The sequence below is a fragment of the Pseudopipra pipra genome, chromosome 2 (assembly GCF_036250125.1).
Source record: "Pseudopipra pipra isolate bDixPip1 chromosome 2, bDixPip1.hap1, whole genome shotgun sequence".
Taxonomy (NCBI): Eukaryota; Metazoa; Chordata; class Aves; order Passeriformes; family Pipridae; genus Pseudopipra; species Pseudopipra pipra.
Window position 1 is genome coordinate 114,602,094 of NC_087550.1, and position 144,179 is coordinate 114,746,272.

The window sequence follows — 144,179 nt, forward strand, 5'->3', positions numbered from 1 at the left end:
TTGTTCCTGTCATTGTGACAGCTAAGTTTGGAAGCTGAGACAAAGCTGGTAAATTTGGGTGAACCAGATGTGACTTTTATTCAATATGCAGTTTTCCCAGACACCCTGAAACACATCACGTGGATAAACTCCACTTTAGCCAGTCTGATATTCGGAGATTTTTCCACTTGAGATGTACAAATAAACAAGAAATTTCTGTAAAGAGGCAGAGATAAGGATGAAACAAGTGCCTAATACTGGTGTCTGAGGATGTCAAAGTCCCTTCTGATGGGTAACATGCTGTTAACATGCTTTTGACATGCTGACACAGAGGTGGGGATGCTGCACAGCTCTGCTTGTAGGGCAAAATTCAGGTTAATCTGTAAATGCATATCCAAGAACTGGACATTAAGCTTAAAAAACCAGATCTCGCTCATTTATTTTTTTAAGTGTCTTCAATAGCCAGAGAAAGCAGGTTGAAAACTAAGCAGGTTGAAAACTAAGCGCTGCACCGTGCATCCTGCTGGTTTTGCTGACAAAACTAGTTTGATCCCTGAAAGGTACACGCTCTCCAGAAACCTCTGTGAGTGTAGCACTGTTTTAAGATCTGCAGATCAAATCTGTTTACCTCAACAAATAGCCCAGTATCACACTTGTGGGCAGCAAGAGCCCGAGATTGCATAAAGCACAGTGAGAAAGGAGCTTGCTTGGTCTGTTTGAGTTTAGGGAGGGTACAAGGAAGTGTTTCTTATCTGAACCCAAAGAGCACACTTGATCATTGCCTTTAATCTCTCTTTTTATGTATTTTTCATGAGCAGAGGCTTCCGAGTTTGTTTTGTTGCTTTTGTCACACGTTTTCTTGCTGGCAGAGCTCCAGCCCCGGTAGAGGAGAGCAGGTTGTGGCCCCAGCATCGACATGGGTTAGATGGGTAAGTTTTTGAACAGTTTGCATCAAGACTTGGCAGAGGAGAGGTAAAAATGCAGTGTTGAGGGATGTCAAAAAACGACCAAGCCAATTTTTCCTGATTAAAAGAAAACTGACTCCATCACTAATTCATTTTCCTGAAGAGAGCTTTGGTAGCTGATAATCTGAGCAACATAATTGTAAAATGCTATGGGCAGGAAGGAAAAAAACAAACAGTGATTCCCCCATCTTTTAATGCTGGAATATATTTACTCAAGCCAAATGCAGGCATAGGGCTGGCAACTGAACAAGGAGCATGGCCTTGCCTCAGCCACACACATCAGAGCTCTGCTCCGAGGCTGCCAGCCATAAATATGGTCCCCCTGAAGCTTTCAGGTGAGAGAGGGAGCGCCGTGACAGGATGAAAAATGAGAAGGGAAGAGAAAAGGACAAGGGTGTCTTGAAGCACCACAGAGTGAAGCACTTAGAGGAAATAATTTGCATGTAAAATTAATATCACCAGTAAATCATAATTCCTTCCTACTTTTTGAAGTGTGTTTTGCATAGAAGGCCAAGCGTCAGGGAGTTTTAGATCCATTTTATACAACTCCATGTGTTATTCTTAGGGCATCCTCACTCTCAGCAGCATTACCTCTATCAGAAAAAAGTCTGAAATGCTTATGAAAATATTAAGCCCACAGCAGATGGCAGCAGACAGCAAAATTATGCCTACATCCTCTGTTGAAAAATAAATAAATAAACACTGAACAGTTCATGCCTCGGCCACCAGAGGTGGATAATGTGAACACAGTTACAGTCCCCATCACACTCCTGGCTGTTTGAGGAGAGGTAACTTCCCCAGCACAGGAGGGGACTCCCAGGCACCCGAGAGTGTGGTCAGAGCATCCACAAACCTTCACAGATCTCCTCTGGTGGGTGCTGGGCCCGGCTCCCCAAACTGTGTGACTTCTTTGTGCTAGTGCTGCTGGCTCCTCACACTATGGGATGCCCTGGAAATCACAGCCTAGGCCTTTCTCATGCTTTACAGTGAGCTAGACATTAAATGTTACTGCAGAGCTGGTTTTGATCCAGAGAGATCGGTTGAGCAGTATATTGTCCACATCTCCAAATACCTGGCTAATCCCATCTGAGACTGAATTTATAACTGGACAGTAACAGTGAAAAAGAATCTTCTGCCTACAAATTATTTTGTGTCACTCACAAATGGCAGGAAAAAAAAAGTTATTTAGAGATTTAACAACCTTCCTTTTTGTTAGCTTTTCTACTACCCGGTATCACAATTTACAGACCTCAGGGCAAAAACATGACCACAACACAAAAATATTTCTGTACAGGTAGCCAAGGCTCGACACTTACAGCCATGTACAGATACCCATCACATAGATTAATTTCAAGGAACTCTCAAAGCTTTTGGGGAAGTAGAAGATAAACTTCTCCAGAAACAAATTACTTCGTCTCTCTATGGCTGCAGCAGGAAGGAAGGGAAAGATGGATGCCTATTGAAGGTTTCCTTCACCTCCTCCTGCCTGCAGGAGGAGTAAGGCAGGGCAGTGGCAGCCAGAGACTGTAAGGCTGTGTCCCTACCCCTCCGTGGCTCTGCATTCCTGCATCCACCCACGCCACAATAATCCCTACTTTTTATAGTGCCTCCTCTGCATCGCCTCACGATCCCCTCCACCTCTCAAAGACCTCCTTGCCTCGCAAGCCCTTTGCTTTCTCCACCCGTCTGTATCCCTAAATACCCACCTTCCCTCCCCTGGATGTCCCTCATGTACCCTGCCCATGGCATTTGGCTGGGCAGGAGGCAGGACAAGCGCCAGACAATCAGCCCAATGCCAGCCCAAAGCCTGAAACATCCCTGCTTTTCCTTCAGTGGGAACAGTCACCCAGTTCACTTTCTTCCTCCCAGCTGAAAACTTGCACAAAACTTGTCAGAAATTTTTATGACTGTTTCGATAGTTTCTTCTTCAGTTTCTCTCTCAAATTCTGTCCAACAGGTTCAGGAGTGTTGAGGTTTAACTCCAGCAACTCAGTACCACGCAGCTGCCTGTGCATTCCCCTCCCTGCCACGGAGGGGAGTAGAACTGGAAAGAGAAGGTGAATCTTGTCAGTTGAGATTAGAAAAGTTTAATAATTGGAAGGAAAAAAAAACCACCAAAAAATAATAATAACAACAACAATAATAATAATAATGAAAAGGAGAGAGGGAGGGAAAAACCCTCAAGAGAAACAAGAGATGCACAATGCTCACCACCCACTGATGGATCCCCAGCCTGTCCCCCGGCAGTTATCTGCCCCTCAGAGCAGCTCCCCCAGTTTATCTACTGAACATGACATTCCATGGCATGGAATATCCCTTTGGCTCGTTCAGGTCAGCTGTCCTGGCTGTGCTCCCTCACGGCTTCTTGTGCAGCTCCCCACTGGCAGAGCATGGGAGACTGAAAAGTCCTTGGCTTAGGGTGAGCACTACTTAGCAACAACCAAAACATCCGTGTGTTATCAACATTATTCTCACACTAAATCCAAAACACAGCACTGTACCAACTACTAAGAAGAAAATTAACTCTATCCCAGCCAAAACCAGGACAAGGAGTGGTTAGGGGACTGGGAAGCCTGGCAGGAGGAGGGCAGATGTGCTGCCTGCTTGCAAGAAACAAGGAAAACCCCACGGGTATCCCCAGGGCATGGGATAACTTCAAACCTTCATTCCCTTCCAAAGGCAGCACCCTCTCCTTCTCCTCAACTCTTCACCCCCTGGGGCTTCACCCCTTCTGTCATGCTGCACCTCTGCCCCTGTCACAGCCTGAGTTGGTCCTTGAGCATCTTTGTGCTTTTCCTGCTGTCCCTGCACAGGTGTCACTCACAGCAGATCCCGGTCCCCTGCTCCAGGGAGAGGTCCCTGCAGTGGTTGTGGTGTCTGTGCTCCAAACATTCCTCCTTCCTAAGGGAACTGTGGCCCCACTGGCCTCTCTGTCCTTCAGCCTCAGGGAACTGAGCCTCCAGGGTGTGTCCCTTCTTGGGTGAAGCAGAGAATAGAATGAAGCCTCAAAAAAGCAGGTAGGGTTTGAAAATAAACATAAGCCAGCAAACCAACAAAAGGAAAGGAAAAAAAAAAAGCCTTGGAACACTCAAAGAGCTTTATGTTTGTGGTTCACTACCAGCATCCCCCAGGACCTTCTGCTCCCCCCGTTTCACAGCCACAAAAGGGTGTGTTTGGTGGAGATTAAACTCCGCAGAGAAACTCGAGCCCAGGTCAGTGGCTACAGAGGCAGAGCCCATCTCACTGCCTGAGGGGGCTACAAGGACCCCACGTGGTGGTCTCAGAGCTGTTTTCCTCCCTGCCAGCAGCAGGTAGAGCAAACTGGGAGCATCCCAGTTTACGTGTTCCCAAATGTGAGGTCTTTATCACTGGCAGCCCTGCCTGCTGTGCAATGCCAGGTATCCTGCATCTGTGCTACACTGGGATCAGCACTTCCCACCTGTCTGATTCCAAGGGCCACAGAGTCATTTTAAACAAAGTCATGGATCATCTTGTACCATGCAGCCAAATGGTTTTTTATTTATGGGTAGAAATGCTTCTTTATTTATGCAACTTTTTTTTTCCTGTTCACCCACCTATATGTGTGGGCATGTGTTCATATTTCTAAAGATTTTTTTTCCTTTTTTCTTTTTTTTTTTTTTTTTTGGCAGCTGCTGTGCAGGTCACCCTCTAGTCACTGACATGCTGGGCCTGGAGACTTAAAAATGCTGTTCCAGGTGATTAATTAATCCCCTTCCCATTGCAGTAGGACAGTAAGCAAATGCTGACTCCTCTGGGACCTGAAGTTCCTGGTCCCTGCCTGGGACAGGGATTAGCTGGAGAGGAGGGTGATGACTGCTTTTCCTGGCAGTCCCCTGAGCACTGCCAGCATTCCTTTGTGAGACACCAGGCATGTCACTGTGAGACAGGGGGAGACTTGTCACTCATGAGAATCACATAAATCACATACACAACTGAAGCACAAAGACTGTGACAGAGCAGGGACAGACTCAGGGCCATTCCAGGGGATAGGCCAGCCAGTGCCCACCTGGAGCTTGGGGAGTGCTCCCAGCCCACACCACAGCCTTCCCTCCAGGGTTCCTGCTGTCCTGCAAGGGCTGCCTGTTCCCAAGGGCTGCCTTCTCCCAAGGGCTATCTGCTCCCAAGGGCTGCCTGCCCCTGGTTTGTTCCTGCCTGGGGTAACCCCTCCACCCCCGTACTTGGCAGGCAGCAGCATCACCTTTCTCACCACACTGACGCCACCAGCTCTGCAATGTTGACTGAGCCTTTATCACTCCTTGTGAATAGCAATTAATTATAATAATTAATAGTTATAATAAATCCTTTTAATGGCCTTTCCTTAGGCCCTGTTGAAGTTCCTGGGAAGCAACAGAAACCATGGATGTGTGCAGGAACGTGACTGCTTCTGGACAGTTTTGCTGCTGATGGTTTGGCAGCATGAGGGAGAGAAGTGCAGCTCCACCTGACCTGATCTGTAGTTCCAGTTTTTCCCAGTGCTGCAGACAACCTGTGCATGCTATCCAGCAAGGCAGAGAGCTGGGAGTGGAGGAGCTGCACTGCTGCTCCCCTGCCATTTACCTGGGAATACACACCCACCAGACACTGAAAAAGAAAGGATGAGTAACAACAAGCCCCTCTGCAAATCCTTTCTCATTTGGCTCTGTGCTTATGTGCTTCACTGAAGAGGAAACCCCATTTCTTTCTTTTTTCCCTGCACTTGCAGCCCCTGTTCATTTTGTCCCTGGTCTGAACACTCTTTGAAGGCTCCCCATCACGTGCATAATTTAAGAAGTAAATAAAAAATATTGCTGTACATACATATAAAAGCACTAACTTGGTGATTCATCACATTGAAGATAACTTATTTAGCAACTGGTAGAACACACAGTGATAAACGAGAGCTAGGCTGGTGAGAATGCCCAGTCTGATGGACAAACCTCCCTGCCACACAGACCTGACACTGAACTGGGAATCTTAGCCAGTCTTTGCCCGGGATCGGCCACCTGCCTGATTATGGGACACCAAATGTGCCAACAGTATGTCAGACAAGAGTGACTAAAAAACGTAAAACAGATAAAAAAGCAAATGTCAATCAGTGTGTTTGGACAAACACAACTGATGTAAAATAAAAGCCTCAAAACTGACTGTTTCCTTTGGACACACATCCTACCTAAAGCCTGCAGATAGACATTATCCTGACTCCTCATCTCCTTCTCGGCTGTCGGGATCAGCAGAAACCCAGAGATTAAGCTCATGAGTTTCTCCATCAGCATCCAGGAGTTGTGCTGAGTGTAAAATCAAGTATCTGAAATTAGCCTATGCTACTACAGAGCATTTTTTTTATAGGCATCTTGTTTCATTATCAAGAAAAACTAAACATTAAGTGAATATTGTGTTCTTAGGTATAAAGTTATGGGCAGAGGTAAAATGTAATTCAGTACAGGATCATGATGGGAATAGGCAATGGGGACACTTCCAGCATCATTCCTGTGAGAAGGAGGGAGGATAGAATTTGGAGTGCCAATGATCTGTGTTTCTCTCAGCCATGGTAGCACAGTCACAAGCAGATCTGCTTTCCCAGCAGTGCTGCTTTACAAGCAGTTCAAAACTAACATTTTTCTGAATCAGCTCAGGAATTGCTGCAGCTTTTTTCTTTCTTTCTTGGGTTGCTGAAAAGCTGATTTAGTTTTGGATTTAGACCATTCTGTAGCTCAAAGGGAGCAGCCCCATTCTACCAGCAGAGAACCAGGGAGTAAAGCTGTTCAGCTGCTTTCAAACTGTGTATTAGTGCCTCTCACTCTGTTGTGTATGTGGCATCAGGAAAAATAAAGGGGCATTGAGAACATCCCTTAAGGGTTATGTTAAAACAGATCAAATCAATTTTCATTCTCCAAGTTAAATGAACTCAAAAAATAACCCAATATTCATAAGGAAAATAGATTTTTTAAATGTTTAGTTAATCTACTGCTAATAATGTAAGTCAGATTTATTTAAATTAAGTTTCTATGGCATCATCCCACATAATCCTTGCTGCACAAAGCTCAGAAATGTTCCTTGTCCTTGTCACCTGGAGCATTCCTGGCACATTGCCCACAGTCTCAATGGCATCACTCTCATACCACACCCAAGTCATCCCTTGTGTTTACACCTACCCAGATTTTAATAGCTGGTGTTTCCAGCTTGCCAGCACTGCCAGCAGGCTCTTTCCACAGGGAAGCAGAGCAGCACAGTGTCAATCCCTCAGAGGCTCCTCGGGGTGATGTTTAGGGTCATACCAGTCTGCACAGCAGTGTTATGGCTGTGGGCACAGAGGGGTGCTGGGGACTGATGTGAATGGAAGGAACCATTAAACTGTGAAGATTAACATATTCTGCTCCTGATAGCAGGCCAAGACCACAAACCACTTCACTAAGTAGCCCTTTGCTTAGGGGATTGACCTGTGTCGTGCCTGTTTATAGCAGAAGGAAATACATCCCTGAGTTCACAGTTATTCTTGACAATTGATCAGGCAGATCAAATATCAAAGGCAACCCTGGAGCAGCTGCATCGATTAATTAGGAAAAAACTTATATATCTCTATGCTTTTATATATTTTTATATAAATGTATGTGTGTATATGTATGCATATGTTTGCATGACATATATAGATAGATAGATAGATACATTTTGTTTTCCTTATATTTTGCTTTAGATAGGCTGTAACCAACATGGTGTGATCCCAAAAGCTAAAAGGAAAACCACGGGTTTCTAGGCATCACAGTCATCATAATGCTTACAGCAGATGTGTTGTCTTGATCCAGCCATTCCAGATGTGCCCTGGTGCTTCATACTGCCTCCAGGAGGTCAGTATCCATGAGCAGCACCGCCATTTCTCCTTGGTTTTTAATGGCACGCAGCCTTCAGGTCCTGGCAGGGAACAGCCTGTGGTGTGGTGCAATCTTGGTGCAAGAACAAGGGCTAGGAAGAACTCAGGGTGATCCATGTACTGGCTGGAGCCAAAGGAAAGCAAGTCTATCTGGAGGTCATTAAGTACACAAATTAACTAGAAACAATTGATTCCTTTCTCCTGCAGCAAGCCTGGTGGCGCCTCAGGGTGTGCTCAGTTGCTGCTGGAGGGAGGGAGGGGAAGGGGGAAACAGGATTAGGTCCCCAGTGCCTGGGGTTTATGGGAATCTTTTAAACAAGCAGCATTGGATCACCTGTTTAAGGAACCATGACAGAGAGGCTGAGGGGTGGACTGGGGTGTCGGGTGACCTGTGGCAAATTCCTCAAGTCCTGGGTGGTGCTGACCAGCCCCCAGGAGTGCTGCAGATACCAGGGGATATTGCAGGGGGGACTAAGGGTGCAGACAACCAAGCTGAGCCCTGAGGCAAAGCTTTCAGAGACTCTGTCATACCCAAACCCACAGGAAGGAAGCATCAGGGTCATTTCCCCAGCACAACCCACAGAGTGGGGTGTCTGCTTAAGGAGACCATCCCACCAGGGTCCACGGAGGCAGCTGGGGCAGGAGGCTCCTGTCAAAAGAGAGGCACGAAATTTCCCTCTCTGAGAGGAGCTGAAGCCCCTCTGGGTGGGTGAAGAGAGATGGGGAGAGCTGGGTTGGTGCTAGTGGGACCAAGAGGGGTTCAGAGAAGGCAGGCCCCCCCCTTGCCAGCACCTGCTCACAGCCAGCTGCCCTCCTGCAGGGAACCACCACCTCCTCTTCCTCCATCCACACAGCCAGTCCATGTGTCAGAAGAGGGAGTGCAAAGCCCACTCACAAAGCAGGGCACAGAGCTGTGGATGATCAGTACTTCCTAGACTCAAACTTGCCCAATTTGTAAAGAAAAAATAAAGACCTCTATCTCCAGTAATTAGTCCCTTCATATGTCCTGTCCCAGTATTGCTGAAGAAGAAAGAAGCTGGAGGAAAGCACGGGGTTTGCAATCATCAGCCCTTCCCATGCAGCCCTGAGGGCTGGCAGGGCAGGACTGGCTCTGGAGCTGCAGCTCCCTGGGATCAGGAGTGTCCAACCACTGCTGCTGCAGATTCTGCTCTCCCTGTGGCTCAGTTAAAGCTGAAATTCTGCTGCTTTATCCCTGGAAACTTGTGTATTCAGAGGTAGTGGGGAAAAAAGTGCAGGGCTCAGGGTTAAACCTGCAAAATGGAAACCCTGTGACCCCATCCCTCCCCCTATCCTGCAGGGATCTTGCATTTCAGAGAGGGTTTCCTCCCATCACTTCAACCCTGAATGGTTAATCCCACCCTGCAGCCTCTGGAAGAGCATTTCAAAACCAGTTTTGCTAAATTTTAGGCCCAGAATGCTTGCTATGGAGAACCAGAGAGGAAAGACATCTTCCAAGTTTAGCTGAATGGGAAGGGAATGAGGCAAAAGTCCTGCTGAAATCCACTTTTCTCTTGCTCCATTCTTGCAGAGGGCTTGCTGCTGCTGTCCTCTGAGTATATCGGGCTAGGCAAGGCCTTGGGGTGAAAGACTGGCACCCTTCAAAAGGGGAGAAACCCTCACTGCCAAGGTTACCCTTTGCAGGACTTCCCAGTTGTCCTGATGGCACCTTCCACCTGAATCTATTTGCAAGCTTTTTTTCAGGAGTATTTTAGCTGAAGGTGTCTCATCGGAGTCACTATTTCACACCATCTGCAAGTCTGCAATATCCCAAATAGGGATCTTTTGTTTTGAACATTGAAAATCTCTGAGATTAATTTAATACAAAAAAAAAATCAAAAATCACCATATTAGGCAACAATCACTTTGTTACATCATGCAGTCACAATGGCCAACGTTATGGGATGAAACCTGACTGAAAATTCCTGACCAGTGTGTTCACTCTCATAATTTGCAGGGAATGATCTAATCAAAGTTTGTATAAAACTACTCTTAGCAATGGCAAATAAAGCATTTACTAAATAACAGTTATTCTGAACAGATCCCAACACAAACATCAGGGCTTGTAGAGGTGGCAAGAAATAGTTTAAGATAAATTATTGGCAGGACCTTGTCTCACCGCTAATGCAATTTCACTACATAAAATATTTTAAAAAGGGCAAAGGGGCTGAGCCAGGGATTTACCTCCAGTCCAGGCTAGAGGAGAGAACGAGGGGAAAAGCCCCAACCCTGAAACCTTCAAGTGAGGGCACCTGGTTGGGGCTCCCAACTTCCAAGGCTTCGTTCTGACTCACATATTACCCCTCTCAGTTTCTCCCCTTGCAAGTGGCCCTCCTTAATGCAAACAATTAAATGGGCATTAGGTGAAAGTGGCTGTTCCTATTGCCTAATGAGGAGAATATATGGCAGGCAGGTAAGGGTGCCTGGCTTGCTGTCCAGAAATCAGGCCCTTTCTTACAGGGGCCTCATGTTCTCCGCGCTTCCAAAGTTCTCCTTTGTTATCAAGGAGCTGAATAAGGAGGTTTTGAACCTCTCCAAACAAAGTCCAACCAGCCTGAGACTAAAACCCAGGAACAGTGTTTGTAGAAGAGAGGAACAGGAGGTTCCAGCAACAAGAGAGTCATCGTCCAGTTTACAAGCAATTAAACCCCGCTGGCCTCCTGTCAGCAGTGAGTGCTGCCACTGCAGAGCCCTTCACAGGATGGGTCAGGTTGGAAGGGACCACAGTGGTCCAACCTCCCTGCTTGAGCTCATCCCAGAGCACATGGCACAGGACTGAGTCCAGACAGTTCTGGAATATCTCCAGTGAGACATCCTTGGCTGCAAAGTGCTCTGATCCTGTACTCTACACCCATCACTGGCTCAGGATGCGACACAGAGAGGGGCAGGACTGGTGAGAGGGGCTGGGCTGCTTTCTCTTACCCTCCTGGCGTGAATGTGCCTTTAGTGGCTGGGCAAGAGGCTATTCCTGCTTTGGGAAAACTGGTTTCACTTCTGGAGAAAGGCAGTGTTTGTTCTCTGGCTGGAGAAACGGGAAATGCCACAAACTCAGCCTGGAGTCCATCAGGCTGGCATTAAGTTCATCAGTGGCAAAGCCTGCTCTCAGCACACGTGTTGCTTCACAGATGTTGTTGCTGTTGCCCTTCCAGAAGCCCCAGTGGCTGTTACAAGTCCCTGGAACTCCCCAGAACTTCTTGTCAAGCCTGGATGTGGTTAATGTGCCTTTGCCTGTGAGCAGGGTGCAGCTGAGAGCTGTAATGCAGAGACCACAGGTCCTGGGGACCAACAGGAGAAGGTCAGGGACGGATGGGTTCTGTGCACAGCTGATCCCAGCACTGTGGTCCACACCTCCTCCAGCTGTGTCCTCCTCCAGCCCACGTCTCAGTGTAGCCTCAGGGAAGCAGCAGCCCTTGAACTCCCCAGGAGCCTTCTAGAAAGCTTGAGCCAAGCCAGGCTGCAGCATGGACTGTCAGGAAACAGCGACCTGTTGGGTGACTGCTGGAGCAGCCAAACGTCACCAGGAGTAAGAGTGTCCAGGATGGCGTGGTGCTGCCCTTTGAGAGGGATCTGTGATGTTACTGGGCAGTTCTACCTGGTGGGGTGGTTTACTGCCCTTTTGGTTAACCAAAACCACCAATGCAGCCCGTTCTTTTAGAAAAGGTAAAACCCTGCAGGACATTTCAGATTCTCCCACCAAAATTTCTCCCCAAGTGACATTTGTTAGGGCTGACACCAGCATGCCCCCAGCCCTCTCCCTTCATCAGCTGCCCCTCACACCACCACACAGCTGTCTGAAACAGTGCCCAGCATGCTGCTTAGTTCCTTTTTTTCCCTCTCTATTCTTATTTGTAGTCCCTTCATCATTAGTTCCCACAGGACTATCAATAGCGTATTTGTCTGACACAGACAGTTTCACTGCTATAAATTCTCCACAGCCCATTGAATAGAGACTTTTTAATTAGGTTTTAAGGATTTTTCCATTAGCAGAGAGACATTGAGAATTCAGGTCTCACTTCTGAAAAGCAAAATACACTATAGAGGGAAGCTGCTTGATTTACTGCATTATTAACATTTTCCTCCCTATATTTACAGGCGTGGATCAATTGCTGTTTTGCTACTGTGGACAGATATATGTTTGACAATTTACTTTATTGTGCCACAAATGAGAGATTTAATCCAGTGATCCAGTGAGAGCCCTCTTGGGGTGCTGCATTTTCTGTGTGACACGCATGGAAGATGTGAACAATGTCTTTCATCATCAGAATTTGATTGCTTTCCTATTTGCACCAAACTGGTTTTTTGTTCTTGCTGTTCTTGCTGTCAAAGGGTTTTTCTGGCTTTAGCTTTCACTTTGCCTGGCAGATCTGAGATAGGGCTTCATATGAAAGTGGAAAAGATTGAGCTGGTGCCACCTCCTCGGCAAGGTGGCAGGGCAGAGCTGGGCTGCCTTGGGCCCTGGACAGGCTTGGCCTCAAGGAGAGGGCAAGTGTCCCCTCCTAGTGTACTCCCAGCTGCTGGGTGTTCCATACTTGGGGAATTCACGAACCAAGTGTGATATTCTGGGTTTTTTTAAAAGCCCAGATGGATTTTCCCTTCCTGGAACTGTTGCAAATGGCTTTTTGTTGAGCTGACAGAGCAAGCCTGCTGTCTGTCCCATCCCAAAACACCTTCAGGTCAGGAAGAACTGTCACAGCGGTGCTTTGCCAATGAAATCCTTGCAGGCTTCAAGTTTCTATTTCAATCTACTCATCCTGACAAAACTTTATGTTGAAGAAATCCCAGCCAACTCCAACAACCATGTTTTAATCCTGCTGGGTACATTTAATCTACTTCTTGCACCTCAGCTATAAACCAGTGGGCTGTTGCATCATTTTTTGTCGGGTTACCCCAGGTAAGCAGGACACAGCAAGGGCAGCCTCAGGTGCTGTTTCATCTGCTGTGGCATCCTTCATCCCAGCTGGAGACTGCTAACATGCCTGTCTAGGCCCAAGCTAAGGACCTGTCTGGTTTCTGCAATGCTCTCACCTGCAGTAACTCATTATATAAAACACGGCAAAGTAAGGTGTTAAGATTTTCTAGTTTCAAGAGAATTTTTTCCTTTCCTGATTCTTGCCAGAACTTTACAGTTCACTTTTTATGCTCACTCTCCTTAAAATCCTTACAAGAGTGGTTTCAAAGGAATTTCGTAGCTAGCTTCTTTTCTGTTGAAATTTCCACTTTTTTTTTTTTCTTTCTACTCTCTACTTTTTTTCTATCATTATTTTGTTAAATCTCTTGAAGGACTGAACTGTATAGAGACACAGCTTTCCCCTGAAGTAGCTCTCCCATTAATCCTTGTATACTCTTGCTAACACTGGAGCTTAATATTTCCCCCTCTATTTTTAACCACATTTAATTGGTGCAGAATAAACACTTCCTGGCCAGTATTTCCTCCCCTCAGTGTCATCAATGAAAAGAGCAGTAACAGAAACTTGCTAAAAGTACAATTGTCTTGATTCCACCCTGCCACCTCTGTAGGCAATTTTTGCCAGCAGCTCAGCAGAGCCAGCCCAGGTCACTTTCTGCCCTCTAATTTTTTTTTTTGCAGACCCTGCCACACTGTACATCCCTCTGAGCATTTCCAGTCCTCACTATCAGCTGGAGGCAGCAGCTTAGGCAGTATTTTTTCACTGCCCACTTTTGAAACCACCAGGAAAAACTTCTCTGAAATGACCTTTTCCTCCCACACGGTGACTTAGGTTCACTTATTATTTCCTAGGTTTCCTGCTTCTCCTATTTCAGGCTTTTGTCACTTTATATTTCTCTTTTTAGCTATTTATGCCAGAAATAACCTTACAGCCCTTCTGCTGCATTGCCTGGTTTCAAAGTTTTGATCACCCACTGTTCCCATAGTAGCAAATGAGAACTATGGATTTATTTTTTTTCATTTCTCATGTGTCCCAAATAATATTCAGTTCTTGACATGTAAGGTGAAACCCAGAGCTCATGATCTGCTCTAAGAAGCTGCAAGAAATCTAAGAGGGGAACATTTCCCTTTAGCTTGCAGGGTGAGTGTCTGCTGAGCACTGCCTGCTCCTATTTGTTACCACTTACTCTGACATTAATTAATGAATTATGCTAAAATAAGATAATATAGGCAATATTTGTCACCTGTTCCGTGTCATTGCCCTCAGAATGTCAGTGTTTGGAGCTGCTGAGTGATCTCAGTGACTCCCTTTTTGTACCCCTTGCTGGCAGGTGATGCTATTTCGTAGCACCTGCAAGAATCTCTCCCTCCCAACAGTCATTTTTACCAGATTCAGTGTTAAACCCAAACTAGATTATCTTGGTTTTGATCATGAAACTTTCACCAGGTGATTAAAGTCACCAATTCGGGAGAGTTTGAAAAGATGCCCCCAAGAAATGACGGAAATCAAATGAAGCAATGATAAAATCGTGGGATCAGCCAAAGTTAATCCATCCCTAGCCCACTTCCCTGTGCCATGAGTGGCCAGTTACAGGTTCTTACAGAAAAACTTCCAGAAGGAGTAAAGAGAACACAGTCATGCACCATATTCTTCTCATTTCCCACCCCTGCCCCATCATCTTGTTGAAAGCTTTCTGGTTGTTGTCTTCTGAGAAATGATGAGTAACATTTGCTGAAGTCCAGCCAGCCCCTGGCAGTGATACTTTCACAGAACACCCTTCCAGCCTCCAGGGACTTGCAGCTTAGACATTTCCTGAGACAGATGTGTAGTCTGAGGATTTAAAAACCCCAAACAATTTTTTTTTCAATAAGTTGACCCAATTACTTTTCAGACCTATGGGAAGTGAACTCCACAACTGACTTACTTCACCCATGTGCTCATTGAAGAATTGTCTTAGTTAACAGGCTTCTAACCTAACAGTTGGACTTCTTTGTTAGATGAGACCACGAGCTGTGTCTCCTGTAACCTGTATGGAGCTTGCAGGCCTGGAGATATGTGAGCATTCCTGGTGTGGATGCTGTCCCACACTGCCATCCCCCCACAGGATCTCTTACATGCTGGAAGCCTAGAACACAGCATGAAAAAGTAGGCATAGTTTTAGTCTATAAAATGACAAAACGGTGTGAATCTGTGATTCTCTATCCCTTGCCTACTAATTGTTAATCTGCCATTTGCTTTTCTCACGGTTGCTAAGCACTGAGCTGGTGTTTCCATAAAGCTGTCTGTTATCTTCCATATGCTCATGTCACTCTTACACTGCACTCACATGAACCCCAGTGATCGTAATCAGCTCAGGGCCCATCATTTCATTTGAAAAGGTAGGACTGCTCCTTTCCCAGGTGTGCATCTCTTCATGTTTACAGACATGAAGCATCACCTGCCATTTAACTCTGCAGACATTCCATTTTGCACAATCCATCTGAGCAACTGGCTCATAGTTTTACTGCCACAGAAATACTGTGTCATCAACAGATTTTACCCTCTTGCCCCCTCTTCCAGATGGTTTATGCGTTTGCTAAGCTGCAAAAGTCCCAGCATAACTCTCTCAAGGAGCCTCTTCATGACCTCTCCCCTCAGTGAAAATCATCTGTTGGCTCCCACCCTCTGCTTGTTGCCTTGTTTTTATCCAGGAGACAATTTCCCCATCTGTTCTGTGACAACTTAGTTTGTAAGATCCTTACCCTCTTCAAAGTCTTTTTCCACAGCTCATTGCTCCCACGAGCCAGAGGGATTTTCTCAGCATCTCTCCTAATTACACTGTCTCCTTTTTAACTTTGGGCAAGCAGAACACGACGTGGGCATGGGAGCAGCAGGGACTGAAGGGCGGGGGTATCAGAATTATGTTTTCTGCTTTGCACTTGGCCCCTTTCCTAATAACTGCTGAAACTCAATTTGCCTTTTTGGCACTTTGAATGTTCAGTTGGCATATCCACAGTGATGCAAAGCTGTGTGAGTGACAACAGATAATTTGCAGCCCATCTTGGTGATTATATAGTTAGGTTACTCTTCCACCATGCACTTTACTTTGCACTTCATTTGCCATTTATCACCCAGTCAATCCTGTAAGATACTTCTACAACTGTTCAGCTAGCTGCACTTTTGAAAAAATATGAGAAATAATTCTGAATCATCAGCACATTCACCACCTCATTATTCACCAAGCTTTCCCGATCATTTATGAATATCTTGAACAATAAAAATCCTCCTCTCTCCCTTGTGATTGCTGACCTTTGTCTCCTATCTGAAAAGAAGTTATTTGTTTAGCCCTTTATGACTTTACTTTCCTACAGTCAGGGCTTTTTTCTGTTTTCTTTATTTGACTTTGAAAAAAAGGTCGTTTTTCTTCCAGTAGCTTCCTTTACTCTCTCATTTAATTATTCTGGGTCTATATGTGTGCCTGAGGACACTCTCTTCATAGTTTTTGTTCGGTGGTAAATATTTACTTAATCTTTCATATTGTGTCTTTCAACAGCTTCCTGCTGTTTGTGAACATTTCACCCATTTTACTCTTCCTTTGAGTTCCATTTAATAAGTCTTCTTGGTGTATGTTTCCCTTTTTAGAAGGTAATAAGTCAGGATCTGGACTTTCTTATTGCCTGGGGCATGGGAAACTGGAATGCATCACAACCACTATCGTAAAGAGACCTTGCAATGGCCACATCTTGAATCAGATTGTCTGCATTTCTCAGGAGTTTTCTCTCTGGGTCACTGCAAAACTGAGGGGGTCTAGAAAAGAAATAAAATACATATTTCCCTTCTAGGCTGGTCACAGTCAGTGTGTCCTTGTCTCCACAGGCTGGTCTACATCTCATCTCAGGAAAAATAAGCATTTTCTGGTGTTGCTTTGTCCTGACAAAAAAAGGGCGACTGCTGGCAGTGCCAGTATCAGGGGCTGCTTGGAGGTCCCAGAAGCATTAGGGAAAATTACAGGCTCAGATCTGTATTTCTAAATTGGCACTGAGCTTTGCAGTCACAACTAAACCTTTTTGCAATGTGTTGGGGGCTGAAATTCAGGCTTTCAGATCTGACTCAGCTCTGAGTTGTATATTTGGATAACCTGAGGTAATTATCTTTTCCTTTTTACCTTGTTCAAGGATGTTGGCCATAGAAATGCCACAAAACCCCTCTGGTTTGTAGAAATGACATATTCTTTTACAAAATTCCCCCGAAGGAGTTTGAACAGACCAGGTTAAAGTTGGTTTTGACACCTGCATTATCAAATAGGAGGATCTCAGTGTTTACTTTGAACTGTCTGTTCCCAGAATTAAGATATAGGGTTTTCTCTGTTTGTTTTTTGAACCCACAGTATTATTTGGTAGACAGACAGATATCATCCTGGTTTGAGGGCTTTTGTGGGTAACTCATTTAGTCAAAATGTGTGGGAGGTTAACAGCCCTCTCCCTCATTTACACCAGGAATGACAGGGTAGGCTCGCTGCTCCCAAGCATGGATGTGCAACAGAAAGGTTTGGGTTGGAAGGGACCTTAAAGATCATCCAGTTCCAACCCCCCTGCCATGGGCAGGGTCACCTTTCACTAGACCAGGTTGCTCAGAGCCCTGTTCAACCTGGTCTTGAACACTTCCAGGGGTGGGACATCCACAACTTTTCTTGGAAACCTGTTCCAGTGCCTCACCACCCTCACAGGCAAGAATTTCTTCCTAATATCTAATCTAAATTTACTCTCTTTCATTTTGAACCCATTCTCCCTTGTCCTGTCACTAAATGCCCTTGTAAGGGCATTTAGTCCCTCTATATGTCCCTCTCCATCATTCTTGGAGCCCCTTTAGGTGCTGGAAGGGGCTCTAAGTTCTCCCTGAAGCCTTCTCCAGACTGAGCAACCCCAGCTCTCTCAGTCTGTCTTCACAGCAGAGGTCCTCCATCCCTCTGATCATCCTCGTGGCCTCACCTGGAGTTACCCCAACAGGTCCATGTCCTTCTTATGTTGAGAGCTGGAGGCAGCACTGCAGGTGGGGTCAAACCAGAGCAGAGCAGAGGGGCAGAATCACCTCCCTTGACCTGCTGGACACACTGCTTTTGCTGCAGCCCATCAAATGAGGCAGGATATCATCTATGCAGTAAAAGGTGCAATGTGTCGTGGATGTGTGATACCCACACATAGGTGGTTTGTGCTGGTGCTACACAAACTGCTCACATAACTCCTTGTGGGAAGCCCCACAACATGGTCCTATGTGCCCCATGGGAAGTATACCCTGAAAAATACAGCCTGGTCCTACAGGCCATACCATGAGAGCAGCACCTCCACTGCCTGTTCCCCACACCACCCCCTGTGCACCTCCAGAAAGGGTGGAGGAAGGGAGACATAGCAGGGCAACAGTGGCCACTGTGAAACAAGGCAGGCAGCCTAATGATGAGGGAGGAGAGTGCTACTCATTGCTGTGGGTTCTAGAAACACGTTCATAAAACCCAGTCTTGCAGTGAGTGAGTGGCATGTGATGAGCTTCACCTAAGTGGTTTTTTCAGACCATCCCTGCTCTTGAGTCCCTCCTTCTGCTGAGAGCCCTTTGCACAGCTGGCAGGAGCAAAGTGAAGACACACCTCTCCTTTGCCTCCATTTTTTTTCCCTCTTTTATGATGATTTATTTCAGGGAGCACTCAAAACTTGGGGTGTATTTTGTGGGGTCACATGCAGTGATGTTCACCCAATGACAGATCTCTCAAGTCAGCACAGTTACCACTGAATGAAATTCCCTTCAGGACAAAACACTCCCTTTAGGATGAAAAATCTAAATTGTACTGGTTTTTGCTGGATTTTTTATGAGTGAAAAGAGACAGAAAAAAAATACCAACATCCTTTAAAAGTTCTGGGTTAGCAGAATAAAGAGTTGGAGGCTGTTACTGATCTGCAGCAAGATCCTTACCAGCCATGGTGATTTCTCCATGTCCTTGCTGGGAAGGAAAAGAGAGCACCACAGTAAGAGCCCTGTGGGACCAGAGGAGAGTGGTGAGGGAGGACATAGAAACTGGAGAGGAGGAAGGAGCCCTCCAAACCTTTTCTGGCCATGGGCACTTGCAAAGCCTGGGCACCCTACACTGAGTTACCAAAAAGTTTAGGTAGGTGCTGGCCTCACTGAAGGAAACATATTTCCAGGGAAACCCCAGATAATTTCCAAGGCTTTGCTATATAAACATATTAAAGATCTTAAAGTAATCCCCTGGCAGAAAGCAAGCAGCTTATTTCTTTCGCTGTGTTTGCTTTAAGATGCCAATCAAACGCTCTTTCCGCAGCAAAAGCTCAGGGGTAGATTTGCCTTTGTGCCTGTGGTTGGGATCAGGCCCAGGAGGTGACAGCCAGCAGATAAGGACTTAATTAATGTCCAGAAAGAAGCAGGAGGGACGAATGTTATCTGCAGTTTCACCTGACTCACACGATGGGCCGATAACCTATTGAGAATTCCATGAAAGTCCAAAAGCAGCACGTTGTCCCCCTGAGGATGACAGCTTTCCTCTCGTGCAGGGGCAGCATTTCAGCCAAACTCACTCCTTGCACCATGAGAAGAAAGCTGATGGAAAAATTACTCATGACTTTTCTGGACCAGCCATCATGGTGGGCCTTTGGGATCAATGTTGATGTGGCACATAAGGAAAAACCGGATTTTTAAGCTTTACCTCTGATGTTTTCTCTAAGTGATGAAGGTAAAAAGTGTGATGTGGACTGATGAGAGATGGAACACGGTCCTCCTCTGCCTGCAGCTTGGTCTCTTGTGAAATGAAGGACGCACAAAATGTCTGGTTTATGAATTGTGACTTTCAATGAGAAGTGCCATCCGTGTCTTAAACAGGGAGGGATATAAATAAACCCCATGAAGTATTAAATAAATTAATGATCAGAAAAAATGAGCTCTATTATTTGTTTTCCCTTTAGACCAAAACCCCTCCCACTTTGTTGAAAATACTTTTCAATAAATAAATTACCTCCAAAACACAACCGTAGAAGTAGAAAGTTCTCACTTTGAACTTTGTCAAGGAAAGAGGCACAAAACAAGCTCATATACAATAATCAAAGGCGTGAAGACACAATTCTGTCAAAGATTAAAAAAAAAATGCATTGAGTCTCCTTTTTTGGTGAGGAACAGGAAGAGTTACCTGGTGGTTTTCCCATGGGAAAAGTGATGCTGCAGAGCACTGAAAGGGCCACAGTCAGCCCTGCTTGCTCTGCAGGGGCTTCCTGTGGGGGGTGGTTAAGAGATGGTCCCACCATCTCACTGCTTGTCTCCCCCTCCCTGGCACTGTTCTGTTTGTGCTTAAGATTGAGAAGTAGCTAGAAGTTAGGAAATGTTACAGTAAATGGTAGAAAAATGTCCAAAAATGAGATTAAAGCCTTGAGCAACCCAAGTCTCGAGGCCTGTTGTCCCAAGCAGGGAGGCTACCCTTGAAACCAGGAGAAAAACAACTGGGAAATCAATAGATCAAACGTGGTGCTTCAGAAGTTTGGGTTTGGCTGGTGGTGTTGGGTGGGTTGTGAAGAAATTCACTGCTTTGGGGATTGGGCAGAGGGAATGGGAGCAGCCCCTGCTGTGGCACCCCAAGACAGGACCTTGTGCAGGTCAGCAATTCTGAAATACTGGCTGGGACACTCAGGTCTGACCCTTGGATGAGCACAGTGCCTGTGGGGCAGGCTGAGATCATACACGCCCTCTCCTTTCTTCTCTTGAGTCTCTGTGTTGTTGGTCTTGGACTTCTGTGGTTTTTTTTCCCTTGATCTTACCTTCTTTTCCTATACCCCCCTGTGTGGAAACCAACAGTGGCCTAAGCTGGCTCAGTATTTCACAGTCACACCTTCCACCTTCTGTGTTTATGCATTTCTTCAGGTGCATGGTTTGCCCTGTGGTCTCCTGAAGCTTGGAGGTGTCACACCTCCAGCCCTCCTCCCTTACCTGCTTCAGAGTAAGCATAACCAAAACCCTGAGGCCAGGGAAAAATTCAGGCAGAAAAGATACACTTGGATAGGAAATGTAGGCACACATCTTTCAGTAGTGCCAACCATTTAAAGCTGCCCAGAGGTCTGAAATACTCTGATGGCCATGAAATCACCTGGCACCCAGAGCACCCAGAGCTCAAAGCCAGAGCCTCTGGCACCCAGAAGCAACCAGCAGCATCCACTTAATAGATCATGGGATCACGTAATAGATATGTATCTATAGGTACGTAATAGATTCGTGATCAATAGCTCAGGGGAGCCCAGAAATTTATCTCAGGGATATCATGATATTCATGGCAACATTTCCTAACTAAACAAAAGAAAACCCAGCCTCTGGGTGAAGCATCAGATGGAACAATGTTATCAGACCTCGCTGGGCAAACATGGGGAGCGTATAAAACCAGCTGCTTCCAGGGAAGGCAGCACCTCTCTGCTCTACCCACCTTCCAAGAGCAATGGATCTCAAGGTGGTCTGTGTTCTCTCTGCCACCCTCGTCATAGCCCTCAGCACCTTGGCAGAGGGAAATGCACCACCAAGTAAGTACCTTCACCTACTGTTGCCTTCCAGGTATGTACGGGGGGGCTTGGTCCTACCAGCTGCAGGCAGAGCCTGTCTCTATTAATGTATCAGACAGCAAACAGCTTCTTCTGGTGAGACTTATCACCAAAGCTGGACTCTACTTTTCAATTTTTTCAGGGAAATCTATGGCAAAATGTTAAAGACTGTGGGTGCACTCCTGTGTTGGTGGAATAACGAGGAACCTGCTGCAAAGGCAGGGGGACAGACATGCCCAGGAGCTCTCTAAAACAGGACCACGGCTGGAACAGGAGCCGGTTTTGTCTAAATAGTCTTCTGACTATTATTTTTTGCTGCTTTGCCATGTGAATACGATTTCAAAGGAGTCTATATGCCTCCTAATTAAGAAACAAGTCATTTAGACAGCTTCAGAAGTGAAAAGCAACTCAATGACACCTAGGGACAGATCCAGAATGTCTTGGTTGTGGATGACTGTGCAGCAGACTTAAAATGTTAAAAGTGTAGTCATAACTATTTGCACAGAACAACACATTTTTATAGTCACCTGACAAGAACGCAAAGATTTTGTATCTTTACACCTGTTTGAATATCCACTGGACCCTTAACTCTTTTCCTCTTCACAAGACCTGGGCGAATCAGCAACATCTATGAGCGCAATATTTAGAGTTCTTGGGTTTTCCCATTTGATGTGGTCAATTCAAAGTCCACAAACCACATTCTGCTGGGCTGGCTTGGCTGCAAGTGGGACCACAGACTCTCAAAGGGTGCAGTACAGCCCTTGCCAAAATCAGTGAGAGTTTAAAAAGCAGCTTTTAAACCACACAGGCTCTGGTCTTGGCAGGGAACAGAAAATGTACAGTTGCACAGATGGACAGAGTTTAGGAAAAGAGCATTGTTCCCAGTGGTCATCTGATAACTGCACCTCCACAAAAAAGTGTGCAAACTGACACCCAGTAACTTGCTCCTTCTATCCTGAACAGCAAAATGCCAGTGTAAAATGCTCCCAAAGGAGAGGAAAAACTGTGGCTACCCAGGAATCTCAGCAGCAGAGTGCAAGAAAATGGGGTGCTGCTTCAATTCTTCGAACCCCAACGTTCCCTGGTGCTTCACTCCTAAACAGAAGAAAGGTAATTTCTCTGCCAGAAACACTGATTTGCCTCATGCTTGATTATCTAGAAATGTGTACGACCAGGGGGCAGTTCTGCTTTTCTTCTGAGGTGAGAAAAGTGGGAGCAAACCTCTGTTAGAAGACCACTGGTAGTAAAATGCGAAGTCAAGCCTTACTTACCCACCAAACTTCTGCCTCATCCTCTTCACACAATGTATTCCCTCTACCTTCAGGCTTCTGGTTCTCAAGCAACCCGTGCTGATTATTTAAAACATTTCACTGTCATTTGTGATCTTGTTTACTGGTAGAGCAAGGGATCCTCAGCACTTATTTCAGTGGTTTTGCTATGTGGCTGAGGAGGACTTAGATACCTGTACAAAACGCCACAGGCATCCTCTAATTTCTACGTTTTTGCTCTTTTCTCCAGCCTGTTTTGCTAATTGCTACTTCCTTCTTCTCCTTCATGTTTCCCAGCATAGTTGCACTTGGTTGTCCCTTTTTCTCTGCCATTTTTGCTCCCAGTCTTCACTCGATGAAATCTCCAAAATATCCCAGGGAAATCCTTTTCTCCATTAATTTCTTCCTTCTAAAGCTTCTGAAGTCCTGTTTCCACTTGTTGCCATTGTTTTCTCAGGAAGGGGAAAAGCTGCCCTCCCACTCTTTCAAGGTTTGGGTGTATATTTTACAGAACTGTGTTAGATAACTGAGTGTAATTAACTGCGCTAATTAACTGAGTGTAAGCTACATTTGCTGGGCTGACTCCTTCCTAGGAGAACTTCAGGGCAGTCTCAGCAGTTGCACGGGTGAAATGAGGCTGCAAAGGCAACGTTACCCAGCAGAAGAACTTGATATAAATCAAGATTGGTCAACGGGGATCAGAATTGCTGGAGGGAAAAAAATGTTTTTGCTTTTGAACACTGTTTGCATTTCTTGTAAATCTTGAAGGATGAACGGCAGCACCTTATGGTGCCATTTCATAGAATTGCTTTTCTGAGCAGAACTGTTTTGAGAGAGAAGAATAGAGTATTCCAGCTGGGTGGTATAACCTCTTTACTTGTGATTTTACTTCTAATTGGCTGGAAGAGCTGTGATTTCCCCCTAAATGACCCACCTCCTTTGTGTAACTCAACTGGCATGCAGAGGAAGCTGGGTTGTCCCGTCCCTGCATTAGCCAGGCTGCTCTGGGATTAGCACTGGGTCAGGTCATGGATATACCCTGGCCTGAAGCCAGTGGATGTGTTACCATTATGGGAGACATATGGCTTTTCACCCCATTGCTGGATATAGGAAAGATAAAGATGAGTTGCTGCATGACACTTCTAGGGGCAAATTTTGCCTCTTCTGATCCCTGAGTCACAGCAGCAATTCATCACCCTTTGGTATTTAGCTTTGCCTAACAGATGTGGTGAGGATTTGGGTGAAACTGTTCATCATGGCTGTCACATCTGCTCAGGGACCTCACCTTTGTGTCCTGCCTTTTATTTGTGAACTACATCACCAGGTAAACAGAGCATGAAGTGACACGTTCTCCTTCCTTCCTTTGTTTTTTTCGCTTCACACAGTTAAGAAAGTGTGTCCCACTGATCCTTACGCCAGGATAAACTGCGGCCACCCCGGCATTACATCCAAGGAGTGCACAAAGAAGGGCTGCTGCTTCAGGGCACGTCCTGCTGGGGTCCCCTGGTGCTTCTACCACCGTGTCACGGAGGAAGGTAATGAATGATCTGCACGAGACATCGTCCCTTGTGTCCCTGTGGAGGCCCCACAGCTCCTGGCAGGGCCTGTGCTCTGGTGTGCTGTGCCAGAGATTCGTGGGTGTGAGGTGCTCAGGGTGTGAGCAGAACAAGGTGGCTAAACCCTAAAAAAAGCAGCTTCTTGCACAGAAAGGGGGGTGATGCCAATACATCCGAGCCAGGGACTTTAAGGCAATGTGGCTGCACAGGTAGTGTGGGCTCAGGTGTGAACTCAAGCTCTCAGCTAATGCCGTGGTAGAGGTGCAGCTGCCCAACTCACATCTGCTTCATCATCATGGGAGATTAAAGGCTGTGCTTTGGAAATGTGGAATGAAACTTACAGTAATTTTTGATCCTCTACTGACCTTTTTTTTTTTTTAATTAGAATTGAACCTTTCAGCATTATCTAATGTAGATAACCAATAGCCTCAGCCACAGTGTGTTTTGTACTGGGTACAATTCACCATCATATGGTTTTACTGTTCTGAGACACAGTTAGGGACAACATGTACAGATGGGGGTTGGGGGAAACTGCTAAAAAGTTGCCTTTTAGATGTCCTGCATCTAGGCAAAACAGTTCCTAGCATCTTGTGCAATTTACGGAGAAAACGTGTCACTTAATCTGCTTCTTCTCCTCAACTCTCCAGCTTGTTAAAGGAGAAACTTCCATCAAGAACTTTCCAAACTTTGGATCTACTTCAATGGAACAAGAGATGGAGGTCCCAGCTCAGACTTTGTATTTTGCAACAGCCGTGATTTCTAGACTGTTTTTACCTGGGATTGACTCCTTTTGGATGTAAAGTTACTGGTAGCTTTTAGTCTCTCAGTAGGCTAGTATCGCACAGGTTTTCACTGTAATAAAATAACTAAGACACAATTTGTGGGGGTTTATGCTATCTTTATCTTGAAGCTGTGTATTTCTCTGTTTCCCAGGAAAAATTTGGCACCTCAGCAACCTGTTGATGGCAGAGCAGTCATTAACACTTCTGAAAGGAACACGGCACTCAGCTTTTTGTGTTAGTTACACTTCACACTTGCAAGTGACTGCTTGAATTTGTTAGCTGATCCATGGCTTCACACAGGCCACTTGTCCTTCTGAACACTGAGAATATTCAGCATTTCCCATTATACACATATAGCTGTGGGTTTGGGGTTTTTTTCCCCTCTGAGACATAGGGAAGGGTGCCTTTGCTAGCTGATCTGACTGGTCTGACTCAGACACCTCCTGCTCTGTGCATCACTCTGGTGCTGCCAGACCCTCAGTGCGGCTGCCAGCAGGGCATGGAGCAGCTCAGGAAGGCAGGAATCCATCTGGTAATGTGAAAAACCCAGAGAGCCCAGCAAAGAGACTTTAAAGGCACTGTTGAACCTCTAAGAAATCTGTTGGGGAACAAGATGGGTAACACGAGACTGCTGTGGCAGCAAGGTGTGCTCAGGGCTTAGCAGGGAAGAAGTACAGGGTTGTGCTGCAAGCACAGAAAAAAGAGTGGAGACACATAGAATCATAGAATGGTTTGGTTTGGAGGGACCTTTAAAGGTCATCTAGTCCAAACCTCCTGCAATGGGCAGGGACACCTTCCACTAGACCAGGTTGTTCAGAGCCCCCCCATCCAACCTGCCCTTGAACTTTTCCAGAGGTGAGGCATCTACCACTTCCCTGGGCAACTTGTTGCAGTGTTTTACCACTCCCATTGTAAAAAGCTTTCCCCTTAACACGCCTCCTTAGAGATTTATCCCAGTACACTATTGTGAGGAGTATGATTATCCAAACAGGTAAAAATTAGTCATTCATAAAGCACTTTCAAAGGCTCAATAATATGATTCGAATTGGTTATAACGTGATTGGGTAGTAACATGGATATTATGATAGGATATTGGTTGTAATATGAGCAATAAACTGGCCAGTCTACTGAAGGTCTTTGGAGGTGTTTGCCAGGGAAGGTTTGGTGCTGTAGCCCAGCTGAATTCAGAAGGCCCAAGCACAGTGTCCTCATGGTGATACTGCACGGCAAAATCTGGTGCCACAACTAGGTGCCTTCACCAGGTAACAGGGCCTTCACAGGAGTCTTGTTGGGAGAAGATGAGAGGCAGAGCCAAGGTAGAGCAAGGGGAGATCCCAAAGCAGGAATGCCCATTGAAGAGGAGTGTGCAGGACCTGCACAGATGTGGCTACAGAAGGAGGGACCTTCCTCTCCTCCTCCCCTTCAGGGTCACTCTGAGGGCTCCCCTCAGCTGAATCAGTGTCCCTGGGCCCCATTCACAGCCCTCAGAGAGAAAAAGACACCTTGTGGGAATGCATTCCTCATTCCCTTCCTCAGGCTGGCCTATGATCCCCGGAAAGCTCGTTAGGCCTTGGCCTTGATTAATGGCACCTGGGCAGTTAAACTCCCCTTGAGCTTATCAGAAACATGGTCTGCTCCCAGAACTTCTGTTGTCTAATGAGCTTCTGTTTTCCAGCAAATAGCCATGAAACTTTCTTTTTGTATGAATAATAGCCTGAGAGGAGCAATAGTATTGTTATTGGATTTTTTGAGGAAAATTCCAGTATCTACTGACCCAGACTTTGGCCAGGATTAAAATTCACTGGTGACTAAAGCTAACCACCTTGTGACCCTAAGAACAGTGGTCCTGAGTGAGGTCCTCAGAGCCCTCTGTCCAACAGTGACCCAAAGGGCTGTCTAGGGAGAGGTGATGGATAAGCACATAATGAGGTTTCTCTTCTACCGAAATGCAGGATTGTCACAAATATGAACCAGTTTTAACAAGCAAATATTGGAAGCCCAAATGAAGACTTAACCTTTTGTATCTGCAACTCTGTCTGCACGCCCACATCACTGCACAGGGAGGGCTGAATAGGTAAACAAAGTTCTGAATATTTTTCTGGAGAGGAAAAAAAGTAGGTCAGCGATGTGATTTCTGTCAGCAAAGGTGCTACTGTAACAGGAACTCATTTGTGTCAATTTGTGACACAAAGGCTTTGTGCTGATGAGGCCATTAGGCAGTGAATGACGTTTAAAATCACAAATGCCCAATAGTCCTAAACTGCAACCATGGCAGCTGACTGCAACCAATGCTTCAGCTTCTAATAAAGGCTGAATAGGAGGTGATTGACATTGCAGATTGACTGCCTGTGGTTCTTCAGCGAGTGAAGATATTCTACTGGTCTTTAAAGCAATTGTAGCCAAGGGAAAGGTCTCAGAAATCATTCATTTTGAAGCCGTGGAGGAAAGCTGTATTTGGCTGACATGGAGAAATAACAGGGGAGAAAACTAGGACAGACAAGGAGCTCAGAGCAGATGGGTGCTGGCAACAAAGACCAAACCTGTAGCCATGTGAAAAAGGGATATAACTGCAAACACCTCCAAAAACGAGGTTTTTAATGTGCCCACTTAGTTCACATCCCAGTCCCAAATGTCTCTGGGAAGGGTGTGCATCCTGCTACAGCAAGTATCACACACTCCTCTGGCAGAGCTCGCGTTCAGAAGCAAGGTTTCAGACAAGGTGCTAAACTGAAGTGAAAAAGAATATGGAAACTGAAATCTTCCTCTGTTGAGAGCAGCTAAATCACATGGTGCTGCCACAGGTCTCTAGAAAGTTACTGGTTTTACTAAAACTTGAAAACACGACCAAGAAAAGCAGAAGGTAAAACAAAAGAACCAAACCTGACTCCTACATCAGGATGTCAGTCAGGACGTCAGTCAGGACATCCCAGGCAGAATGATGACCTCAAGATGCAGATTCAGTTTCCAGGAGATTGCCCTCACTGTGAGACTGAGTCCAAAAGGGAAAAATCACTGCTCTGAGGTGCAGGCTGCAAAACCTTCCTTAAGAGCAAAGTTCAGATGAGAGTTTCAGAAGCTCTCAGGTGAGTTTCCCCAAGAAGAAATCTGCCAGAAACAAAAGTCCTCCTTGGGCAGAACAGTCTATTATTATTCTATAGACTTTTCCCCATCCGAGCCGCCTTCTAAAGCATGTGAAAGCTGCCAGTGTTGGTATACAAAACAGTGACTGCCCGAGTACTTTAGACAGCAGGGATGGTCCTTGTCCCAGTACACTCCACCAGGTACACAGTGGGACTAGAAATGTGTCCTCAGTACTAGAAGACAACAGGCAGCCAGCCAGACTTTGCTGTAAAAGGTGTGCTGCAAAGCAGAATGCATTCAAGTGCTAGGACCAGCTCAGTAGCACTCACAGGGGATGCAAAAGAGGACAGTGTTTTATTCCAGTGTCTTATGTCTTAGGGTGCTCCTTCTCCTGCCAGTGAATGGTAAAATTTCCATTTTTTCATTTTAAAAAAATTTTATTTAATAAAATTTCCATTTACTGGAGGTGGGCAGGGTAAGAAAACAAAGTACTTTTCTACTGGAGACCAGTGTATCTATTCATCTAGCTGTGATGACTCCCTGTGCTTTGTGAGCAGCCTTTGTGGCACCCAGAAATCCCCCCCTGGAGAAGACACTAGACAAAGACAGGCTCTTGCAGGGTCCTGGTCCCATCTGTCTCAGAATTGGGACTCCCAGGCTTCCTTCCACACATGCTTCCATCTCCGAGCACAATAAAAGGTTGTTTTGGTAAACAGAAATTTCGAGGGATTTAATACTAAAGTACCACAACTGAAATGAAACTTTGGAAGTTTTGAATCAAAGTGTTTCACTGCAGCTGAGCCTAACACCTTTTTTGTTGAGCTTGTTGCAGAAACTCTAGGAAATTCTTCAGGTTCAAAGCCCATGTAAATTTTTTAGGTATGACTCACTACTGGAGTGGACTGATGATTGTTTAAAAGCAGTTTTCATCAGTTCAATGGTTTTGGTCGATGAAGTTCCAGAAAGCTTCTTGAGAGGTAAATTCCTGCTACAAATTAGGATTTCCCCTGCTTTTTCCCCTTTTTCAGACTTGGTGTTACACCCCATCAAAGGGACGCTTCACCAAGAACAGAATATTAGTTTTGACAAACAGAAGAAGCACAATCAAAAACCTTGGTGTCACTTTTGTTTCTTCTCTAAGTACTTCGGGGTTCCTGCCCGATTCTTACGCAGGAGAAAGACAAAAAGCACCTTTAAGACTCTTGATGAAGCCATGAAATCTTCTTCATATTTGACTCTACAGATGCCATGGGGATGAGCAAGAAGGTTCTAGGAACAGGTGGAGCTTTATTCCACCTGCCCAGCAGAGCAGAATGGGCAGTGGGGTAAGAGAATAATTGTGCTGGAAAGAATTAGGGGGAAACAGTGCAACTCCATGGGGTGTTTTGCAATCAGAGGCTGACAGTGGATCAGCTTCATGCTATGGAAAAGATCAAGTATTGACTTCCTTCTTATCCTTCCCATGTGTGTGAGGGCACAGGCATAAAACTGGAACATCAGGAATCCATCAATGCCATCACACAAAGTTAACAGTGCATAACAAAATCCACAGATCTTGAAAAAACCTTCAAGGCACAGAAAAACATAAAAGAAACCAAATGAGGCTATGAAATTCCAAATACATTAAATAACAGAATTTGATGCAATTAGTGTCAATTTGACTAATCCAGCCCTTGACAGCTTTTCTGCCCTAAATAGAGCTGGCAACACACACTTTCCCACCAAGCCCTTCATTAAGGCTCTCCCAAGGGAAGATGCCAGTGCTAACAACTGACAGCACAGCAGCTGCTCATTGCTCACCTGGGCACTGCTCAGATCCCTGTGCCCTCCCATGCTGAACAAGGCCACCCTTCTTACTGTAGCCCCTTCCCTGGCTTCCTATGCCTTTCAACCTGCATTCCAAAGCAGGTTTTACACGGATAGCTATTAGAAAGCACAGCATAAAATTTCCCTTATTTCCAAACGCTCTTTATTTTATGAATCTACTTGGAGTACACAGTGGATGGTAATTGCATGTGAGGTATATTAATTTTTGCAGCGTTGCTAATGAGAAGTTTATGGTTGGCTTATTTCATAGCACTGACTGCAATATAAAATACTTAAAAGTAATTTATGTTGCCACTCAGGCTATGAAGGACTACTGTTCCTCCCTTTCCCTTCCTGATCTACGGATAATAGTTGGCACAGGGAGGCATTTCATTCTTGGGACCATAATTCTCTGACCCAGTCTTATTTGCAGGCCTATAAAATGTAACATAAAGTATGATCTCTGTTACAATTAGAAAAATGTCTTGAATATGCAATCCTATTGCATCCTTAGGACAATTCATCCTTTAAACATCACTGCTGATGTTCTTCATGACTGGACACTTAACTAACTTATAAAAGTTAGGGCGTTATCCTTGAACTGTGGTGACCGAGGCAGGTAATTTTGTTGCTGTGGTGGTCAGGAGGGATGGCACAAGTGATGTTGTCTAGGCTTGGCTTTAAGTCCAACATATGAACACTACAAAACAGCCTTACAGCTGCATGAAAAGCCACCCAGCCAAACTAAATATATGGCAAAGCACAGGACACCAACACTGGAGCCTCCTGCAGACACTGCAGTTCTTCAGGCCTTACACAGGTCGAGTTTTCTGCCCAAGAATTTCCCTCCTGGTGCACCAGGAAGCAGCAGCCCAGCAGAAACAGCAAGCAGGTCATTTCTTGGCCAATGTGGATCTTCAGGAGAAACATGACAGGAAAAATACTGGCTTTTGAAAGCAGTTGAAGACTTTCATGGTGACAGAAACGCACAGAAGACTGCAGAAGAACACAGCACAGGCATGGCTGAACAGTATTTGGTAAAACAGGGAATGGAAACGTGTGACTGGCACAATAAAACGTGGTTTCTCTTCAGCAGGGAGGAAGGGAGAGAGAAATTCATGCATTCCAGAAGGTAAACAGGGAATGATCCTTTGCTGCCTTTGCCTCCTGCTGCTCCTGTAATGCAAGAGCATGGGGAACATCTGTTGACACTTGCAGGTAGCACAGACAAGATGAACAGCAGATTAGTCTGTGGAAGAAAAATCCATCAAAGATGGATGAAAATATAAAGCTTATCAATTGCACTGCTTCAGGAAGTCCTTAAATTGTGTAGGGTTTCTCAGAGAAGCACCCCCCTGTTTGGGTTAGAAGGGACATTTAAGATCATTGAGTTTCAACCCCCAATGTGACCACACTTAATGTTTTTAAGAATTTTAACTGTCAGAATCAAGGGGCAGGCAGTGAAAATGTTATCACTACTGACACACCTGGCACTTCCCTCTGGGAGAGAACAGGCACAAAGGCATCTCTCGGAAAATAATAACACTTTATTTGATTTTTTTGTTTGTTTGTTTGTTTGTTACATTATCATAAATGTTCTCTAGTTTCAGAAAACAAAGCCCTAGTTTGGAAAATAATGCACATACAAATCTCTTCTTACAGGTATTAAGTATACAGAAATATACAAAGATTTCTCTATTACTGTGATACATCATCAGAATGCCCCACATCCCACATTTTTTACTCAGGTCCACTGTACCGGTAAAGCGTAAACTACAAAGGTAACAAGCAACCTGAAAAAGACATGGTTTATAGAATATAATTACATATATGTATATATATATATATCTACAACAGTGCAAATATATCACAGCGTGCAGGCAGCGATAGTCTCTAGAGAAGCATAATAAAATTGATTTATAGTAATGCAAATGCATTACAGAAACAAGAGACAACAATGACATATTAGATATACAGAATATGCACACTTTAGCACGCTGATTAAAAATCATACCTTGCATTGACTCTTGCTTTGAAAACAAAAGAACCAAATGTTAAATAATTCAGTAACAGATTCAAGGGCAGTATCTCACAATAAGGTCAACTGACTCAGATAAGGTGTTTGACAAATCTTTACTGACACAGGTAAAGGCTTGGCTCCACTGCAGGATTTGTTGTCTTCTTTTTAGATATATCAGTGTAATCTTCTTAGATTTAATTTACTTTTACTGTAATTTAGGAGCATTTTTTACATATTTTTAAAGAATTTTTCAACAGCTAATTCACATTTTTAAAGATTGGTACAATTATCACTGAGGTCAGGAAAGCTGGTTGCTGGAAGCAATAGAAAGGAGTTTGTGTCATGATTACCCTCAATGGGTTACTAAAATAAGCTACAATGGGGTCAGGAAAAAAGACATCACAGATGCCACTGAAGTAGAAAACCGCATCAACATTAGAAGTAAAAACTTCCTTGTTGCCTTACAATCTGCTTAGAAAGACATTTTGAGGGTTTTTTTTCTCCTTCTTGAAAGAGTAAAGCAAACCCAGAGATCCAGCACATTGGGTATTTGGTAGCTCAAAGAAGTCTAAGAGTCATCCCTCCACCTCTAACTATCCCACATGGTTCCCAAGCAGCTCATTTTCCCACCCCCGCGTGGACAGCAACCACAAATACCCAGCAGGAAGGACACAAGCAGTTGGTAGGCATGGGCTGAGCTGCATGGAAGCCCCCAGAAAGGAAATGGGTTGACAAAAACTTGTTTGGATTTTGAAGGCATAAACAACGCAGAGAAGAACGCAGGCTGAGCCATGGGCATGTCTTGTGCCAAAGGAGACACATTTTGACTGGTCACCCTCTGTTTTACTGTGCTGGCAACAGGTCTCAACAGAAATCTAAACATCTTAAAGGAAAGTTCTACAGCTGACAGCTGCATAAGATCACCGTTCATCTTAAGACTCCAAAGTAACAAGAACACTGAAGGTACATTTTGTGCTATTTACTCCTTCAGAAACGCTACTTGAAGAATGTACAGAAACAAAGTATTAAACAGAATTAAAATGAAACTTGCTGTGCTTGCACGCCCAGTGTGCAACTTTTGGACTTGTAGTATGAAGAATGACACGTGGGGCTATAAAAATCACTCAGTGGGATGCACTACAACAACCTCTTGTATTATGAAAATGGGTATTTAAGAGGAGAACAGCAGGAGATGATCCCTGAAAATTCTACTGCCCCTGTCCACTAATAGCAGAGCTGATGACTAACTTCAGTGACACTCAGCACTTAATTTATGCACTCACTAGTGCTGTGTGGCAGTGTCACAGGCACCACGATGATCAGCCTGTCACAAACTGTTACAGAGGACATGACACGGTGTCATTTGCTGCCCACTTCTAGTTCCCAACAGCTTTTCACGTGATCATACTTTATAAATGCATCTCCACACAGAACTAAAGGAAAGAAATTCCTGAGCAATTGCACCCTGTCGGGCTGTTCTGGTAAGAAAATGGCATCCAGTAAAGGATGGAGATTCTCCTTAGTGCTGTATCTACAGAAACATTTTTCACTGACTTTTACAGCAGGAGCCAGATTGAGTTCTATTTGGGGTTTGGCCCTTTTTAACTTCTCCCTGTGTAACCTCACAACATCCTTGCAGTCCTCCTGAGTTGCCTGACCCTTCTTCCAAAGGTGATACACTCTTATTTTGTTCCCTAAGTTCCAGCCAAAGCTCTCTGCTCAACCAGGCTGGTCTTCTTCTCCGCTGGCTTGTCTTTTGCATTTCCTTCTTAAGAACCTCCAGCCTCCCTGGACTTCTCTGCCCTTCAGGATAGCCTCCCAAGGGACTCTGCCAACCAGGTTCCCAAACAGGCCAAAGGCTGCCCTCAGAAGTCCAAGGCAGCAGTTCTGCTGATCCCCCTCCTTATTTCCCCAAGAACCAAAAACTCTGTCATTTCACGATGTGCCCAAGACAACCTCCAGCTATCACATCACCCACCAGTCCTTCTCTGCTCAGATCACCAGACTTCTTATAGAGCATTTCACCTGCCTCTTCACCCTGCTTGGGTGGTCTGTAACAGACTCCCAGCAGGGTATCTGCTTTGTTGCCCTTAGATCCTCAGAATCAAGAACATCCATCTAGTGTTGTGTAAATAGGACAGGTAAGATCTCCTCTGTGAGGATCACTGGGGTGGCACAGGTCAGTATATGCCACACTTCTTTCCAGAAAAAATGTTTCGTAAAACACTCATTACTGTTGACAACACAGGCTTTGACACAAAAGCATAAATGGAACTGTCAATCACCTGATACATCCAGTACTTGGACTTAAGTGTTCATTATCTCCCACTTACATAACCAGTTCTTCTATTACATGTCTACATATTCCTCTCTTTTAACAAAAATCAATAACTTGGGCTCCAAATTCTAAGAACTGAAGAGCTTTTCAGCACCAGTCTTCTGTTACTCCCTTTGACCTATAAAGATGAAATTTTCTCAATTTCTTACAGGTAGAATCTGCTTTCCAAATCTTTTATTTAATTGTAAATAATAATGTTTCAAATTATTTTTAAAATCTTCCAGGGTGTTTCATATTATACGCAAGTTTTCCATAAAGAAAAAAACAACAAAAAGAATATGAAGCACCTAAAGTCTTAACTGATGCACATAGTAACCAAAGCAACATGTCAAAACAAGTAAAAATATAATAAGGAGGCCAACAGGACACTAGAGTCTTCCTGCAATCCAAACAGAAATCATACATTCAGTCTTCAAGTGACCTTTAGAAACCTTTAGCCTCTTATGCAACTTTTAGTCAGACTGTGACTGATTCAAATGGTAAAAATGGCATTGATTTCAAACTGTTTATGGCTCTTTATACGTGGCTATACAAATTGAGGATTTGAAGACTTCAGAACCTTGCTGGCCTTATTATTCTTCCACGTGAAGCCTCCAGAGCTTCACAATGTGCTGCTTAACACAACAGCACATGAATGCTCAGCTTTGAATGAACAGGAATGCATTTTATACCAGCCTGCTAGAATTTATTTCCACATGAAGAGAAAAAAGCCAGCCTGAGACTATGTTAAAAATCTTTGCAGTATATGAAAACATAATTGGGATGGATTTTAAATACTTCTGCCCCGCAGTAGCGACAAAAGAGAGATCATTAGTTAATCTGCAGGCTAAGGAGGGAAAGAACAATTACCTCATCTATGAGTACCACTGAGTTCCCAGAGAATTATTTCTTTACTGGGATACTACAGTCTGAAAGTGTTCCTTAGAATAGTAACTTCCAGCTAAGTGCTGTCAGCAGATGGCTGGGGAAAAGCGTATCTAACAAAAAAAGGAGTGACAAAAAATATTCCAGAGCCTGCATTTTCTTATTAGGAACACCCGCCAGGACCAGACTTTTGGCTACCATAACACATACAAAGTTACAGTACAGGAGGACATGTTGCAGACTGAAGAGGTAAGATAAGAAGGTCTACAGACAGAGGAACAGGCACAGATAACAAGACAGCATCCAGGGAACTCGTACTGCTAAACTGGTCTGGATGGGAGAAAACAGCATCGTGTAAGTCACCGGTGTTGGGATGGTCAGCAAAGTGACCTCCTTTGGAACACTGCAAGGGATTTTCAGTGTGGTATTTGGTAAATGGTGCTGGTAAACACAACACATGAGCCCTGAAGGTGTTCAATGCCCTGGATGTCACACTCTCTCACACTCAGCCAGCCTGCAGCTGGACCAGCGGTGTGCAAATGTATTTGGCAAATGTATTCTTTTGTCTGCCTGCAAACAGCGTTTGAACTGCCTGTAAAATATTCACAAATACTTTGAGAGTCTTGAAATAATCAAGGCATGTTGTGCTGAGGGATTTCAGACTTGTGAATTATTTACAAACTGTTCACAGTTGTGAGTATTATTTAGAATAGCTAAAATTCTTAATTTCTCAAATCTGACAGCCATACAGGTCCATACCTGCTTGTGATCATGCCTGGAAAAGCTGCAGAGCTGTACGAAAGATTTTGGAGAAAAAACAGCAACAAAAATTATGCAAAGAGGCTGTGAAAGGATTTTGGTTTTCTTCTACACTGAAGATTGACCTTGCTTTCAAAGGCCAATCTTACTTTCAGGGAAGGTTCAGCTAACCTTCCCAAAATATGTGACTCGATTTAAAGTCTTCCAGAACACAGGTTTAATTCAAATGTCCCGAGTTTAACAGATAAACCTGGTCTGTATTGGTAAATTAAACAGAGCCTGGGCACAGGCCAGGAAAACTGGGAAACAATGGCAGAGCTGCAGCCCAGCACAGCCAGAGCTTTTCCAGACAATGGCTCTGTTTAGAAGTCAGTACAGGGACCATTCCTATCAGGACTAACAGAGCTGGCCCTGGCACTATTTATTTCACTAGTATAGACGTAGCCATGGAGTCTCTGAAAACAGAGAGGGCCAGCAGATGCACGAGGTCTCTCTTATCTACTCTACTGCCACGAGCTGTTGAGCTCCTCCATGTTTTGCTGACATCGAGCTGCTTCCAACCTACAAAACTTCAGCATCCTGACAGGAATAATACATTTACAGAGAGTGTAGGTCTCACTCAGAGGTTTGGGACACCAAGATAAATTCACAGGAATGGCAGAAGGCGGTGGAATTTGCACTGAAGTTCACCAAGGTGTCTAACACAAGTATGGGCCCCACGGTTCCACTTAAGATTTGAAAATCCAAACCCATCAAAATTGATGACAAAATTCACATCAGCTTGGAACCAGAATTCCCCCTACCAAATTTACACAGCTGAGATACACAAAACAACAGTTTCATTGATGTTTAGATGAAGTAGCTATTGATTCCCATGTTGTGCACGTGGACTTTAGGATGAGAACAGAACTACCTGGCATAATTAGATCTGCAGGATTACAAGGTCATCTGTATGTTTCAGGAGGGTTCTACACAGTGCAGACAAAATGACTCCTGCTGTATGAGGCAGTCACGAGTGTTTTAACACAGTACCCCAGGCTTTGATCTCTGGACAACTCTTGCACTCCATCAGGCTTTAACAATCACTTTAGGGACAAATTATGCTTTCACAATTTAAGAAAAAAATGAGCCTTGGAGTGCTTTGATTTTTATATTCACAGGAGGTAGATCAAACAGGTAATGAGCAGAGTTAGTATTTTGAATATCACAAATACCAAGGAAATAAAAGACACCGCAAAATAATGTTTTTTTTCAACCGTTCAGTGACAGCTTGAACATGTCTAACTGCGTGTGCTATTCAGGGATGCTTCCAAATAGGACCAGAGGTTTAGTGCAGACTTGGAATCTGCCTTTTCCTCCTATCATTACAGTTTTCAGATATGAGACCAGCTCGACAAGTAAAGCACCAGAATTCTAAATTCAGACAGAAACAAAAATAATTACTTGAATCACTTTAGGTTTGCTTTAAAAAAGTATCCATTATTAAAAAGATGTCTTTACCTTATTAATACATTTACAGACTTTTGGCCAGAAGGGGTAATTCTATGGAAAAGAATTGCAAAATAATATATAGAAAAACCTCAAAGATGAAACTCTAGATTTAAAAAGATGAGAGAATCCTATTTTCATTGCATTCCTCATTTTGCATCTCATTACCTTGTCAACTAGAGAGGACATTATACTATTCTGGCTACCAGGACTTACATCCCAGCAACCTTATCCCGAAATTGGTTTTCATAAGGAAAGCTCCTGCAGGCAGGTTTTTTATTACAGTTACACTGCCTCGGTTTTGATACTCTGTGGTGTAAAATTCCCTTCTAGTTCTTCTTCCTAGTTAAAGCTAGAAAGTGTAATGAAAACATGACCCAACCCAACTGGACTGATTGGCTTAACACTGTATGTCCACTATCCCATTGTGGCTCTCCATGGGCTCGGTCAGAACAGCATCTGGCTGGGCACTGGGGACCAGCCTGCCACAGTGAGACAATGTCAAGTGCCCTCTATTGCATGTCTAAAGATCTCCCTACTGCATTGGTTTAGCTGCTTCTCCTTTACCTCTCCGCTCGGATTTTGTATCTGAGAACGAAATAGGCAATCAGGCGCAGAGAGAAGAAGAAAATTCCGAGAACAATGAAGTCCAGGTAAAGTTTGGCATTTTCTACATCCAGTTCTCTCAGGATGGCCTCTGATTTTTGAAAATGGCAAGTGTCGTCTTTGTCACAATGCAGATCTTCCCGATCCAGTCCGTAGATGGAGAGAATAACTCCTTCGAACCCGTACCTGGAAAGAAGAAGGATGGGTTACAAGGAAAAGTCCTGGTGATCTGTTCAGAAACACTCCGGCAACACAATCCCTGTGAGGGCTCAGCTGAAACACTGGGGGGTTCAATACCATTCTGACACACATGTCTTGGGGCAAAGTTCTATCCCTGTTACAATCAAGCACATGACACGTTATGTAAGATGGAACAAGGACATAAGTTGTGGCTTTAAATGCTTCAAATTAGTGTATAGCGCAATTTCTCCACAGAAAAACATTAAAACAGAAAGCAGCCCAATTTCAGCTCATAGCTAGAAGTTTCCTTTTTAAATGTGACATCACTAATTTACTTTCCTTTTTAAATAAGCAACAAGGATACAATTACGGTTCGAAGTCAGAAATATTAAAACCAGCATCAATCTGGAACGTGTCTTCCGTTTCCCTCCATGCACTGATGGTTCCACTAACAATGTTCTCACGTCTCCCCTGGCACTGGGTGCACCCAGCATTTGATTTTTCCAAGCAGATAAGCCCATGATGGATCCCATGCACATGATAGCCCCCTCCATCTTCAGGAGCCCCCACATGGGCCTGAGGCCTCACCTTGAATTCTAGGTGTTAACTGGGGGGGTGCAGTCTCCTTGCCTTTGATAGGTGTCTGTGTAAGACCTCACTTGCCAAATGAGAGGGTATTTTTGCTTGGGTTTTCCCAGTAGAAGTGCAGTTTGGGCAGAGTGAGGAAGAGGGAGGTGGGAAAATTCAGTCCTCCTAATTACAGCTGTAAACATTTCAGTGTCTAGTCTAAACTACACGTGCCAAGCTCCAGAGGTTTCCTGATGGGAATTGTCCCATCTCAGGATAGCTGCGTCAGACAGTGAGAGTGACAGACATAGATGGGATATAAGGTGCCTATGGATCTTAAAACACAAGTTTAAATTACAGGTGACACAAATCCCATGTCTCTTGTGGCAGCGCTACTGGAAAACTCAAAACCAGGTCTTTATCCAACAAGTCTATCTAGGATACAGTAGTGATTTATACAACATTTTCTTCCAATATGAGGGGCTGGCATCAATTTCTCAGTTGGGGGTACTGTCCCCATTATTTCAGAAATCCACTGTTGCAAAATCCAGGAAGAATCCCACTGACTTCAAAGGGACTGACATGGACTTGTGGCCAGTAACCTGCTCCTTTTTATTTTACAACACATACAACATAAAATGCAGTGACATGATGTGGTTTATATCATATATATGTTTATACTCTTGAAAGAACATGCTGTGAACAGTCTCTCTGGCACCCAAAATAACCAACCAACCAACCAAGCAAAGGCAGGCAAAGGAAAGCATTTCCAGATGGGAGGTTGAAGGCCTCCCTAGCAGTACCTGACATAGGAGATGTAGGACATCCACTGGAGGTATGTTGGGATGGTATCAAAGCTGACAAAAAACCCAGAGAAGAGAAGAACTGGGATGGCAGTAACTGGGCCCACAAATGTTGCCACCTGTGAAGAAAACAAATGGACAGTTTCTCATCATAAAGGGAGCGGAAAAAATAAAAATTAACTTGCTTTTTTCATTACTCTTGTGAGTAATGCTACTACCCTAAATTATCACAGTTCTGAATACAAGAAAATTACTGATTTTGTTTTTCTTATGAAATTTCTTTTGAGAAGGAGGTGCTGTTAGGGGAGGAAAAGGGGTCCCTCTTCTTTTCTTAAACCCTCCTACTCGTTGACAGCCCTGCTGTGCTGGGATCTGTCCTTCAAAGGACATAAACCCACCAAGGAGTTTACAGAGCCAGAGAGGCACTGGGATTCCTTTGCTTCTCTGGTTATAAGACCCCTCTGCTTAATATTATCTTTTTTCCCCTCATTCTCCTCTAAGGACACACAGACTTCCTTCCTCATTAAATCCCACAAGAACAGTAGCTTCAACTGGTCCTAAAACACTGTGAAGAGGATAAGCAACATGTCCAGCTGGGTGGCTTTGGTGGGGATGACAGAGCTGGACCCAGCTCCAGCCTTTCCTCTCTATATTCCCTTGAGGGCAAAGACCCGTGTAGGTATCTCTGGGAAGAGCAGAAGCACAGGGATCATACAACAGGGCTATGCTGGTCTCCACAGGGTGGGCACAGAGAGGGAATCAAGTCTTCTACTGCAGAAATCTCAATATCCTCAATGCATATTGAAGTCAGTATCATCTGTTATCACCAGCAGCCCAGAACAGCTCTGCTGTGGAATGGTCACCTCAGCACATCTCCTGACAAGAAGCAGAATGGAGTTACACAGCCAGCTTCCAGTCATGCCAACAGCTGCTTCTCTCCCTCCCTCTGCAGAAGTTTGGTTTCTGGGCAACCCTTTTCCTACCTTGCCTCCTGCAACCCTTTTTGATGTGTATGAAGAACCTTCTCCTGAGATATTGATCCTACCTCCACTTTGTAGGGGCACAGAAGTGCACCAGTCCTGCAGTTTCCAGGACCTGGGATGAATAGGAAGTGACAATCCCCTCAAGCAGGGACAGGCACAGCCCTGTTCAGGTGGGGAAGGAACTTCAGAGCCTCACATGTTTAAGTGCTAATGGGAAACATCAAGAGCTCCATCAGACCAAGACAACTTTTTGCCTGTCACCTCTCAACAAATATCTTGGGGACACAGCAGCAGGCACAGCAAGTAGTGTAAGGAGACAGCAGGGTTCCTGTGAGACCACAAAACACCATCAGTACCTGGAGGGATGTAGAGGCTGCACCTATGAGAAGGCCCAGGGACTGAGCCACCAGGGATGTCATGGTTCCCAAGGCTGCGAAGAGGACAAATCTGAGAGCATCAGATGGCTGTGAAGTCATCCAGTACACAATGCTGCAGTAAGCCACAGGAAACATGATCTGCAGGGAGATACACTCGGAGTTAGTCCACTAAAGCCAAACATTTGCTGTTACTCTGAGTAAGACAAAAACATGGGGAGTTCTAATTAACCCACAGACCTCAGTCTTTCCATTACATGACATGGCTGAAGAGAGTCTGCCACAGACTGTGATATCTATCTTACTTGGGCATTAGAAAACAGATCCCACTCACTTACAGCCCTTCTCAACTCCCCTTCTGCAAAAAAAGCAGCAATGGTCACCTATTTATGAAAAGAGTATTGGGTCAGGTCTCAGCTTTTGTGAAGTCCTGCACTCTTAAGGTGCTTCTGACTTGGCCCTGAAGCTTCAGCAGACACATATGGACAGTTAGTTTGTCCACTATTCAGATGGATAAAATGCTAGTACTAATCTTCCTGGCAAGAGGGCTTGTCATGAACTTAAATGGTTCTTACTATATTGAAGAGTAGAGCATATACCTGAAAAGGAACATCAGCCATGGTTTTGGCGAGGTAATAGGCTTTCAGGCTGTACCAGTAGTTCAGATGCTCTCTGAGAAACACTCCCATCTCAAGGGGAACTGCAGAGGACACAAATTATTAAGTTGGATTGCCAGTGTGCAGTATTGCTGCACATCACAACACGGTTTATCCATATCTAATCCTGCACTGCTGCAGTCCCATGGTGGGACTGGAACTCTCAGGTCTCTGACAGAGCAGCAACAGTTCCAGTGACTTCTAATGAAATGTTAGAGGTCAGTCCTGAGAGTTCTCACTGTTTAGACTACAGACCAGTCTACTCAGTTATCTGAACCTCACTTAAAGAGGATTTTTCAACTAAAAGTGATGTCAAAAACTTAAAGAACTTGGTTATTCCCTTTTGGTCCAACAGGGAATCCAAAGTAATAGCACTCCCAAAGGAAGTCCTCTGCTCCCAAGCAGCCCATACTGCAAGAGTTTGCTTCTGACACCACACGAATACGTTGATTTTATGGAGAAGTCACGACTCAGGAGTCCTAAAGAAATTATTACATCCTCCCCAAGACCAGTCACAAGCTCATCTCACTGGTTGAGATGCACTTGGCACAAGGGGAAATTCCAGCCCAGGACTGTGACAGTGAACTAACTGTCTGTGTTGAGAAACACTAACAAAAGCAGGGAGAGAGAAGTGCCACTGGCCAAGCTTATCTCAGCTTGCAGCAGTGCCTCTGTGGGTGCAAGATCTATCCCAGCACCTGTCTTAGAAGTAGAAGCACAAGTCAAATGTTCTCTTACACAAAACAGATTCATCCAAACACCCTCCCACCTTTCTGCAACTCCTTCCCCGTCGATGTAACAGAATTACTGGTACTCACAGGTGAGGACAGTTGGCATGAGCGCAGCAAACATGAGAAACAACATGGAAAAAAAGAGGAAGCCGGAGTTGCTGAGGACTTTTTTAGCTTCATTGCCAATGCCCAGGTAGAGCAACCCGATGAGCAGCCCGATGCCAATGTGTGAGGTGATACGCAGGTGTGTCAGGACCTACGAGCAAGGAAAGAGGGGTATTTCTGATCAGAGAGTCTGGGCTCAAAAACAATGGCAACATGGCTGAAATCAGATATACAGGCTGCAGAAAAGGAGTACTTATGTCCAGAAGAACTTGCACGGAAATTGTAGAATGGTTTGGGTTGGAAGGGACCTTGAAAATCACCTGGTTCCAACCCCCCTGCCATGAAAAATGTTCATTTCCTACTGGTAAACTGGGCTTCAGCCAAGAAAAACTATGAGCTTCCCAGTTTCCATCCAACACATGAACATTTCTTCCAGTAAATACAGGCAGAAACTGCAAATGCTGCAATCTGAAATCTTACTCTGACAACGTCACTGGCTCTCATTCATCAGGAGAAGGAGACTTTCTCTTTGACTAAAATATAAATTTCCCAGGGCAGAAGAGAAGCAGAAAGGTATTTCAGGCCTGTATAGACAAAACTAACTTCACCAGGCATACATTAGCTTTCTGTGCCTTTCTGCAATACTGTATTGCTACAAGAGGCTTGGAAGAACAAAAGAAATAACAAAATCTGTAGCTGCAAGCCTTTAGAGTTGAGCAGGAAAAAAAAAATCTTAAAAACAACAATGTTCTTCAATCTATGCATCAGAAAATAAGTTACAGTTTCCCATGATCTTAATTCATTAACTTTATGAATCCTTGTTGACAAATGCAAAGTAAATTGCAAATGTAAGTGTAAAACAGTGAGAGAGAACAAGTTATGGCAAAGAAACGTGCTGGCAAAACAACTAGGCACCCAAAACATTTACTGAACAGATACAAACACTGCAGGGCTTGGGATTTTGATGGATGTTGTTTATTTTAAGAAAAAAGGTGGAAGATATGCTTCTTTTTTTCCCTTGGGAATGAAGAATTTCATTATGACACTTAGTTCATCTTGATATTAAATGTATGAAAACAGAAATGTTCCCTTTTCAGAGAAGCAAAATTTTTATCTCCCAGTTGTCTGTTTCCAAGAATAGACTTCAAGAATTAACTCTTTACATCACACTGAAGTTATTATTTCTGTCATCCTGAATTTTCTGGAAAACCTAATTCTGTGACACACTAGTACAACCTCTCATTCACTTTTCAGTAGGATTAATAACTGTATAAGGAACCTGCCAGCACAAAGGGGATTTAAGCTTCAGGTTTTTAGGCCAGGTGCTTCTGAGTGCTGTGAAGAAAGCTGTTGTTCACAATGAAAATGGTACAGTTAACAGCAAGAGTGAAAGATCAGTCTCTTTCCTTTGAAATTCTGTGATAATCTTCATGGATGGCCTGTTGGACATGACCTTTGAGGAGTATTACAGTATCTCACACCCAACTGAATAGACCTTTTGGCTACAAACATTATTATAAAGGCAGTCTTACCGAATCCCTCATGATGGTGAGAAAAGTTCTTTTGAAGAGGATGCAGAACTGGGTTAGGCAGCTGGCAGAGAAGCTGTGGCAGCCTTCTGTGGAGGAGGAATCCTGCAGGAACACATCACAGGATAAACTTCTTTCCTTGCAGTACCTTGCTTAGTTCTCATTCACAAAACCCCACTCGCACCATCTGAACGTGCCCAGAAACCTCCGCTGGCCAAGGTTTTAAACTCCCTTCCTTCCCCTCCAGCCTCCAGCCATGCCCAGTAGTTGTGATGCACAAAATACCTCCTCAGAAGGCCGGTGCCAGAGGAAGGGGTTCAGCTCGTTCTCACCACCCACATCCCTCTTGTAGTCGGTGTCACAAATCCTCTCCCGCACGGCCCTGACCAGCCGGCTGTTCTGGTCCCCGTATTCGCCGGATGCCACTTCCATAACTGCAAGAAACAGAGCTTAAGTTGCTGGTTTGCACTGCTGACAAGCTACAAGCTTTGTTATCGATTCTGCAGCGCTGACAGAAACAGAAGTTTGGCCCAGAGCAGGCCCTAAAGCGCCACATGCAAATTCCCACGTATGCACACAACATTTAAATCATCTTTCTGTAAATCTTCAGAGAGGTCTCTTCATCCTGGAAGTTAAATGAGCCATTTTAGAGGATAGTCCTGGTAATAAAAAAAATTACAAAAGTCTATTTTCGTTGTCCTTACTGCTTCTTTGGAATTAAGAAACAACACTGAATAAAACTCTCAGTGTTATTAACTCTACAATACCACAGTGGGATTGTTCAAGATTAAGAACAACAGAATACTGGAGCCACTTTGAAAAGCCACTAATTACTATGAAACACTAAAGAATATGCTTTATCTTTCATCTCCTGAACCTGGACTTCCACCAGAGAGAAATATTCACTAAATTGCACCACTAGATGGCATTCAAATTACTTAGGAAAAAAATCTGAATAATTTTATTTTGAATTTTGGTACATATATGTACACGTGCACATAAGAATATACATACAAAAGTGTACCACACACCATGGTCCCCATTACCCTGAAGGTACTAATCTAACACAAACTAATTTAAATGAACTATTCAAATTGTCCTTACCAAAATCTGCTGGATTGTGGTAGGTTGGGCAATTCAAACCCAAATCTCTCAAGTAAGGGACTAGGTTTGTTACCTTCCCACGGTAAATGCATTGACCTTGACTTAAAACATAGAGCTGGAAAACAAGGCAAAGAAAAAGACAAGGAAGAAAGAAAAATGTGAAATAGTATCAAAATATTTGAACCTGCTACCTGTATGACACCAATCCATGAACCTAATGATGTCTTCTTGTCCGTGGGGGAAGAACACCTTGGGAAGATTTGCCACCACTTGAAACTAATTTCTGTATGAAATTATAACTAGTGGAAAATTAAATGCTTAAGGTTTGAGTTCTGCAAACATTCCCTCCAGGACTTAAAGCACATTAATATAGAAACACACTAATTCCAGCTTCAGACATATGCTGAAAATAGGCAAGAAACTGTAGAGTCAAGTCATTTAATTTCCATTTAATTATGGATATTTTGGGCTGGGAGATGAGGCTGGTGAATGCAGTAATGGAAAGAGAGGTGGGACAGTACAGCAATGGGAAACAGCTTGATTAGTCTTACTTTTAGCCATACTATTGGCTTTAAATATACCTCCCTGGCAATCTGCAAGAGCTTCTTCACCTGTGGTGTAGTAGGTTTTCTCTCACCTCTCAGGGGTCTAATCTAAATCTCCTAACAAGACTAAAGTAAATTTATATCTAGTCTAAACACACATGGTCCACATCCCATTGTTAGGTTGGAGAAAAGTTCTCCAGCTGACTTCATTTCAATTATTATCATTTCATGTGAATAAACTCTTCTGAATCCACGCCCATGTATCAAGGATGAGAATATCTACCACCAACATTGCAGAAACTGACATTAAACCTTTCCTGCTTTTATATTATTCCAATTTACTTTACTGACAGCCCTCTGCACAGGAGCAGTGGTGAGTGAAGGCATGATAATCACAAGCACAATAATCATGATTTCACAAACATACCAACAAGATTCTCTAAAAATATTACATGCAAATAATGGAAACAGGCAGACAGAAAGGAAAAAAACATATCCAAAATGTATATTTTGCTCTTATTTAATTTCTTCATTTGATTTGTTGCCACAGACCAAAATTATTCACGTTTTCACTTAAGGAGTGTAGCCTTGAAAGTATAATTTACCTAAACCATGCATAGAGAGGAAGTTTGAGAATAATACCTGATCAAACAGCTCGAACAGTTTTGCACTGGGCTGGTGAATGGTGCAGATGATGGACCTGCCACCCTGGGCTAAAGCCTTCATCAGAGAGACAACCTGAAAACATGATGCGCTGTCCAAGCCACTGAATAAAAAGAAAGAAGTTTGTTATCCACAGGTCCACAGGCAACACTCAAAACCAGCACGTGGATTTGCTGCTTGGCCTCTCATTATTATCCTTTTACAAATTTTCTCTGTAGCAGTTTAATTTTATCATATGCCAACCCTATGCTTGTATTTCTCCATCGGTCTTTTAATTAAGTTGGAAGCATGCCTGAGAATGAAAAACAGAGTATTCTCAAAGCTGCCTTAAGGGACTTCTTACATTTTAAGACTGCAGATTTAGATTCTCCCAACTTTAATGAATAGATACATATTTATAGCTTTCCCAGCCTCCTCAAAGACTGATCACATTCATTACTAAGAGTCATATCTTAAAATGTTTATATTCAAGCTACCTTTGCTTGAAAAAGAAAATCCGTGCCACAATCTGAAAACATTTTCCTCTCTCCCTTCCTGCTTCAGCTTGTGTCTCCTTTAAATATTATTTATAGTCCCATGGTCTGGCAGTTACAGCAGTGACCCAAGGCACTAAGCACCCAAATCAAATTATTTCTTGTGGCCTTATTCAGTGCTTACAGGCAACACAAAATGAGCCTTTTCCAAGGACTTAGAGGTGAATAGCTTTTCTGTAGGGCTGTTCTGCTATATAAACCAATATTTGTCTTTCTTTAATTTCTGGCCTTGAAGTACCTGGTTGGTTCATCAAAAAACATGACAGGGGGGTTGTTCACCAGCTCCAAAGCAATGGCAAGACGCTTTCTCTGGCCTCCAGAAAGGCTCCCAGTCCTCGTGTTGGCACAGGTCAGCAAACCGAGGGCTGTCAGTATTTCCTTTACCTGCAGGAAACAAAACATTCCAAGTTTTCAGCACAAAAAAAAAATAAAAAAAAAAAAATAAAAAAAAAAGAGCCTCTTTACTGATCTTCATGCAGATTGTAAACTAGCTCATAACTTTGTTTCATCATCCGTGCACCGAAGCCTTTTCCCATCTAATGTAGCATTTATTAGTTTCAGTGGGGCTTAACAAATCTATCATTTACTATTTCGACCCAAATTCTACCTGTTTGTCCTACATGACCTCACTACTCAGTAGAGAAGCCTTGCCTGTGAAAATGGAGTGGAAATCAGTTCTCCTACTGCTGTATATATATATGGATATGGCACTGACATCAAAAGAGCTGTGCAGCATGTGAGGGGTTATTACACAGAGAGACCAAGAAGTTTCTTTCAACAGAACTTCTGGGTTGTATCTACAAGAGACTGGAGAACTGCATAACAAAAGTCAGTGGTTTCTATAGAGCAATGACCTGCTTTATCTAATCTGTTCTTTTCTTCACAGTCTACTCTTTGAAGTGCAGCCATTGATTTTAAGTGTTTTCATGCTCCCCAGAGTCAATTCAGTTGTCACAGGTACTCTCAGATGTTTGGGATTTCCTAAAGGCACAGTCCCAGGAAGGGCACAGCCTGTCCCAGGGTCTTTGGAGCAAAAGGAGAACAATCCCAGACACTATGAATTTTTCTGTTTCAGTGACTGTAGATCTGGCCTGGCAGAGCTGTATAAGAAAAGCAGCTCTCTGGCAGCAGTAAAAGCATGCACATAAAAAATGAGTGAATCCAAGGTACACTGCTCATGCAATCGAAAAAGTGAACCACTTCAAAGGTAGGAAGCAAAACCGGGCATTTAACATTTCACTTAAGTATAGGAAAAGGAGCCCATCATTTTGAAAGTGATAATTGCTTGGATGGGGGGAGTTTACCAGAAAGGGTGGCTGACATGCCATAAAAATGGTCTTTGATTGTCCTGATTTTAATTTCCAGGAGTTACCTCTCTCAGTGAGAGAGAGTGAAAAAAGAACACAACCCACTAACTCTTGTTCTCAGAGAGGAGATCCCAACTACCTCATTCCCTTTATCTCTAGGATAAAGGGAACGTGTCCTGCCACAGGACACGGGCAGCACAAGCTAGGCCAACTAGAAACATAAACTGTGGTTCACTGGAGGATTTTTCACTTGTCCCTGTTTTAAACAAGTAATCCTGCTAGCACAAGTCCATAAAATTCATAATGTTCATCTACGATAAATATTTACACTAAAATTTAAAACAATAAAATGAATTATCTAGTCCAGCTCAGCCAGTAACACTAACCAGAAAATGTCCTTCTAACATGTGTTGAATAAACACATACAGCACAGTTTTTTTTTACTCACAGAGTTCTTTGCAATTACAGTGACAGCGTAAACAAGTGAATTAACTTGCCTGGCCTAACTTACTAAAGTGTAAATGACTTAAGACTTTCAAAGTACAAATAAAATCAACAGCTGTTTCTGAAAAATTTTTCCCAATGAAAAATTTGTGTCCAGCTTATTTAAAAAAAAAAAAAAAAGTATTTGACAGAATCCAATCAATCTTGAGCTATCAAGATTCCTGTTAAGTTTCCCTCTGTGGAGCTCTTTCAGATTTTCAAGGATTCTCTCAGTCTGGAGAAATGTCAATTGCTCCAATTTGGAAATAAATACAGACAGAGGACAGCCACAAAAATAGCTGCTCTACCTAGGAAGTTGACACAGTTTTCACATTTCAGGAAAAGCGTGCACTTTTCCCCATGGATGGTTGAGAGGAGCACACTTCCTAGTGCAGGTCCAGCTGGGTTACAGGTCTCCATGGGCAAAAACATACCAGGACTCCTCTCCCCCTCAGGAAAGCCCTATGTCAGCAGGAGGCAGAAGCAGGGCAGTGCAGCAAATGTGCAGCTCATTCACATGGTTTAGGAAATACATGTGCTTGTTTTAGCCTGGTTTTCTGCTTGTCCAACCCGCAGTCACCCAACACAGCTCCAAAATACATTAGTTGCAACTGCATTAACTTGCCCAGTGCGACAACATGCCCACCAGCACAGCCATAAAGATCTGCTCTTTCAACCATGAGCACAGAGATTTCCACAGCAGTTACAAGAACTGCTGAGCTTTTTATCAGTCCTTGGAAAAATTAAGGGCTACACTCACCATTGCCACACGTGACTGATGTATCTCACCACATACGAGATGCCTGAGCCCTCAGACACACACATAAGAGAACCTAAGGTGCTAAGGTACATTAGAAGGAATCCTTCAAAACCTGTACATTTATTTCAGTAAATCTTCTACAATTTTCCAGCCTCATACTGAAAGCAACTTTCATGGAGACTGCAGTTAACAATCCCTCCTAATGACACCTGTCAACTTCGAGGTTGTGATTCATTCTGTCATCACAAATCCAGTGCAATTCTATGTCAGATAAAAATGTCTGCTTTACAGAGCTCACTTCATGGCCTTGGCATCCCCCAAAATTCTAAGTTTGATGGACAGTGTACATACCATTTCTCTCCTCCCTTCATCTTTCTCTTGAAGTTTCAGATGAGCAGATACCTGGAATGCAAAACCAATGCAATTGGATTTTGAACCAGTCTGAAGCACAACCACCAGTTACAGCAGATGTCTCAGGCACAACATCCCAATGTCTAACTTAAACAACTTCTTTAAACCCATTCAGCAAATCTGAAGTTGAACTATAATGTTCAAATCACAAGCATCACATATGCCTGTGCACTAACTGAGTGTAATTTGACTTAATCAATCACTGGAGCACCTGACAAAAAACATATTAGAAAGGCCACTCTGACAGTCAGAGAGCTTGAGAAGAAGATGAAAGAGTCATGTTTTTTGCACAGCCAGTAAATTCTCAGGCAACACTGGAAAAAAACAGTTTATTTGTGCTTCATCCATATCACAAGGATAACTGAACTCTGCCATTCTCTAGGATGCAAACAAACAAGCACAGAAATAAATAATCTTGTGAAAGATGTCATCTGCTGTCCTGAGAGGCAGCTCTGCAAAACATCATGATTAACCTTTATTAAAAGCAATTAAACTGCTAGGTAATTATTTTTGTCAGAGCCTTGATTGATTAATTTAGACAGCAAGTATAATCTGGGCCCAATTCTATGAAAGTGGTCCTGTGGGATTCTGACTACAATGCTCAAGTAAACAAAAGAGAAGAAAAACTCCGTCACAGAAAAGAACTTTTGTAGAAAAATTAGCTACAAAAAAAAACTACAGTGATTTTTTTTCCTGGCCTTAAAATTTGTGAATTGATGCCAGCATACAGTGTGAGCATCCTTAGCCTTGTATTGGGAACAACCTCTAAGAAAAACTGGCTCATTTCTCAGGCTGAGTAACAGGCACTTCTAGACTAACTGGTCAAGTTGGCAATTTGCAAACTTCTTAATACCATGAAAAAGAGTAAGAAGAATTTATGTTGCCTGTATATGTTGGAATTATTCTGTTCCTGTTGTTTTCCCATGAAGAAATGAAAGAGATTTTATACAATGCCTTTATTAAAGAAAAGGTACAAAAGAGTAGAAAGCACAGAGAGATCATGCTAAAGTAAAATAACAATTAGCAGTCAGAACATGGAAGATGGGGAGAAAGAGAGAGACAAGGTTACTCATCAGGTAAAAACAGATCATCCCTACAAAGATGCATTTGTGAAGAATTTCAGGTTCCGTTCTCTAGGAGGTCTGAGAAGAGCCTTAGATCTTCTTCTAAATCACAATGCTGGTCACAAATTGAAAATCACAAAGCTAAAAAAGCTCACACAACCCTTAGAAGAATGAGCCTGAAGCGGAATTCAAGGCAACACTAAAGTCCAAGCACTTTCACCGAGCAGGATCAAACATAGAGGACGGGTTGTGGCGTTGCCAGGAGTGAGAACACGTGCACAATACACAGAGATTTTTTTTTCCATTTTCTTCCGCTCAGATAAATTAGAACAAGAAAAAACCCTCACCATCATAGCTTCCTGGACGGTCAGGTGAGGAAGGAGCATGTCATCCTGCATGATGTAGCAGGAGACTTTGCGGAAAGAGCGCAGGTCCCGGGGCTGCCCATTGATGAGGATTTCTCCTTTCATCCCCGTCTCTCTGAAACCAACCAAGAAAACAACCAGAGGTGAATCCTGCCTTCCCTTGTGCTGCCAGAGGCCTCAGTGTGTGGAAGTCTTAGCTAATTATTGCCACCATGAAATAAAACCGAGGCAGTGGCTAGAAATCATTTCATTTCCTGAGTGTGCTCTCTTTCATACAAGGCTTCTTGCAATGCTGCTGAAAATTTTACTCAAGGTTAGTACAAAATGTGTGCTGTCCTATATCAGTGCCTAAAAAAATATCAAAACATTAAAAATAGGGGTTTTTTTAGGTTTCTCTATCCTGTTCCTTATGCCCCAAATGACAACAACACGGAGACACTTTGCATTTGGCCACACAGGAGGGGATTCAGGAGGGTGAATCACTTCAGTCATTGCAGTTTGGTCAAGAAGACATCAACACTATGAAGTGGTGACTAAAGAGAGTAATTTCTTCAAGTGTTTATAAAATGTGATTTAAAAACCACCACAAACATAAGACACTGAGTCAGATTTGTTACACAGCCAAAAAGGAGATTTTTAATTTTTTTGTGTGTGTGTGTGTGTGTGTTTTGGGTTTTAAATTGCTTCTTATTTTTGGATTTCACTTGTTAAGAGATAAATTCCCAAGGGAACAGAATGGGATGAACAGAAACAATATAAGCAGTAAGAATCTAATCCACAATCTGTGAAATACCTATTTTCTACAAACACTGGGGTAATATTTCCTCTGCTTATCTGAACTTGGGATTTTCAATGTTACCCACCTGTATCCTGCCAGAATGTTCATAAGTGTTGACTTCCCAGCTCCTGAAGGACCCATAATTGCAACAAGTTCTCCACTGCTGAACTTCCCTGAAATTCCTTTCAAAAGGGTCTTATAACCTGGAAGAAGAAAGAAAAGTTCACCAATCACGTGAACAATCACATCTGGGGAGCAATGACAGTTCATTTCCACTGAATGCTGGTGACAAACAGGCATTAGCAGGCACCTGCTGAGAGGTTGATGCCTGAGATCAGCACACTGCAAGAACTGTCAAAAATATCTATCAAAAGCCAAATTATGAGTGGGAGCAGCAGACTCCTCCTTGCAACACAAGTAGTATGGTGGGATTACAGGATCACAGGCTCTTGGTTCACTCCAGGAAGACTTTCAAACAGGGCTATGAAACCGTGCTGCCATTTTCTAAGTGTCTTCTAACAATATTTTACTGGAGTGCTGTGAAAATATCTAATATTCCAAAGCTAACATAACTCCAGAGCCTTGGAGCAGACTGCCCTCCAACCACTGCAGCTTCAATACCAAAATTCTTCACCAAAACAACAACAACAACTTAGAGAAAGCAATAGCCAAGACCTCAAAGGCAAAGCCCTTTGCCTTTGTTCATTCCCCACTAAAAGAGGTATGACAAGAAATGCAGCAAAAGGAGACACACAAACCTGTTTCAATATCTTACCACAAGGACTCTCTTATCCTAAGAACTCCAAAAGCTTGTCTAGACAGGGAGACTGACCACAGTAACTCTGTAAAAACAACTCCTAGGGAAATACTTACTCTGGATTAAGAACACGTAGGTTTTTTCTCATTTAAATTAATCCACTCCAGAACGTCATGCCATGATAAATACATCCTCAGGCAAAGATGTTCTAGGATAACACCTCCTTCAACTTATCCCTTAGTGAATTACCTTTGTCAATAAACCTTTATTTAAAGCCTAAACTCTGTGTTGCTCTAGGTGTAAGCAAACTGGGCTCCAGTGAGAATTCCAGATTTGGACTATTTGCATCCACCTTGCCCTGCATGATTCCCATGTTAAGGCATAAGAATTCTGTGGGGAAGGTGGAGAGAGCCCTGACCAGCATTTAAATTTTTCAGGAACTCTTCCCCTTTTATTTTTTTTTTTTTGCTTGCTTACTTCATTTTAATTACAAGTGCTTTTAGTGAAAACTTTTAATAATAAAAGAAAAGAGTTAAGTAAGGTGTCAAAAAACAACCTCCAATGCTGAAAATGCTCCTGTAGTTAAATTAAAACCGAAACAGAAGGGTGGAAAATCCATTTACATGCAGCGTTAGGATTTGACAATACATTTTGCCACACTGGTGCATATGCAGGCAGAATTTATATTTCACATGTAAACTATCCCAGTCCTTTGATTATCTCTAGCACAGGTTGTAGCTGGAACATTGAAATGCTGTAAAAAAAAAAAAACCAACCTCATTGTCTGCAAGTTCCTAGAAAAAAGAATGGTGGATTATCTTCTTCTGGTTTATCTTTCTTCCTAACTCCATGATTTGTTTTCCTTTCATCTCCACTTAGCATTCTCTTCAAATATTCTTCTTTTCTCTAGCCTGAGCTCATACTCCTTCCATGCCACAGAGAGCAAATTTTGCACTAAAAACATTGTCATGCTGCCATGGGGTCTCCCAAATCCACAGCAAATACCCTTCCTTGAGCATCCCCCAGCCCAGGGGGGAAACAGGAGCCACAGAAACTCTCTAGAAATATCTGATCCTACTATTTTCATGGCAAATGTCTTAGAAAAAAAAACTGACTAAATGTCTCAAAATAGCCATTTTCTTGAGTGCCTTTTTTTAAACAGGCCAGTAATTTTTCACTATAAATCCTCTCCTGGACCCAAAGAAAACAACTTGTTTGGAAGCTACGAGGTAGGACGGGTATGAAAATAGCAGTGCACTCATGTTGCCTGTTCATGGCACAAGTTCTAAGAACAAAAGCAAGGACAGTCTATCAAAAGGAACAGCTATTTCAAAGAGAGAAATTCATGGCACCCTGGCAAGGCCAACAGGCTTGTCCTTCACACCAATGTCACCATCCAAATCAGCATCCGAAGGGCAAGTGCAAGGACAGGCCAGACCTTTCAGGCATGACAATATTTAATAAATAGGATCTAGAGAGACAAAGTCCTTCATTCTATCCCTCTCGTTACAGAGAACCAGCTCCCTCCCAAGCCTATTATTAAACCTGTAAAGGACTCAAACATTAGACTGTACCTCCAATTATTTGTATTATGCACCCACCCATCGTGCACACAGGTTCTGTGCAGCTGGGAAAGTTTCTCACACTGGTCACAAGCTGGCCAAGGTGCCTTGTCTTGAGCTTCCACTGGGACAGGATTTCTTTCACCAGGTCCCACACGCAGTGCACAGGTTAGGTGTCTGTCTCTATTCCCTGTCTGCCCTGCAAAGCTGTTTAACGTGACAGAACATCTCGTGCCAACTTCACTACAACAATTTCTATTGCATGGGCTTGTTCTGACCCATATTTACAGGGGAAAGGGTTCTTGTCAGAGTTCTGTAGTGGTCAGATCACCATGAGTTTCAAGATCAGGACAGTAAATATTTCACAAACTTAACAGGGAGGATAAAAACATGTACTGCCATAAATGAGAAAGGTGACACCTAAAAAACACACTCATTGTCTGAAAATGTGTAGTAATGTATATACCATTACCTAAAACTGAAACCTTTCCTCTCACTACATATGACTGTGAGATTTAACATCACGTACATTAAACTCATGTTTCCAAACATAATCTCACAAATGATGATCAGTCTACCTTTAATTGTAGTATCTTCCCCTCATGACCTGCTCTTGTTTCTGCCCCTCTGATGCAGGTTTCCATTTTAAGAATCCTGCACACAACATTAAATCAGAGCAGGGCACATCACAGAATCTCAGAATCGGGTTGAAACAGAACTCCAGGATCATCAAGTCCAAGCTTTTGACTGATCACCACCCTGTCAACTAGACCAGGGCACTAAGTACCACATCCAGTCATTCCTTGAACACCTCCATGGATGGTGACTCCACCACCCCCCAGGGTAGCCCATTCCAATGCCTGACAGCCCTTTCTGTGAAGAAATTCTTCCTAAAATTCTCTGCAAGTCATTTGCAATACAGTAGAAAAACATGCTTTAAGAAGAAATGGAAAAAAAAAAATTATGAATTTTAGATTAGGATCCCAATTGTTGGCATTTTAAGTTGCTACAAACTCAAACCCGTCTCTTCTTTTGACTGGAAGCTCATAAAAAGCTTTTCTATTACAAAGGTTAATTTAGCAAACCCACAGAAAGATTTGACACCGTGGCAGTAGTGTGGTGCCCAGTATAATCCTTTATAAGGAATTAAAGTCCCTAAGTAACTACAGTCTTCTCTTTCAGAATATCGAGGCTAATCTTTAACAGAATCAGTTGACCTAAAACTTCTATATCAGGCCACATGTCTTTCACGAGAAACAGATTATGCATTTGAAGGGGATTGCATTCTTACAGTACAGGGACTGTTTCATGTCCATCTGCCATATATTAGGAATTTCTGGCTACCTTTGATTCCAGACCACCTCGTTTTCCTTAGTTCATGATCCATGCAGGAAGGAGTTTAAGTAACACAGAGTTTAGTGAGAGGCTGAATCTCAAAGCCAACTCACCCCAAAGTGGAAGCACCTTACAGGCCATTCAGTTCCAGCAGCACAGCAGCTGATTCCCTTTGGACTGGACTTACATCAAGAACAAGTTTAGCATCTTGACTTTCAGTTATTTCTCTTAAAACCGTTTTGATTTCCAACGGAAAATTTAATCTTTCAATTTTCCAATGTCCCTTCCTGAAGTTATTGTGACATCACCATTAAAAATATATTTAGGGGCTGATAACCCTTGGGAATCCAAATACAAGTTTTCAAGAACTGCTTAAAATACAGATTCATTAACAGGACATTAACACACCATCACCAATCAGAGCAAGTACTCTGAAACTTTCTGGGTCCAACACACTAAAAATTGAATACAAAAGTAAGAAATCAAACCCTAAACAGAAAATTCGAGTGATGCAAAATGTTTTGGTCTTAATTTAACCACACTTTGCATTCCAGAGTTCAAGGTTTTGCTTCTCCTGAGAAGCAAAATGTGTGGCTTTTTTCTCATGTTAGGATTTCCCATGAAGGTAATGTGAGGCACTGTGATATTAGATCATATTTTCAGCCAGAAGCACCTGACTGGCCTGACCAGACCCCCCCATTCAGGAGGTGGGTTTCCCTCTCTGCCTGGCAGCACCACAAAACCCACAGCAGCCCCTTCTGCAACGAGCAGAGGGTGACCTCGTGTCTCTGATGAAGATGCTCCCATTGCTCAGGTCTACAAAGCTTTTGCTAATGGATTCAGCAAGAGAGAAGCGTGTTGATGGTTTTATTTGCTACCTCCTGGATTTTACCAAGATTTATGGGGAGATCCGGTTTTCCCATTCTCAGAGAAACTATAATCAACCTGGAAAGAATCAAGCAAACCACCCCCTCCTCATCCTCAGGGTAGGAGCATATGCTTCAGAATGTGTATGAGTCAGCACCAACAAAAACATAACCAGAACTCACTCCTACCTGACAGTGAATTTCCTCAGGTAAACACTGCCTCTAGGTTTTTGACTGAAGTGTTTCATTCATTTGCATTTCATTGCCAGCAACATACTCATTTGTTACTCAGAGAAATGTCACACAGACTCCTAGAAGTTTCTGGGCTTTGTAGCCTAATTCTGCATCCATCAGTAGGCACCAAGGGCCCGTCTCAGGTCCCGGGTGAGCACAGCAGGCTTTCCCTGCTTGCTGCAATTAGAGCAGTGTTTGCCCTTCCCGATGCATTTGAACTGCTTCTCTTTCATCACAAGCTCTTCTGAAGGCAGGAAATCACCACTGTTGCCCTGCAAGTGCCACTGGCCTGACACAGCTCAAAGGCTTCTCAGAAAATTTACTATAGCAAAAGGTAACATAGGAAATTTCAACTCAAAAAGTCCAGGTGTGGCAAAACTATAAACAACTGAAAACTGAGCCACAAAGAAATCAGCATTTGGCATTTAAAAATCAAAATCAGCGACGTCATAGCCTGCTCTTTCCAGACTCCCTGACAGGTAAAAATGCAGCATTTCTTTATTAAAAAAAAATTAAAAAATACAAAAGAACTATATTTCCTTGTATTTTTGTGGTGCTTTTTTACATAGGACGTGAAATACCCAGCTGGAAATACAGAAGACACCCCTGGCAAGTACTATATTACTAACCTGCCTCACTTCAATACCTTCAACAAACAACATATTTTTTAAACAGCAGTTTAAGTTTCAATACACAAGTTTGTTCTCTTACAGTATCATTAGTCAAACTGTTTCTTAAATCATTACAAGAAAGTGCAGCAATTTCTTGATGCTGTATATTGACCCTATTCCATTAAAGAAACTCCATTGTCTTTCCTATTCTAAAATTTTTGAGCTTAACCCTCATCTCATTTCCTCTTGTTTCTTTAAAAAAAAAAAATACTATGCCAAAGTCCAGGGAATTCTCCACTGCAAAACCTGAATAAGGGAAAGCGGAATTGAGGAGTCACACCTACGTCTTTCCCCTTGAGGCAGGAGTGGGGAGTCCTCCTATCATTCAAAAATGCTCCTAAAAAAGTCACGACTTCGCTGCTGCCCCTGAGATCCACCTCAGTCACACCCCGATGGTTGAAGGTCATTCTCTGGTTCAGGTACTGGTCTACAGCTGCACAAGTGAGGGAAAAAATGGGCTAACTCAGCCAAATATGATATTAAAGGGCAATTTGGTAACTTATGGATTAGAGAAAGAGCTTGCAGAAGTCCATCCAGACGTGGAAAACCATCCTTGTGTTACGTGGCAGACGTTTAATTTGTAGACTCCTTAGATTTATATCAGAAAACTGAACGGCTGGGGAACACTGGCAGAAACTCTGCACAAGACGAGAAACACACACAGATAACAGCTCGAGGCCAGATTTGCACTGGAAACATTTGGAGATGTAATAAAACACTAGCTAGGAAACATTTTTATCGTTTTTACATCATCGTTTTCTGCACACCGAGGTGTAAATATGCCAACAAAAAATTCTCTCGTCTGCTCCTTCTCAACCTATTATTCACTTTCTGCATCTCAGCCCTTTTCTCACTCCTGAGAAGCCACTCTCATAGCAAAGCATCCACGTGTTTACCAGCAGAGACTACACCAACCTGCTTCATCTAATTTGAACTCTGTGGGACAGGGGTAAGCAAGCAGTGGCAGTAGAGAGTTATGTAGAGTCCCTGGAGAAAGTTACCCCATATTGCCATTCCACGGAGTCTCTCTTGTTCTCCTCATGCTTTATTCCCCCTGTTCCCCCCTGCACTCAGTGAGTACCTTCCCAAACTCCAGAAGCAAGGTCTGCACATGCAGCAGAGCAGCAGGTTGGCACTGCAGACCTCTGAGGGCAGGGACAGAAAACACCCTGCATTTGCTGTGCCACTTTCAGAGTGCACAGTCACGACTACATTGTCTGTCTGCACGTGAAAAAAGGTGCAGCTTCCTCTTCTGAGCACATAAACAATGCAACTGCACATGTGAACTAGCTCCTGGTGGTTTACAGTTCCATTTGACAACTCAGCAGTCACACACACCCAGTTTGTGCCAGCAAACATGATGTAGCCATACATGTTCCAGGGGATGTGTGGAGTGACCAGCAGCCATTGCAAAGCACTGGCCCACTTTGTGGGTCTGGGATATCTGGAACATGCAGTTTCAGAAGCAGTTTACAGCACTAGAAGATGATGTTGTTCTGCCCTCTCCCCCCAGAACACCTTCCCTGAGTTGGCTTTCAAGTGCACCTAGAGAAGTGAGGAACAACCAAGCCCATCTACCTGGAAATTTTCCTTGGGAAATTAAGAGCAAAGAGGGTTTGTTTCCAGCTGCTCTGCCTGCAGGACTGTCCCTGTCTGCCAGGGTAAGTCCTGGGTGGAACAGGGGTGGTGGGACAGTCCTTTCAGCAGCTGGGGCACTTCCAGCAGTTTGTGCCACCCAGGAATCACTCTCCCAAGCTACCTTTTCCATTCTGAAAGACAAACAGGATTTAAATTAAATTACCCCTTTACTCATTACAATTCATGCTGGGCCATTCAAACCATTTCAATCCAAATTGGACTGCTTTTTCACTTTGTTTTAGTATAAAACAAAAGTTAAATCACTTTCCAGTGATCAGATGAAGTAACACAAGGTTTTTCACCTAAATCACTGCTAGTACAAAGGCAGGGTGTTTCCCTAACCTGGCATATAGTCAGGGAGATGTTTGCCATGTATTTCTAATCCTGCTATTAACCAGCCAGGACACCATGTTCCCCACTCACTACTGGGAGCACAGAATGCTCTTCTGTCTCTCAGTGGTACCAACAGGGTTTGTTAATGTTTAAGTTTGTAAATTCTCAGTTGAGAGGGATTATCTGTATCAGTCGATGATTATTTAAATAATTTGAATTTTAAAAACCCTCTTGATGGGGATTATTTAAGTGGACATTTCTTTACCAAGCTCCCCACTGAGTTCAAACGAGTTTAAGTGAATTACAGGTACCGATATTTGGGAAGAAAAAAAGGCACTTTGTAACTTCCAGAAAATGTAGGGGACAGAAATATCTTTCCTGACAAACAGTGAAAAAAAATATATTGCTTTAATAACAAGAACCTTCTTAATTGTGTATTGGCCTGAACTGTACCCCTATAAAGCCTTGGGGGGCAAAGTCACACTAGAAGGAATAAACATGTTTAAGGTAACTGTCTGCCAAATAAAACCTATACATAAACTCATACGTCTTTGGTTCATGACTTCCACCATCCACTGTGTATCACAAGTGAAAAAACCTTTTTATGAATCATTTTTCCATTCCAGCTTCAGAATCAACCCATCCATATATTTCAATTCTGTTCACACGTCTCTCAGGGACATAGAACAATAGGATTTTCCATTGTCTAAGCTCTGAGCCCTGCTTTAGGACAATTAAGGGAATTTACAATTGTAATGTGTTCTTGTACCTTGCCTCAGAGAAACGACCTTCGTTATGTAAATGTCTATAAAACAGCTTGCCAGGCACCAAAACGTCAGGACAGAAAGGGCAGAAAAGCTAAGTGAGTGCTTGAAGTAACCAAATCAAATTCCTCTTCCTCAAAGTCCTTTCCAACTCAGAAATGAGGAATTCATCCCTCTCAACCTAAAATAATAAGTCTTTCAAGCCTTAATAAAAAAAAAAAAAAAAGAAAGAAAGAAAAAAAAAAAAAAGAAATTCCCCTGTGGGCAGCAAAGCTCTTTCTTTGTAGTGGACTAAACTGCATTTCTTAATATAGCCCAGAGCCAGGCCTTCTTAAACATATTGCTCTTGATCCACAGCCGATTTCCCACTTAGTGATCATGGGATGGATTAGTCGTAACTCAGATGGAGAGCTTAGCCCGTGCTCACAGCGAGCCTTGTAGCATTCAATCTACCTAATTTTACACATCTAAATGTCTGATGCTTAACCTAAATTCATTTTTAGGACCTGCAAAATATCAATAGATAGAAACCAGCACACCTCACGGGTAATTAATTCTACCTGTTTTGCATTCCTGTTCTGGGAAGGGATAAATAACCCTCTGGAAGGGGCCTCTTTCTCTTAATTATAGTAGGAAGTTTAGGGCAATTAGCTTAGATGAGACACCAAGACTCTAAATGCTGTGAGAAATCTCATCTATTGCCAAGGAAATTACAGCTGGTTTTAGTATCAGTCACAAATAAAATTAATATCAAGACATTTTCTGTGGTTTTAAATGTCAATTTTGATTGTGGTCCCTCAATTACAGCAGTTAAACACACCAATTGCACAGTCCAAGTCTCCAAGTTGGATTGACACTTCACATATTTAGATGCTTCCTAGGATGTACAAACCTATCAGACACTGTGTTTTCACTCTGTCTTTAGTGGTTAGCACTTGCTTTGCACTCTGGTAACTGAGGACAGTTCAAAACTGCAATTTTTTTCTTCAAGTAATCTACTAGCTCAAGCACACAGCACTGTATTGCTAGCACTGGGTTCAAACTTAAGCAAAACACTTTAAAGACTGAAAAATCCAAATATGCTTTGGAAGATAGAGGTTAATGGAAAGCTAAATGTACAAGAACTAATTTTAAAGCAGTTTTTGAATTTTGTTTGCATGGGTGCCTTCAGGTTTGACTTCTATCAGTGCACTTCCCTTTGTGTTAAACGTGTCAGCTTTCCTTCTGTGGCCACACAGTAAAGTAGAGCCTAAAGGGAGATCATGAGCCCCCAAGCCAAGATTTGTGACACAAAATCCCTGGTTACTCTGGGTTTTATAATAACAGAGAAAGACGAGAAGATTGCAATCCAGACAAGAAACCAAGTTCTAGCAGAGGGAGAATCTTTAACTGCAGATTATAAAGAATCTGAAAAGTCCCTTTAATTGTTCTCTCAGATCCCTGGACTAGATATTAAACTTATGCAAGACACTGGATCTGACAGTTCACATTGTGCAGTCAAACAAAAAAAAAAGCCCTGACTAAGTAAAGCTTTCACTCCTTTGAAACTCTGAAGAGTTGTGTGCACCATGCTCTTTCTCTATTATCCGGGCTGCTCATCACATTATTTTAGTATCTGAATACTGCTCCTCTTCAGAATAACTAATTAGATTTGACACTCTGTTGGGCCGCAAGCTCTGCCACCTCCTAATTTTTAGTTTGAAGGTTTACTGGACTATAAACCCCCACTCCCCTTGTCTGGCTGGATTGCACTGCTGGCCAGGCAAAGTTTCTCTACAAAAAAGTTGGGGTCTACATACAGAGAACTCAGACCTCCAAGTGACAGGAAAATGAAGTGCTTCTTCTGTTCTGGACAGAGCGTTTACAGACTTTCTTGACACACATTTCTCCAAGAGTACAGAGGAGCAGAACAGGTGTCAGCAGCACTGTGGGCAAAATTCCTGATCCTGCAACTACTGATTACACCTCCCCACCACGATGTGAGATGGATGGGTTTGTGCCAGTGCCCTTTAATTCTATGCTCTTTACAGCTATAACCAGGCAGAGCTGAGGCCCTTAAGTAACCTGCATATGCAACCTGACCCAGTAAGAGGCCAGGTAACTACCAGACACCCTTCTTGTTACAGAAATATCTCATATTGGCTGATAATAGTTCCACTAGGACAGCTGCTTTGAGCCTTTCCTCGGATTCACCCTTTCTGTATCCCTTTATCTGCTCTTAGAGTACAGTTACAGCCTTCTGCTGAGGTTTACAGGATGCTTATGCTTATATATGGGTCCTATCTATTATTATTATTGTTATTGTTATTGTTGTTATCAGATACATCCACAACAAGACTCAGTTCTTGTCGTTTTTTCTATTGAATGTTTCTGCCTGAGAGAGTTAAAGCTGTTCCTCTCTCCCTACACATGCACATGAAGCCATATGCCTGCAACTGAGGAGAGAGAATGACAATTAAATAGGTCAATGAACGAGAGTAACCTTCAAACATGAATGCAAATAAATCTCTACTTGCAGCAAGACCTGATGGCTTCAGAAGCAGTATTTACATGTTGAAGCATTTGGAGATCTGGGGCATAGCTTGTACTTCGCCTGCACAGAAAATAGCTACCCTAATTTATCTTCAACCCTTAGGAAATATGAAAGAGGGGGAGAAAAAAAGTATGAATGACGCACAGCTTCATCTTTCTTATGAATCTAGTGGAAATGTCTTTTCAAAGCAATATCCATAGCCTAATCCTTGTTTGATAATTGCTTTTCGCTGCCTTTTTTTTTTTAATTGCCTTTGTTTCTGTTACTTAAGCCCGAAAGAAAGGTCTTTCCTGACAAAAGAAAAGCCAACACAATTTGAAATGAAAGGCTGACACATTTCCTCGAATGACAAACTGAAGTCACGAGCCTGATACACACATTTTGAGATGAAAGCTGTTTACGTGTGACAGCCGGGCAGAAAGCAATTTCTCATAAGTACCTTCATACCTCCAAGTACAAATAGTATTATTCACAGTCTTACAAACAAATAAAGCCAGAACCCTTCCCAGCATCCCTTTCCTTTGGAGAAAAAAAAAAATAAATAAAATCTTCAAATAGGAGACATTCCAAAATAGCCCAGCAGCTGTTGTGAACTGAACTGCCCCATCTGCCTTTATTTCCAAGTGTGGATCCAGCTGGGTCACTCTGCAACAAGGGAGACAGAAAACCTTCCTCCCTCAGAGAACACTACTGAGTCTCCTCTGCTGATGTTCAGAGTCCTCTCCCTTCCTCCTTCCAACTTATCCCCACCCACGTGTACCCAAAGCAAGAGGGGAAAAAAGCAGAAGTAAAACTTTGGCTCTCTCCTCCTACCCACCTGTGTAAGGGCTAGAGAAGAAGCCCTGGGGCTTTCTAGAGTTACAGCAGAAGCAGCTGAAGTTATTTTGCATCTCTTTCCTCCAAGCTGGGCTTCATGGCAATATCTAGTCCAAATGGTGTGTAAAGAAAAGCTTTCCCTCGTACTTCTGTGTACACGTTCATCACAAAGTCTAGGTTAAACTGGAATGTGATGAAATGTCTCCTGTAAACTGCATAGGGAAAAAACCATACGTTTTCCTGGAGTGTTTGAAACAAAAGTTGTTGTCTGAAACAGACTTCTGTGATGACTCACACGCTCACAAGACAACACTCTGTGCCCCTAGCCCTTACAGACGTGAAGAGATGCATTTCTTGGATTTTTGAAAAATGTTTTCAGTCGCGGTCGCCGCAATTTAAAAACCTGCCACAGAGTCTGAAATTTAAAAAACCACCACAGTTCACAAGTCAGCTTTGATAACTCAAAATATCGCATCTGACTCCAAACAAATACCATTTTTTCACATCAGTCTTATTCAACTGCAGTAGTGATGACAGTCTGGTGAAGGAACTTTCCCTGAAGAACAGGCACCTGCTGAGCACCTCGGCCATCTGACCCTCTAAACAACTCCTGCACATCCTTCTCCTGCCTCTTCTCACACTCTCAAACCATTTCCTCCCTGCCAATTGCAAGATACACTTCCATCCCCTCACATTCCCACTGCTCCCATCCCCATTCTCTCCCACAGGCAGGCTGAGGAAGGCTTGGAGCCAGGAGGACCTTTTGAAATGCACTCAGAGGCAAATACCAGAGGTGTTTCAAAAAAGCAAATGTTAAACTCACGCACTGAGTCTTTAATCCTACTATATACACCCAGGAGCAGAGGCAGGGATAGAAAATTCCGTGATCAGCCTTCCAACCTGGAAGAGGCCGGTGAGTGAGAACAGGAGCTGTGTTTGGGAGAACTGCTGAGGCTGAAAAAGCCCCTGTGGCAGCAGGACATCCCTGTGGCCATATGGACAGCTGGAGCACAAGTCCTGGGAGACTTCTATTTTCAGAAACAGCCAAACTGATTCTGATCATTTCTCCTCAACACTTTAATGAAACAAAACCACAGGATAATATATTTACTTTATTTTAGCACTGATCTAGTAACGGATACAACTTATGAGCCTGAATGTAAAATTATAGGAAAACCTGAAGCTTGTGCCAAAATAAACCCTGGATTACCTCCAGTTCTTGCATTTTACTTAGAACAACTGTGGTTTTGTCTCTCTTCTAGAATATTTACGCTATTAAGTTGCCCAAATTAAAACACTTTTCGTTGTCAGCAAACTAAATATAAAATCCTCTAAACACCACTGAACTAATTATCATCTTCTGTGGCATGTCAGTGTTGAATATGTTACAAACAAAGCCCATTGCACAGGGCATTGCTACTTCTGGAATGGAAATGAGGTAGAACGAGCGCTTTTCAGCAGCCTGATTTCTGCTTTTTTTGCAGTTTGGGACTGGAGAAGTTGGCAGCCTTGCTGGGACATATATCCACTGGACTACCGTAAACTACTAAATTTCCATCTGTTTTTAAAAGCTCCAGCTGACCTACATTTTACATTATGGATTAGTTGAAGCTTATAGAGCAGCATGACGAGAGCTAGAGTCTTCCTGTTAACCATATATCCCAAGCAACTGAATGGTTCATCAGTAATATGTCCCATGTAAAGACGAGAATGTTCAAGAGAAAAACTCAACATTTCACACACAAAACGGGAAAAAAAAAAAAAAACCTAAACATTTTTTCAGATGGATTGAGATTGCAGTGCAGGTATCAACAAACTGATTAAATTTTACTTCACATACCCAAAAAATTCAAATGTACAGTGAAAATTATCGGAAGGGTTTTTTTTTTTAAAAAAAGCCTAATGAACTTTTATTCATAACTTCAGGACATGCTAAAATAAGGCAGCAGAATCATTCAGCATTTTGGAAATCCTGTCTTTTCTAAATTATCTACAGAATTATTAGTGAAGCAAGTTGGGAAGCGGGAACTCTTTTCACAAAAGCATGATTTTCACCTCAGATTTCCATTTTATTCGTATTCTGAGGCAGAAAGGAAATTCAGCTTTGAGGTTTGGTGGCAGATTTTTTGCTTGGCTGTGTTCTTGGCAAACCAGAATCAAGCCAGTCCAGAGGCCAGTGGAACTCACTGAACCAAACCTACGTCCTCGAGTCAGATCAAGAACTCCAACTTGGGTCTCTTACAGTTTCAAGAGATCTGGTCACATCCACTCGACTGGATTTTCTGTCTTCCTAACTACAGAGTCCTCAACCCAACAAATCTCCATGAAAATGTAGTCAGAAAAAATATACAGTGAAGAAACAACATGTTTCTACTCTGATGCGCTGTCATTTTAGAACCAAAAGAGGATATTGAAAATTTCCAGAGGGACTTTCACTATAGGCTCATCAGGAGGCCCTTTGTGTTAACAGCCCCTCTCCCTCATACTTTTTTCTCTGCATTGGTTCATTTCCCAGTAACAACTGTAACTTCCTTTGACACTTTCTGTCCTTCTTTACAATTAGGGTATTCAGCTGTTCAGTGAAGAGGCAACGGGCAAACTATGGACTGACTTAAGCTGGCTGATCCAACTGGTCTAATTAGACAGGAAAAATTTGGTAGTAAAAGCAGCTGCTTCCTCCACAAATTGGAAGTCCATCAAAAGAGATGAACTATGTCAATGGCCCAAAGGCTCATGTATATCATTATAAAAGAAACTCACATAAAAACTGTTGGTCATCTCACATCCTTCTAATTAGATGCCTCTATAAACCATATTCCAAAATACATTTTTTTTCCAAAGTCAGGAGAACATGTTTCCATTTTTTCCTGGCCACCAACTAAACTGACAACGACATTTCAAAAAAAATATTGGTTGGATACATTACCAGAAAATTAAATTTGACTTGTCACTTGACGTTTCTTTATTCTCTTCCTATATGATTTTATATCAATAGGTTTATATCAATAGGTTATACTTAACATACTTCTGTAAGTCATTTATCTCTGCTGCCTATGAACACACCAGTACACACAGGAGAGAAAAAGGAGACAAAGAGTCCAGGGTGTTTACATGGTTTTCCTCACAAATACTGTCACTTTAAATGTGATAATGAAGAGACACAGTTAGAAAAATATCCCTGTCACCTCAAAACACATGCTTTGATCCTAAAAATCACAGGCCCTCTCCAGACTCGGCTCCTGTCAAGAAACACAGCACCACTAAAATCAATATACAGCAGCACAGGCTTGTGCTATTTCAGCAGCTGACACGGGCTCAGGGATCAAAAGCAGGGATTCATGACAACCTAGACACAAGGCAGTATTGCAAGGATTCAAAGACTGGAAGATGGAAACCTTCCACATCAGAATACTGATATAGCAGGAACTCAAAATTTCAACATGAGATTTTGCTGCAAACATCTACAACACAAACATTTCATGTGAGCTGTTCTACTGGGTCTGGCTGGGACGGAGTTAATTTTCTGCAGAGCAGCCCCCAGGGTGCTGCTTTGGAGCTGTGACAGCATTGATAACACGGTGTGTTTTGGCTGTTGTTGCCTGGGCAGTGCTTGCACAAAGTCAAGGTTTTCTTCTTATAGAGTAGGCTGGGGTGTGCCAAAAGCTGGGAGGGGCTTCAAACTAAGAGTAGAGTTCGATCAGATATTAGGAAGAAATTCATTACTCTGAGGGTGGTGAGGCCCTGGCACAGGTTGCTCAGAGAAGTCGTGGTTGCCCCATCCCTGGAAGTGTCCAAGGCCAGGTTGGACACTGGCCTACTGGAAGGTGTCCCTGCCCATGGCAGGGGGATTTGAATGAGATGATCTTTAAGATCTCTTCCAACCCAACTTCTATTACTCTGTCAAGCCTGTTTCTCACTGCTGTGAAACACTGAAGGGAAAACGTGGTGTGCTACCTACTAGGTACAACCACTAATGCAATCCATGTATTTGAAAACACCTGATAGACCTTAATTTAAAATCTCGTTGTGAGTTGAGCAGCTCCATTACACACAATGATAAAGCCATTGTGGTCTGCCAGGCCACAGACAGTTCTAGGGGCAGCGTGTTCAGTGCCATACGGGTGATGCTCAAGTCTGAAGTCTTCAAGTAATTTTTTCTAAGTGGATGTGACAGAACAGGGGAAAGTAATGACAGCTGTAGCCTGTGTGCAAATGGAAAAATAAGCACCTCTAATATTGCGAGTTTTCATTTCAGTGCTACCTAAATGCTTTTGATCATCATGTGTAAGTGATGAATGCACCACCTGTGCCTTTTCTGTCCTTGTGCCAACAGGTGAGATTACCTTATGCTGACAGGGGCTGCAACAATCTGGGTAATGGCACAAGTACAGAACATTGCTCTCTTACCAGATCACAATGTTTTCAAAATATTGCTGTATTTTTAAATTTCAGACCTGAGCGAAACACAACACACTTTTTTTAAGCCCTGCTATCTGCCCTCAACAGAAGAGTTTCTACTTCTGCATTTGTGATATTTGGAAGAGTTCTTTTATATTTACAGCTGATATTACTGTTAGCACAATAGCTTCCACATGCCCTGGCCCCATGTTCTTAGTCTATTGACATGAACTATTAAGATCAAGATCTTGGAGTAGGGACAGAATCTGATCTACTCTCTTCTTCTCTCCCACACTCTCCATTTGTTTGCTGATGATAAATTGTCCTTATACAATTGAAGGGTTTGCTACACTTCCTAGAGGAATCCAAAGCAGTGCTCTCAAGACCCTCATATGTCAGTAAAGATCACACCAGGATTAGTTTCACATAGAGTGGTATATTCAAAACATAATCAAATTTATAATTTGGCTTTGCCTACAAATATCCCACCATCTGTTATGTCAGAATAATGCTTGGGGAAACTGCACAAGGCATGCTCTTGTAGAGGGATGTGTGATGAACCTAAACCAGAAGGTCATTTAGGAACTGATGCAGAACCAACATGAGAGAATCGGGCATGGGTCCCAACGTACATAAAGCCCAAGAATGGGACCTGGTCTAGTGGAAATAGCATGGATGATGTGCAACCAGCAGCCTGTCTCCTCACTGAATTCCAGCAGAGCACAGAGTTCTGGCTGTGCCTAGCCAGTCCAGGGACAGCAAGGACAAGGGTCACCGACGGAGCTCTTCCACGAGTCAGTGGTTTGGGGGGCAAAAGTCTCCGAAGGCAATGCATGCAAGGAGAACATGCAACTGCTTTTGGGGAGGTTTACATCTGTCACTTTTTCCATCTTGCAAAGCCACAAAGAAAATGGTGTAGGTGGACGGCTGAAGATTGCTCTTCTCAAAGGCTTCCTCCTGAAATGGGTGCCTACGCTGTAACACTGACTAAGCTGCTGGGCTTTGCTTCTGATCTCATTAGATAATGATACTGTGATACAAAAGGAGAGGTTAATCTTGACTATATCCCCAATCTCCTTTCCTTGTGTACAGCTGTAAACACCTTGGAGGCATTTGGAGCCACTTCTTCTTATGTGTTCAGTGTCAGCACTTCCACAGAATGGCTGCGAGTGTGGATAATTAGTGGAGCTGGAGGAGACAGGAGGGACCATCTCCTAAAACACAGTAGGCAACTCACACAGATCACGAGATGTATTAGTGCCAGTGTGGCTAGCAAAAAAGGAAGTGCCAATACAGTTCTTATTAGCTCTATCCCACTCCCTTCATCCCTGTGAAGAAGAGAACATGGAGCACTCCCGCTCACACCTCCGAGATGTGTCAGGTGTAAGGGGTACCCAGTCTGGATCCTCCCAAGGCTGACAATATCCTCACCAGCCCTTTCCCTTCCACCCCCAAGGTGCTAAGAGAAGGCAAATGGAAAGTTTCTAGCCCCCAAGAAAATCTGTCAGAAGAACATCTCTGCCACATTCCTGTTCCTTGCACCGTTCTCTTGCTGGCTCTTCCAAATCAAAGCACATTTCTGTTTGTCTGCATAAAACCTTGGTATTTTCCTTTTGCACCCCAAGATACACAACTCCTTCCAGTTTTCACCAGCAAACCACTGTTCAAACAAACAGAAGTAGCACTTGTTTATCTGGCACATAAGCATACTCTCCTTTACACCCAGCAGGAAAGTAAGTTGCAATAATGCTCAGCTATGTAAAGAAAGAAATTCAGACAATTATGTCAACAGTTATAAACAGCCCAAATTGCCCAAACAGGTATGAATTGGACCCACCACTAACACATATGAGAGCTCCAACCCATTCTTTCCTACAACTTCTAAAGAAAACAAGAACAAAGCACAAACAACATGATTACGAGAGAAATGACTGAGAATAGAAAATTACTCAGCTTATGTAATGTAATAAGTCCCTATTGAAAAGCATCCACAAAATGCTGTCTTTTCTTTATACCATTCTTTACACCACTGGCACTCAGGTAGATAAAACAGCTTCCATTTTACAGTCATTTTTTCTGCTATTTTAGCCTGTTATGCTGTTAATCCAGTAGCAACAGACCTGAACCACTTCTAAGCAACTGATACTCTTCTGCTTTTCATTTAAAAGAAATAAGGTTGTTGCTGCTTTCCTATAATTACATCATCTTGTCACTACAAAGGAGGAGGAGGAGGAATATACACCTCTATAAAAATGTTATCTTCAAAATATTCGTTATAGTGATACACAGCCAGTTTTTGTACATAATTAAACATATCTGAGTGTATGGGTGTATACATACATCTGTATATATGAAAACAGAGATAACCTGTATGTTTATATACTCACACACTTATATTTACAGGTGTCTGTATGGAGATATTAAATATAATATTGAACATGAATTGGATGTTGCCTGCTGACACATTTCCACCACCATATAAACATTGCTTGCACTCTCTCACTTGTAATGGTGAATATCTGGACAGGAGTTGGAATCCAAGCCAGGGCAAGTTTTCTTAGATTAAAACTTGGTGACGGGAGGGAGTGGGGGAAAAAATGGCCTTTGATTTATTACAGTGGTAGCCTAAAGTCTATTTGGCCCAAAGAGCATATTGGTGGCATTCAACACTAACATTTAAAATGAACTGCACTGGCTTCTGTATATTTTAGAATGCAGTTTTAGCAGTAAAATATACAAATAAATGAAAAACTGTCTTCTGGTATTAGGCCATACTCTTCCTTCAGCAAGATTTATTCGTTTCAGATAATTTATATCAGGAATGAATTTGGTTCAAAATGTTCTATCATAAGACAACAGTCCTGGCAGAATGCTGATACCTGTTCCTTGGGTAAACTCCATCCAATATGCCACTGCAGTGATTTCAAGGTTCACTTGGCCCTGTACTTTTAAAGCAATATAGTATGAATATCTGAGATGAATTATAGGTTGGCTTTGAAGTTATTTTTATTTACTTCAGAATGTGTGCCACCTTTTATCCCAATTCACTTTGCTTGGGGAGCTTATTTTTACTGCCTGCCAATAGGAATCAAATGCTGAGTGCTAAAATGTCATATCCATGCCCTATATGGGGCAGGCTGCTTTATTTTTGTTTGGGTGGTTTTATAATGTGCACGTGGTATATTTGGAATATATGGGATTCAGGAGACCAGTGCTAATGCTTCTCTTTGGAGATTAAAGGGTAAATATTATAAGTATCATTATGTATATTCTTAAGTTTCATCTTTCTTTTGGTGTCCTCAGGTGTCAAACTACCACTGGACAAGACATAACCATTCTTTATGAACACTAAGCCTTACAGTAATCCCAGGGTTCATGGGCTTGTGTCTACTTCAGGTAATGCATTTCTCCTTAAGGTTTACATCATCTTTCTCCCAGACAAGAAATCAAGCAGTCAACCCCCTTCAGGAGTGTCTGTCAAGCTCCTCTGACTGTTTTTGATATAGCAGCTCACACATATTGTCACAACTCAGCCTTTAAGACAGCAGAACCTGATTTATTATAATCACAAGTGGCAGCAACTCGATCCCCCATTTGCAGTTACTCACAACTTCCCTCAAACTTTCACATAAGAGGGTAAAAAATGTGCCAATGTGAATTCCACTTCTATGATGATACATAACACAGGGAAACTTTCCATGAGCTCAAAAAAAGGACTGCCAAGCCTTACTTTTTCATTTGCTTTCAAAAACAAAGCTTAAAAAAAAATCAAATCAGCCAAGAAGGTCTAAAATGGTCTTTACTCAGTTATGAGATTAAAAGCACCAAGCCTACAAACTTACCCAGTGCAAACACAGCCCCCTGAATAAGCCAGTGATGATGCTCCAAGGAAAAGGACTGGACTGCTGTTCCTGGAGGAAAGCCCACCAAGATGTGTCTCAATGGGGATTAAAGGGGCCAGACACATGTGAAGGGGTGGCTGGTCAGTACATCTGCCTGACCAAGATCCTAAACACTGCAATCCAACTTGCACTCCTGCTATACACTATTCCCAGCTTTCTACTGTGTGAATGCACTCACTGCTGTGAGCTCATGTGCACAAAATATCAGTGGTGAGTAGCAGAAGTTTTCACATCAGCTGCTGGAGTGAGAGGTTGCAAACCTGAGGGCTTGTAGGTCCAGGTACCACTAACAGAAAGAGACCAGAGCCCAGGCTAGTGTTTGGATTGACAGTGTCCAAAACACACTGGTGGAGAGATCTGCCTTGTCTGGGGGGGTGTGTGCAGCCCACAAGCTGCCAGAGGAGAGGAATGGTCCCAAAGCCCCACCAGGTTCAGCTACTACCTACAGTCTGGTTCTACAATCACCACAACTTCTTGGGAAGAACTCACAGTTCTGATTACAAAACAGACCCGACCCAACTGGTTTTCCAAAACGTCTCCCATCAATCACCTGCACGCTTCATATCTATGTCCTGTCAATTTGTTCCTCTGGGACAAATTCTCCTTCGAGTAATTCTTCAAGACTCAGAGTCAAAATGAAAACCCAGGGGAATAACTCTTCATGGACAGCTGTGCACAGATGTGTCCCTCTGCACTGTCCTTGCCTTTCTGACTCCTACATTTCTCTTCTGGCAGCATATGACCTTCACCTCTCTGAGTGGAGACAGAAGAGAAACTCAGTCCCAGCCAGCCACCCAAAGACTTCAGCTCCGTGAGCCTCAAATAGCTATTTTAGATAATCAGGCCTTGATATTCATATGCAATAATCTGGCAGAAGCTTGTGGCTTTTTGACCCAGAAAAAATAACTCCCTTCCTCTAATAGCAAATTTAGCTTCAATCCCCTTTCTTTTAATTGTGTACTCATTTACCAATTCCAGCCCTGTCATGCTGGTGTTATTAGAGTGCTTAAATTCCAAAGCACTTAAGGTAATAACTGGATCATGACAAAAAAAAAATTATACTAGCCATGCTCTGTTGGTGCAGCCTCATCCACTTGACTGCTTCCACAAGAACAAAACAGATGCAACAGGACAGAATTTAACTCCATTGTTTAGCAAGGGCATTAAAACCTTCCGATTTTTTTCTTTAAATTTATCTTTACCAGGTGCATGACTTCACTTGAAACTACTTTCTTCTCCTGTGTGGCATAAAAGCCTACCCTCTAAAGACCAGCAAGAGACAGAGCACAGGTCCATTCTCATTCCCCCAGGAACCTGACCACTGCATGTTCTATCTTCTCCTCTCTCCTGTAGCAGATGCACTGCAATTATAAACAACATTTGTCATTAATCTAAACACGCTAAGCAGGAAGAAATATGATTCTTACACAAAAGATGTAGGCTGTAGATGCTAGATGAGAAGCAGATGGTAAATAAGCTTGTAAAGCCAAGGTCTCTGCCATTTATTTTTACTTGGAACAGATACATAACAAAAAAAAAAAAAAATGGACAAAGAACAAGAGGTTAACTCCATCTGACTATTATGTAATTCCAGATAGTTCTGCCTGATAAGAATTTGGATGGCTTCAGCCCTATACCCTCTGAAGAGAATTAAGTCTTCAGAGCGCATCTGTTTCTTCCCCTGAAATCAGCAAAGTCTAAATGAACTGGAAATGAGAATACAAGCCCAACAGCGACAAGAAAGTAAAGTCCAATCAGGAAATGCAGTTGCTCAGGTTCCCACAGAGTGACTCAAGACATATTGCAGCATCTCCAGCCACGCCATTTCCTAGACAGAATTATTTTGTCCCCGTTCCAGAGACACTTACATGGGACTAGTTCGTCCGGATTTTATGCCACCACTTACATTCTGATCAAATATTCATTCTAAAATCTTCTAAGAGACTAAGTGTCCAAAGGCCAAATTAAGCTCAAACGTCTGCACTGAAGCACATAATTCACAAGGGAGCCACTTTCAAAGATCTGAATCACCATTAATGAGGTATTTCCACAGGCCTCCTGATGTTTGTAGGAAGCTATTGAGATTCAAACAGCCACTGAAAACCACCAAAACTGGCCTTCTGTGTATGTGCTGTTACCTCTTGCCATCATATTTGGGGATGAACAAGTCAAAGGATTGGTTGAAAAGGGAAGTAATTCTTCCATACATATTGTATTATATGTTCTTTTCATGAAGTTGGTAAAAAAGTGATTACATTTGGACAATTTGAGGACCCTCAGTCTTCCCATTTCCTAATTAACACAGACTTTGATATCAAGAAGAACATGCCTATAAGGTTTGGTCCTTGGCTTGGTGAGGAGGGCTCTGCCAGTCCTCAGCACTAAGGCTGTACTTGCAAACTGCCTTCACACTAGAGAACCAAGTTTTCCACATGGTACAGTCTAAGTAAGGGCTGGTGGATTTGCTGCCCTCTGTACCAACGGTGTTAACCAAAAATTGCTAACTTCTAGGTTCAAATCTTGCACAGTGGACAGGCAATCTGAACCACTAACACCTCAGTTTCTTGCTGTCCCAAAGCTTTTGACAGAGAAAAAAGATGTTGTGCAGAAGCCTCTGATACAAGATTTGGTAATATTAAATGCATGTGATGTCTTTTGGAAGGAATACCTAAAAAAAGAGGGGCATTTTGTCATCTTACATGGATGTCATGTTTCAACAAGGTCTTTCATTAAAGCTCTTAAATAAATTAACCTGACAAGAAGGTAGATGGCCGGTTCTCAAATAAATGAGAAAGCAGATAGAGCAACAGGAAACAAAAGAGTAGGAGTCAGTGGTCAACCAGTGAAGCAAGTTTACCCCTGAGCCTCAGGGAATTACGTGGTGTTCACCCTACTGCTGAATGGTTTGAAAAAGCAAGGCAAAGAACGAGGTGACAGCATGAACACAAAAGGTTCAGAGAGCAAGGGAATGATTTTAGGAAAATAAAATCCAGTGAGAGCTAGAGCTAGGATACACAAAGATACCACACCTAGATGAGGAAACCTCTGAGCTGCAGGCTGTGGGAACCTGCAGAAACACTGCTGCACACCTGCCTGCATTTGATTTGAACTCTTCCCCACACACTCAGCTCTGCCTGCTGTCAGAGAAGGGACATATGGCAAGCTTACCTAAACTCCCACCTTGTATTTGTCAAAAACTCAGTCTTAGCTTGGACATATATCCTTATGCCCCTCAGCAGAGGCAAGTCACAGAGGTTTCTAGGGGTAAACCATGCCTAAGGCGTTTAGGTCTTGCCCCAGGGATGTTCATTTTGAGAATGAACAGCCACTCTTCAGTTTGCAATGCTTTAATTTTAAATCCAAAGCAGTTCATTCCCATGTGCTCAACTACCATGCATATTTTGCTGGGATTCTCCTTGCATGTTGTTTTGTGTAAGTTTTGAGATCTTAATTTTAATAGCAAGGCTAAACACTGTTTTCCAACAGAGGACAAAGGTAGCCATCAGTTTAATGGACACAGTGGTGAATTACAAAGCAGTTGAGGGTCTGCCACATTTTGAGTAGTGTCATGTTCCCTGTCTTCCCAAGCCAGCCAGCTTACCTACAAGAACAATGCTACAGGGAAGTGTGAAGCAATTAATTTCTTAGAGAATACAGGGCTGAACTCTGAGATATTAAAACCCCTGAGAGCAAAAGATCTGCCCTAGTAAGCTGGTTAAGCTTAGACCCCACGGACTTTGAGAAAGCACTTTTTCAAAATGGCATGTGAATACACAACAAAAAATGAACTTAAATGGCATTTTCACTCGAGCTAGTTTCTATTCTTGTCTGCTTTTGTGATTTCTCTTTCCTTTTAGGGAGGTTATGGAGAACTGTGATCAACCATGTGATGTCTGAAGGCTTCAATTGCAAAATGAGTTTTGCTTCATCTTCCTTCAGACTTCTTCAGACTACAGAAGCCAAAGCCTACTTTGAAATGAGAAAAAAGCACACCGAGATTATGGTGCACTCCATCTCTACCTCCGCAACACCTCGAGCAAGACATGACTGCCTATGGGCAGAGGACAGCAAAGTATTTCATCAAATCCCACTCAGCACACAGAGAGTTGTAGTGGAAGGCTGTCAGGGTGAGTTACAGCCAGCCCCCAACACACAGTTACTGGGAGATGGAAACAGCAGAGACCACAGCTCAGACTCCCAACAGCTTGCCATCACCACTTCCTGCCATATAAATTCTGAAATGTTTTAGTTGCTCTCTCTCTCTCTCTCTCTCTAAAACTTCCTTCCTCAGTCACAAGTTTTCACAACAGGTGGTTAATAAAATTTATTGTATTAAAACATGAGCTAGAATTAAAATCAGTCAGGTCATTGTCGTGTTTACTTTTAATAAACAATACAGCAAGGAGAAAGAAGAAAAATAGGTTCTACTCCCACAAAGACTCAGTGACCAAAAATCACTGAGTCAAACTCAGACACATTTCCAGGCCCAAAAAACCCCCAAACAAACAAAAAACCCAAACCCCAACAAAGCCAAACCCACAATAACAACGGGTTCTGCTTGGAGGAAAATAAGTAATGCTGAAGTAAGGTCTTACTCAGCTGGGAAAGAGGAGAAGGATCAGACAAAGGGGCTGACCAAGATTTATTCCCAATAACCTCTATTTTATACAACCCATGCTACGAGGAGTTATATATCACTTAATAAAACACTGTGAACTATTCCAGCAACAGTGACTACTCAGTATATTTTTACCATCTTGAGACAGCTTAAGTGTTAAAAAGAAAAACTGCACGGATTTTATCAAGGTTGAAACGCGCGCTTAGAAATCCTCCGCTAAAAAACCGCGTTTACTTTGTACTTTCTCTAATATTTTAAGCCACCGAAAAAGAATAGTTGGTCACACACAGTAGCTGGCCACAGAGATTTTTACTAGGGTTGCAGCCTAACTTGCTTATTCTTTCCGACATATGGATCTCAATTTGCACACAGGCATCTCTCCGAGATGATGAAAACGCGGGGTCTCTCTCAGACAAAGCAGGCGGAAAAAAAAAAAATGGTCGAGAACAATGCAACCCATCTGCCAGAGACAGGCGAGGGGGGGAAAAAAACAACCAAAAAAAAGAAAAAGAAAAAGAAGAAAAAAAAAAACCAACACCAAAAACCCCCAAACCCTGCTTTCGGAAAGTGGGTTTAGCTCTGCATCTTTTCCTTCCTCCCATCTTAGCAACAGAGCCTGGAGCAGCCAACCAGGCTGGCGCGGGTTACTGCAGTGCATTGCCCGCCAGTAACCGCGCCGGGCTCGCCCGGAGCGGGCATGCGGCACCTCTACCGCAGTGCACCTGCCACGGATGAGGACAGGCTTTTTCCGACTCCTCCAGCAAGGATTAGCAAATAATTTAGGGCAAATCCCTCCCTGCCGCCCACCCCCCCCCAGCCTCTCCTTTTCGTTTGGGTCTTTGGATAACTCCGGAGCGGGGGGTGTGAAATCTTTTAAATGAAGTCACAGAAAGGATGCTGATGATGCTGATGCTGGGGAAAAAAAAAAAAAAAAAAAAAGCCCCAACTAAATAGAAAGAAACGGGTCTGTCCGAGTGCGTGTACCAGAACTAATTCGTGAGACAGCACCGAGGCAAATCAGCAAAACCCAGGCTGTTTAAATCTCTGCTGATGATTTGACAGTGGCTGAAGTTTCCATCTTATGCAGGGAACAGCATTAACATAATACACAGCCCTCCGAGCTGAAATGCAGGGATCTCGCTGTTCTGATGACACTATCTCGGACTGTGATGGCCACTTTTCACAGCTCAGGAATACCAAACAACCTGCCAAAGACTCCGTGCTTCCCCACCGGACAGGAGGGAGCCATCCAGGATAAGCCCAGTCCCTCATTCCTCTCCTGCCACTCCTGAATCTCAAAGCCACGAAACAACAACCTTGACAGAAAACACAGCACCCCTCCAGCTGACTGCTTCCACAGGGTTTGAGCCATTAGCACAAACCCAAAACAACAAGAAATAGCACAGTTTTTCTGCTGACCATGAATTTCTGTATCGGTACCAAACCCACTCCATAGAAGCACCCGGCTGGATTTTGACCGGCTGAATCCCGCTCCCTCCGAGGTTACTAAAGACCAGATCCTAGCAGAACTTACTCTTGAACGCAGCACAAATGAGTCATTACAGTCCTAAAAATAACAACGGAGAAATTTCCAACTAAAACGTTGCCTAATTAACCATGAATACTGACAAGTGGGGGGGGGGGGGGGGAGAAGGGGGAAAAAAAAAAAGAAATCCCTGAGTTGTTGTGGAGTTTTGAAAGCAAATTTATTACTACTTTCTTCCCGGGTGCACTCAAGTTCTATAGGAAGAATATTTCCATTTCCATCCTGTATTATAGCAAAATCACCTAGAAATAATAGAAGAAATTTCCTTTGCTGGGTATATAGAACATATGTATCTTTTTTAGGTAAAGCTGGATGAATTTGACCAAGACGGAAAGCTCCAAAGTACTTTTCCTGCCCTCTTTGTATGTAGGCCTATACATAATTCATCTTCAAATCACAATTCAGATTACTTTATGGTGCTTTTAACAAAAATGGCAGAAACCTGGGGCATTGACTTTTCTATGAAATCCCCCTGCAAATAGTTTTCAGGCAGTCCTAGTATTAAAACCTACAAGTCTCTAATTTTTCCATGAACTGGTAAAATCAATCTAGGTTTCTGTGGTTTGCATTTCAAACTGCAGTTTAAACAAACAGCTCAGAAGCCAAGATAAGACCCACTTTCATCTCTTTCTCAAGCCTTGCATAAATGGCTTTGTTATGAGACAGTAAAACTTTTGGTCACATTTTGTTCTGAAACACTGCAGATCTTGCTATTTCCATATTTAAGGAGCCACACTGGATCTAACATAAGACTCTCACTTTTCTCTTCACCTCCAGGCCAGCTGGCTCCCTTGTCCTAAAAGAAAGGAGAAGGCATTCTTGGACTAACTAATCTTACAGCAGTTACTCCAGGAATCCTGCACCTTTCTTAAATAAATCCTGAAACTCGCTGACCCACAGGAAACCCCCAGAAAATGCTTGAACAAGGACTGAGACACATTTTCAGTTATGGAAGATCCTTAACCTGATCTGGATCAAGTCAGTTAAAAATCCTTCAAAACTAAAGAAACAGTTTGACTCTCTCTGTTGACTGGTTCCCTAAAAGCTTTATGGGGAAAACGTCAAAATCATCTGAGACCTTCTGAAACTTTTATCTCTGTCAGCTTTTCCAAATTCCCATACAGGAGCAACAGCTCCTCCTGAATGGAATGGGTCACATACCATTCCATCAAGTTTTGATCTAGGACTGACCTGCCACCTTCCTTCCCTGTAAATGCCCCTGACCACAAGAGGAATTACACCAGGAATGAATCAGCTCCAGAGTCACACCAATCTTTGCTATGAATTTGATAAAACACCATGAGCAGAGAGGCATTTATCCCATAAACCTTAGAATCAAAATGCCCCTCCCTCCTTTACAAGAGAAAAATAGATTCAATAGATAAATTAGGCATTTAAAGGCTGACACACAAATCAATGAAAAATTCTAATTTGAAGTCTACTACAGCTTATTTAGCTTCTTTCTTGTTGACAAGCAATGCAAATTCACCTTTCTTTGTGCTTTTAATGAAAAGTAAATGACATGACATACCATGAGTTTCATTGTTCTGAACAATCAAGCTAAGTACAGAACACAGTGGCAGCACTACTAATTATTCCTCCTTTTGTTAATCTGGAGTTTAACCTTAACATCATTTTGCAATACCATTTTTACTGAAGGGAGTTGTTCTTTAGCTGAATTCCTCTCCAACACTCTGGCAGGAATCAGCTTTGTAAGGAAACTATGCTTCTGCCTTTGTGATCCAACACTCTTGAAGGGGTTTAACTAATTCATTACAGTCATGGAGAATGATGTAGAAATAGTATATTTTTTTTTTCTAAGCTCCATTTCAGAATAGAAACACCATTAATTTAAAAGGCACATTTTTGAAACAGCTTCCCTTATCGCTTCTTACCACAACCAGCACTCAAGAACAATGTGAACTGAGACATCTCCCTTTTTTTTTTTTTCCCAAGTTGTGCACACAATTTTACTTCAGTTGCATTTCCTATACTGGACTGTCCTAGTGTTTTCTGCTCCTCTTCTCATAAAAAAGTGAATTCAAACATTTCACACCACATCACTGAGAGAGACTTTTAGCACAGGGAATCCACAAGGAGTGTAGAACTATGACCACCACCAGTGTTAGGAGGCCCAATATTGCCCTTCTGTTGAGCAGTGGCAGATTAAAACCCACTGAAAAGTCCCATTTTCCCACTGGAGGAGAGACCAGTATAAGGCATTCAGAACAGTTTTACATGCAAAGCATTCATCTACAAATCCATCAGTTTGAAACACAGAATATCCCAAATTGCATACACAAAAAAAATTGTACTTGCAGAATCACTAAAACAATTCAAGGAATCTGATAGTTTGGGCCTTACCTTCACTGGAGACTATTCGGGCAATTCAATTTTCTTTTCTAGAATGAAAAATCTCCTCTATTAAAACCAATATATTGAGTTTCTTCAGCTGTTCTTCGTAGGCCCCCTGAATAATTTTTTACCTCTCTGACAGACCCTTTCCAGCTTCCCAATATTTCTGTGGATCTGGAGGGCCCAACACTGGGTACAATATCCCAGTTGTGCTCTCACTGATGCCAGGAAAGATAACAACTTGGCTCCACCTGGCCATGGCCTCCAAAGGCAGTACATTATATGGTTTATCTTACTGGCAATGAGAGCACACTTTGGTTCACAGTCACTTGGCATGGACTGTAGACAGCTCCCAGAGCTGTTTTAGGTCCTTGTCAAGAAGAAGAATGCCAAGCCCTGCTGGCAGACACAACCTCACAGCCCCTCTGAGGGTGCCCTCGGTGGCCTCAGGAAAGACACACAGTGAGGAGGAGAGAATATGAACCCCTGCACACAGACAGCTAGAAAAGTTTAATCTCTTTCAAACCTAAGTGTAGTGACACAGTCATAGCCATACTCTAGAGCTAAATACCTCAACAGGTCATTTTCAGCAGCAGGACATTTTGCCAGGACGTGCCATTCAGTTCAAGCCAAGTCAAGGCATGTCAGCAAATGTGAACAAAGAACCCCTCAATCATTTCTGGCCAGTGAGAAAGACATCCAGTTAGAGATCTCAAGCTTTTAAATCTCACACGAGACATCTTGGCCTTGCTCCATTTCGACGTTTGAGTTCATTCTGATAAGATAAAACATAATTTTGAATGCACCGAAGTTGCTGCCAAACCAATTGTTCTCCTATGGACAGCATGGCTCCATGCAATTTTAATAGATAAATAAAAGATGGCCAGTGTGTGTGCATACAGTTCTGATGTTGAAAAACCCATTAAAGCATGAAATCTGCAGATCCTTCAACAAATGAACAATTGTATGCACAGGCTGTCCATGTACAGTAGCACTTTCATGGCAACAGCTCCAGTGTTTTTCATACCACACATTTTTAGACCATTAAGGCCTTGATGTTGTGATAATGACACAATTTCCAGACAGCAGCAATGTACTTTGTGAAACAATTTCAAGTGTAATGTTTAAGCCACTGGATTTATAGATGCAGAGCCTGTGCAGGTATGAAGTATGGCTCAGGTGAGCAGTCCATTGGCAGGGGCTTATCTCTTCAAAGAACTAAAGCACACAACCATACCAGTTTACATTACTGAGACAGAATTCCTCAAGGAAGGGCAATTATGCCATTTAGTACACAAAATTCTCCTGCAGATTTCAGTAGTTTCTCTTGGGCATACTTCTTTTCACTAGCAGGAATTTACTGCACGACCTAGTTTTCCTTTCAGAGATGACTAGTCACATGCACACACAAAACCCAAAAACTCTCTAGGAAACACAAGGCTACACAAAGCAAGTGAAGGTATAAAAGGAATGGATGCCAAGCCCAGGAGAAACGACAGAGCCACCTTACATCCACCTTTCAGAGATGGAACTGACCAATGGCATATAAAGAACAGAGCTGAATATGCCCTTCTTACTCCCAACGCTTCTCTTTCTGAAGATGCTCCCAATATCTGTATCATTTTGGTACACCCTGTGTTATAGGCTGTGAACTCTTTGCTGTGTATATCAGCAAAGGAGGTAGCAAAAGAGCATCTTTGTCTTTGACTAAACCTCAGGATTCAGTCCTAGCAAGAGCCAGTGATTCCATCAGTTAAAAGGAATTATCAGCTTAGAGAGATCCCTCGTAGAACACCAAGAGACACGGATGGGCTGACATTCCTACAGCTCAAAGCATTTATTTCCAAGCTCAGCATTTTAAGAAAATGTTTTTTACCCTGGTGTCAGATGCCTTCTGAAATTCTGAGATACTCGCTGTTCTGAAGGAGTACTGAAAAAAATAACCATTTCACAAAACAGCCAGTTGCGAGAGTAAAAGAAAAAAGCCTCCTCTTTCCCCCCCCCCCCCATCTTTAAACTGCTGCATATTCTACCCACCCTCAACAATAAATTGTAGACATGCAAGATCACAGGACAGATATTTGGCAGCACAGCAATACCATATTTACTTCAGCTACTTTAGAATTGGGAGGCAAAAATAAGCAGTTGTACAAACTGCTGCATCTACAGTTTCTTGTAGATGAAGCACTGCCTTCCTCACCTTTCTTCCTCCACCACGGCCCTTCTTGGATGGAGTAGGACAGTTCTTTAAACTCAATGTTCACGGCTGGTCTGCGGGGTAGGTAGGAGAAACGGTGAGCCTCTGTCAGAGCATTGTCCACCTTTTTTAAGTGTCCATTCATGAGCCGAATGTCTTGGGTGTCTGTGCCATTGGAGACCACTTCGTCCACCGAAACACACACCGACTTCGGCTCGGCCATGGTGCACCCGGAACTGCTGCCGTTCTGCAGGGAAGATGGAGAGAGTTCAAAGGCTTCTGGTTAGGAACACATTTCAAACCCCCCTGCACTAGAAGAATTATGATCTAAATAACACAAGAATCCAGCACAGTAACGCGCTGAAAGGAGAAAGAGGAATAAAATAAAACAATCTTTTGTTTGTTCTGCCTGAGCATTGATAGAAGAGGTGAAAGAGCTCTTGCAGCAAACAGTTCCTTTAGAACTAGTTTCCCTTTTAGGCCCTGCACCAGATTAATACATTTATAAGTTCAGTTCCCATTGTATTTGGTTTCTCATGCACTCAAAGAATTTGGTTCTAGTTACTCTGGTTCCAGGGCTTGTATTGGGACAGAGCCGAAGGGGGAAGGGAGCAGGGTGAACAATTATTTGTGCAGACCTTTCAAAAGACAGCCACTCAAAAAGTCTAAGAGCTCTTGTTCCTCTGGATCAGAATATACTCTGCAAATGTGAAATGTGTTTTATTTCTGCAAATTTTTAAATGTACTATTTTATGCCTTATTTGCTCCTGCACTGATGGTTCTGGAGACTTTGCAACCTGGAACAGTACAATTTCTTTTCTGGAGGTCTTTTAGGAAAGCACAGTGCTTTCCACTCAAAATCCTTGTGTGCTTTCCTTGCTTGATAGTGATCCCTAATGGAAATCTTATCAGCTACATAAACATATTAAACCCTGCTCCAGTACTTGCACAGCTGACACTGTAAGGTCAACTGTGCTCACAGCCATACCTTTGCTGTGCTTTGCCCATTACAGCACTCAGTGCAATTCCACTTGGCATTTTTTGGATTGAATCCCCTTCTCCTCCTCTCCTGACCTCTCATGACAAGGGCCTTTCAGCTGCCTTTCTTTTCTTTTTTCACTCTGCACACAAAATCTGGACTTCTTCCATTCCTTTTACCTTCACAGGTACCTTGCATCAATATCAACAGAATGTGTGTAAGGTCAAAAGCAAAACACTCATGAATTTTCTTCAGCTGAGCATACTTTTGAAGAGTTCAGAGGCTGTTCACTGTCATCTGTTGTTTGGAGGCTGTCATAAGCAGGGCCCAACATCTGCACATTTGTCTATTAGAAAATTCAGTATTTTTAATGCAGATCTGTATTGGAAAAGACTTCTGTGGCTGGTCAGGATTTTCATGTTGGCCCATCTGCCCAACAATCTACATGTCCCCAAAGGTATCTCTTGGAAATCATATGTGCTGCACTACTTTTCAAGGCACTGGTGTTGGACACCCCCAAACAGAGCTGCAGGTCCTGCCACTGTTTCCCCCTCTTTGTCCTCCAATGCAACTAAGAAGTCACATTGCCTCCTCTTCACTGTGCCACTTCCATCCTCTCCCTCATGATTTCTGTCTTCCCATTTATGCTGCAAAAGCAGTGCAGCTCAGATCAGTCAGCTCGTCATGAATGCTGATGAAAACATTAAAAAACAAACAGTCCTACATAATCACCGATGAAAAAAAGTAGTCCTACATAACCACTCTGCAGTTAGTGTCTTCACATTCATGCACAAGCACCAAGTTCTGGATGTAAAAATCAGCTCTGCTTAACACATTTTCCCAAGGAAAAGATTTCAGCTGTGCTCTCAACTTATTCAGAGGTCAGGTATCCAGTAACACTTACTCTCAATTTCTTAAACAGTTGACTGCAATGGTATGTAATTTGAACATAACAAGAGTAACGTGAAACATCTCAGAACTCAACAATTAAAGCAAGGAAACCTCCCTTTTCCCTAAAAACCAAGAGGAAGCGAGTTAACAATATTCTTCATTGAATGTTTCCAAGGCTTACTTTGGCATTCATAAGCTGTTTTGTTCGGAGGAACCACTGAGCACCTTCACGCATCAGAGGGAACACCCAAAAACTAACTCTCAACGAGCAGGTCACCTTGATTATTCAGGTGACAGTCAGAGCTCCTCCAGTTTGGATCAATTCAAACACCAAGCATCCTTTGGACAAGCTCCTTGTCTCTAACTACTTAATCATCCGGGAGTAGGAAGCCAGAGGCTTTTGCTACTGGGACAATAAACAATTTCAATCACTCGGTGGACAGAAATGCCTGTTGTCAGCAGCCTTTTGTCACACACCTGCCTCCTCTCCAGGGACCACCTGCCACGGGTGAGGGTCCCCCGAGCACCTGGCACGGCACCAGTGGCTCCCAATCGCTTGGAAAGAGACGGGCAACTCCCGTGGCCACGACACCCACGGACTTACCCGAGCCCTTCGTAAGGCACAGACACACCTGAACCCTCCGTATGCCCCAAACACCCGAACCCTCCGTGTGCCCCAAACACCTGCAGACCGCTGTGATGCTACAGCCCCGCATCCCCGACCCCTGCGCTCCAGGCACGCCGAGAGCGGCCGCTCCCCGCGACCCCTCCGCTCACCTCTCCGCTGCTTTTACACAGTTTTGGTTATTTCCCATGTAGTTTCGCGTCTCCCGGGAGGGGCCGGGCCGCTCGGGGCGCCCGGCGGGGTCGGCAGCGCCCGCCCGGTCCCAGCGGCAGGAGGGTCCCGGGGGCTCTGCCCGGCCCGTCCCCCGCGGGCACCGCGCGTTATGCAAAGGTTACGGTCCCTCCGCAAATCCTCCGGGAAGCCGGCGGGGCGCAGCAGCTCAGGGAGCATGCTCGGCGATAATCCCCCCCGCCTTAGCTACAGACAGAGGTAACCAGCGGTCAAGTCCCGCCGTGCGCCGCCGGCCCCTCGCACACCCGCATCCCCTGTGCATCCCGCACCGCGCATCCTGCATCCCGCATCCCGCACTTGGACCACCCGCCGGCCCCGCTTGCCACTCGGGGAGCGTCTCAGGAAGCGACTCGGGGATCGCCCCGCGGACCCCTCGCTCCACCCCCCCCAAGCCCCGCACCCCTCACCCCCCGCCCGCCCCTCGGAGGGAGAGAGTTCAGGGCGCGCCTTACCAAAGCGCTGCCCAGGGAGAAAGCCGCCATCAGACATGCCATGTGTCCCTCTGCCCGCCCGGCTGCCGGCGGAGGAGCCCTCGAGTGCCGCCTCTCCGCCCCGACTGGCTGCGGGAGGCGGGCAAGGATGGGGATGGGGATTGGGATGGAGATGGGGCCGCCTCCGTCCCGGACCGCCCCCGCCGCGGGGATGGGGAGAGCCGGGGGGTCGGGGAGCTCCTCCACCCTGGGGAGGGTGGGCAGCGCGTCCACATCCAGCGTGTCCCCATCCGCCGTGTCCCCATCCCGCGGATGGACGTGGCTGTCCCTCAACCCAAACAGGCGGCAGACAATTGTGCAGGGGGCTGCGGACCGAAGGTCGCTCGCCGGGACATGGGAAGCTCATGACAGGCACAGGTCGCCCTTCGCCCGGCTTCCCGATGGGCTCCCGGAGGGGACTGGGATGGCATTCCCTGAGGAAACGGGGTTCGAAGCACTTTCTAATTGCGCCCTGTGCCGACCCGCCCGGGGATGAGGACGAGATGGGTCTTCTCACCCCGGGACTCGCACACCATTGATTTACAAGCGAGCCATTGTGGTTCAGAAATGGAGAGGGAGGAAAGTTGTCACTGAGTTACAGTCCCTGTTCATTTATTCCTCAAATCAGAGACCTGCATTTCGGCAGGGTCACACAGTCACAGGATGGATCAGATTGGAAGGGAGCACAGTGGGTCATCTGGTCCAGCTTCCCTGCCTAAGCAGGGTCATCCCAGAGCATATGGCACAGAATTGTGTCCAGGCAGTTCTGGAATATCTCCAGTGAGGGAGACTCCACATCCCCTCTGGACAATCTGTTCCAGTGCTTGGTCACTGCACAGGAAAGAACTTCTTCCTCATATCCAGGTGGAACTTCCTGAGCATCAGTTTCTGCCCGTGTCCTCCTGTCCTATTGCTTGGAACCACCAAGAAGAGCCATCCTCTGACATCCCCTTCAAATACTTATAAAGAGAGGTCCTGCCATTAGGGCTGTGTTGGCACTCCTAGTTTGAATCTAGACCCATGACTATGTTTTGATTTAGATTCACTAGCCATGCTGCCTGTTGGCAGAAGGCTCTGCCCAACCATTTCACCAAGAATCCAGGTACTGAAAGACCCACCAACCCTCTGAGTGCCCCCATACCCGCTGGGCCTGCTTTTGGGGTGTGCTAAGACACTCTGGAAGTAGCAGCAAGAGGGAATAAACTATAGCAGGTTGTCCAAGAATTGGATTCAAAGCATCTACAAAACATTATGTACACGAGTTTATAATCTGTGAGGAATCTCCCAAGCAGGGATCTTGCCATAATGCTTCGTACTTGTGTAGCATTGTACAGGCACAGCAGTAATCTTCACAAAGCCCCTGGAGGGTAGGTAAGTATTTTATCCTTGCTGAGCTGTGGAGGGGTGTTTACTGCAGGCAGCAGGGAGGGAACTGCTGCACAGAACATCTGTGCCAGGTCAGATGGGGCCCATCTCCTGCAGTACCCTCCCTCCTGGCAGTGGCCAGGAGATGGATGCTCAAACAAGCGCTTAAGCACAGGGCTGGCTTGTATCAAATCTCTCCCTGATACTCTCACAGCCTACAGCCGTTTTTGGCTCTAGGATTTTTTGATGTGGTTGTCCCTCCTGAATGTGTTAATAACCCTCAGTATCCCTTCCATGAGACAAAGCTCCCCCTCGGAAACACAGAAACTTTTATCATCCACTACAGCCTATTGCCAAGGAATAGTGTGGAGACTTACTAAGCCTTGGATTCAGTCCCTAGATGTTGCAGAATGTTATTTACTTATAACTTGTGTACTGATGAAGAAATATCTACCTGCTGTAGAATACCACAGCAAACATGGATGCACCCACCCAGAAGTCCTCACTGAAGGCTTAAACTGTGTTTGAGTAGAAATTTCAAAGATTATTATCTCCTAATATTGGGAATAAAGAGAAATTATGGTGCATTCTTCCACCCTCATTCTTCTAGTGAGGGTCCAGGGTTTTAATTATCTTGATTCAGAACATGTATATAGCACCTAAAATTTATTCAAGCTTGTGTCTTGTATTTTCCCTTACAAACATTGAGAAAGCTGCTTTATCTTCCTACAGGACCTGAGAAGGGCTGTGAAATACTGATATATATGCTTAAGACATTTAGAGGGTAAAACATTATTATTTAACTGTGAGGTGGAACTAGATACAGAGAGAGGAAATGTACAGTACTGAGATCTGCTGCACAAACAAAAGTTTCAGCTCTGTCTGTAAGCAGTTTGTGGTCCTAAGGTACTGCCTTCCACAAAAGTTTATCCTGGGCAAGAACTCATGATCAGATCCTCAGGACTTATTTTCATCATGATGGCTGCAGTATCAGTATCTACAGGAGCTTCTTGTAAAACACAGAGGCATAAAACAGGTTTATCAGAAACCAAGTTCTATTTGGTATTTTGGTATCTATTTTGATACCACACAGGAAAAAAAAAATGATTACATAAGATGAAGCATGCTAAAAATAGCCATCTCCTGCATTCCTACATTCCCTCATTAACTCTTCCATTAACTTTACAGGTGATCCCCTTGTCCCTGCAGACAAAAAGATCAAGAACACAACTCTGTGGGAAAAAAAAAAAAAGGAAAAAAAAAAAAAGGAGAGATATAAAACAGTGTTTAAAAAAAAAAAAATCCAGGGCAAAAAAAAAAAAGAGAGAGAAGTTACAAATGAAGGTGAGAAAAAGCAGGCAGGGACAAAACTGAACTCCCAAAATAGATGAGGAAATAGTAGTAGCTTCCAGGCTTTACAGCAGGATAAGCATTACAGACAGTAGATTGGGTGCAACCCACAGGAAAGGAAAAGAACATTGCAAGCAGAAATGCACTGGGAAGGGCAGGGAAAAGTGGAGAATGCCTCTTCCACGACTTCTTGGGTTGAACTTCTGCCGAGCACAGAGGCATGATGGCTGTGTCTCACAGTGAAGTCCACGCTGGCCTCTGCATTTCCCCAGTCTGTAGCAACAGACTGGGGAAATGCAGAGGCCAGCGTGGACTTCACTGCTGAGACAGAACGTGTGGAGAAAGTTCAACCAAGAAGTGTGGAAGAGGCAGATGAGAAAAAGAAAGTTAGAGCTGTAAAAGGCAAAATATTTTAGACTGGATTTTCATTAAAAACATGCCTCAACTTTAATAATTTGCAACTTGCTGTTAATTTAAGCTGATCTGGACAGAGTTTAAGGAAGTCTGTGGAAAATATTCAAGGATAAATCTGCACAAAAAGTCAAGCTGAGAGCACAAAGAAACAGCCTATTGAGAAATTCTCATGCAATTATTTGCCTAAATAAAAGCCCAACAACAACAGTTTATCCTGGAGCGTCATTTTGCCATACTGGTTTGGATTGTTTCTGAACTTCTTATGCCCTGCCCCAATTATTTCCATAGGTTTAGGGAAATAAAAGTGGAAAGAATATAGGTTTGAACAGCCTAAAGATGAAGTTTAAAAAAATTTCGTGGTCTGATCCTGAGCAAGGCTGAGCAGCCCCTGGGTTCCTAGCAGCTGGTAGTTGTGGGTCTGCATTGCCCTTGGAAAAAAGGACAGAGGAAAGGAAAGTACAGTGAGGAAAACAAATCAGTATCTTTATGGAAGAGAGTAGTTTTAACTAGAGATATTTTCTCCTTATCCTGGAGAATTTGGCTGGCTTTCCTGAAGGGAAGTCTGTGCTCTGCTCTGGCTCCTTGCCTTCTGTTGCTGTGGGGCTTCAGCTCCCTCTTGGGCACAAGGCTCAGATCCTTCACAGTTTTGTGTGGCACTGGTGGAGATGTGCTGGGGAGGTCCTACATGGTGTCCCCACCACCTGTGGCCTTGGCAGATCCACATTCCAGCCAACTGAGCTAAATGTTCAGTCCAGTCTCTCCATATTTCTGTGATGGTTCCCATGAGCTCTCTAGGCAGGGCAGCTGTGACAGCCACTGGCTGGGATTGAATCCATGACCTCGGCATTCTTAGCACTGTGCTCCAAGCAACTGAGCTAAATGCTCAGCCCCATTCCCTGTGGTCTCCCTACATCTATGTGATGGTTCCCAGTGATGGCTCCCAGTGTCCCACAGGCTCACTGCTCAGGGCACCACAGAGGCACAAGGCCTGGCTCTGCCTGTCCTGTCTGTGGTTCACCTGCATCTGCCCGAGGTCCACCTGTGGGAAGAGGTGGAATGGGATGGAAGAATGGGATGAGGTGGTTGCCTTGGCACAGTGCCCAGGCAGCTCCATGAGGACCCACGGAGAATGGAGCCCACGCTGGAGCAGGTTTCCTGTAGGACTTGTGACCCTGGGGGGGACCCACTCTGTGCCTGAAGGACTGCACCCCACAGGAAGGGACCCACGTGGCAGCAGTTTGTGGAGAACTGTTCCCCATGGGATGGAGTCACACTGGAGAAGTTCGTGGAGAACTGTCTCCCGTGGGAGGGACCCCACCCTGAGCAGGGGAAGGGCTCCTCTCCCTGAGCAGTGGCAGGAACAATGTGTGATGAACTGACCAAGATCCCCATCCCCATCTCCCTGCGCTGCTGGGGGGGGGGAGATAGAGCTGGAAAGGAGGGAGCTGTGGGGGGAAGATGTTTTTAAGATCTACTTCTTCTTATCTTTATCATGCTCTGATTTTTTTAGTAATAAATTCAGTTAATATCCCCAATATCTGTTCTGCCCGTGACAGCATTCAGTGAGTGATGTCTCCTTGTCCTTATCTCAGCTCATGAACCTTTGTTATATTTTCTCTGTCACCTGAATTGCTTGTTACATCCATGATGGGAGACTGTCTTGCATTCCACCTCCATATTCTCTATTTCTATTTAGCAATACATATTCATAAGGTTACCTGGCATGTTCTGTTATGAAATTCTGCTTTCAAATAGTTGTCGTCCTGTTCAGCTTCAGCCACTGGATCTGAAATTTTCTATCTTGGGTTTCTTGGGGAAAGAATCTTCAAACAGGATAAAATCATATTGGGGACCAAAATAGAAGAATAGTCGGATTTTTTTCCCCCATACTTTATAACCATCGTTTGAGAAACTGTCTGTGGCATAATTTGTGATGTGACATTGTGGCTCTTGCCAAACCTAAGACAGTTTGGCCAAATTACAGACTTTTTAGGGGAAAAAAACCAGCGTGGGGTAGAGTATAACTTCACACACTTTTAACAAAATCTTGTAATGGTTAAAAGAGGCTGTCTACCCTGAGTGTGCTTTGATTCTGCCTTTTATAATTTCAAAGTTACCTTCCCTAGAAGATTTGATTTCACAGCTGCATCCCTTCTTGTTGTTCCTCTTTCCTATTTATTGGAAAAACAGTCATAGCCCCTCTCAGTTTTGTCACATCTTTTTGCACATGACATTAATACTTCCCTATCCATACTGGAAATATCCACATAATGCTATTTGAGAAGAATGTGATCAGTCAGTTTAAACAGACCTGCCTTCAGATTTATTTAATATTTAAGAACATAATCAGTCATTCCTTTCAGGTTGGGTATACTCTGTATAATGGGTGGGATTTGTCTCTAATTTTAGCTGCATAGAAAATTGGCACCTGAGCTAGTCATGAAGATTCTTTCAGTCAGTGGAGAGAAATGGGCATCCCCAAAAGAAAATTCAGGCTTTCCTTCTTAAATATTCCCCTTGATTTGGGATAGATTCTGGGTCCATCTTGGCTTCCCTGGAAGCTGGGAAGGTCTCCAGACACCTGACTTGGAATAGCCATGGCCAGTGTTACAGAGACAGATGCCACCTAAGCTGTGTCCTTACACCACTTTTGTCTCCAACTGACATTTCCAGGAATAACACAAGAGGCTTCATTTACACAAGATTTTACCTGTGTTTTTACATCTGGGTGCTGAAATGTCCCTCTCCTGAGATCCAAAGGCAAGAAATTCAAGAGCAAAATACCAACCTATTGCAGTTCATGTCTGTGGCTACTCTCTGTGGTACTCATGGCAATCAGTAGGGTGTACAGCCCTCCCCTGGATGCAGGGGAGTTATTTGTCTGAACATATTTGCTCAAGCAAACTGAAAAGGGGTAACACTGGAAAGAAGTAATAGTAGGTGCAATGGCTTGGCTTAGCTCTGCAAGAGATGGTGGCTCATTAGTCTGTATCTAAGTAGCCCTCAGTTGCCAGCTGATCCCAAGACACACTAAGAGAGAGAAAGAAAACGCACTGTCAGACTTCCTGCTCCAACAAGTAGAGTTGTTTTGTCAGAGATTGAACATAATTTATATGAACTCACTAATTTCAGTTGATGAAAACAGAGCACGCTCGCAGCAAATTTACTTTTCCCACAGTTATCATGAAAGGAAAAATAGCAAATTTTTCTGCCGTGCATAGATCATGCTGGGAGAAGACAAGGGCTATGGGGAAAGGATCCTCAGCACAGGGGCTATTTTGGACATATTTCTGCATTCCTACAGTGCAGGCCCCCTCAGATCATACTGCCCTTGTTCTAACCAGGCACAGGTGCACATTGCTCAGAGTAATGACCGAGCTGCTGGATTTCAGGCATCATGTCTCCCCAGACTCCACCTTCCCAGGCTGTAGCCTCAAGGTCTGGGCAGAAGGGAGCAAGTGATAACACTATCACTCGTGCAGTGATAGCCAAGGGGAAAACACTCAGCAAACCTGTCACGAGCAGATTAGGTGAAGAAAATAAATATTTTCCCGCTCTGATGAAAAGGCTGCGGTCTCGATTCACAAGGCAATGTGAAAATTAGATATGGCACCAATCTTCTGAAATCCTCTGGCTTATCCTCCCTGTGCAGTGCCAAGGGACAGAGTTAAGCACCTGGAAAAGGGATGCAGAAGGAAATGCCAAGGAAAGATTACGCAGGGGACTTGACTTGGAGTTAGCACCTGTTTCCAAAGGGGATTCTCAGTCATGACACAAACTCATGTTTTTCTCACTGAAAGCTGCAAGCACAGCACCCAACAGCCCTGCCCTGAGCACTCATCCTGCAGCTGGAAAGTGAATTTCAAATTCAGTCTCTGCTTGGTTTCCAGAAAGGTTTTGGACATGCCTGGTGGGACAGGACAAGGTCTGAGTCACTGCTAGCAAGTGCTCTATGGGGAAAGTTTTGCCTGTCTGTCCCTTCAGAGTCGTTCTGCTTTGAAAATGCAACTCAACACCAAATGAGGAAGGGATGTGAATGCCAGCTTCCTCTTTGTTCCTGTGTGAAGTGAAACAGCTTCGTGAAGTTCAGGGTTTCACCACAGGATATGCAGCTCTTCTAGAAAGGGCAGGAGACTCTGAATAACCTCACCAGTTCCAGATTCAGTGGAGCAGTGACTGTGCCTGCCAGATGGGCACTCTGACCATCCGCATCAGAAGGAAAAACAGTCCTTTTCCCACCTTGTTGGCAAGATACAGGTGGTTTTGTACATGACTGGCAGCAGAACCGCAGAAGATTTGGGATTTTAGACTCTTTCTGAGGCTCAGTAGAGAAAATCTGATTATTCTCCACAACCAAGCCATCTGGCACATCTCAAAGATCATTTTGTAAGTGACATAAGCCTCCCTCAGTGCTCCCTGCAGATGTATACATTTATTTCCTGCAGAACTGAAGTCCCTGGAAGATAATGACCACGATCACCAACCAACAAAACCAGTTTTAGTCTTAAGGAGAAATTGCATATTCTGCTTTAGCTGAGGGGAAGAAAGCTGCAAACCCTCTCAAAACTGTAGTTAGCAACTAGGCTTTGGAAAAGTTGTCCCACTCTCACCTTCCAGGAGCCCACACGAGACTGACAGGGGAATGAAGCACTAACCAACTTTTATCAACCAGCTCCCAGGACTGTGTGCAGAGAGGAACATAGCAGGAGCTGGTAAGCTTAGTACATGTGTGTTTGCCTGCTACTTGTACTTGGTAGTGCTTTTGTCCAAAATTCCATCTAGGAACAGGAAATGAGTGTGATTTGCACTCTGCAAAAGGTGCCTGGTCAGCAGGAAGGCTCCCAAGGAAGCAGAGCTGCCATTACCCATGAGGGAGCCAGCCTGCAAACTCTGGGTTCCACTCAAATTTGTCATGGTTATTGCAGTGACAGTCTGTCAGTTTGGAGAGATGAGTTCCTTGGAGTCCCTGGCACAGCTGATAGAGGCTTGAGACTGGCGAGTTTGGAGCCCTGCAAATGATTTCTCACTGTCACAAACCTCACAGCCACAGAATTCAGCAGTGCCTGACTTCCTTGGTCAGTCCACAGGCCTGACATGAAAGCCTTTGACGATGAGCTTTTCCTAATTCACACCTATTTGGCCATTGATAGGCTGGTGCATGTCAGACTAAGAGGCCATATCTGCTATAATCCAGTCCCTGGAATCTCACTGGTCCCTCATCCATGCAGTTACCCTGTGTGGGAGTCAGCAATGTTCCATTATCTCCTGGACAGCTATTCTGTCTTTATTTTGAGGTATCAAATCAAAGAAGAGCAATGTTTCCTTTGATAGTTTTTTCTCCCCCAGTTTGTCATTTGCTGTAAAATAATCTGTGGAGTGTTTACGTATCTACTCAAGTTTCCAACTATTTGTTTACATGTGTATTTAACCACGTTAAAAAGCCCCTTACAGCTTGGTACTTTTCCCTTCCCTGGTTCCAAGTAAGTAAATACTTCACAATAACAATAATAAAGACATAATCAAATTGTGTCCAGTCTTCTTTTTTTTATAAGCTACATGTACTGAACCCTTTAGGGCTCCCTCTAAGGCAGTTTCTCCTGCCATCTAATCATGTGTGGTTCCTTTTTTGTGCATTTTCAGCCCTTCTTTAGAGCAGTTGATGCCAAAACCTGATGTAGCATTTCAGTGTTGATCCCACTAATGCCATGCTCAGAGTGAACATTACCCTGCTTCTGCCCTGCTTGTGCACTGTTAATCCAAGCATCCCATTAACCTTTTTCGGCCACTGTGGGAGCTCGCACTGACCTGCTTATCCTCCCACAGCCAAATCCTTTTCTGAATCCATCCCTGCTGGGATACAGCATCCTGTTCTGTAGACATGGCCTTCATTCCTTGTTCCTAAAAGTGCATTTGTGCAGTCAGCTACTTAAATACTTTTCACTTAAGTGTGTCAAGCTTATCAAGAAGTCAAGATCGTTGCATGCAACCATCGAGCCTCTTTGTTTACCATTCTGCATAAGTCACACACCCTAATCAGTGGAGGAGTTATATTTGCTTCCAAATCACCGATTCAAATATTTAATCACTTCAGGCCTATCACTACCTACAGTGTGATCTTAATCAAAACATACCCATTTAGAAGTTTCCCCAGTGATAACTGCCTTGAGGTATTTAGTTTACCCGTTGCTAAACTGTTTATGTTATTTTATGATATTGCACAGTATTGGACAGATTGTCATAGGATGCTAAGTTAAACCTCACCAGAATGTAGCTATATCATATGTAAACATGCATATATTTTCCTAATTTGGTTTCATACCTGCTCATAGAAAAGGTCTGGCCTGGCTTGGGGAGACTCAGGAAAGGACAATCTTCTCAACACGTGGGATTACTCATTTGTTTGATAGTGTAGTTCACTATAAAAGCCAGTCTGTTTTTTGCCTTGATCTGATGACCCCGATCTAATACTGCCATTGCTCCAGCCTTTTCTGAATTCTGATGCAACATTTTTAGGAATGGTATTTCCTCAGGAATCCATATTTCATTCAACACGTTCAAGGTTTTCTGTAGACGTATTTTTAGCAATCACAACTGTAAACTATCCAGGCCATTGACTTACAAGTTTACAAGTTCTATGTAACATCATCTTCATCCTAAGGGTCTGAAAAGCACTTCTTTGTCTTCATTGATTTACTCACACCATGCAGCTCCTTTCCAAGTTTTATTAAATTACTGTGCTATTTTCTGCATTGCTATGAGTCATGTCAGGTTCAGAGTGGGTCTGTCCCATATACAGAGCACTGCTGGGACTTGATTCCTGTTGCCTTACTTGTAATCCAGGCTGGGGGATGAACAGACCAAGAGCAGCCCTGGTGGAACGACTTGGCGGTGCCGGGGGGTGAGGGGCTGGACATACCCCAGCCATGAGCTCTGGGAGCCCAGACCCCCACGTGTCCTGGGATGCATCCAAAGCAGCATGGGTAGAAGGTGTGGAGGGGATTCTGCCCCTCTGCCCCCTCAGGTGAGACCCCAGCTGCAGAGCTGCCTCCAGCTCAGGGGGCCCAGCACAGGAAGGACATGGAGCTGTGGGAGCGATTCCAGAGGAGGCACCAAGGTGATCAGAGGGCTGGAGCAGCTCTGCTGGGAGGACAGGCTGGGAGAATTGGGATTGTTCATCCTGGAGAAGAGAAGACTTCATAGTGACCTAATTGTGGCCTTCCAGTACCTTGAAGGGAGCCACAAGATAGATGGAAAAAGACTATTTACAAGAGCGTGAAGTGACAGGATAAGAGGGGATGGCTTCAAACTGAAAGAAGGTTTAGATTAGGTATTAGGACAGGCCCGATAGCCATGACCCATAACCCCACAATGAATCATTTTGTTCAAGATATTTTTATTATTGTTTTACTCCACAGCATCCTTTTATTCAAGACATACTTCCAGTTTTGTAAAGCCTGCTAGCTTCTTGCTGGGAAAGGAAGAAGATGATGAGGAGAAGATGGTTAGGGAAAGAAGGAGCCTTCAGGCAAGTCATGGCTGGAAGTTTTCACTGCTGAGCTCCCCACCCAGCCTTGCTGGCACAGTGGATTGAAGGCCAGAACCTGCAGCCTCCCTGGCCAGTTTGAGCTGACAGGAAAACCAGAAGGATCCTACAGAGCCTTTTGACTTCGGCAGTTTTCCAGGGTAATGTTTTTAGCCTGAAAAAAATGACAACTGAGTCTGGACTCTGAGTCTGTGCCAGAGGTAATTCCAAAACTGAGTAGCCATTTCACTCTCTTTTAAGCCCCTCAACTTCTCCAGCTCTTTTAAGAGCTGAGTAGTCCCCCTCCAAAAAAAATAAATCACTATATGTGGTGATTTGAACCTCAATGAAAGGAAGACTAATTAAAGTCATAATGAAACAATTACAGACTGCATTGTACAATGTAGAGAATGAAGAGGGAGACTGTTCCCAGCTGCCCATGGAGAGATCATTTAATAAAAGAGAATGAGACAGAGACAACTGCAGTATAAGCTGTAGGACAAAGCAGGAAAATCCATTTCCTCATATTTAAGATATCAGTCTCTTCTGACCGTTGCACAAGCTGAACAGAATCAGATTCCCCTTTACAGTGACCCAAGAGCTTCCTTTGGCAGTGACAGCCCAGACCATATTTTCCTGTGAGTGAACTGTAAATACCTTGCACGCGTTTGCACCATCATATTGCAAAAGGCATTAAGGACAACCCAAACACAGAGTTGCTACAGCAAAGCAGGAACCAGTTACTGGCATGAGAGTGAACAACTCGAAGAAAAATGAGTTTTCAAGCATGGCATAAAAATGCAAATTCCTTCTCTCTTCTGACTAAGTTTTTCAGCACTTTTTTGCCAGAATTGAGGAAATTTTTCAGAGAGCAGTGGGAGCATTCTTATTGTTAATAACAGGCCAACCACAGGCCTTTGTGCCTGCATAAAGCATAAAAGAAAACCAAGAGGAGGAGGGGTTTATCTGGTTTCCATCACAGTATCAGATGAGACACTGGCTGCTGCCGGCTGCCTGTCTGAGGCAGGCAGGATGCTGGCAGTGAGAATCAGAACAGGTGTCTCCTGTCAGACCTGCACAGCCATAACATGTCCCTGCTTTCTCCCTGCTCCAAGGGCTCCATGCAGGAGGCACACCACATTCACAAGGCTGGGCAATGATCTGCCATGAAGGATTGAGGCAGTCACAACTCCCCCTAGCTAGTATTCCTACCTCTAGTATTCCTACCTCTACCCGTCTGCACTAAGTTAGCATTAAAGGAATTTTCAGCTTATCCTTGCTTTAATCCTTTCTTTCTGTCTTCCTCACTCCTCCTACATAATCTGCACACACACATTCCTTTGTTAGCTCCTGGGCTGCCCAGTCTTTGCTGAAACACAATATCTGGCTTCTGCTCTACGTGCAGTGGGGACAAGGGCACGGGCAACAGTGCCTCTTCTGTAACATGTGTGTGTTGGGGTCAAGATGCATTCTGGCAGGCATGGTGAGAGAGATATGGGATGGAAAAACAAAAGGGATGTATGTGCCATCCCACATGTCTTCCCCTATGGCCAAAGTCCTGTTAGTGACACCTATCCCTATCATACAGTTATTCAGGACTAGAAGATGTAGCCTCAAGCTGCACCAGGAGAGGTTCGGGTTGGACATCAGGAGGAATTTCTTCATGAGAAAGGTTGTCAAGCATTGGAACAGACTGCCCAGGGAGGAGGTGGTGAACACTCCTGAGGGTGTTCAAGAAATGACTGGATGAGGCACTCAGTGCTCTGGTCTAGTTGACAGGGTGGTGTTTGGTCATAGCTTGGACTCCATGATCTTGGAGGCCTTTTCCAAACTAAATGATTCTGTGATTCCATGATACTCCAAACAAAGAGGGGAGGAAAAACACCAGTCATGAAAGGTGCTGTGGTAAGTAGACCCATTATTGGCAACGTCCTTAAAAAGAGAGAAAAATTCTTGTGCCAGCTGCGTTCCTGCAGAGCCACAATCTCCCAGGTATGTGCTGCTGCTGCTGCTGAGCTCCCCAAGCTTGCAAAGATTGCTGCTCTCTCTCCATGACCCAATATAATGCCTTTCCCAAGTCTATAATGCCACAGATCTCCTGATCCACCCCACCAAGTGTTGGCATGATGGACAAAGCTGGTGCCTCCTTCCAAGTCATGAAAGTTGGGGAGGGGGGCTTTTTCTGAGGCCCTACAGCTGTCCTGTAATGGGGATGTCTATAACTTAGTGTTGCTCTGGATTCCCTTCAGAGTCAGTGGAGGGAAACAGCCATTTTGGGGTGATTTCATCTCATCTGAAGCAGACACCTGAAGCAGGGCAGATGAATTATGTCCTGAAGGTGCTCATTTTCCTCTGTTGACAGCAGAGGCCAGCCTGAAGCATGACAGATGGGCTCACCCCTGCCACTACATCAGGCAGCAAATACAGCTGCACCTCTGGGAAGGGACAAAGCTGTGATTCCTGCTCCTTCCTCCTACACAATCCTGCTGGGTGGCAGCACCTATCCCCACCCCTGGCCAAGGATGAGAGTCCTTCCTGAGTCCATTTATGGAATGACAGAAAGGAGAACCAAGAGATTATTCCACCCATCCCTTTGGCCCTGTAGGGCTATTCACTGGTGAGTAGCTATAGGGTTATGGCAAATTACCTGCCCTATAAGGTAAGCAATCCAGCAGTGACACACCCGAGGCCTCCTGTTGCCATCTATTACCATTCATACATTCTTATTTCCTTGTTCCAAGGGTGAATTCAGTGAGTACCAGTCATGGATTTAGGCCCCATTCAGCAGAATTGAATAAAAAGGACCTTCCCCTTAAATAGTAATTAGTATTTGATAACTACTGGCACCATATTCAGGCTCTTGTATGTGATGCTCAAGCTCACTGATAGCTGGCACTCTGCAGCTATCCCTTTCCTCAGACAAGAGGAATGATTAGACATGTGAAATGACCTTAGTGATAGTCAAGGAAAATGACAGTTGGACTATCACATTTTTTAATTAGCTGAAAGCTAATATTTAATTACATTTGTGATTCATCGGGTGGTTCTTTATACAGATAATTTGGCCATGCTTGTGAAATTTTATCTTTTCCTTTTAATAATAATTTACTTAAGTTGCTGATTCGGTGAATCCAGTGTGAAAAATTTCCACAAGAAACAACTGCTTAAACTTTCTGATTATGAGAAGGCAAATCAAATTAGGATTTTTAATTTGCTTGATAGACAATTCGCCTTTTAATCAGTTGAATGGTGTGTTTATTGTTGCGACGAGATGAATAAAAGTCTAGGAGCTGCTGTCAACACCAGACCACGGCGATAACAAAGTGGTTTTGGCGAAGTCCAACAAACACGTTAATCCCTTGCCTGAGGGGGAGTCAGGTGACTGCTCCCGGTTCCCTGACTCCATGCGTTGGGATGTTCTGGCTTCACCTTGCGCCAACCCGGGACGTACAAAACCAAGAGGAAGAGGAATTTTGTGGAGGAAAAACGAAAAGATTTTCTTCCAGTGTTTCCTCGGGGTTCAGGGCTGTGCTTTAAGCTGGTGTTTAGGCGCTTGAGAGACAGGTAGGGTCACACTGAGATCCCACAGACACCTTTATCCCTTCCTCTTTTGGCTGTAATTCCCGCATGAGCTTAACTGCGGGTGTAACCAGGGAGCTGCGTGGCTCTTCATGCCTGTGACAGCACGGCCACAGAGGCTGCTGCCAGGACACAGCCAGGGTGATCCGAGGGCAGCAGAAGGTCCCGTTGTCTGTCCAGGCTCTCTTTGTTCCATGTCCCCCCTCCAGAGTCATGAAACTTGGTCATCTCCCAACTCACGTGCTGGAGAAGAAGACACGGCTTTAAGAGAGAACTGAAGCGCACTTAACCACTTCAGGGAACGGGAAGCGAGTTTCCAGGCTGCCCTGTGCTACAGACTGAGCCAAAAATTCAGGAATTATTGAAGGTTTTGGTGCAAACAGGTCTTGGAGCAGCTGATACAGGTGCAGGGAGCGCTATCTGGTGGTTCCTGCTGAGCAGCGCAGCACTTTCTTGATCCTAATCCTTCGTGAACGTCTGATCAAGGTTTTTGGAAGCTTTTTGGAAGATTTTTGGAAGCTCAGATGTAGTGTCTTATTCATTCAGCCTCCCCATTTCTCATATATTCCACCATGCAAAGATCAAGTGTCCCTCGCAGCAACTGAAGAGAGATGTGACCTGCAGCACAAAACAGCTTCACTTCCCCAGGGCAAACTTTTAACTGGGGCCGTGGGACAGCAGAGTGGACGTGAGCTGGACAAATCCCAGCTTTTCACTGCAAGCTTTCTAATCAAAATTTGAGCACAGCCCTAAATTTCTTGGATATTTGGAAACTGAGTCCTTAAAACAACCCGTTGACACTGGAAACAATTGGCAGAGGGGTGTGTTTATACAGCAAAAATGTTTAAGGCAACTCCTTTTCAGCAGCAGCGCTGTCTGGATCTGCACAGAAAGGGAAAACTGTGTTTCCAGCAGATGTATACACCAGCTTGATCCATTTAATGGTAGCTAAACAGGCATGTTATTGATTTGGATGTCCAGAATGCAATGCCCTGGGACAGCCCAGCTCTCATAAAAGTGACTAAAATGACACAGGTCTGCTTGGATTACTAACAGTAATGTTTCTGTTCCTAGATTATTTCCACACTATTACACTTGAAAGCAGATGTCAGCAGCTTTTCTATTACAGAGTTAGTCATAAGGACTAACCATGGTCCCTAGTAAAGCCAGGCAATAATCCTGTGCAGGTAATGTGGCCCTGAGGAGCTGCTGGCTGATGTTTCAGCAGCTCGTGCACGTTTCCAGGCACCAGCTGCCAAGGTCCTGTGCAGACCCAAATCCCACAGTTCATTTTTCCAGGCCATGCTGAGTGCACACATGCACTCCTTGCTCTATAGACCAACAAATATTTAGCATGTGCTGAAGTCCTACAGCACTTTCTTGCTGTTTGAGAAGAGGAAAGCAAGCAGCTAAGCTTGGGTAAGGCATAATATGCTATTGGCTTAAATAGTGCGTGGTTCTGACCCCTCTTGTTCCTAATTAGTCTGATTTGAGTGTCTTTAGAACCCTTAGTTTCTCATTCCAGTGTCAGCACAGGGTAGAGCCAGCTCTCTGCAGAGGGAACTTCTGGCTCTGTGGCTTCCCCGTGTTCACCAGCCAGTTCCTTCTGTTCCTCTGGCACTTGGCTCACAGGCTGGGGACAGCAGGGGACACAAGACATTCCCAGTGTTTCCCAGGCCTGTCTTATTAAGTCTGAGAGCATGTCCTGTTGCTTTCTCCTCCCTTTCAAGGAGTTGTTCTTGCTCTCCATCCCAAGTCTACAATGACAAGGGCACTAAGGGAAATTCCTAGCATAGCCTACATAATCCCAATTGGATAGAAGATGGCAACTGCACAACCTGCTCTTCCACAGCATGGCTACATCCAGTCCCATACTGCCTGTGCCCATGGGACTGTAGTTCAGTGACTGAGCACGGTCCTGGTTTCAGAGTACCATCATTTTCACCACAAGGTCTAAAACATACCCATGAAGCTGGAGCAAAGCTTTTGGTTATTGACAGCAATGGGAATAATAAATTGTGGCAAAGGGAAATTATTGAAAAATCAGCAGAAGACTTGAGTCTCATCTCATCAGTTCCACGGCCACCACATGACACAACAGAGGACAGAGGCTGGCTGGGGCCTCAGTCCCACCAGGAATTCATGTGGGACATTGCTATGGGTTCCAAAAAGAACAGAACACAATATTCCCTAAGACCTTGGTGGTCCCAGCATGCATGAAGGGATTGGTAGGTTCAGTGACTAGTACTCAGAAGTTAGCTAAAGGCTTGAGCAGCAGGGACTGATACCACCCACTGGAGGATGAGATCCACAAATGAGATTTTGTATTACAAAGTAAATCATAAGGAGCTGTTGGAACATCCAAATACTGGAATTGTTCCAAACCAGGGTAGAAGTTTAAAATATTTGGTGAACATTACCTGATAGTCCCATTTGAATGCCAGCTCAAAGGCTTCAGAGGCCACATATTGCAGAGGTTCACGTGAGCAAAGTGTATTAACTGGCTACATTTCTCCCGTCTCTACAAAAAATGGGGGATATATTTGAGCTCTGGTTGGTGTGTGCTGTTCAGTGTCCTGCTTTCAGGCACATATTTCATGCTGTCCTACCATACATGCTTTCTAACATTCTTAAATCTCCACTGACTGCTCATTTTATTATCTTCCAAATTTATGAACTTAAGCAATTTACCTCCAATTTTTACTGGTTTTTATAGAATCCCCCTGTGCTAAAAATCCCAGCAGTCCCAGAGGTGAGTTGCCCCAGAACCTTCCTCCCCTCTGCACGTGTATCTGCAGAATTTCTTCTGTTTGAAAACACTTTCCTCTCCTCCCACGTGACTGACCCTGTAAGTGGTGAGAGACCCCAGTCACCTACATCAAAGTGGAATGCTGAGGGGTTTACATCAGGGTTCAATGAAACAGGAGGCAGGAGAGCTCCCAGGTTGCTTCTCAGAGGGGAAACAACAGTAGCACCCCAGAGGTAAGTGTGGTGCTACATCCCAGAAGGTGTTGGCCCCAGAAAACCTTGTTGAAAAAAACTATTTCTAAGGTGACAAGACCTGTGTGACTGAGCTGACAATGGTTCTACCAGCCCATCTGGCTATCCAGCTGCTGACCTTCCAAAAAACTTCTGCAATTCTTGTCCAAGCAGTTAAACCTGAAACAACACGGATGTCTCTGAAGAGAGGCCCAGAGGTCTCAAGGTCACTGCAGTATGGTGGAAATCAGAGACTTTTTATGCTGCTTGTACTAAGGGAAAGCTCAACCCTTACTTAGACTATGCCATTTCTTACAAAAGCAGATTTAGAGGATGAGATGGAGAAGGCAAGAATGGAGGCACCGTGGGAGAAAAGCTGACGCCATGGAATGACCATGGACTGGGGGCAGGGGAGGCCACAGCAATGGGAAGGTGTGTTACAGCAGTGATGGGGCACAGAGCATGCAGGAATCCAACCCCTGGGAAACCAGACTTGTGTAGCTCTGCTGTTCAGGCACCAGCTCCTCCCTCTCTCTTGAAGCCAGAGCAGCTCAGGTTTTTCTGGGTCATAGTGTCAGTCAGTTCCAGGGCAAAAAAAAAGAAGTGAGTCTGGAACAGGCAAAGTGCCTCTCCTCAGTCATAGAGAGCCTGATCTGGGAACTGCTTAAATCCCACTGATATCAACAGGAGCCAGCTACCTAGAGACTTCTGAGTGTCTTACCCTCAACCATTTATTTCTCTGTCCCACTTGCTGGGCTTGTGTCTCTCTGAGTAGGGAATATGCATGAGGAGCCCATCTGAATGCCACTTGGAAGTGAAGAAGTGATCCTCTGTGGAAAGGGGAGATCTGGCTCCTCCTGCTATTCTTTTCAGAGAGTTCTCAGAGTCTAGACACCACAGTATGGTGGTAGGGGGATTTTTATTGGGAAAAGGGGGAAAAAAGGCTATATTCATTATATATAAATTCTCTTGTTTAATCTAGTTTAAAGACATCATGCCTATATGTAATCGTACTGGACCAAGTGTTGACAGCACTCACCACCCTCTCCTCCTGCAGGTAGAAGAGGCTCCAAATTACATGCAAAAATAAGAACAACAGATTCCTTCAGAAGGCACAATTGTAAAAAAAAAGAGATTTTATTTGTAAAACATTTTTTGGAAAATATTAAATATATTTCGCATGAACAATCCCAGGATTCCTGCTGTACATGGTTCTTATTTAACATTATTTACAAGGGCACCAGAAAGGTTAATGACAATAAGAACTTGCTATTCAAAGTAGATCCCTCAAAACAGAAAGGAAACAGTATTTACATAAGCAAGAGCACTCTTTTGTATTTTCAACACAGCTCACTGGAGACCTTGAATTTACTGACAGACTACATTGTGGAGTGACTGCTCAGAGCTAGCTATATTTGGAACCCACATACAATAAATTTAACAAATACTAATCACACTGACTTTCCACCAGTGAGGTGGGCTGTGGCCCCATATCCCAGACCTGAGCAGGACAGCCAAGCTGGCACTACACGGAAGCAAAAGGAGAGCAAAGCATGCAAAACCCTGTTTCACAGGTCCCTGCAAATAAAAATAACATTCCAGATAGGAACATAAACCACCAGGAACATAAACCATTCACACACTTTGTGTGTGAAGACACCTTAAAGTGCTCACACGATCTTCCCTTCTCTGCCAGCACAGCCCATTGGCCTCACACAGCAGCGCTGCTGCCAAGCCAAGGACAGAGGAGCAAGGCTGGAGGGAACTTCCCTCAGCAGGGTCATGATACAGCCTGAACTAATCAGCCTTTCTGCAGTGAGGCAGCACATGAGATGGCTTCACCCATCTGCTTACCAGGGTCCTCTTCAGGGTTCTCTGAGGAGCTGCTGTTGCCCAGAAAGAGGAGGTATAAAAAAAAAGGAACATTGGCTGTGCCCAGAGGAGAGCAGAGCTGCTCAGGCACCATCACCTTTGTCTGCTGAGGTCCTTTGTCTGCTGAGGTCCCAAAATGTGCTAGATTTGTAGGCACCTCCTTTCTCTAACCTGTGCCTACCAACCAGAGCATAATCCCCAAAAATGAAGGCCCTGAACTGTTCAGGAGGTGGGAGCCAGGACCTTGACATCACAGGATATTCAGTGCCTCAACAGGAGTGCCCAGCACAGGCATATTGACGAAGTACACAGACACAGGGAGAACTGGCTTGAAATGAAACACATAAATCCTACTGAAAATATGTACAGCAATATATTGCCCTTTGTCATTTGTTCAGCACATTCCAAGCAGGAAAAACTACACCACGGGATAAACAGACTGTGACTTCATCAAGACTGCAGCTAACAGTGGTGAAAACAGGTAAAGGCCATTTCTTTTAATTACTCTAAAGCACAAGATCTGCTCCGGTGTCACGGGAGCCTTCAGGTTGCTCCTACTGGGCTCTACCTTGGGATTATCAAGACTGAGGTAAAATTGCACTACATGACACACCCTTGACCAACCAACCATATTTACCAGGCAAAAATAGATTAATACAATCTTTTGGCTCAAATTAACCTATCTAGTAACATGTTTTGGCTATGCTGTTAAACCACACCTGTATTTAGCATGATTTACATTTGTCACAGAAAGGCAGCTGCTTCTTCATAGCCCGACAATTAAAGAAACCTTGAATTCAGAAGCCTCCAGATCAATTTGCTTCTCCATCAGAGACTTTTACAGCAAGTCCGTATAAGCCAGATGCATCCCATTTTTCTTCAAACTCCTAACAAACTCCAGTGGCTTGTTCTGCAGCCACTGGAGAGAAAGAGGCATCTTCATATGGTGATACAAACCTCAGGGGAGGTGAATTGCCCTTGGCCAAGTGCATAAAGCCCAACTCTGGGCTCAGCTGAGGATTCAGGTAACCTGCCACAGGTACCAAGCTCAGTCACTCTGAGATCCAAACTACACAATACAAGAAAGTATTGTGTAGTTTGGATCCTCTCTCTCTAGAAAATCAATGTTGGGAGTCACTGTGATACCTCTGGGGGACAGGTTGAACAGAGGTTTATCTGCTCCTCACTCTACCACTATGGGGAAAATTCCCCACTCCATATCTGCTGAAAGGATGATTCACTGGAGGTTGTTAGGAGCTCAGGAATTTGGTGATGGACATTGGGAAAGAGCAGGTAGAATTAAATTAAGTTCATATAAACAATTGACATAGAATTTTAAGGCAAACATATTAATATTCTGCCTTATTCCAGAAATGAAACATTGTGCATCTTATAAGTGCTTTTAGAGAAAATTTCCCATGAGTCCTGTGGTTCAACCAAGTATTTACGCCACCTTTTCCTCATATAGATGTAAAATACTATTGCCAGAAGAATCAGCACTAATGCAACTCCAAGTAAAACTCCAAGGACAATCACTGCTACTCTCCAGCCAGAACTGTCGTCGGTTGGTGACTGAACGGACAGGGCTGAAATTTAAAACACATTTTAGAAATGTTAGCTAGAAACAGTAAAAAGTGGGTGTAAGAAAGCTTGGAGCCCTATGTGACAGCTGTGTTTTACTGTTTGGCAGCTTTGAAACTTCTGAATAATATTAATAATGGGGTTTGTATGTAGTAAAGATTTGCTAACTAGAAAGTTTTATGGACCCTTCTCTCTCTGAGGGTTCTTGTGATCTCTTGGTGACATCCATAAACAGCAGCTCTGAGGATTTCTGGGAGAACTCCAGTCTGTACCTCAACAAGGAGTCACTCCAAGGTGTGAAAAAGGGCCGTGAAATGGAGCTGTACATAATTTAACCCTCAGAGTCCTCCTTATACTTTCCTTATACACTCCTTATACAAGCAACTTTGTGAAATGAATGGGGAGCTGGTCTGCCAGCTCTACTCACACCTACCCTTGTCTTGCCCCACAAGATAGTCCACTGAAATCAAAGTCTTTGAACTGAAAGGCCAAAACCAGAAAGATTCCTGATAGCCAGATAAAGGCAATGGAAGGCCTGTAGCACATAAGCATGTGTGGTAAAGATGTGTGTAGTAGTGGTGGAAAGGCACACAGACTGTGTTATAGTGCTGGCCAGCACTCAAAAAGAGAAGGTTTTTGACTGTGGCAGAAGGAGCCTCTGTGTTGCATGAAAAGCCCCTGAGCCATAGAAGCTCAAGGCAATAAGCACATTACCACAACCACGAGCACAACAGACACTGTTTTGCATGTGTGTCCTTCTGCACAATTTGCCCTTTCCCTCTCGGCCTCCCTGCATCTCTGCAGTACTTTTGTGTTGCTAAATCCACAACTGCCCCGGGCAGGGAAGCAGGGACCAAAGGTTTTTGAGGGTTGCCCAAGAAAAGGGGTGAACCCTTCCATCACATCTCTATCCAGGGAGGAGTATTGCAGGAGCCACTACACAACAAGTCTCCTCATCCCCATCTCCATTAAAAGCCAATCTTTCAGGATCAGCATGGAGGGTACAGAAAGCTCACCTAACCCTCCTTCTATGTGAAGAGAACCCATCCTTCAAGTCTGGAACTGGGTATGTGTAGTGAAACTTTAAAAAAGATCCATAATCCACGATAGCTGGACTATGTGTTCTGTGAATGTTTAAAAAGATTATCTGAGGTACTTCAATCTCTTAAAAAAAAAAGAAGCTAATTTATCAGTTTTTGTGAAGAGAAGGAGATCTGACCCTTTAATCCCCACACCATCGCAGAGAAGCTGTTTCAACATCACTTACATTGTACATTTACTTCAGTTTCATTCCCAAACTTGCGCTTTAATACTTGACTTAGGTGGGTCTGTATAAGATTCACATCTACTGGCTCTTCTTTTGGCAGCAGAGAAATAAAATCAGCAATCACACTGCCGGGTCTGAACCCAAGCACAGTGACGTTGAAGCGTTCATCCTTCAGTTTGAGGCGCATTTCTTTAACAACCTGTGCAAATTGAAGGGGATATTTATTCCACATGTCACTCAACTGGGGCAGAGCAGGAATGCACACATCCTACACATATCAGGATATTCATTTTGTTTCAGGATAATTGCCTTGGAATAACAAATAAAAAACTTACTGAAGGAGGATTCCGGAACAATGCATGGCCTGTGATTGAAAGTATAAAATCTAAGTTTGACTTCCCAAGCACCAATCTGTTTAGGTTGTTATCAATGAATAATGCATTGAAACCAGTTGTCCTCCTCCACAAACCCATGTGAGACCCTGACTGCACAAAACTGGGAATCTACAAAGTGCACCTAGTTTCTAAAGTTATCTTCAGTGTCCCCCAACATTTTTAACACGTTCAGCTAAACTTCAAGCATGGTCCTGCACACACTACCAGCACAGAACTTGATGTGAGAGGTATAAAACATATTTTTTTATCAAAATCATGATGTTACAGAATAACTATGCGAAGAGAGACAAGGGTGTGATTTGCCTCTCAGTTATTTTGACATAAACCAAGTGTAATCCCATTACACCAAGCAAAATCAAAGTACAGCCTTGCCCAGTGCTTTATTTTGGATATAGAACAAGAACAAGCAGTCCCCTCTGTTAAGTAAGACTGATTGAAATGTTTCTGTCAGGACTGATCTTTACGGAAAATCAGTTGTTTGGTTCAACCCAGTAAGAGAAGTTATCTTCTCGCTGTGGATAAATATGGTATTTTACCCGAAAAGTCTGAAAGATTACTGCTTTTCATGGATGGTAACAAGCCTTTTTCTGAGTCACTGCTCAGTTATCTACCTCCATCTTTCTCTGTGGGATAAACCCCCACCCCAAACTACATGTTACATTAAGTTCTTTGGCCAGAAACTCCAAAAACACTTTTCTTTCCCTCACCACGATGAGCAGACAAGATAAGAAACTTGACCTATGCAGGTGAAAGTGTAAAATTTCAAAACTACAACTCTGGAGCACTGTGGAATTTAAAATAAATAGTTCAAACTGAAGAAAAAAAAAATCAGCACAGAAATTGACTGTGTTTCCAGTCATGTTAGAACAGCCTCCCTTTGATTTTGCCTTTTTCAAAGAAAAGCTGACACGTGGCACAAGGGAAAAGCTTATTAAAAGCCTGTAAAGGGATTCCTGTTGCATTCAGTCATGTTGGAGGAAGCCTTTTAAATCCACTTTTAAGTCTTCTATCCATGAAAGGGAGATGCCAGCAGTCATAAGACAAGGTTACCCTTGAGTTGGCGTGGTGAGAACAAATTAATTACCGCTTATGAAATCTGTGGAGATTCTTAGCTAAAGGGTATGATCATCACACTAAAAATAATCTTCTGTATTAGTTATTTAAAGAAGTCTACCCCAATCTTACAGTAGTTTTACCTTCCCAGCAGGCTTACATACATCAGGATTCCTGAGAGGTGTTTAAGTTGTTAGTCCTTTTCTTTAACATGCTGCTAAAGGCAGCTGAGTGGCAGACTGCTGCTTCTGCCTGTCAGCTCTAAGGTGCTACTTTTTCTCCTCATTTCTCCCCTAATATGGACCCTTTGATACCTTCTCCAGTCCTGCAGCCACTACCACGAAGCAAATTGCCAGTGATCTGGACTCGCAGTAGATGCTTGTAAAGGTCCCGTATTTCCAAGTGTGTGTTGAAATGTTATTTTTGAGTACTATTCTTTTTTTTTCCATCTCCACAGGCATAGATTTAGTAAGGTGGGAGAAAATAAAAAGAACAGGATGTTCCTTGTACTTATAAAAATAGAATTTTAAAGCGCCTTTCACTAAATAATTTTAATTTGAGGATGACTTAGGGAACATACCCCTCCTCATTGGCAACAAGCTGTCTCTCCTTGACAGTCCTTGTGCTTCCTGCACAGTTTTATCAAGGAGGAATTATCTTTTTCACCTGTCACAGTCTTGATTTAACAATTAATTAAGGAGACTGAGGTTGCTCATAGCAAACCTTTTCTTAGTTCATTCATGTTGACAGAGAAGATTGATCAACTTACATCTGTTTTGATACTCTCAGCCATTGCTTTGTATTCTTCACTATCAGAGTTATAAAGTGCATTGTTAAATGTCTGGTTTTTTAACAAAACCCTGCAGGCAAATGCTTGGTTACCTGGGGAAAAAAAAAAAAGAAACAATCAGGTGAATCCCAGGATGTCCCTCCACAATTGCTTTTTGGACTTTATTACCTTGTATGTTTATTATACTAATTGACAAACACAGAAACAAATCAAATAATAAGAAGGTGTATTGTGTGTGTCTAATGCACTGACTTTGGAACCTTCAGAGCTGAATCTCTTCAGGTGTGTCAGCCATCACAATCCTCACAACTTGTTCATCATTCCTGTATTATTCAGGGTGCATCCCACTCCCTAATTCAACAGCCACTCTCCCATTGATTTCAGGAGAAGTAACATCAGTCTGCTGGATTCTGCAAGGTACAGAGTGTGTTTAAATCCTCCTGAGTAGGTGGATGAGCCCCAAGCCAAAAGAAGAAAGCTTTACATAGAAAAGACCAGGATAAAAATAGGGCTGAAAGCTGAAGTTTGGTGAAAGCAGCTTCTTTACCAAAGAAGTGTGAACTTCAGATGCTGTGTGACTTAACATAATAAAGCAGATGGCAAAATACTCAGGAAAGATACTACATTGTGAAATAATATCCCGTAGTTATGAATAAACAAATGTTAAAATTCTATAAACTTACCAGAGCATACAACGTCTTTTAAGTCAGAACAGCCAGTATTTCCTGGTAAACAGAACTCAGCTTGGTTGAAGCAGGAAACAGGATCTGGGAAATAAGTTTAAAAATCAAGATAATCGCTTCTGTGCATGTGTGGTTGTTGCCAATAAGAAAATTGTGGAATAGGTGAAAGTGTTTAATCATGGCCAAGGAATCACCTAAGCAGCAGTTCCTTTGGCCCAGTGAGAACTTAGAACTGTAAATTATAAAAATGGAGCATATCAAAAGAGAGACAGGTGGTGGGTGGGCAGGTGGTATTTGAGAGCTTTACTGAAATAGCATTGAGAACCCTGATTTCTTATGAGAGCTAAAGATACAGGTTGTACTGTTACGTGCTTGTACAACTCAGGTAAACTAGATGGAGTTTTCAGCAGTAAAAGTCATCTGGAATTTAATTTGGAAACAATATGTATCATAGAGTCTCAAAACCTCAGAATGCCTGTCTGGTCTGGCTAATCTGAATTTTTTATAGTGGGTCAAAACAGCAGTTAAGGGTGGCACAACAGGTTTTATGTGGTTAACTTGTTGGGTATAGCTCCAGCTCTCCTCACAGAACTGAGCATAATCTTTAACTTCACATGCAATACAAATGACTTGGTCTTTACTGAATTTTTCTGGTAGGGCAGATGGATCCAGGAAATTAATTTTATTTTTTTTTTCTTTTAGTACGGAAACTAATAAATGAAAGCCAGTGGACTGAAGTATTGAAAGATTCCGATGGAAATTATGATGACAGTTCCTTGGCTCTGTGGTCCTAAAGACTAAGATAGAGGGTAAGTCCATTAGAAGGAACCCCCCAGTTAACTGTCAGAATAATTGCCCTAGAAGGGTTTTGAGAATAATCAGACAATCCACTAGAGAACTGAAAAAGGGGTTGCAACAAGGACAGCTAGAGGTCAAAAAATGCTGGAAGAAAGTAACGATTGCCAAAAGTCAAGTTAGATCTTTCAAGGGATATTAAAAGAAACTGTGAACATTTTCTCAGCCACTGGGAAAATATGATAAAGTGCAGTACAGTTTTATCAAATATGGATCATGCCAAAATAACCTGGTAGCTTCCTTTGACGGGATGACTTTTAGATCTCTTACAATGATAGAAAGGCAATATCATACAGTGCTGAGTGGTAATTTGGAAAAAGATTTGTCTAAAGGAGTTGGCTGAAGAGGAGATGGCAATGGGGAGCTTTAAAAGGAGAAACCTTGATTTAGAGGGATATGATGTGTTGTGTTCCTTGAGAATCAGTTTTAGTACAGGGACACAATTAGACAGTCTGTGTTAATGTCTGTATCCAAGGGAGAAATTAAAAAGACAACTGTGACAATTAAGGACTGTCTGCATTCACAAAGGCACGTACAACCTGAACTTCACATTACCAAAATATTTTCTGTTAAATTTGCAGCCAAAATATCCTGACTTTTGTACAGAATTTTCTGGCTCAACAACACAGCATGGTCAGAAATTTTACAGAGCCAGCACTTCCTCTCGCAAACGGCTGTTGAATTGAAGTAGTCCTGTGAGTCAAATAAATAAAAAAAGACTTACAGGAACAAGTGTCTATGAGATCAAATCCAGATGATACTGTAACATGATACTGTGTGTGTATTTTAATTAAAAAGAGATTATGGGTTGATTGAGGAAGTACCTGTTTGGACAGTAACTGAAGTCTGGTTATTCTCAGCACAGGATGACACTCCCACATATATGATGTATGTATGGGCAGGAAGTAGATGTTTAAACACTGCTTTTGTCTCTTTTGTGGTAGTTTTATTTATCTCCTGCTTTCCATCCATGAGGGAGATGCTGTAGAGGCTGCCTGTGCTGCCACCGGTCCAGCTGAGTTGTATTTCTTCTCCAGTCACATTCTGAATTTCGATGGACACTGGCACTGCAAAGTGAAAATGTTCCATACAGCTGAGGGTGGTTCATCTCCCTTCTACACTTCTACACATTTAATATTAAAGAAAAAAAATAAACAATTAAACCAATATAAATTTTTGTGAGTTTTCTTGGAGCTGATTTCAGTTTTACGCCTTGCTCTCCCACAAGAGCAGAAATAAACTCTTTGCTCTATAAATGTAAATCATACGTTAATATGCTTTGTTTGATGGCTCCAAAACACAAATGGGTAACATTCCACTTGCTTCTAGTCTTTCTAACTGCAGGTAAGGTGTGGTAAATGGTCAGAATCATACAGTGTTGGTTTAAGATTCTGAAGAAGTGATGGGGCTGGATGGGAAAAATATGAGTGTTCTGATGTGGACTGCTATTTGACTCATACTGATATCATCAGGTGGTGGAATACTAAAATGCCACCAGAAAATCCTAAATTCAGAGCAGTAGGGAGGCATTTAAAAAAGGTGTTTCATGATAAGATTGAGAAAAAACACCTTTGACAGTGGTTTATTCCTGTAGGCAGGCACCCAGGGGCTCAGGAGAGATTTACCAAGGAGTAGAAACTTGACTGATATATATATATAATTATGTATTTTCATTGGTTCTATCAGGCTTCCCTTTCTGAAGTCATATCCTGGGATTTTACCTTGCAGCTGATATAACTGATGAACAAGAACATTGTATCTGTTTGGATAATTTTTATTCTACAATTCAATATCAAATATATACTTACTGCAAGGTGGTGATGGAAATGTGGTAGTAAAAATGGAATTAGATGTTGATCCTGTAAATCCAACAGTTTCCTTTTCTGGAGGGACTGTAGTTGTCAGTGCTGTAACTGCAGTTGTTTCATTTTGTGGAGGGACTGGAGTTGTGAGTTCTGTGAATCCAGTTGTGTCATTCGCTGGAGCGATTGTAGTTGTCAGTGCTGTGACTGCAGTTGTTTCATTTTGTGGAGGGATAGTAGGTGTCAGTGCTGTAACTCCAGTTGTTTCATTTTCTGAAGGGACTGGAGTTGTCTGTTCTGTGAATCCAGTTGTGTCATTTGCTGGAGAGATTGTAGTTGTCAGTGCTGTAACTCCAGTTGTTTCATTTTGTGGAGGGACTGGAGTTGTGAGATCTGTAACTCCAGTTGTATCATTTTGTGAAGGGACTGGAGTTGTCTGTTCTGTGAATCCAGTTGTATCATTTGCTGGAGAGATTGTAGTTGTCAGTGCTGTAACTCCAGTTGTTTCATTTTGTGGTGGGATTGCAGTTGTGAGTTCTGTGAATCCAGTTGTATCATTTGCTGGAGGGATTGTAGTTGTCAGTGCTGTAACTCCAGTTGTTTCATTTTGTGAAGGGACTGGAGTGGTGAGATCTGTGAATCCAGTTGTATCATTTGCTGGAGGGATTGTAGTTGTCAGTGCTGTAACTCCAGTTGTGTCATTTTGTGGAGGGATTACAGTTGTGAGATCTGTGAATCCAGTTGTTTCATTTGCTGGAGGGATTGTAGTTGTGAGTTCTGTGAATCCAGTTGTATCATTTGCTGGAGGGATTGTAGTTGTCAGTGCTGTAACTCCAGTTGTTTCATTTTGTGGAGGGATAGTAGGTGTGATTTCTGTGAATCCAGTTGTGTCATTTGCTGGAGGGATTGTAGTTGTGAGTTCTGTTAATCCAGTTGTATCATTTGCTGGAGGGATTGTAGTTGTCAGTGCTGTAACTCCAGTTGTTTCATTTTCTGAAGGGACTGGAGTTGTCTGTTCTGTGAATCCAGTTGTGTCATTTGCTGGAGGGATTGTAGTTGTCAGTGCTGTAACTCCAGTTGTTTCATTTTGTGGAGGGACTGGAGTTGTGAGATCTGTAACTCCAGTTGTATCATTTTGTGAAGGGACTGGAGTTGTCTGTTCTGTGAATCCAGTTGTATCATTTGCTGGAGAGATTGTAGTTGTCAGTGCTGTAACTCCAGTTGTTTCATTTTGTGGTGGGATTGCAGTTGTGAGTTCTGTGAATCCAGTTGTATCATTTGCTGGAGGGATTGTAGTTGTCAGTTCTGTAACTCCAGTTGTTTCATTTTCTGAAGGGACTGGAGTTGTCTGTTCTGTGAATCCAGTTGTGTCATTTGCTGGAGGGATTGTAGTCGCCAGTGCTGTAACTCCAGTTGTTTCATTTTGTGGAGGGACTGGAGTTGTGAGATCTGTAACTCCAGTTGTATCATTTGCTGGAGGGATTGTAGTTGTGAGTTCTGTGAATCCAGTTGTGTCATTTGCTGGAGGGATTGTAGTTGTCAGTGCTGTAACTCCAGTTGTGTCATTTTGTGGAGGGATTACAGTTGTGAGATCTGTGAATCCAGTTGTGTCATTTGCTGGAGCGATTGTAGTTGTCAGTGCTGTGACTGCAGTTGTTTCATTTTGTGGAGGGATAGTAGGTGTGAGTTCTGTAACTCCAGTTGTTTCATTTTGTGGAGGGACTGGAGTTGTCTGTTCTGTGAATCCAGTTGTATCATTTGCTGGAGGGATTGTAGTTGTGAGTTCTGTGAATCCAGTTGTTTCATTTGCTGGAGGGATTGTAGTTGTCAGTGCTGAAACTCCAGTTGTTTCATTTTGTGGAGGGACAGGAGTTGTGAGTTCTGTCAATCCAGTTGTATCATTTGCTGGAGGGATTGTAGTTGCCAGTACTGTAACTCCAGTTGTTTCATTTTGTGGAGGGATTGCAGTTGTAAATTCTGTGAATCCAGTTGTATCATTTGCTGGAGGGATTGTAGTTGTCAGTGCTGTAACTCCAGTTGTATCATTTTGTGGAGGGATTGTAGTTGTGAGTTCTGTGAATCCAGTTGTATCATTTGCTGGAGAGATTGTAGTTGTCAGTGCTGTAACTCCAGTTGTTTCATTTTCTGAAGGGACTGGAGTTGTCTGTTCTGTGAATCCAGTTGTGTCATTTGCTGGAGGGATTGTAGTTGCCAGTGCTGTAACTCCAGTTGTTTCATTTTGTGGAGGGACTGGAGTTGTGAGATCTGTCAATCCAGTTGTATCATTTTGTGAAGGGACTGGAGTTGTCTGTTCTGTGAATCCAGTTGTATCATTTGCTGGAGAGATTGTAGTTGTCAGTGCTGTAACTCCAGTTGTTTCATTTTGTGGTGGGATTGCAGTTGTGAGTTCTGTGAATCCAGTTGTATCATTTGCTGGAGGGATTGTAGTTGTGATTTCTGTGAATCCAGTTGTGTCATTTGCTGGAGGGATTGTAGTTGTCGGTGCTGTAACTCCAGTTGTTTCATTTTGTGAAGGGACTGGAGTGGTGAGATCTGTGAATCCAGTTGTATCATTTGCTGGAGGGATTGTAGTTGCCAGTACTGTAACTCCAGTTGTTTCATTTTGTGGAGGGATTGCAGTTGTAAATTCTGTGAATCCAGTTGTATCATTTGCTGGAGGGATTGTAGTTGTCAGTGCTGTAACTCCAGTTGTTTCATTTTGTGGAGGGACAGGAGTTGTGAGTTCTGTCAATACAGTTGTATCATTTGCTGGAGACACTGTAGTTGTGAGATCTGTTAATCCAGTTGTATCATTTGCTGGAGGGATTGTAGTTGTCAGTGCTGTAACTCCAGTTGTGTCATTTTGTGGAGGGATTACAGTTGTGAGATCTGTGAATCCAGTTGTTTCATTTGCTGGAGGGATTGTAGTTGTGAGTTCTGTGAATCCAGTTGTATCATTTGCTGGAGGGATTGTAGTTGTCAGTGCTGTAACTCCAGTTGTTTCATTTTCTGAAGGGACTGGAGTTGTCTGTTCTGTGAATCCAGTTGTGTCATTTGCTGGAGGGATTGTAGTCGCCAGTGCTGTAACTCCAGTTGTTTCATTTTGTGGAGGGACTGGAGTTGTGAGATCTGTCAATCCAGTTGTATCATTTTGTGAAGGGACTGGAGTTGTCTGTTCTGTGAATCCAGTTGTATCATTTGCTGGAGAGATTGTAGTTGTCAGTGCTGTAACTCCAGTTGTTTCATTTTGTGGAGGGATAGTAGGTGTGATTTCTGTGAATCCAGTTGTGTCATTTGCTGGAGGGACTGTAGTTGTCAGTGCTGTAACTCCAGTTGTTTCATTTTGTGAAGGGACTGGAGTTGTCTCTTCTGTCAATCCGGCTGTTACATTTTGTGAAGGGACTGGAGTTGTCTGTTCTGTAAATCCAGTTGTATCAGTTTCTGGAGGGACTGGAGTTGTCTGTTCTGTAAAACAGAAATTTGGAGGCAGTGAGTAGGACGTATTTTAAAGTTTACCAAGCTTATGCTATTTTAATTACATAAACAACTTTCAAAAAAACAGGCCCAGAAAATTTGCTTCCATTTTTGCCTAAGTAGTCAGCTGGGCTACCCATTCTCACATAAAATCCAATCCACCAAAGGCCATTGCGAGTAAATATAATGAAGTATTACCTACGGGGTCAGGGGAGGGAAAACACCTTATATGCAGATTTTTTAAGGTTTGGTTTTGGTTTTGTGTTGGAGTTTTTTTAATTTATATAAAGTGCTTACGTGAAGGCAGATCCTGCTGACAAACTCTCCCTGGAACTGGGGGACTCTTATCTGTGAATCCTTCCTTACATTGACAGGAATAAGTGCCTCTTTCAGCAATGCAGGTGGCATTTTGGGAACAGTCATTTAAATCTGGTTGACAACTATTCCTTGCTACAGTGAAGTTGAACAAAACAGAAAAAGAAGAATGTTTTAATTAGCATTGGGAAAAGAGATAGATAAACTAAATACTGTTTAATTTTCTGCACCCAGATCCCATTTCACTGGATGTTACCATCAGTGAAATATACACTGCTGATTGAATTCACAGTGATGAACAAATTCATACCTTGTATGACAGACATTTGAGGGTCGACTACAAATTCTGTAGTCTTGTTAAGGGCCTCTGTAAAAGCATCTGAAATCTCTGGTTCTGTTACATTTTGTCCTTCATCAAACACAATGTCATAGAGCACAATCACACTGCCATTCTTGATGCTATTAATTACAATACGCATTTTTGTTCCATTTTTTAATTCTTGTATCTTCTGCGGCAGATGTTTTGTTATCTGCAAGGTAAAAGGTTTAACTTCTTAACTATTTTTCTCGTATAGCAGAAGAGTTCTCAGAGCAATCTGTTGGCCATGGTTAGTTTAGAAGCACCTCTCACAGCAGGGGAATGTGTATAAACCCCAGACAGAATTTCAGTTAAATCAGGGTCTCAGAGGACAACAATATAAAGTAAGGCCTTAGTAAGTACTGCTTCATTTCTAACCATCACACAAACTTTCCTTTCCCACATTTAAAATTATTCATGCCCAGATCCTCCTGATTATTTACATTAGGAAGAGCTCAGCAAAAAATAAATCTTAGTTTAGAATTCCTAAGCAAAATACCTCTGTAATGAACTTAGTTTCAAACTCCTGAAATTCTCTACTGGATTTGTTCTGATATTCAGGCTTGAACTCTTCATTGGTAATCCTAGTGGTTCCATTGTAGACTTCAGCAGCTGTGGGGATATGCAAAACAGAATAACCAGACAAAATTTAGTTATTATTTAAAAATTGTTCCTCAGCTAAGTAAGGCTTTGGAATTAAAGTGTGTGGAGCTGGGAGAGACTAGAACATTGAACCACTGTTGTTCTAGTTCAGTCAAGTTTTTAATTTGGCAGGAGGGCAAGTGAAGCTTTAGATCTTAGCCCAATGAAAAATTTGCAGGCTGACTTTAAGTGTCTGAAAGTTTGGCCTGCTTTTGCCTATTGATGTCCAGGTAGGTGCTCAGTGAAAAAGGGCTTCATTTTAAGGCCAATGAATGTGTTAGTTTGCCAACAGAAAAGGAAAAGATTCCTGAGGAAATACCTGTCTGAACAGCCAAGGAGGCGCTGACATTCTCAGAGCAAGTTGAAACATCCACGGATATTTGGTATTGCTGACCAGAAAGCAGATTTTCAAATGCAGTGCTTGTTCCATTTAGGATTCTCCTCTCCATCTCTCCTGATTTTCCCCGTAGAAGCACTGTGTAAGGACTGTCTCCTGTGCCACCTTGAGGTTTCCAGCTGAACTGTATCACTGTACTGGTCACGTTCTCCAGCTGGATGGACAGAGTGATAGGAGCTAAAAAGCAAAAAGGAAATTCCTGTGAAACATGTAGTTACAGTCTGTGTGTCTTTAAGGAATAAACTATTAATGCGAAAGTGATTGCCTAAGGAAAAATTTAAGTTTCTGTAATGTTTTTATAAAGATATGAAACACAGAATCATATCACAGAAACACAGAATGGGTTGGAAGGGACCTTAAAAATCATCTAGTTCCAACCCCCTTGCCACAGGCAGGGACAGCTTCCACTAGTCCAGCCTGGCCTTGAACACTTCCAGGGATGGGGCATCCACAACTTCTCTGGGCAACCTGTGCCAGGGCCTCCCCACCCTCACAGGGAAGAATTTCTTCCCATTATTTACTCTAACCCTACCTTCTTTAATTTTAAAGCCTTTCTTCTTTGTCCTGTCACTACATGCCCTTGTACAAAGTCCCTCTTGTAGGTGCCCTTTAGGTACTGGAAGGGGCTTTGAGGTCTCCCCAGAGCCTTCTGCAGACTGAACCATCTCTCAGCTTGTCTCCATAACAGAGGTCTTCCAGCCCACTGATCATCTTCATGGCCTCCTCTGGACCAGCTCCTGCAGCTCCATGTTCTTCCTGTGCTGGGGACCCCAGAGCTGGAGGCAGCTCTGCAGGTGGGGTCTCATCAGAGCACGGGGGCAGAATCCCCTCCATTGCCTTGCTGCCTGCACTGGTTTTGATGCAGCCCAGGACACATGTGGCTGCCAGTGCACGTGGCTGGGTCACGTTGAGCTTCAACAACATGTGAATCAACACCCCCAAGCAGGGCTGCTCTCAATGCATTCATACCCAGCCTGTACTTGTGCTCAGGATTGCTCCAACCCATACGCAGGATCTTGTACTTGGCCTTGCTGGACTTCATGAGGTTCACACAGGCCCAGCTCTGAAGCCTGTCCAGGTCCCCCTGGATGCCATCCCTTCCCTCCAGCATGTTGACTGCACCACACAAGTTTAGTGTCATCAGCAAATTTGCTGATGGTGCCCTTGATCCCACTGTCCTTGTCACCCACAAAGATGTTAAACCCAAAATAGACCCCTGATGACACCACTCATCACTGGTCTGCCCTGCCATTGAGCCTTTGTGAAAAAACAAGTTATACCTCATCACGTGCAAGTGTGTATCTCCTGTTGAATTCCATGAAAACACTAAGACTCCAAATCCAGGACGCATTAACCCATTAGATTTGTAGAACTAGAATATTATTATGCACTAAAAATGAAGATCATACCACCAATTTTTTTCCTTTTCTTTGGTGCAGAATATAAAAAGACTGCATTCTCCTCTTTTCTATCTTTGCTTTTTTATCCATTAAAAATGATGAAAGATTCATTACTGCATATTCTTTGAAGTCAGCAGATAGCCCTTTGGCAAAAAACTAAAGATACACCAGAAAAGAATTACTATTGAAACAAACAGGAATTGAGTTAGCACAAATAAATTCAATAGAATTCTCTCAGTGAAGGAACTGCCTCTAGTATTTCAAGAAAGAGAATTTCGAAACTCAAACAAAAACCAATAAAACTTCCCACTAGCATAACTTGACCTATGCAGCATAACTACATAGCATTTTACATCAGTGGCACACCAGACTGCTTAAACACAAGGTGTGCCATTTCAAAAACAACTGCAGACAGCAGCTGCAGCCTCTGAGAAAAGCATGTAGAGGCAGGGATTCATACTCCTGGCTTAAATTCCCAACTTAAAAAAGACATTGTGGAAAGCTCAAATTCCAACCAAAAATAGCAAAAATGAAATTACGCTCAACTCTTCCAAAAATAGATGAAATTACATTTAGTATCATGTGTTAAAATACTCACAGCAAGTTCCAGTAACAGAAGGATTGACAGACGTCGACATTTTAAGGTTCGGCGTGGATGGGGTCACCAAGGATGTGTCCGGGAGGGAATGGGAGGTCTCAGCACTGGGATCATTTGTCGTTCCACTCCCCTGGTTGATGGTGGGACTTTCCCCTTCTCCAGGAGGAGTCGTGGCGCTGTTGCCTGTGGAGGCCGTGGCTGTGGGAGACATGGGACTCCCCATGGAAGATGGAGTGGTCCCTGCCTCCAGCACGGCCTGTCCCTGTGTGAGGGGCGCAGAGGTGTGTTGAGCTGCCGATGTCTCCGTGCTGCCGCCCGGGGTGGATGGAAGGCTGGCCTCGGTGGTATCTGAGGCAGGATAGGTGCCAGAGGTGGAAGCCACTGTCCTGGGGGTAGTTGGGCTGTGTGTCACGTGCCCTGCTGTCACAGCAGCCGACTGAACACTCGTAATGCCAGAAGTGGAGGACAGAGTGGAGACCACGAGTGTTGTGGACGGGTGGGCTGTGGTGGCCAAGTGCTCCTCAGCGGTGCTGCTGGTGCTGCTTCGCTGTGGATTGGGAGTTGCAGCTGTGGAGCCACCAGGAGAGGACAAGGAGTGGCTGGTCACTGCCGAACTGGGCAGGGAGGAAGCAGTGCCACTCCCCGTGCCCATGGAAGTGGCAGTGGTGGCAGGTCCTGCTGTAGGGGTGGCTGGGCTCACCACATCACTCCTGGCAGATGCCCCCAGTGAGCTCCCTTCCCCATTTGGCCCTGTGGGCTCAGTCTCTGTCCTCCCTTCTCCACCCACCATCCTCATCGTGGAGGGGGACAGAAAGGATGTGTCCAGGAGGGAAGGGGCTGTCGTGGCACTGGGCTCAGCCGTGGTGGCACTGGAGTTGTGTGCAGCCAGGCCAGTTGTCCCACCTGGTTCTGTGCTCACAGAGCCCTTTATGTGGATCTGAGTGGTGGCAGTCGTTACATTTCTTCCCTCTGTCATTCCAGTCTTGGTACCTGTCACATTTTAAAAATGTGGATTATGGATATTTACCCTCTATTCCTGTGAAGCACTTCAATAGTCTACCAAGTGTAATTTCATTCCTGCGTGACAAGTTCACTTATCTTTCTCATCTTCATTGTTATTCCTTTCCCTCCCCATTTCTAGTTTCATGTTTTCCTTGCTATTTCTTAACTACTATGAAATTTCTACGTTATTTCCTTTTCCATTTGCATACATTTAAGGAGCTTTTTACCTTACTGATTTCCTGGTAATACTTTTTTTCTGCATAAATTTAGAGATTCATATTTCCTTTGTATATGTTTTGCTGTTTCTAATCTACGTATTTTTTCAATTTTTTTAGTGTTCTTCTCTTCCTGTAAATATTATCTCATTTACAGTTAGGGCAGGGTTTAGTGGTGGACTTGGCAGTGGTAAGTTTAAGTTTAGACTTGATGATCTTAAAGGTCTTTTCCAACCTAAATTATTTGATCACCCTATGATCTCTGTAAAGTAAAATTTCTAGAGAATTAACAAGGAATATTAAAAATGAATGGAATGCATTTTTCAGCATAATTTTCTCCTTAGCTGTTTATGCATATTTGATTATTTCCATTTTTTTATTTTGCAAGGCATTTCTGCCTTTTTTATTTACTGGCTGTCAGGCAGGATAGAAAGATTTTTCTGTGCCTATCTTTCTGTTGATATCCTGAATCATAATAATCCTGTTAAAAAATTCATTGCTTTCCTGTGTTTACCTGTATCTTTAACTATAAATAAATCATAACTTCTTTAGTTTGCAAGTGTAAAGATGACATTTCCAACTCTCACAAAATTTCTTTAAGGGGAAAATCGAATCCTTTTTCTGTTGTGATTAGACAGTCAAGCCAATTTTGGCTCATTTCATTTACTTGATGTAGTAGTTTAACCTTGATTTTGAGGAGTGGCTTTGTTCCTGCTAAAAACACAGACATAAGTCTTCTGTTTCATGCCAGTTTTACTCCTTAGGAACACTTAGTTATTATCCTGGGGCTTTGGCTGTATGAAACTTAAAAGGATTCTCAGAGAATTTGTACTGGAGTAGCTCAAATTCTTAAGAACCACATTAATTAACTTCTTTTGACTCTACCTACCCGTAAAATTGAAGTGGGGTGTTTTTTTCGTTTTGTTTAGTATATACATAAAAACTTGTAATGTAGCAATACATACTTTGCAAAATTCCTCCTACAGACTGATATATTTTCTGCATCCAAATACAGTTTGAATTTTAAGACCCTTGTGCTTGTATCCCTCAGATTGCTAAGAGCAAGTACTGATCACTCAAGAAACTTGTGTTCATCTGCATTGAATGACATGAAACAAGACAGCAAGGATAAAATAATGCAGCCTCTGAATTTCTAGATAATTAATACAATTATCTAGAATTAATACAACCTAGTCCATGTTTTTTGTGAGTCTTTTCCTGGAGAGTCTTTCAGAGGAGGAAAAATTGGCAAAATATATCATTTAGTGGTCTCGTAACTAAGCTTAAAAAAAATCTGGTCAGACACTGCATGTTTCATCTTTTAGATGAGTTTTCTGAATACTTAGCTCTCCTCCTTTGAACTACTTACAGCTTTATATCCCTACTAAAATACCTGATGAAATACTACATATTCAAGCTAAATTAAAACAAATAACTGTAAATAGTGCATGCTTTTGTATTTTATGTTTATTTTTAGCCATGCACCCCCCCTCTCCCCCGATTATCATTTCAAACTTATCTCAAGGACATCCTCCAAATACATAGCAGTGGCAAATAATCAAACAGATTTTAACTTACAGAGAAGAAGGGAGAAGATGAAATGCCAAAGGTAATTCCAAGCCCCCATGTTGAGTTTCCACCTCCTTGCAGTGCTCTTCCCACGCGTGGAACTGGCCTTTTGGCGGGAAGACCTCGTTGATTTAAACAGGGGCGAGGCTGCAAGTGTTCCACCTCAGCCTCTGCAAATCCCTCCCACAAGTGGGATCACAGCCAATGTAATCAAATGCTCGCCGCTCACCTGTTCTATAATAAACTCCAAAGCTTTCTGCCGAGGCATGATTGCTTTTCTTTAATGGAACAAAGTCTAAACGCGATCCAAAAGGGAGTCAAAAGGAAAGACGGGCAGGATTCAGTGGGCAGTGCATCACACCTGAACGACTTTTTTTTTTTTTGGGGGATATTCAATCAGTAAAATATTTCAACAACCTTGGGGCTGTGCAATGCGTGACTAAGATACAGAACTGAGGAGCCTTGGATCTGAAAGTCTTGCACTAATCAGAAGATACCACTTTTTTCTTTGTAGAATCACAGAATCAACTGGGTTGGAAAAGACCTCTGAAATAAGTTCAACCCTTGATCCAACACTGCCATGGTTACTAGACTCCTTATTTTCCTGTACTTTTAATTATTTAGGAGCAAATGTTTAAGTATTCAGTTCTAACTTGCATTTTTTAGGTATTAGAATAACAAAGTGCCGGAAATGCACCAAACAGACACCAGTCATTGGTTCTCCAACACTGGAAAGAGGCTGGAGGGGGTGTAAATCTCTCTCGCTTCACTTCTTTGAATCAGGTGGAAAATACTGAATGACCAGGCCTCTCATTTTCAGAGGAGTTTATCCCCATTTTCTATAGTAGCTAAGTTCCCCCTAACTATAAGCAGTTGCTACAAACAGACACTTCTGATTATGTCTTTTGGGTCACAACTTTAACCCAATAATGCCAAACCTGCCTCTGTGTGCCTGGGGGTCATGAACAACCTAAACAGTTACATTGTGCCATATTTTTAATATCCTTTACTGCATGAGGTTTATACTGAAAAAAGCCTTCATCAGGCAATTTTCAGTGAGATTTGTGTTCCAGCCACACTATGGGCAAGGAATGCTGTCTGGAGTGGAGTAGGGTGGGATGGAGTGGGGCAGAGTAAGGCCTGAAGAGGGAAGACCATTATTTACTTGATTTTTTTTTTCCCCATTTTTTTCACAGATATGCCAAGGCTTGTCACATCTACAACTGCATAAAATCTAGGTTTTGTTTCAGCAGTTGTTTTCTAAAGGTGGTTTCTTTTTCGTTTTACTTCGTCAGGGAAGTAAAACAAAGAAAATAGTCTCGAAATTAACTTAAGGGTATTATTGTTCTCTGGTGTGAGGTAGCAGTTGCAACTTTGTGCCTCGTTTGACGTAGAAAAACCTGACTCAGATCTCTTCTTAGCAATCACTTGCTTACGCCTTTAACTGGAATTCTTAAAGAATAAATATGAGCTATTTCCTCTTGCATAAAGAATTAGAAGTTGCATTTTCCTTTTACTTGGGAGGCCAGTGTCTTCAGGCTGTTGGACTGCCATAAGCTTGACTCCAGCCTCTAACTCAAATTTGGGCTCTTAGGGTGGTGTCATTCCACACACAAGGGTTGCAACCTAAGCCCCTTCCCTGCCCTCTGCAGTCCTACTCACCTGTGAACAACCTGTGACCATCAACACTCTTGCAAACTAGAGCCTTCAATCCTGTCAAGGAAAGGGTGGGATACTCCTCTCCCTGTCTTTCTTAACCAGGATCATCTTCCTATGAAATGCCATAGAAAATTGGCTGCAAAGTCTATTAAGTCAAATTTTTAACTGCCTTAGAAGAAGCACCACTGGTTTTCAGTGCACAGTGACACTCAACTTGTGTGGAAAGAGAAATCCCTTATGAACCAAAAGAACAAACCAAGTTCAGATTTAGTATTATAAGCCCATTTCTATCAAATGGCATATAACTTTAAAAAAAACCCCATACACAAATAAACCCCAAAAACAAACAAACAAACAACAACAACAAAAAAACCAAAACCCAATCAACAAGAAAACCCTGAACTCTTCTTTTTTCAGGGGAATAGGTACAGCAGGGTGGCTGGTTGTTTTATTACAGCCTGTTGGCAGAGGTTCTGATAAGCTTCTCTGTTATGCAGCCTTTGACATTTTCTCTTTTTGCACCTTGAAAATCTCTGCCCCAAAACCAAACTAAATTCTAATTCAGCTCGTCATATACTTTACTGTAAAAGTTGCTTTCTGGTAAATGCAGAACAAGTTTTGCCACATGCCTTAAAGATAAGAGACTTCCCAGTATGAAACTGGTGACCCTTCCCAAATATTTTAAGTGCCTTGTAATTCATCTTACCAACCTATAAACTCAAGATTTAAATGATCACCTACTTCCTACATTTATTTTTCAAAGCTGATGAGGAAACTCAGGTGTCACCTAGAGTTAGAAGCTGAAGGATACACAAGGAAATAACAAGATTGAAGTGACTTATAGTTCACTTGCCAAAACCTTGGCATTCCTTTGGAATGCTCAAAGACTCTGGACTTTACATTGGAAAAAAACTCTTTGAGATACTAATTTTCATCTGCTTAACATTACATTGTTAAAAACTTGTTTTCACCAAGGCCTTAGGTTCTCAAAAAACAATGATTAACCTAAAAGAAATACAGAGGGGAGCTGAATTGCAAAGACAGTGTCTTTTATTAAGTTAAAGAATACAATGGGGAGAAAAAACAAACTCTTGTGGGCTTCTGAGCCCCACAGCCAACTTGAATCAGAAACAGCAAATATTGGGGAGGAATGCTAGTGAGAGGTGAAAGATAAACAACACATCCCGAGGTACTCAGTTTTCTAATTTTCCTTTCTGCCAGCCATCACCAAACACTTCCAGACTCTCACTTGCCCATTCATAAGTCAAAATGGAATTTCTTGGGGAAATCACAATTTGGGGGTAGGGGATAATACTGGTTTTAACATCTTTTATCATGTTGTGGTACCAAACTTACATATCCAAGCACTTCCAAGAACACATCAGTACTGTCAGTGAGGATGTGTATTGGTCTGAGGGTGTTGAGAGAAAATAGGTTTTTTTAGGTAAGAAATGTACTTTCCCTGTGTTAAAGAATGTTTGCAAGTTCATGTAACTGTCATTGTCAAAAATCTTAGAATAACACAGAGGGAGACCTGTAACCAATCTGCTCTCATACAGTAATGCCAATAAATTAAATAGCGTTAGTTAGAAGCAGACTGTACCTGCACTGTCACAAATTGTGGCCACAATATGGATTTCAGACATTGAAAGCCTCCTGGCTTCTACAGTCACTCAAGATTATTATTTTTATTGTTGCTATTGCTGTTATCCTTTTAATACTGTCTGTGTGTCAGTGACATTTCACATGACATTTCCAGCTGTATTATTCAGTGGCAATCACTGGGTTTGTTTCAATGTTAGCCTATTATATATTAACTCAGGACTGTCTCTCAGGTTTTTATTTTATGTTTGCTTTCTCATTAATCATGAGTCATGAGATTCTTCCTTGTTCAAAACTGCTTCCAGAAGAGCTACCCTCCATTTTGTAATTTTAGTATCAGAGAGAATGCTTTTTTTTCCAACCACTCTCCTGTTTCTCAACTGATTCGTGAATTTCTAGTTTGGTGTGATTTCAAACAGCACAGATATGATAAGTCCCAGAAGTCTCAAGACATTCAAAGTGTTTGGATTCAAATGTACACTCAAAACTTCCTGGTCAGGAGGCTTTAAAGTGTTCCAGAGGGGAAAAAAAATAAGGCTGAGGAGCATTAAAATTTAATCAGATATGAGGAAATCATATGGTACCAGCATGAGGTGTTCAAAGGGTATAAAGTGTCTTGGCCAGAGACCTAAACAGCACATCCTGTTCCAACAGGGTCCCTGCTCCCACATCATCCATACTGAAGACCTGGTTAAAACAAGATGTATTCCCCCCTTGCCTCTTTACATTTGGTAAGAAAACATTCTGAAGGAAGTGTTAGAGTGTTCCTGTCCCTCACACCAATAGGAAAACAGTCTACAAGGGACATTTCATGGGCTGTGGGAACCACATAGCTCTGCCAGTATAGATATCTGAGATACAGACGTCTCAGACATAACTCTGAGAAGCTACTTGCTTTTTACCACACCATGTGAGCTCAGCTGGGAGACCTCTCTTCCACAGGGGCAGACTGAGGGTTGGGGGATATTTATTTACTCACAGCATGATTAGAGGTAAAAAAAAATTCCTAATTAGCAGGCCTTGAACAATCCAGTTGAGAAGAAGGAAGTAAATATTTCCCTCATGCCACACAGGACTTCCAGATACCTTTAGAAGGTCCCTGTTCACTGATGGGCATCTCGGCCATTTGGGGCTCAGTGCAATACAGAGGGGTGGAGAGGGAAGGGCACTCCCAGGTGGCTAAAGCATCTTTGTGGCCTTCTGACTTCAAAAGCACCAAAAAAAAACCCCACCTAATTCAGAAAAACAATTCACACGAGCTTTGAGCTCTTTCAACTTCCATCTCCTCATACCTAACCATCCAAGGCTCAGCCCAACCAAGCTAAGAAAAGTCACGATCTTGTCTTGGAAAAAAAAAAATTAAGACAGAAACAAGAGGGAAACAAGCAAGGGAAAGAGGTACCTCTATCTACCTTCTAGATCTGGGGAATTTGAAGTTCATGCTGAGATACTTTTTGAGCATTATAATGACTGAAAATTTTGGACAGAGAAACTAGGAATGCTGAAGACACATGTTTCTATGGAAGCTTGAGGCTTTAAAAAAACATGTGCCATCAAACAAGAAGTTCCAGGCTTGCAAAATGTGTTTCCTAGAGACTATTCCTGCTTACAATTGGCAAAGTACAGTTCCTTTTGCGGAGGAATAATGAGGCATGGTGCTGAGCTGCAAAGGTAAGCAGTGTGCTCTATCTATCTCTGGTGAAATGAAACCCACATTTTCCTTTCCAGTCTTGCATTGGATTATCCTGGAAAGAGCAAATGGAAGAGGAATCAAGTACAAAATATGATGACAATAGCAATCAGGTAAAGAATCAGAGATACAGCTGAAATCAAAATCACAAAAAAACCCCACAAAATCACAAAATCAAAGGGCACCATCATCAGAGAATGTTTCTACCTCCCCCCGTAGCACTGGAGAGAGAGACACCTGAAATAAGACCATCCAAGGTGGCTCTATAACCAGAATCAGAAAAGTCCTGATAATCTTGATCTATACTAATGACATTATGCTGCTTCTCTGACTTCATTAGATCCTTTTTTTTACTTAACCTTGTGCTGTGCATGTGCATCAGTTTGGTTATAGCTGTATCATGGAATAAAGCTGTGTAGTTCCCTTAAGTCTGGAAAGGAAAATGAAGAAGAGAAAATTTTTCCAGAAAAGGAATTCCAGTTCTCCACGAAGGAGCATCACTGACACAACATCTGCTTCAGGGATATAAGAAAATAGCCCCTTGGCAAAGAACAAATACCAGTGTTAATCATAAACCACAGATGAAAATAAAGAAATTAGCTGTGGGTTCCAGGGTGGAATTCAAGACAGCACTGAGCCAGGGATTATTGCCAAAATAACAGTATAGCTTCAATACATAGGCAAGGCATCCAAAACTAAAATAGTAACTCTCAAGGAAGATACTCCTGTTTTGGAGGCTTGCTGCATGGAATCTGAGGCCTTTCTCACAAACTAAGAGAAATGTGATGGTACACAGAGCTCAGGCTTCCTCAGCAAGGCTGCTGAGGGAGCTGACCAAACTGGTTGATCTTTCAAAAAGCCCTTTTCAGCAACTTTTCTTCTCTTTTGAAGGATCTGTTTTAGTAGCAACTGCCAGCTGAACTGACTGTCCATGAGGCCACAGAGTCACGGAATTTGAAACAACTGCTGGGCACAACAGGCATGGGGATAGAGAGGAGGGTGAGGAGGCTCCCCTTGGCAGCTGCCAGGTGTTGGGTTGGCAGGGCTCTCATGCCCTGTTGCAGTTCAGTGTCACCCGTGAAACAAATCTTGATGCAACTGTACAGCAACCTTTTTTTGCCACCAACATAGTTGAAAACCAGAACTCTCATGCTCTCCACCTACCCTTGTTGTCAATTTATTTCTCTGGAACAAAGAACTCATTCAATAAGCAACTTTTTGCTACAGATTGTGTTTCGGGATGTTTTTAAGAAGGGTATTTTATAACTCACTATCTCCTCTTTCCAGCCTTAGTCCATAGAGGTCAGCCATACAATCTTGAAAAAGCAGCAGTAGGTGTGAGAGCCACAGGAAGCCCTGTGTGGTTTCAAGATTTTGAACTTCTAACTTATCTGACTCAGGACTCAAAATGTCACCACTCTTCAAAGAGTTCCTGAAACAAAGTGTTCTGGAAAAAAAAAAAAAAATCAGTCTGAAGGAAACTTTTGGTTGCATTAAGGTTGAACAGTCTGGTTTTGACTCTTATCCAAGTTTGAACACTTTGATTTCCCAACTGTATTACATGGCAATGTTATCTAAAATACAAAATTATAAGGGCAAAACAAAACCTATTTGACAGTTTTTTGGAAAGAAGTGCAGTGATAACTTCTCCATGGTAATTCCAGTGAAGTCAGTCTGCTTCTCAGGGAGATTTCCTTTTGAAGTAAAGAGTTTTGGGGGTTTTTTCAACAGTTCTGTTCTCTCAGGAAAAAAAAAAAATAATAAAATTAAAGACCTTTCAATGGAGCAATTTTTTGCCAGGGACTCCTCTGTGTTGATCATTTTCTTTTACATAATTTAGGTAATGGCTATGCAAGAAAACATCACCCCATCTTAGGTTTTTCATACCTACATCCTTTTCAATGTAAAGCATTAGTTCTACTGCAACACAATGCAGGAAATACCACCACAGCCAGGATCAGGATTCCAGCCTTCCACTGCCTTTTTCCTGAAGAGCTGTGTTTAGCTTCATGAGGCTGCACAAAAGGCACAAGGTTGAGGTTTTACAAAAAAAAAAAATCTGTTTTTCTAAGAATGGGAAGTGAAAAAGAAAAGGAGGTGCCAAAAGATCACCATCAACACAAATATCACTAAATAGATGCTATGAACTGCTCCTGGACCCCAGGGCCAGAGAGAAAAACTGGCTCAAAATTGCACTGCTTAGAGCTCATCCCTCAAAAGCAAGTTCGTCTTGGAGAGAACCAGGGAGTGAGCTTAGAGTTAAGCACTGTGAAAGATCAGAGGTTTAGTGAATAAACTTTTTCCATGGCTCACTTTTTTTTTTAGAAGCATAGATGTCACTGGTGAGAATGTGTTATCTCTTTCTGTTCAGAGAAGACATTTGTGGAAGTTTTCTCTGATTTTTTCAGGGAAGGGCTCCAATCATACATTTTCCATTGTCTCACTGACATGTGCAAGATCTAGGAGGTTCAGGACCAGAATTAGAAGTGAGACCATCATGAATAAAACATACCCATGAGAAGGGTTTGTGGGGATCTCTTTAGGATGAGGACCAAATGCTGAACACTAATTAGTTTCTGTGCTAAATAAACAAGTTCCTCTCAAGAACTCACTCTATACCTTTGGTTTAACCAACTGTGTGAGACAGCTGAATATTCCCTGTTTGAACACAGTTGGAATTCAGCTGAGTTCTTGTAGTCTGAGTTGGATCCCCTGCACAAACAGCACAGGGGCAATGGAGCTACTCCCTGCTAAACAGGCAGAGAGACTGACACTGGATTTCTCACTAGTCTGGCCTGTAGAAGAACACACAGGCTGTTAGTTTGAATTTTCTTTCCCTAGTTTAATTTTTCTTTCACAAAAAATTATTACTTTGGCTCACTAGCAGCAAGGCAACTACAGCCTGTTTTTCTAGACAGGTATCATTTATATAGAATCATCCCAGGGAAAATCTGGGATTTATCCTTAAATACTCCAATATCCTTAAATCCTGGTATTTTTCCTTAAATAGAGTAAATAAATGAAGGCACAGATAGGTAAATGACAACAGAATGAACACTTTCAAAGCAATGAGCATATATAAAAATGTGATAATAGATGATTCATATAATTATACAAATATAAATATTAAATCCATGAGCAGGGAACCCTCTGCTAGACTAGGTTGCTCAGAGCCTCATCCATCCTGGGTATAGAGATATAGACATTTACATCTCTAGAAATACACAGTATGACTCTCCCACTCTCTGCCTGTCCTCAGCACCACGACAGAATGTCAATGCCAATTGCTACAATTAGTGGCAAAGTTAATTCCATGAGTATGTGGATTATTGAATGCTTCCAGCTGCTTTTTTACTCCCTATGAAATAACAGTCCCAAGCTTTGTGGATTTTGGAAAAAAAACTTAATTACCTGTAATGACTGTTCAATGTACCTGGCATGGCAGCACAATCCCTTTTTGTACTCCAGAGCCTCACAAGACATGACCCTACACAACACAGCTGTGGGAACAAGAAGTTGGTGATGCTTGTGAACAGGGTACAGGCATTAAACAGCCTTGGTTTACAACCATCCCAACCAAGAGAGCCAATTTTTGGTGCTCTGCATAAGTTTGTGAAAGATGATTTAGCTCAAGATGACTTTTGATTTGCCTGTGAAGTTGCTCTGGGGCAACTCAGAGCCATCAAGCTCATTTCTGGGTTAATATAACTTCAAGCAAGGTGAGGGCAGGTTGGATGCAGTTGTCCATTTTTGTGAGAAAATATTTTGTAAGTCAGATGTGGAAACAAGGGCTTAGATGAAATGCAAATTATTCTCCTGAGGCCTACCAGCATTAATGGGAGGAGGATGGGACCCATATTCTTGTTTTGTTCTGTTTCAGAACTGAATATAAAGGAAGGCTCTGTTTCCCTGTTATTGTCTCCCTCTGAGGATTCCAGGGGGAGATCAATGACTAAGACTTGTCCCCTGCTGTATTTCTTTGTGTCTCGGTTCTATAGAATGCTCTTTTCTTCTATCACTTTCTTTAATTTAGTCTGGTTTTCTCTTCAGAAGGATATAAATTCAATAAACTTCTAGCCTACATTCTGACTTTGGAGACCTTCTCCTCCTCCAGCCTTATCTGTCCACAGCTTTCAAAATGCACATATGATAAGCTGGCACCTTTATCTAGCAAGGATAGACAGAGAAACGAAGGGATCTTATTCCAAGCAAATTAAACTAATGATCCTTCTCCAAAGCACCAGTTCTTTAAATGAAGCAAAACAAAATAAATCTTCAAATTCTTCTATAAGCCCTGCAAAGGAAATGAGCCTGAGAAAGTGCAAACCAAACGTCAGACACAGTACTTGAAACTTTTCTTCAGATTGTGCATTTGAACCCAGTTATAGCTACAGAATGGGTCCCTTCCAACTCAGGGTATTCTGTGATTCTATATCTCAAGTGTAGAGTGGACAGGACAGCAAGAGTGTCCACGATGACTGGCGAATAAAACAATATCAAAATCATTAAAAATATTCACAATTAGCAGAGCAAACTCCTAGTCCTCCAAGCCTGTGCTGGCGTTGTCAAAGTCATTTGACTGCAGTGCCTGAAGGTTGTGAGACAACCTTAAAGTTTGCATCTCTACAGCAGCTGCCATTTGAGACTTTCAAAGCGTTTTACAAAAGTGATTTGGCTGCATTTCACAGATCATCTGCTCCAAGGGTTTCCCCAGGATAGATTTCCCTGGTTTTATTAACAGAGAAACTGAGTGGTTAGGCACCTGGCTCGAGTACTTCTACAAAAGATTTCCTAAAGACTACAGATATCACTCCTTAGGGGCCAGAAATCTGCCCTTATCTGCCAAGGAAAGCTTTCACATGAATTAGTACAATTGGTACCACAAGAGGTGAAGAACTGGTGTGTTGATATTTCAAGCACTTTGGACAACTTTCTATTTCCCTGAAGAAAGCTTAAGATCCAAATAAATGTAAGTGATTAAACAATATGAGGATATGTATCCTGTTTATTTACTTTTATGATAGGGATGCAAGTTGAGGAGAGCTGTAGGTGGACAGAAATAGAAGAGCTTTAGGAATAATACTATATTCCTGTATTAAGAAAAGCCCGTGTTTGGTTTTGAGGGAAAAGCTGCACTACTTTCTTATGATGTCTGTGTTACAATTATGGTATGAAAGTAGCCATTCCACTGAATGCATTCAAATTTTGGACATCTCATTAAATGACTGACAACACAGAAATTGGGCTGCAGTATGTGCTAGAATCCATCTCTCTCAGGCACTTCATGTAAGGTGAGGCTGCTCTTCCTGCTAGTCCTGGTATGAACCTTGCCTGTACGTGATGGAAGGGTGGAGAGGAATGTCTTTGCAGGACATTGCCTGACCTACAGGTTCCACTCAGAGAGTTTACAATTTCCAGCTGATCAGGTTTGGGTAGAGGCAAGCCTTTGGACTCCCCTGATCAGACTGCAATGGATGATACCATAACAAAGTCAGCAGTGTGTGAGCTCTGCCCCTGTGCAGGAAGACTGAGCACTGAAGTGTCTGACATTGGTTTGCTCTCAGAAAAGGTTTCCCAAATGACAGTGGTAAGGTGGGATTAAAATGAGAGCTTCTGGCTTTCAAGGAGCACTTTGGCACTCTTGAATTTTTTTTATTTTTTTTTCTCTTATCAAAGCAGCTTTTCTGTCATTTACTTCTCCAGCAAGGAAGATGGAGAAAATCCAGATAGCGATGGCCAATCCCTGTAACACTTATCTTTCATGATAAGGATCCCCTTCAAGTTCCATAAGTTGCACCTGAGCCAGACAGTTCACTGCTTTGTCCCCCCAGAACCAGGACATCACTGCAGGTCCCCAGTGTTAGAAAAGCTCTGTCTTTTGGTCGCTCAAAAGAAACCCACTTGAGGGTCTTCATGGCTGTTTGTGTCCCTGCTGACATTAAATTCCATATTCAGCCTGGCAAGGTGAGTGATAGACTCCCCTGCTATGAAATCACTAAGCTGGACCAGTAATCAGCAGTCATGGTGCAGTGCAGAAGAGGTCAGAGTACTTCTGTGGCCTCCTTGTAGCACCTTATACAAGTGTGGCACAGATGCTTGGACTTTCAGCTCACCATACCCAGTAATGCACCATTTCAGGGTTGTATCAATATGACTTCATATTTGATAGAAAGTTCTTGCAATTTCCTTTGCACTAAAAGATTCCAAGATTCACTTCTCCTCTCCAGATGGATTAAAAAGGGAGTTCTGTACCTGTAGTGTGAATATATTTCCACAAGAAAGGGAGAACTGGTTACCTGCTGATAACTCGAGTACTTAGAGACGGATTGTCCATACACACATTTATTGCTTGTTCTCTACCATCTCTCTCTCTGATCAACAGGTTTCTGCAGGTGAACAAAAACCACAGTGTGTAAAACAGATTGGGGGTGGAGGGTGGTGTGTGCCCCTTTGTGTGGAACATAAGGGGAGGTGGGTCCAGATATGAAAAAGCCTCGATGCTGAGGTGTTCATGACATACATGTCCTTACAGGATACAGCACAGAGAAAATACATAAATATATGCACACACAAAATATAAACCACAAAGACCACTGTCTGTTGATAAGTACTTTCCTTTTCTGTGATGTGACATGTGTTGCTGCATAGGAGGTGTATTACTGCATGGCTTAAAGACAAACAGAAATAATTTTTATATCAGTGGTTGGGTATTTTACATAATGCTTATTTCTTCCACTGTCCCTTTTAACACTGAAACCCCTTTGGAGAAAGGACAGTCATGAGCTACAAAGTGTCAGCACCAAGCACAGTGACTCCAAGGCCAATCTGCCCTCCCTACTCTACTGTAACACAAATTATTAAAAACACTTGTTTAGCATTTCTAGCAAACCATGAACTAAATATGAAAACTAGTTACAGTTCTGAATTAGTCTTGTAAGAAGCTGCTGACAAGGAAGTTTACAAGAAAGATGGAGAGAGACTATTTACAAGGTCAGGTAGTGACAGGACAAGGGGGAATGTCTTCAAACTGAGAGCAGCTTCAGGTGAGTTATTAGGAAGAAATTCTTTACTATGAGGGTGATGAGGCACTGGAACAAGTTGCCCAGAGAAGCTGTGATGCCCCATCCCTGGAAGTGTTCAAGGCCACGTTGGACGGGGCTTGGAGCAACTTGATCTAGTGGAAGGTGTCCCTGCCCGTGGTAGGAGGTTGGAACAAGATGATCTTTATGGTCCCTTCCATCCCAAACCATTCTGTGATTCTCTGATTCTATGACAACTCTCTGTTGAGCTCTTCTAAGTAACAGGGATGGGGGGAAACGACTCTAGTGGGTGAGGTGAAAGGGAATGGGGAGACAAGCCAAGGAAGGAGCCTCTCCTTTGTTGTGCAATCCCGAGGGCACACATCACTTTGTAGTGCTAACAGTCAGGTGAAAACTGCCTTCTAACCTCCACTTATCCTGTTAGTGACTCAAACAACAGGTGAAAAAAATTTATGGGGAAAGATTTATATGCAAATATCAAAGAAGGGTGCACACCTGCTTAAGGAAATGCAATAACTCAAGTACTCTTGAAGTATATTTCTCTATAGTTTCTTACCGCAGGATTTGTTGGCTGATTGAAGGTATTTTCATAAACCTGACTCCAACTTTCACTGTAGGTGCTGTCCAAACAAGCAACACTCTCTGGAAGTTGTTGTCAAGCCTCTAAAATGAATGTGCAAAGGTCAGAACCTGCATTTATTTAAGGAGGAAAAAACCTGCCGGTGCCATTTCTGATCTTATCGTTGCAGATCTGTGTTTATTTTTTCTCCAGCACATTCTTTTTTCCTTGTTCTTGGAGCTGAGATTTGTAAGTGTCTCATGGCACAATCTGTGAGCAGGATTGTTAAGGGCTTTCCCTGTCAGCCATCCTTGTGGGATATTGTGGCTGACTGCACTGTGCTGGCACAAGGTATGTGGGGGAGGAAGGAGAGGACCAGGGCTACACCACCTGAGAGGAGTTTGGGGAAGAAACCATAGGTTGGTCACAGCCCAACTCCTCCAAAAGCAAGAGGGTAGATCTTGACCAGAGACAAAGTGTTTCCCACTGGTGTGTTCAGGTGATGTGCTAAAATTTTTCTTTACTCAAGTCACATTACAAGCATTTTGGTTTTTACTGTGATGTGCAGACACTTAAAAGCATCCTTCCCCTGTCCAAAATGTGGGGCTGTAAAACCCCTCTCCTGATTGCTGCACGTGTACACAGGCAGGATGCTGTGCTGTGAGTCACCTGGGGACAGGTAACCAGATCAGCTCCCAGGACTGGCAGAACTCTTGGTAAGCAGCAAAGAACAATCTTCAGGCAGCACAGCAGGTCTCCATGAGGTCAGGCTGGCAAAGAGGCTCAGGGGACCAAGCTTTTAGGAATGAGCTCTGAGACCCTCTGGAACAGAAGTCTGCACACGAGGCATACAGTGTTCTGGGGTGACACACTGACACAGACTTCAGCACTTGAAGTCTCAAACCTGTATAGACACGTCTCTTAATCAGTGGAGACCTCACTGGAGACAGTGAAGGAGTCACAATATCATTGGAGTATGCTACAGGTTTAATACACACCTTTGCTGAAAGCTCATCCCACATCCAGCTTCAGTGTCTCAGGCAAACTTCAACAAGATTTTATCTCCCTGCCCTCCTGAATCACCACTCCTTTAAATGTGGGTTCTGCAGGAGAGGAGTTACCTGATATTTTGTGCCTCTGCCTTCCATAGTATAATACTTCTCTGGGAGTAGTGGATGGAGGAATACTATTGTTACTGTCCCAGCTCATCCAATTACATAAAGAGGGAAGGTAAGAGGGGAGTTTGGGCAATCCCAGACAAGCAGGTTTGAACTGACAAGACTTAAAAACACAAATCTGAGGCTCCTTTTCAAAAAATAACTAGGAAGATGATCCAGAGACCTCCAGGTCAGCTGCATTAGAGTTTCTGGAAAGTTTGTGGAGCAAATACCCCTGGAAATTTTCTATTCCAGACATACGAAGGAGAAGAAAGTCATTGTGAACAGCCAGTAGTAGATCAGTAGATTGCAAACTGTGCCTTCTACAACAAAATGTCTGGTTCTGTGGACAGGGAGCGAAGAGTAAAGATCCTTAAACTGGGCCTCAGCAAGGCTGCTGACAATTTCTCCTGCAGCATCCTTGCATCCAGCCTGGGAATGTATGAACTGGAGGGGTCAAGCCAAGCGACTGTTTCCTCTAACTGGAAGCTTTGAGGCCACGGTAGAAATTTTGTGTTCAGTTTTGGAACTCACAAGTGCAAAAGACATATTGTGAGACTGAAGTAAGTCCAAGGAAAAGGTCACCAAGCCAGTTAAAAGGCTGTGTACACGATATTTGGGGGCTTGAGAGTGTCCCTAGTCAATAGGCACAAAAGGGAGTCCTCACCACTGTCTGCCAATGAGTTAGTTCTAAGCTCAGTATGCTCACACACTGTTCCAAGCTACTTTCCCTTCAACTCTGTAAACAGTGCTTTGGTTTGGGTGCCCCAGGAACAGAAAGGGAGATGGAAACTGTCATCCTGTGCTGCTGGAAGACATTGGCCTGCTCTGTGCTCTCTGTTCTTTGTACTGGCAAATGATGCCAACTCGAGGTGTCCCTTTTTTAACCAAGAGAGATGCACACGGATATTGTACAGTGCAAGTGTGGTTAGATGCACATGAAGCTGCCCTAAGCTGGAAAACCTTCTGCCCTTTCCATACAGATCACTAATTCTAGTTTGAAAGCATCCTGGACAGGTGAGTTCTGCTGTCTCCACTCTAATACAGATAAAGATAACAGTACCACCATACAGAAAAAGGGCATTTTTGTGCTCAGGGAAGCCTTAGTGGGCATCTTCACTAAGACTGTCCAAAGTTCTGGGAAATGGGTGATCCCTGTTCAGAAACACCTATGGGACCTCTGCTATTTCCACGGCACCATAATTCTCAAATTGGACAAGCTTTTGTGAGATCCACTCCTTCTTCCTTCCTTCCTTCCTGTTCCCCATATTCACCCATCGCCGTAGAGGTTGTGTTTACTCACAACAAATGACCTACCAGAAGAGGTGACAACAACACAAAGACTAGGGATGACCCAGCAAAAATCATGCTGCTTTTCTGGATCACTCAGTGCATGCGTGAATCGAACTCGCAATTATGTACTCGTATTTCTTCTTTATTTGTCATAAACCATCTATTTGATTTGGTGTGTTTAAACAGATAGCTTAATCCCCACTGACACTGCTTGGTCTGTGACGATTTGTGTTCCTATTTACATGTAAATTTATTCTTTACAGCACAATTGGCTGTCTATATCTATAGACAGGCTCGTGGTTTTGCTTTTTTCCTGCATAACAGCACTGGAAAGAAACACTTACTCAAACTCATGTCACTTGAAATTAATAGTTACTAACGCTGCTGCCAATCCAGAAGCAGAGGGGGTGGAGGGAGGAACAGGTGGAGGTTCATTTTCTGACTGGAAAAATATATTTTCTCTCTGAGGCTGGTCTCCTCTCTGCTAAGTTATTTGTCAAAGACATACTCCTGTAGGATTTGAGAAAGAACCCACTCTTATGCCATGAAGGCTGAGATTTGACTAATTTTGAGTGACTTTCCAAACTCCTTTGCCATCCCAGAGCTTTTCCTCCTTTCTCCAAGTGAGTAATATCTTCACTTCCCTCTGTGGATAAGAGAATAACACCAGGGAGAGTTCTGGTGAGATTTACCACCTAAATTCTGGTTTCTTGACATCATGAGTGGGTTCATTTGGCTGGTATAGTGAATTTACCTGCTGCACTCCAACCTTGCCAGAAGCTCAGTATTATTAGTTTTTCCAAGTATTTTCAGATAAACTATTGTTGGCTGAAGAGGGAGACGAGTCTGTCTACCCTGAATGAAAGGGGAAAAGAGGAGAAAAGGGAGAGTTTTGAATCAGCACAAATGAAAAAGCATTTTTCAGTAGTGATGCAATCAGACAGCAAGATACCTCAGACAGCAAGGTACAACTACAATGCAATTACAGTTTTAAGCAAGTTCCTCCTCACCTTCTGCTGGTCAAAACAGAAAAAAAAAATGAACAGGTGTAGGACAGAAATAATGACACACCTGACTCAAAACTGTCCTTGAGTTGTTCTCCTAACCTGTGGAAACTCCCTGTAACAATGTGAGCAGACAGTCAACAACTTTGCCAGATGGCTATCAGCAGAGAGCTGGAACTATAAAAAGAGTAAATACATCATGTCTGAAGATCAGTTACAAACACTTCTCTTTTTTTGCATGTAAATATGGGAACATACAATACATGTCCATCCATGTGTATGAATGCAGTAGAGACAAAACAGAAGAGCTAAAATATTGCCTCAGGCCTCAAACCCTCTTTAGGCCATGGGATGCCTTCTGGAGAGGTCATGGACAGATGGTCAGGAGAGTCTCCTGAGAGTATATTCAGATATATTTCTGAGAGTGTATCCAAGAGTGCAGCAGAGGGAAAGCTGCATGAAGGAAGCACTGCCCTTCTCTGTGAACTTTGGACCTTCACTTCTCCCAGAGGTCATACTCTGCGCTACAGAGGGCTGCAGTTCCTCTTTGGTTTCAAGTCATTTGACCATAAATTCTGAAATCACAGAATGGTTTGGGTCGCAGAGGACCTTAAAGATCATCCTGTTCCAACCCCCTGCCATGGGCAGGGACAGCTTCCACTAGACCAGGTTTCTCAGAGCCCCATCCAGCCTGGCCTTGAGCACTTCCAGGGATGGGGCAGCCACAGCTCCTCTGGGCAACCTGTGCCAGGGCTTCACCACCCTCACAGTAAAAATTTTTTCCACTATCTTATCTAAATCTATTCTCCTTCGATTTGAAGTCATTCCCCCTTGTCCTGTCACTAAACTGTCTTGTAAATAGTCTCTCTATTTACTCATTGGAGTGACTCAAAGCCATAGAACAGGATCTGTATTACAGAAGCCATTTCCATTTGAAGAAGCTTAGAAATGACTGAGTATCCAGTTCTGAAAAGAAGTGATATGGCCTTTGATCTCTATGGCAACGTGTCATTTGCCACGGGACAAAAAAAAGAAGAGAAATGCATAGGCAATGTGTATTTATCAGATAGAAGTACATAGCAAGTAGCAGCAAACTGTGAACAATTGAATTATGACATCTGTTGCTATTTTAAAGGGACAGTTTGAGAAAGGTGTGGAGGAATGAGTGAAAAAATTCTTTCCTGAGGTCAGAACCACCTGCACAGACTTAAGAGGTAGTTCCAGGTCAGGCATCTAGGGAAAAGGAGTCTATACATGTTTTGTATATGACCTCTGTGTCACACACGGATTATGAATCAGGAGTTTCTTGTGTATGGCTCTGCAAATCCCTTTGAAAGCTAAAACCATACTTTGAGAATTTACATATATCCCTGGTACAAAATAATATGGCATATAATTTGCAGTAATAAATGCACCCTGCCAAGACAGCAAGTCACCAAGCTTTAAAATATGCCATAAATTATAATACTTTACGAAGTTAGTATTGGAAATATTAAATATATTCACAACAGGAAAAGAAATAACAACAAAAACCAAACCCATCTTTTATTTACCTGTAAAGAATGTGAGGACCTGTGCTATTTTCAGCATCTATAAACTAATACCTACTCAGCAATAAAGGAACATGTATGTTGGGGCTAAGCACCTCCCAGGTTCTGAGTTAATGTAAAGCTTGGGGGAGCACTCACAGTTTCCCTGTCAGAAAATGCCAAGTGAGCCTTAGAGGCAATTAGCACTGGTTTTGACAGTATTCTTCCGTGTCTTTTAGGATTAATTAGCTACATCTCATTAAGAGTGTGCCCCATTTTTTCCAGGCCATTCAGAGACAGAGCTGATAGTATATTTCTAATAAGTACACGTGTATCTAGTAGACAGAACTTTTAGTAGGTGTGCAGTTTTCTCACAAGTGCAAGAATTCTTCCATGCTCTGCCTTGGTGACTATTAAGTGAGATGCCTAAACTGACTCAGGTAAAAATGGGAAGATCAACTTCTCCAACAAAGACCTGCTTTGTAAGTATTAAATGCTACAATACTTACATTAATTAATTTATCCACAATCCACATGCTCTTGCCAGTAAATAAAATTAAAACATGCATTGATTGATATATTTGGGACATGGTTTCAAACTACTTTGAACAGTTAGTTTATATGTCTTCTGCTCAGCAGATAAACAGGAATAAATGTGCCAGATCACTAGAAAGTTCTCACTGCAGAATGAAACACTAGACCGAGAATGAAGCACTACTTTCGTTTCAGATACAGCTTCCACCTTCTGCTGGGAAGGAAAAATCCATCAGTGTCAAATCATGTGACAAGGAAGCAATGTGGCAAAAGCTCTCTGTCCATGTGCTACCCATGGCTGGCTCACCTTGGCATGTGTAGTAGAGCTGCCTCCCCCTGGTTTCGTGGTTATGAAATCTGGGCAAGAATAGGAGGCAATTGACTTTGCAGTGTTACACAACAGGGCAGGAATTAAACAGAAGAGGTTAGCTTTAGGGTTTAAAGTCAGAGAGAATCACTGAATGGTTTGTGTTGGAAGGGACCTTAAAGATCACCCAGTTTCAACCCCCTGCTATGGGCAGGAACACCTCTTACTAGCCCAGGTTGCTCAGAGCTCCATCCAACCTGGCCTTGAACACTTTCAGGGATGGGGCATCCACAAACTCTCTGGACAATCTGTTTCAGAGCCTCACCACCCTCGCAGTTCCTTCTGCCTGCCTTGTGTTCTCCCCTATCACTGACACCATCACATGGCAAAGCAATGGCAGGACTGGAAAAAAACCGAACAAACACTGCCGACAGGAGGGAAAACAACTTCCACCTGAAAAGGCAGAGGAGAGTTTACCCTCTCCCTGCAGCAGGAGGAGACACTCACTGATAGCAGGGCTGAAGGATGGATGGCTGACCCTCAACCAGGGGATCTCCAGGAGGCTGGAGCAGCCCCTGAGCCCTGGGCTAGAGAGGAGGCAACACTCCCTTTAGCAGATATAGTGGCTGGTCAGTGCAGGAACAGCCCCGGGGCAGAACTCAGCAGGGACAGTGATTCCTACCTAAATATCTCCACAATCTGAGTGTGGTGCAAATCTGCCTCCAGAGCCAGCCCCTGGCTTTCATCCAGACACCATGGAGAGGGGAGCAGCTGCTTGGGCAGCCCAGCCATGGGATGGCTCACATCAGTCTCCTTGTCCTTCTGCTGTGTGCCTGCTGATCAGCACCAAACCACTCAGCTTGCTTGGCAAGGAGCTGCTTTGTAAAGCAAATCAGGGTTTTCTCCCTCTGTTTTCAGAGGAAGGTGTTTTATTGGCTTCCAGATTCCTGGTCTGTGCCCGTTCAAATCCCTCTGTGTATCTTATAGTCAAAAGAGGTGCTTACAATTTACAGCTGTGAGGAGCTGCAAATCATCTCCTAACAAAGCAGAGGCTGAAAGGCACCACTGCGTGTTCTTGGGAGAGAGCACAGAAAACGGGGAAACAGATACAGAAGGTTAACTCACCCACTCGTGCTGAGTGTGTTACTCAAGGCTGCATTTGCGGGAAAAATACAGTAAAACTTTCCATGAGATTTTGCTTGGGCATATTAATAATGTAAGGTTTGCAAGCACTTATGAACTACAACAGCTGTAACTGCAGATTTTGTAACTGGACACATGCAGGTGAGTAAACCTGTGTCACTAAAAGTGCAGAGCGTGGCTAAGGGATTCTGTCAGAAGTAGGTTATCAGGGCCCATTTGGCTCCCTCAGTAAGTGCTAGAAGAAAAGGCAGTTCTGTTTGTATCTTTGTAGAGAATCAGGAAGAAAACAGACTCCTAGCAAGTGTTCTTACAGCATCAATGCAGTTTATTCAGCTGAGGGTCACTAACACATGTTCCTTAACAAAAGACAAAAAGCTGTATGATCACAGGAACAATTTGAGGCCTTGTTTTATCCTTTGTCAGATCTCCTGCCTCACCCACCATCTGCCAAATGCATCAGGAATTCCAGTAAGAAGATGACATGCAGACTTACCTCAAGTTTGCTCCTATCAATGGGAAAACACTACCATTTGTGGTCACAACAAAGAAGGCAATAAGTCAGTAGCATAGGCCATCCCAAGTGTTCCTTTCTCTGATGTGTATGGCTTTATTCCATGAAAATACCAATATCAGTTTAAGAAACAAATCTGGGGGAAGTTGCTAAACATGTGTCTTCCCATGCAGCCTCCTATAGTCTGTTTTAGGGAGTACCAGAAGAGGTATTGTATGTTATCTTCAGGTGTACTGCCCCATAAGAGAAGTCTAGGATGTAGGACAACCAGGATATAGGACAAGGACACAGCCTGGACATCCTGCCATGCTGACTTTGGCTTTTATAAGAAGTCAGGTGAGAGTCAGATGCCATTTCAGGGGAGAGACTAAATCTTATGAGGTTGTGCTTCTCATACATCCTTCAGAAAGGCACAACAGGTACCTTTCTCCTGTTCAAAAATTAGATGTCACAGCTGCAGCCAAACAAGTGAAAAGGAGGAGAACAGGCAGTCAAATAGATGCTAACAGGTACTCAAATAAGTGCCAAGAAACTCAGGAAATTTGCAGTGCTATCTAGTATCTCCTGAGACTAAACCAGGTGATTTTTAAATGGACTGCAAAATGTAGTCTCAGACAACCTATCAGCTGAAAATCTTTTGAGGACATAAGGAAAACTCCTCCAGAAGTCAAGAGCATGTTGTTTATCTGTAACTCCTGACTTCTGTATTATGGATATGGACAAGAGAGCTGTGGCATTTGGTTTGGCCCTGTGCTCTGCAAAAGCTGCTCTGTAAAAACTGAAGTTGGATTCAGTAAACATGCTATTCCAAATTCAGCCATGTTTTCACATTCTTGGCTGAGTAACTCAGTGGACAATTTACATTCTCTCTGAGCAGGTATGATACAGTGCACAATTAAATGTGCTAGACTAGGTTTAAGATGCTATTCATTTATAATACTCAGTAATTAGTCTCTCAAGGTTGGCACTAGAACAAACACAAGACCCTTCTGTCTCCATGTACTAATAATAGCTGTATTTGTTCAAAATATCAATGTGAAGCCCTTCCTTCATCCTTTCAAATTGCCAGATGCCAAAGGCAGCTAATAAACGAGAGCATTGTTTGTGGCAGGCATCTCATATCAAAGCTAAAGCACTATGAGAGGCAAAGCCAGA

The 144,179-nt window shown here is 43.1% G+C and overlaps 3 protein-coding genes across 4 annotated transcripts; 1 reads left to right on the forward strand and 2 right to left on the reverse strand.

Annotated features, from left to right (window-relative positions):
• The first annotated feature begins 21,160 nt into the window (after window positions 1-21,160).
• TFF2 (trefoil factor 2) lies at window positions 21,161-24,990 on the forward strand. The gene is made up of 4 exons (XM_064642026.1): window positions 21,161-21,271; window positions 22,253-22,399; window positions 23,943-24,092; window positions 24,761-24,990. The coding sequence occupies exons 1-4, from the start codon at window positions 21,190-21,192 to the stop codon at window positions 24,766-24,768; spliced, it is 387 nt and encodes a 128-aa protein (XP_064498096.1). The 5' UTR covers window positions 21,161-21,189; the 3' UTR covers window positions 24,769-24,990.
• Window positions 24,991-31,311: 6,321 nt separating this feature from the next.
• ABCG1 (ATP binding cassette subfamily G member 1) lies at window positions 31,312-85,628 on the reverse strand. Of its 2 annotated transcripts, none has more exons than XM_064647017.1 (15): window positions 85,502-85,628; window positions 82,327-82,570; window positions 51,884-52,001; window positions 51,003-51,135; window positions 49,532-49,582; window positions 46,869-47,014; window positions 46,077-46,200; window positions 44,890-45,004; window positions 44,071-44,219; window positions 43,789-43,890; window positions 42,239-42,407; window positions 41,364-41,464; window positions 40,747-40,905; window positions 39,408-39,526; window positions 31,312-38,043 (listed from the first exon to the last, which is right to left on the reverse strand). In XM_064647017.1, the coding sequence occupies exons 1-15, from the start codon at window positions 85,541-85,543 to the stop codon at window positions 37,815-37,817; spliced, it is 2,001 nt and encodes a 666-aa protein (XP_064503087.1). In that variant the 5' UTR covers window positions 85,544-85,628; the 3' UTR covers window positions 31,312-37,814. The 2 variants fall into 2 exon arrangements, with proteins under 2 accessions (XP_064503087.1, XP_064503088.1); XM_064647018.1 differs by lacking the exon at window positions 85,502-85,628 and adding an exon at window positions 84,971-85,241.
• Window positions 85,629-117,677: 32,049 nt separating this feature from the next.
• Window positions 117,678-123,077, reverse strand: LOC135410363 (mucin-2-like). The gene is made up of 3 exons (XM_064647019.1): window positions 123,006-123,077; window positions 120,211-121,200; window positions 117,678-118,389 (listed from the first exon to the last, which is right to left on the reverse strand). Exons 1-3 carry the CDS (start codon window positions 123,052-123,054, stop codon window positions 118,070-118,072), a joined length of 1,359 nt encoding a protein of 452 aa, XP_064503089.1. The 5' UTR covers window positions 123,055-123,077; the 3' UTR covers window positions 117,678-118,069.
• Between the last annotated feature and the right edge of the window lie 21,102 nt (window positions 123,078-144,179).

Coding starts and splice junctions, on each gene's coding strand:
- TFF2 (XM_064642026.1), top strand. CDS start 21,190: ATGGATCTCAAGGTGGTCTGTGTTCTCTCTGCCACCCTCGTCATAGCC. Junction 21,272..22,252: donor AGAGGGAAATGCACCACCAA/GTAAGTACCTTC, acceptor TATCCTGAACAG/CAAAATGCCAGTGTAAAATG. Junction 22,400..23,942: donor CACTCCTAAACAGAAGAAAG/GTAATTTCTCTG, acceptor CGCTTCACACAG/TTAAGAAAGTGTGTCCCACT.
- LOC135410363 (XM_064647019.1), bottom strand. CDS start 123,054: ATGGGGGCTTGGAATTACCTTTGGCATTTCATCTTCTCCCTTCTTCTC. Junction 121,201..123,005: donor CATCTTCTCCCTTCTTCTCT/GTAAGTTAAAAT, acceptor AAAATGTGACAG/GTACCAAGACTGGAATGACA. Junction 118,390..120,210: donor TTCTGTTACTGGAACTTGCT/GTGAGTATTTTA, acceptor TTTGCTTTTTAG/CTCCTATCACTCTGTCCATC.
- ABCG1 (XM_064647017.1), bottom strand. CDS start 85,543: ATGGCATGTCTGATGGCGGCTTTCTCCCTGGGCAGCGCTTTG. Junction 45,005..46,076: donor TGTTCGAGCTGTTTGATCAG/GTATTATTCTCA, acceptor CTTGTTTTCCAG/CTCTATGTTTTAAGTCAAGG. Junction 38,044..39,407: donor TCCTACATCTCCTATGTCAG/GTACTGCTAGGG, acceptor TCTTCTTTCCAG/GTACGGGTTCGAAGGAGTTA.